The following is a 137,881-nucleotide window of genomic DNA, read 5'->3' as shown; positions in this document are numbered from 1 at the left end:
TGGAGCATCTCTCCTCTGAAGAAAGGCTGAGGGAGCTGGGCCTGTTCAGCCTGGAGAAGAGAAGACTGAGGGGGGATCTCATCAACGTGCATAAGTATCTGAAGGGGGAGTGTCAAGAGGATGAGGCCAGTCTCTTCTCCGTGGTGCCCACTGACAGGACAAGAGGCAACGGGCAGAAACTGAACCACAGGAAGTTCCACCTAAACCTGAGGAAAAACTTCTTTGCTGTGAGGGTGACTGAGCACTGGTACAGGTTGCCCCGAGAGGTAGTGGAGTCTCCTTCCATGGAGATATTCAAAACCCGCCTGGATGTGATCCTGGGCAATATGCTGTAGAGGCCCCTGCTTGAGCAGGGAGGTTGGACTAGATGATCTCCAGAGGTCCCTTCCAACCTCAACCATTCTGTGATTCTGTGAAAGCCAATGACCAAAGGTAGGAGAAACTACCCTTGCAATAAGACTCACGCTTCCTTCATCCTAGGATAGACTTTTGCACAAGACACTCCTATTTGCACAAGGGAGGCATGAAACATGCCCATTCCCAAGTCTTTTGGGAGCTCTCCTGCCCACCAGGACCCATGTTCAAGCTAGGCATATGAGAACTGGTCCTATCCCCTTCCTGGAAGTGGGACATACACCAGGCCAAGACTTGCCATGCCCCCATTAGCCAGACCCAGGGAGACAGTGTGAATCCATCTCTGGCCCCAGGGTGATGGTGCAGGGAGAGGTACAGCTTTCACAGGTTCTCAGCCACCGGGCAGGAGGCCCAGATTGTGCTTTCCACACGTCTGAATTGCTCAGAGTCCCTCTTCCCATGTCATTTCAGCCAAAAGGAAGAGATGCTAGGAGAGTCTGTGGGACCAGGGGACCAGTGGAGAGGCCCTTGTAGGAGATGAGGGGATCCCTGCACTTGTTTGAGGCTGGTCTGGTAAGCCAATGTGAATGCTGCTGACAGTTGGGATATCTAACACATCTGCTTGCTGACCTCCTTGAACAGCAGTTCATCAGCCCAGTAAAGGGAACACCAGACATATTCAAAGCCTTTTTTAATCTAGAACTGAAAATTCAGTGTCAGATATAGGCAGCACAATGAGGCAGACACAGATAGAAGGTTGTGTGAGTAAAGAGAGAGATGGAGCAGACAGAAACCCTTCAGGGAGGAGACCGTGATGAGAAATGATTCTTCTTTCAGTCTTGTTCTCTCCTGTCTCATTGTTGGAAGAGACTGGATGGAGTCAAAAACTTACACATCGTCTGGCCCTGGTAAGTATGTCAGGGTGCTGGGAAGGAGCTGAGCAATGTCCAGTGTCACTGCATTCCTCTTGCTGGGCTCCCATTAGCTGTGGGGTAACCCTGTCCATCTCATTTCTGCTCTTCTCCATGTATTGTGTTTGCAGCCCAACTCTGGCAGCACAGGGTGTATGTGGGCAGGAGGGAAGTCAGGCCATGACAGCCCCAGCAGCTCCAGCTCTCCAAGCAGCATGGACACAAGCACCAAGACTCTGGTGAGAGATGTCAGTGTCTTTTCGGGTATGAGAAAGATCAGCAATATCAGGACTGTGGCCCTCAGAGGCTTCAGCTACAAAGCCCTGCACCTCAGTGCTCCCTCTCTGGCATCTATTGTCACTGCTAGCTTCCTGCATGAGCGTTTCTTTGGCAACACTGTAGGAGATCTCGCTAAACATCTCTGTAACTGTCTTTGCAATCCTTATGCCCCAGGGGTTCAGCTGTTTGTGATCCAAGGACCTGCTCTGATCCGGAACAGCTAAGTCACCTGGGCTCCAACATCTCAGGACATGGTTAAGTCACAAGAACATGATTTGGAGGTGAGTATGTGTTTCTGCATGCACGTGTACATGTGTATGTAGGGAAGACCTGGATGGGGGAAACACTGCATTGCAGCTGTATTTGCACTGCAAAGCCCCCCCTTCTCCTGACCTCACATCCAGGATCCAGCACATGGCAGTGTCTGCAAAAGAGGTCTTTAGCTAGGGGTGAGGGTGGGAGCTGGAACAAATCTCATTATGAAAGATATCATTACCTGTTACTCACAGCATGGTCACATCCAAAGTGCTTTGCTACCCTGCAGGGTCACAGTTCTAATAATTCTGAGGAAGAGCATTCCCATGCTTGCATTTGTCTGATAGTTTTACCTGTGTGGTGGCAAAACAGGCAGCTGTTGCAGCAGAGCTCTTCTTTCCTCCCCCCAGCCTCAGAGGAGAGCAAGACAGAGGTTGAGAAGGGAAGTGAAAACAAAAGAGCTTTCTGCATTGTTGTGGGGAGATATAGATGGTGAAGGGCCAGGTAATGTCTAGGATGGAAGACTAGGGGAGGAGATATGAAAAGGCGCATGTGGGAGTGGGATGTCGGGGTACCCTTCCTGCATAGGAAGGGGAAATAGATGTGAGTGGGGCAGGGAGCGCCCACTGCAAGGGGGGCCATGGTAGCAGTTTGCCCACTGCTGTTTCCTCCTAGGCCCAAGGGTGAAGTTAGCCCTCCCAGTGTGGAGGTGGTGGAGACTGAGCGCTGTGTGAGGGAAGGAAGGGCTAGTGCCATGCATGCTGCCCCGGAGCAGCACAGAGAAGCGCCCTGCTGCAGGGGGTGGGTGGCTGGGAAGGCAAAGCTGACCCAGGCTGTCCCTTGTCCCTGGGATGTGCGCCCTGCCCCGGGCAGGGGGAGGGATGGGAGTGGTGCAAGGTGGGGACTGGCTCTGTGCAAATGGGAGGAGAAAGGTTCCTGTTCCCATGACTCAGTCCCATCCTGGCACTGCAGCCCGCCCTGCGCTCCAGCCGCACACCTTCAAGACAGCTGACTTCTGGGAAGTCAAGGGATTTCTCAGTCGCGCTAGAGATCCCCCAGATTCCTCCCACCGGGGCAGCCCTTGCTCTGCACCCAGGGATATCTCGCAGACAGGGAGGCACAGCTGCCGCCAGGCTGGGGGAGCAGGCTCTTCTCTGCCTGCCTCCTCTCCCTGCCACGCTCCCTGTGCCAGCAGCCCCACAGCATGTCTGCTGCTCCACGGTCCCAGCGCAGACCACCCCCCGCCCCGGCCACACCTGGGTGCGGGGCCGTCCTGAGCACCCCTGTCCTGAGCACCCCCATGTTTGCAGGGAGCCGTTGCCCTCCATGTGCTTTGCTGTTCACGAGCTGCCCGCAGCTGCACCGGGGCTGGCTCTTTCTGGAAATAACATTTTCTGTTTTGTCTGTGCTGAAACCCTCAACAGACTCCACGCAGTCTATCTGCCCTCACAGCCTCGTCTAGTATGTGTTTTCTTGGCATGGGTCTGGCAATTTGGAAAGGCCAACTCTTCTGTTATCTTTTCTGCTGTAGTTGCTGGCTTATGGGAAAGATGTGCTAGAGACAGCAGTCAGGGAGGGACCCTAGGGCAAGATGGGAAATGGGAATAGGTGGTGCGGGAAAAGTGCCGTTGCACGAGTGCAGGGAGGTTGTGATATGGCCAGTGCAAGGGAGTCTGATGCCTAAGGTGCTACTGAGGTCTCCTCTGCATCACAGATAAGTAACCCCCGATGGAAAGCAGGCACCAGCCTTCTGGCATGGGCTGACCCAAAGCCTTAGAGCGACTGGCCACCCAGAAGGTAGATTCGTAGGCTGATCCACAACATCTTCAGTGGAGCCTATGTACTGCTCTGATATAATGATGTCTGTACTTGTGAGCCCATGCACACACATGTATGTACAGACACTGCTGTGAACATGTGGCAGAACAGAGGAAGGACACAGTGGCAAAACATGTGTGTGTGTGGAGGAGGCTGTGGGGTTACTCTTTCAGAGGTATCACTATCTCTCTCTGTTCCACTTTCTTTGGGCACCTTTATCCATGCATTAAGAGTCTGCAAGGAGAATATATGCATCTTACAAGGATAAAAAACATTTATTAGCTAACACAAACATTAGTTAGGACTTAAGCTGCTAAGCATTATTAGCTTATTAGCAAGGTCACGATGCTCAGGAGACACCAGAAGGGTCTTTGCTGGCTAGGCACGTATCAGTCCGGAGGAGACAGGCTGGACTTCTTCCTAGTAGTCTTTGTCCATTTACCGCTGGATCTGTCACCACCAGTTAGCACTGATGACCACTGACCAACCAGAGATGGGACAAATCAGTGAGATCCCTAACAGTGTTATCGAAGAATAGCTCATGCCGGAAGCTGGCTATGCCAATTACACCAATCCTCACTTATGCATTTTTTTGGTAAGGTGGGGGGTCTATATCCTCTATCTGAACTTTCATGACTGCTTTCTCATTGTTGGACATCTTGGCTCTGACACGAATGGTCCCCTTGGAGACCTCCAGGGTTTCATGTTCAGAGTCTGCATTGCCTCGCTGGAAGAGCGTGGAGGTGCTGTAAGTTTTGTTCCTCATCATGTTGGAATAGACATTGTGGAGGCTTCCCAGGTGATTATCCGCCGTGAAGATTTCCAGGGCAAATTCAATGTGATAAAGGACATAGTCGAAGGGGTTGGAGAACATGATGGCCAGGACAGAAGAGTTGAGCTTGCACACCAGGACTCCCACACTGCCACGGAGACTGTATGGAGTCTTTGCAAATGCACATTTTCCCCTGGAGCCTGGGCCGATCTCGAATGGGAGAGGGCTGTGGACCCGGCCACTGAAGCAGTAACTCCTGCAGAAAGAGTGGGACTGATATGAAACAAGAAAAGAGGAGATGAAAGCAGAAGGGATGGGGAGAGCTCTCATCTACTCTCACCTGTACATCCATGACTTTTATTGAGTGGTACCACATTCTACCTGCTAAAAGGGAGTTTTAGCCTTCTCCAAAGAGCAAACATCACCAAAGTCTAAAGCAGGGAGATCAGTGTCATTTCTAACCCCACCTTCGCCAAGCCTTGTTGCACCCAAGACATACCCTCAGAGCAGCTGCAAGGTAGCAGCAGCATGGTCTAAAGAAATCACTGTCATAAATAGGGGAACCACTGGCCTTTGCTCCTCTCTGTCACTGCCATCCACAAGTTTTGGCTCATTATTTATATCTCTTCCTTGTCATTCATGAATGCATTGAACCGCACTTGTTCTGACAGAAATTTCCATGGGCTTCTTTCAACGACCTCCCTCTCTTCTGCCTCTTACCCTCTTTGCCTTAAAAAGGTATTTGCCCATGCTACAATAACTGCTTCCTATTACACCTGGGTTGTTCCCTGAAAATGTCAATTCAGTGCTCAGCAGACATCAAAACATGCAGACTGACTGTTAGTTGTTTCTTGGAGGGGAATAAAGAATGAGACAGGAAATGTAACAGTAGGTGTAAGTCTGTGGTGTGCTCACATCTGGTCCCCTGTGTGCACAGCTATTTCCCCTGCTAGGAAGAGATAAGAGTTCATCCCACAAAAACTATGAGGGGATCAGACTGAATTATCTAATAAAAGGCTTCAAACATGGATAAGGGATGACTTTCTTACAGTGTGTGCATTTGAACAGCTTGGTTCACTGTCATCAGCAGCTGGTGTGTGCAAACAGAGAGAAAGTCCAGAATCAATTAGAGAAATTCATAAAAGAGTATTCCTGCACTTGGCTCTGAGCCTGCACTGCGGTGCCTTCTCACCAGGGATGGAGAGAGGAAGCCACGCGGGGAGCTTGAGAACAGTGGGGAGCAGAGGAAAACGAGTGCTGGGACCCACAGAAGGGGCTGATGATGGAGAGGGGTATGGGTGAGTGGACATAGCATACACAGAGTGGCAGAAAGCAGAGGGGAGCACTGCAGGGAGGGGAAAAGGAGCAGGGACAAGTACCTGAAGTCTTGGAGCACCACATTCCTGGTCTTGTTCATGATCTCAATCACCACGCTCCGACACACGTTGATGTTTCTCACCATGCTTTCTGTGCTCTCAGTCATGGTGATCTGGGAGTTCAAGTTGCTGAGGTTTTCACAGTCCTCCTTCTCTTTTGTCTGCATCTTCTTCACGTTGCCCTGGGAGTGCTGCAAGGCTGTAGAGCAGCAAACAAACAGTGCAAGGGGAAGCATGCAAATAGGGTGGGTAGGGCCACTTCTTGCCTATGCGAGCTGAGCGTGAGGGGTGCTGGGCGCTGCACAGCTCCCCCACAATATCCTGAAGGGCCTCCCAGGGCCAGGAAAGGCAGCCCTTTCTGCTCCAGCAGGGTGGAACAGAGTAGAGGACTGTAAATCTCCCGCTCCATCCACCCCCCCCCCCCCCCCACCAAGTGTGTGACCCCTGACTCTGGAATGATCCAATAGTGGAAATATCCACCATCGAGATCCCTTTCCCCAGCCAGTCCTGCTGATAGCTCTTGGAAAGGAACAGTGCATCACACACACTCTCCAGGAGAGTCCCCAAAGAAAGTGCAGACAGTGAGGAGCAACTTCTGCCCACAGCCTTCTTTGAAGAAGCATGCTGTTGAGATATTTTGCTGGCTATGTGCACATCCAGCTCCTGGATATGCCTGTTTATCTGCCTATTGTTTAACCTGGGAGCAGTGGAAAGTTCATGAAAGAGGAAGCCATGCATGGTTACTAAATACAAACTCAGGAAATTCCTGAGCTTAAAATGGCTGGAGGATGGGAGGTTACATGGGGAAGGAGCCTGTATGCCTGCCTTGGGCTTCCTTTTTTCCTCTACACATTTGCTTATGGCTACATTTCAGTGCTGGGTTAAAAGAATCTCTGGTCCAAAACAGAATGACTGCCCTTGTTTTTTTTTAATAATCCCTTATGAGCAATCTAGCAATATATCTATTACCTGTCATATCTGCACCTTCTATCTGACTTTGGTAAATACAAGTGATTCTGAACTAGTAGGGCCCTGCTAATCCCAGGGATGAGGACAGGTGAATTGCTCAGACCAACTACCCAGCTACAGGGAAGATGAAAGGGATGTGATGATTCAGGCTGGATTTGCTTCTCTTCTGTTGTCTGTCAGCAGATCATGCTAAAACCCCGTCTTCTACCTTTCACACTGGACTCACTAGAGACTCAAGCTCTTTTTCGCTGTTTCTCAGAGGAGTAACTGGTGCCTCTGGGTTAAGGGAATTTCCCCCTCAGAATAGGTGGAGATAGCAGCACCACATCCTCCCTTCCAAGTGCAGACTTGTATATAGAAGAAGGGAAGTGTGGCGTGGGCAGTTGTCTCTGGCAATCAACTCCTGAGCACTGCCCCTCTGTCAGCCCTCAGTCCAGCACCCTCAGTGCTATGGTATGTTGGAGCACACATGACAGGAGGAGTATTTCCCTCTCATGTTGTGTGAGACAGATGCTCCAGGGTCCTGCTCCAGGAGATGCTCCAGGATTCAATTTGCAGAGCTTAGGAGAATCAAAGCCAAGTTCACAGAATCGCAGAATGGTTGAGCTTGCAAGGGACCTCTAGAGATCATCTAGTCCAACCCCCCTGCTCAAGCAGGGGCCTCTACAGCATATTGCCCAGGATCACATCCAGGTGGATTTTGAATATCTCCAGTGAAGGAGACTCCGCTACCTCTCTGGGCAACCTGTTCCAATGCTCTGTCACCCTCACAGTCAAGAAGTTTTTCCTCAGGTTCAGATGGAACTGCCTGTGGTTCAGTTTCTGCCCATTGCCTCTTGTCCTGTCAGTGAGCACCACGGAGAAGAGATTGGCCCTGTCCCTCTGACACCTCCCCTTCAGATACTTGTACACATTGATGAGACCGCCTCTCAGTCTTCTCTTCTCCGGGCTAAACAGGCCCAGCTCCCTCAGCCTTTCTTCAGAGGAGAGATGCTCCAGTCCCCTCATTATCTTTGTAGTCCTCCGCTCGACTCTCTCCACTACTGCCAGGTCTCTCTTGTACTGGGGAGCCCAGAAGTGGACACAATCCTCCAGGTGAGGCCTCCCCAGGGCTGAGGAGAGGGGCAGGATCCCCTCCCTCCACCTGCTGCCAACACTCTGCCTCATGCACCCCAGGAGACCATTGGCCTTCTTGGCCACAAGGCCACACTGCTGCCTCATGCTTAACTTGTTGTCCACCAGCACTCCCAGGCAGAGCTACTTCTCGGCAGAGCTACTTTCCAGCAGGTCAACCCCCAGCCTGTCCTGGAGCATGGGGTTACTCCTCCCTAGGTGCAGGACCCTGCACTTGCCCATATTGAACTTCAGGAGGTTCCTCTCCGCCCAACTCTCCAGCCTGTCCAGGTCCCTCTGAACAGGCAGCACAGTCTTCTGGTGTGTCAGCCACTCCTCCCAGTTTAGTATCATCAGCAAACTTGCTGAGGGTGCACTCTGGCCCTTCCTCCAGGTCACTGATGACTACATTGAACAAGACTGGACCCAGCACTGACCCCTGGGGGACACCACTAGCCACAGGCCTCCAACTTGACTCTGCGCCATTCACCACAACCCTCGGAGCTCGGCCATCCACCCAGTTCTCAATCCATCTCACCGTCCACTCATCTAACCCACACTTCCTGAGTTTACCAAGGAGGATGGGATGGGAGACAGTGTCCAAAGCCTTGCTGAAGTCCAGGCGGACCACATCCACTGCTCTCCCCTCATCTACCCAGCCACTCATTCCGACAGAGAAGGCTATCAGATTGGTCAAGCAGGATGTCCCTTTGCTGAAGCCATGCTGACTACTCCTGATCACCTTCTTGTCCTCCACATGCTTAGTGAGGACCTCCAGGAGGAGCTGTCCCATCACCTTTCCAGGGATGGAGGGGAGGCTGACAGGCCTGGAGTTCCCTTGCTCCTCCTTCTGGCCCTTTTGGAAGACTGGGCTGACATTGGCTTTCTTCCAGGCCTCAGGCACCTCTCCTGATCTCCAGGACCTTTCCAAGAGGATGGAGAGTGGCCTAGCAATAACATCCGCCAGCTCCCTCCGCACCTGTGGGTGCATCCCATCGGGGCCCATGGATTTATGGATGTCAAGTTTGGACAAAAGATCTCTAACCTGATCCTCCTCCACCAAGGGAGAGTCTTCCTTTCTCCAGACTTCCTCTCTTGTCCCCAGGGTCAGGAATTCCTGAGGGCTGGCCTTAGCAGTGAAGACTGAAGCAAAGGCGGCATTGAATAACTGCCTTCTCTGTATCCTTCGTCACCAGGACATCTGCCCCATTCAGCAGTGGGCCCACATTTGCCCTAGTCTTCCTTTTGCTCCTAACGTATTTGAAGAAGCCCTTCTTGTTGTCCTTGACATCCCTTGACAGATTTAATTCCTGTCCCCTTTGCCACATTCTGTAGACTTCCTTCTTCTGTTGGAGTTTTGCCAAGAGTTCCTTCTTCCTCAGAGGGATGCACCGATCTTGAGCCTGGAGGAGGTGATACTTGAATATTAACCAGCTTTCTTGGACACTCCTTCCTTCTAGGGCCCTACCCCAGGAGTTTCCCCTAAGTGGGTCCCCCAAGAGGCCAAAGTTAGTGCTCCTCAAGTCCAGGGTTGAGATCCTACTCATTGCCCTGCTGCCTCCTCGTAGGACCCTGAACTCCACCATCTCATGGTCACTGCAGCCAAGGCTGCCCCCAACCTTCACATCTCCAACTAGACCTTCTTTGTTTTTTAGTACACGGTCTAGCAGTGCACCTCTCCTTGTTGGCGTCTCCACCACCTGGGTCAAGAAATTATCCTCAATGCTTTGTAGGAACCTCTTTGACTCTTTGTTCCTAGCTGTGCTGTCTTCCCAGCAGATGCCAGGGTGGCTGAAGTCTCCTATGAGAACCAGGGCCTGTGATCATGAGGCTACTACCAGTTGTCTGTAGAAGGCCTCATTGACTTCCTCTTCCTGATTCTACAGATGACCTGCATTAAACACCCACCATTGTGTCACCTGTGTTAGCATGGGTTCATGTGATCATCATCCCAAAATCTATTGTAGCAAACCAGATCTTTCCAAGCAGTGAGGGTAAGGGGATCTTACTGCGATGGTGGCATTGTCCTATTTCTGTCTCTTCTCAGCCCTTACTGCTGTGGAGTGTAGAAAGCTGTGGGGAAGGTCCTTGCAGTCATGCCAGGGCTAAAGGAGCCAGAAGCTGGCTGATGGCTAAAGCATCAATGTGTCATTCCACATCATCAGCTTTCAGTATGGACATTGTCTTCCATGACCTCCAGAGATCCCTGGTAGTTGGTCAGGTTGTTTTTCTGGAAAGATGGGGAGTTAAGGGAATGAAAGTTTTGTATCATGTTGCAATAGAGTTCTTTGGGGTGTTTGTGATGATTTCAAGGGTGAAGGCCATATAATCAAAGACCTTCTGGACACAACTGTAAAACATGATGGCCAGTGTACTTTGTCTCATAAAGCCTAATCCCCAGGCTCCTATGAAGAGAGAACTGTGCCTTGGCAAACAACCCTGTGGAGCCCAGTGGGATCCTTGGGGGTGGGGGGGGAGGAGGCTGTAGATTCTCCCCTACAACAGAAACTCCTGTAGGAAGCTAACAATGAGGGAAGCGGGGAGTTTGTTCAATGGGACAGGAGGCAATTTTAGGACAACAAAGGGGAAGGGCTTGTAAGGATAGAGATGGGTCAGTGCTATGGTAGGGTAAACATTTGGGGTTCATGGGACTATATTTAGAAAAAAGAAAGAAATGCCATGAGAAATTTCAAGGCTGTTTCCTCCAGTTGTGTGGCATCTGCAGGGCAGAGGTGCTAGTAAGGGATAGAATTGGAAGGCAAGCCTAGAGAGAGGCTAGGAGGAGGGAAATTGTGCTGGGGACTGTGAAGGAGATGCAAGGGTGAAGATTTCAGAGGTGTGCAGCAGGGCAGATAGGCCACATGCCCCTGGGGCCACTCACCATGGGTTATAAAGTGCCACATCATTGGTGTTGTTGGTTATCTCAGTGCCTACACACTGTCACACATTGAAGACTGTCACCAGGTGGTCAGTGATTTTCTCCACTGATCACCTGAGGAGCAGGGGATCACAGAGAGACCTGGCAATGTCCATGCAAGCTCACCTTTCAGCAGGGGGTGGCTGAGACACCAAAGCAGGGAAAAGGCTGAGAGGAAAGATGAAACCTCTAAAGGAAGAATGGAGGAGCTACTTCCACAGCAACTTGAGGTCACACCCTTAGCTTTCCCTCATCCTGCATGGAGGAAATTTCACTGGAAATTGTGGAGCCTATGGATTTCTGCTGGTCTCTCCCCAGGGCCCCTTCCCCAGTTGCTGAGTTTGTCCATATCTAGGTCTCACCTTACTGAGGGGGCAGATTTGTTGAGGTTCACTGGCCCTGTGTCAGCCACTGGGGTGTCACTGCAGAGAGTGGTCATTGCTAAACACAGCCCTCCTGTTTGGCCTGTCTCATCACCTTTCTTCTCATGCACATTCATACCTAGCTGTGAACTTGGCTCTTCAGCATATCTCTTCTCTATGCACATCATCCTAGTCCCAAAGCACCTTCCAGTTTGACAGAAGTTGACCTGTCAATCTTTCCCTCACCATCCTCCTAGGGGGAGTAGTGTGTACGTTCAGGTGTCCTGAGCTGTTAATACACATCGGATCAGCAAACACATGCAGCTCTCAAAGTCTCTTGTGACCTCAGAGACAGCTGCACCTAAGCACAGAGTAGATAGCAGCTCTCAGTGTTAGAAAAAGTTTTGGACTCTGTTTTCTGGGCTTGGAGCCAAAATCCACAGCGTTTCTGAGAACAGAAATTTTCTAGAGTTCCTTTGGTTTCTATTTGACTCAGTGAAATGAAAAACAGCCTTGAGAGCCAAGTGCTGAGTCTATACTGTTGGCATGAGAGCAAAGAGCAGCCAGGGCTTTTCAAAATATGGAGTACATGGTTTGCCACAATACAAGCCCTTAAACCCTTGCCTTTTGCCTTGATGGCTCAACCCATAGCAGACGTTTCCTTCCTCACCCTTTGGCCCTGCAGGAAAGCGGAGAAGATACTGAAAGGGTACAGGAGACTTTCTTTTCAATTCCAAAGCCAAGTTTTTCAGAGAATGAACTGGAGCAAATACCTGCTTATAACAAAGAACAACTCAAAATCACTCAAATGAGTTAGGTAAGAAGTTGAAAGATGTTGCAAAGAGATTGCTTATGTCCTAGGGTGTCTTTGCAGGGTGGTCCTGTTCTCCACTTGCTTGCCCTTCAGCCAGCTCTGCACAGTCCCCTCTGCTCCCCATGGAAAGGGCTCTCTGAAAGGGCTCTCTGGCTCTCTGAAATGCCTGTATACCAATGCACGCAGCATAGGGAATAAACAGGAAGAGTTAGAGATCAGTGTGCGGTCGCAGGGCCATGATCTCATTGCAGTGACAGAGAGCTGGTGGGATAGTTCACATGACTGGGATGCTGTCATGGATGGCTAGGTGCTTTTTAGGCAAGACAGGCCAGGAAGGCGAGGTGGTGGAGTTGCTCTTTATGTGAGGGAGCAACTGGGATGTGTGGAGCTCTGCCTCAGGGTGGATGAAGAGCAAGTTGAGAGCCTATGGGTAAGGCTTAAAGGGCAGGCTAACATGGGTGACACTGCTGTGGGGGTTTACTCCAGGCCACCTGACCAGGAGGAAGTCATCGATGAGGCCTTCTACAGACAGCTGGAAGTAGCCTCACAGTCACAGGCCCTGGTTCTCCTGGGAGACTTCAACCACCCTGACATCTGTTGGCAAGACAGCACAGCTAGGCACAAACAGTCGAGGAGGTTCCTGCAAAGCGTTGAGGATAATTTCTTGACCCAGGTGGTGGAGACGCCAATGAGGAGAGGTGCACTGCTAGACCTTGTGCTAACAAACAAAGAAGGTCTAGTTGGAGATGTGAAGGTTGGGGGCAGCCTTGGCTGCAGTGACCATGAGATGGTGGAGTTCAGGATGCTATGAGGAGGGAGCAGGGCAATAAGTAGGATTGCAACGCTGGACTTGAGGAGAGCTAACTTTGGCCTCTTGGGGGACCTACTTAGGGGAATCTCCTGGGGTAGGGCCCTAGAAGGAAGAGGGGTCCAAGAAAGCTGGTTAATATTCAAGCATCATCTCCTCCAGGCTCAAGATCAGTGCATCCCTCTGAGGAAGAAGTCGAGCAAAGTGGGCAGGAGACCTGCATGGACGAGCAAGGAACTCCTGGCAAAACTCCAACAGAAGAAGGAAGTGTACAGAATGTGGAAAAGGGGACAGGCCACTTGGGAGGAATACAGGGACGTTGTCAGAGTGTGCAGGGATGCGACAAGGAAGGCTAAGGCCCAGTTGGAATTAAATCTGGCAAGGGATGTCAAGGACAACAGGAAGGGCTTCTTCAAATCCATCAGTAGCAAAAGGAAGACTAGGGCAAATGTGGGCCTGCTGCTGAATGGGGCTGATGTCCTGGTGACGAAGGATACAGAGAAGGCAGTTATTGAATGCCTTCTTTGCTTCAGTCTTCACTGCTAAGGCCAGCCCTCAGGAATTCCTGACCTTGGAGACAAGAGAGGAAGTCTGGAGAAAGGAAGACTCTCCCTTGGTGGAGGAGGATCAGGTTAGAGATCTTTTGTCCAAACTTGACATCCATAAATCCATGGGCCCCGATGGGATGCACCCACAGGTGCTGAGGGAGCTGGCGGAAATCATTGCGAGGCCACTCTCCATCCTCTTGGAAAGGTCCTGGAGATCAGGAGAGGTGCCTGAGGCCTGGAAGAAAGCCAATGTCAGCCCAGGCTTCCAAAAGGGCCAGAAGGAGGAGCCAGGGAACTCCAGGCCTGTCAGCCTCCCCTCCATCCCTGGAAAGGTGATGGGACAGCTCCTCCTGGAGGTCCTCACTAAGCATGTGGAGGACAAGAAGGTGATCAGGAGTAGTCAGCATGGCTTCAGCAAAGGGACATCCTGCTTGACCAATCTGATAGCCTTCTCTGTCGGAATGAGTGGCTGGGTAGATGAGGGGAGAGCAGTGGATGTGGTCTGCCTGGACTTCAGCAAGGCTTTGGACACTGTCTCCCATCCCATCCTCCTTGGTAAACTCAGGAAGTGTGGGTTAGATGAGTGGACGGTGAGGTGGATTGAGAACTGGGTGGATGGCCGAGCTCCGAGGGTTGTGGTGAATGGCGCAGAGTCAAGTTGGAGGCCTGTGGCTAGTGGTGTCCCCCAGGGGTCAGTGCTGGGTCCAGTCTTGTTCAATGTAGTCATCAGTGACCTGGAGGAAGGGCCAGAGTGCACCCTCAGCAAGTTTGCTGATGATACTAAACTGGGAGGAGTGGCTGACACACCAGAAGACTGTGCTGCCATTCAGAGGGACCTGGACAGGCTGGAGAGGTGGGCGGAGAGGAACCTCCTGAAGTTCAATATGGGCAAGTGCAAGGTCCTGCACCTAGGGAGAAATAATCCCATGCACCAGGACAGGCTGGGGGTTGACCTGCTGGAAAGCAGCTCTGCCAAGAAGGACCTGGGAGTGCTGGTGGACAGCAAGTTAAGCATGAGGCAGCAGTGTGGCCTTGTGGCCAAGAAGGCCAATGGGATCCTGGGGTGCATTAGGCAGAGTGTTGGCAGCAGGTAGAGGGAGGGGATCCTGCCCCTCTCCTCAGCCCTGGGGAGGCCTCCCCTGGAGGACTGTGTCCACTTCTGGGCTCCCCAGTACAAGAGAGACCTGGCAGTAGTGGAGAGAGTCGAGCGGAGGGCTACCAAGATGATGAGGAGACTGGAGCATCTCTCCTCTGAAGAAAGGCTGAGGGAGCTGGGCCTGTTCAGCCTGGAGAAGAGAAGACTGAGGGGGGATCTCATCAATGTGTACAAGTATCTGAAGGGGGAGTGTCAAGAGGATGAGGCCAGTCTCTTCTCCGTGGTTCCCACTGACAGGACAAGAGGCAACGGGCAGAAACTGAACCACAGGAAGTTCCACCTAAACCTGAGGAAAAACTTCTTGACTGTGAGGGTGACTGAGCACTGGTACAGGTTGCCCCGAGAGGTAGTGGAGTCTCCTTCCATGGAGATACTCAAAACCTGCCCGGATGTGATCCTGGGCAATATGCTGTAGAGGCCCCTGCTTGAGCAGGGAGGTTGGACTAGATGATCTCCAGAGGTCCCTTCCAACCTCAACCATTCTGTGATTCTGTGATTCTGTGAAAGGCTTTTTGCCATCAGCTTGGTGATGCTGCTGTGGATGCCTTGGTTCCAGCAATGTGCCAATCCACACAGCACATTCTCAGCAGGCTCCACTATCTCTGCTTTCACCCTGGAAGCTTTACTTCCCTGGCAGGGATCGGATGTGAGTACCTGCCAGGGAACAGGAAATCTCCCCTTCCTCCAGTGTGTTCAGCAATTGGGTTGTTCTCCTCCTACAGACATATAGCAGCAGAATACTATGTAAGAGACTGCAAATAAAGGAGACCCTGTGGAATCAGGGATGCAACAAAGGCTGAGTTGTTGGTGTCCTCCTCCTCTTTGGGTAGCAGAAAGTCTCATCAGTTTGGCTGAGTTTCAGCTGGCCACCTTTACACATCCTGTGTCACTTCAGAGCGGGCAGGAAGGTGGTCTGGCCTGGGGGCACAAAACAAGATGGACAGATGCAGCCTGGCTGGGTGCTTCTTCCACTGTGAGGCTACTTCAGTGCTGCCATGCTGTGTCTCACACAGGTCATGTGAGCACATTAGTGTCCACATTGCCACTGTTTGCATAAGACTCAGATGGTCATGTGGATTGCTGTTTCTCCTCATACAAAGTCACCTCTTAGTACCTGCTGCTTGTCTCCACCTCCCTGTGCTGGCACTGGGGGGATTGCACTGCAAGGCACCATCTATATACCTAATCCTGTGCCTCCAGCAGTGATGCCACGAGGTGCAGATCCTCATATCTGGGCAGAAACAGGGAAGCCTTTGCAGCAGGCTAGCAGGCTCTGACTCAAACACAAGGTGGAGGCAGAAGCAGCATCCCTGTGCTGGTTTAGTTTGAGTACAGTAGTAGGAATGCAATGTTTTTGAGGAGCACCTGCAGGATGGCTTTGAAGGCACTTGGCATGGTGAAAGTGATGCAAATATTCCCCTGCTTCTGGCTTACCAGACAACTCTGAAAAGCACATAGATTTCTTCAGGGTTGTGAAGTTCTAATGCATTTCTGATGATGTGAAGGCCTTGCCCTAAGGGTTTGTAGAACATGATGGCCAGGGAGAAGGTGATAGTTCATACAGCTGGTCTCCTGCTCTCCCACTAAGGATGTCTAGCTGTTGTGCAGACTAACTGTACTCCATGGAGCCTCGAGGGAGTGTTAGGGGTGGTAGTGCACTGTTTTCTCCCTTGAAGTAGAAACTGCTGTAGGAAAAGATGGTTCAAGGTGAGTGGACTATAATTCAGAGTGCAGAACAGGACAAGAGGCATAGGGGTAAGGAGATGGCAGTGCTGTGGCTGGGCACAGTTCCCTAGAAGGATGAACCCAGATGGAAGGTGCAATGCCCCTGTGATGGAGCATCACAATGAGGACTATCTTGATTCCAGCACACTGAGAGACATCAACAACATTCACCATCCTTGCAAGGATGAAATCCTGTGACACTGAGTGTCTGCAGGTCAGAGGGGTGAGAAAAGGCATAGAGGAAAGGAGAGCAGGAACAGACACCTCACTAGATCAGTGGGAACTACATCTCCTTTCTCACCCCACTGCACCTACTCCTGACCACAACCACCACTAGCCTCATCAGCTGACCCAGGTCAGAAAGCCCTAAAGGATCCCATCATTACCCAGGACATCTGTGGGACATGGGATTGTCAATCAAGAGAGTCGCCTCTGCTCAGTGCAGCCCGTTGCAGCAGGCTGTCCAGGGAGCACACCCTCCCTCTTAAGGAAAGAGGGAGGAAAGGTTGTGGCTCAGAGTCAGAGTTCACACCGTTTCTGAGAAGTTGATTTCGGTTTCCATCTGACTGTAAAACAAGAGCAAGAGAAACCTGTGCTGCAGTTTCAGCCAGGGCAGAGAAGCCTCTCCTCTCCTGGCCACTTTGGGAAGCAGGGAAAAGGGCAATGTCTCCTAGAATAAGTAGTTGTGGCAGATCTCCCAGGGCAATGCTCCAGTATGGTGTTGTGGTGGTGGCATTTTAAACCTGAAATAGGGTCTGGAGGAGATGGAGATCAGGAAAGGAGTGGACAAATTATCTGCACAAAAAAGCAAGCGGACTCACCACATCACACATGCTCTCCAGACGAAGGAGAGGAAAAAGGAGAGTTAAAAAAAAAACCCAGCAAGTGAAGCCCAAGCATTTCAGGGGACTGGCTTTCCCACTCAGAGAGCAAACACACCTCTATGTAGTATTTAATTCTGAAATGCATTTCTTCATCCACACTCAAACACGACTGACCACGGAGAGAGGAGGGGAGCTAGATACAGTTCTCCTGCTGCAAGAAGAGAGGGACAACCCCTACCTGGCTCATCCCACAAGAAGGGCTGTCCAATAATGTTCTTTGCTTAAATTTAGGCTACCTTGTCCTCCAGGTGGGAGAGAAGTGTGTGCAGTCAGTGCCCTCTTCCGGAACGCTCGTGTATGATATTTGCATGTACAGAGCAATAAGCGTACCCCAAACATGGAGTAGGAAGTTCCTAACAAAGGCAGGAAAGTGGAGAAGCATATTTGCAGAGGGCACAGCTCTGGGAAAGCCTGTGTGCGCTCTGCCCCAGGAGTTAGACCCAGGACTGGGGGTTGACCTGCTGGAAAGCAGCTCTGCCGAGAAGGACCTGGGAGTGCTGGTGGACAGCAAGTTAAGCATGAGGCAGCAGTGTGGCCTTGTGGCCAAGAAGGCCAAGGGGATCCTGGGGTGCATGAGGCAGAGTGTTGGCAGCAGGTGGAGGGAGGGGATCCTGCCCCTCTCCTCAGCCCTGTGGAGGCCTCACCTGGAGGATTGTGTCCACTTCTGGGCTCCCCAGTACAAGAGAGACCTGGCAGTAGTGGAGAGAGTCGAGCGGAGGGCTACCAAGATGATGAGGAGACTGGAGCATCTCTCCTCTGAAGAAAGGCTGAGGGAGCTGGGCCTGTTCAGCCTGGAGAAGAGAAGACTGAGGGGGGATCTCATCAATGTGTACAAGTATCTGAAGGGGGAGTGTCAAGAGGATGAGGCCAGTCTCTTCTCCGTGGTTCCCACTGACAGGACAAGAGGCAACGGGCAGAAACTGAACCACAGGAAGTTCCACCTAAACCTGAGGAAAAACTTCTTGACTGTGAGGGTGACTGAGCACTGGTACAGGTTGCCCCGAGAGGTAGTGGAGTCTCCTTCCATGGAGATACTCAAAACCTGCCCGGATGTGATCCTGGGCAATATGCTGTAGAGGCCCCTGCTTGAGCAGGGAGGTTGGACTAGATGATCTCCAGAGGTCCCTTCCAACCTCAACCATTCTGTGATTCTGTGAAAGCAGCAAAAAAAATGTTATCCCATCCTCTGACTTCCCACAGGGTAGAAGGCATATGTGCCTGCACCTCAAGCACCCACATGCACTCCCCAAACTCCCCCTAAAAACACGGAGGACAGTTCTTTTAGTGGGAAAGGAGTGGGAGGCAGAAACCCCATCCTCCCCACAAAGCCCCCATCCTGCTCTCAAAGGGCAATTGCCCGGAAAGGAGGAGTGTTGCACTGGGCTAGTCCCATCACGTGTGGTCAGGCTGCAAGATTTGTGAATAGGGCAAACTAGTGTGGGTCCAATTTCATCAGCACTCAGAATTGCTTTGGGTGAGAAACACCCCAGATCTGTGAGGAAACACAGCCAAGAGTTCTGCAGCCACCCAGACCTGGGGCTCCGGAGCATGAGCCCATTGCTGGGCTTCCCTGAGGAGGGCTCCCTGGAAGAGGGCACCCCATGGCGAATATCAAAGGGTTCTTCCACCTGCACCTATACTTCAAAGCCAGAACCTCCTCACCAGCTGGGCCCAGTCACAGAATCACAGAGAACTAGGGCCTGTGACTGTGAGGCTACTTCCAGCTGTCTGTAGAGGCCTCATCGATGACTTCCTCCTGGTCAGGTGGCCTGGAGTAAACCCCCACAGCAGTGTCACCCATGTTAGCCTGCCCTTTAAGCCTTACCCATAGGCTCTCAACTTGCTCTTCATCCACCCTGAGGCAGAGCTCCACACATCCCAGTTGCTCCCTCACATAAAGGGCAACTCCACCACCTCGCCTTCCTGGCCTGTCTTGCCTAAAAAGCACCTAGCCATCCATGACAGCATCCCAGTCATGTGAACTATCCCACCAGCTCTCTGTCACTGCAATGAGATCATGGCCCTGCGACCGCACACAGATCTCCAGCTCTTCCTGCTTATTCCCCATGCTGTGTGCATTGGTATACAGGCATTTCAGAGAGCCAGTCAAGCATGCAAGCTTCCCAGGAGAGGTGCAAGAGGATCCTCCACAGCCATGTTCCCCTGGCTGCATGCACCCGCTGGAGGCCTCCTGACTTGAGTGGTGTTTTACTGAGTACCCTGTCACTATACCATTCCCCTTCCCCCACCTTTCCTAGTTTAAAGCCTTCCTTACCAGGCTGGCCAGTCTGTTGGAGAAGACAGACACACGTGCCCCGCTTGGTAAGGTGGATCCCATCGGTTCCCCATCAGCTGTCCATCTTCAAACAGGGTCTCATGGTCATGGAAACCACAACCCTGCTGCCAACACCAGCAGCGCAGCCACTTGCTTACTTGGAAAACTCGTCTATTCCTCCTCCCGTCCTTTTCCCCTCACAGGCAAGATTGAGGAGAAAACAACCTGGCCTCCCAGACCCTTCACCACCATTCCCAGAGCTCTGAAGTCCCGTCTGATGGTTTCCAGTTTGCCTTTTGTGTCGTTAGTGCCCACCTGGAAGAGCAGCAGAGGGTAGTAGTCTGATGCATGGACAAGCCTTGGCACTCTTTGCATGACATCTCTTCTTCGAGCCCCTGGCAGGCAGCAAAGCTCTCTGGACAAGAGGTCCGGTTGGCAGATAGGTGCCTCTGTCCCCTGCAGCAGGCAGTCACCCACAACAATCACTCGCCACTTCTTCCAGGTGTTCTTCCATGTTTGTCCATGGCACGGGGTCTGTCAGGCCAGTTGCCTCCCTTGGAGCCATGCCCAGCTCCTCCTCAGCTTGCAGGGCGCTAAACTTGTTCTTCAAGAGTAAGTCTCGAGGAGGAGCAAGAGCCCTTCTCCTTCTACGAGAGGTCACCAGCTTCCAGCCCTCTTCAACAGTGTTATGATGTACTGTTTCACGTGGCACAGAGCCCTCCGGCAACTCTGCTGCAGTAGGGGGGGGGGGTGGGGACTGCTGGAGCTGCACAGTCTCCGAGAATACCCTGTCTATCTCCTGCTCATCCCCTCTGATGCTACGCAGCCTACTAACTTCCTCCCGTAACTCCTTTACCTGCCAATACAACTGGTCAACCACAGCACACCTCACACAGGAGAGCTGACTGTCAGCCCAGGCCTCCCAGAGAGGCCTCAGGCACTCCCTGCAGCCTGGCACCTGCAGGGCTGCATCTGCTGTCCGAGGGTCTGTCTGGGTTGAAGCCTCAGACACAGCTGAGGCAGCACCTCCAACAGCCACTGGGGAACATGCTCTGCAGCATGTCCTGACCATGCCTGGGGAAGGACACACCACTGTGCAAAATCAAGAGGTGCCTTCTCTGCCTTCTGGCACCCTTCTGCAGAAACTGCTGCACCTGGTCACTGCCTCTGTTGGCTGTGCTCTAGGCCTGGCTCTTATATGGGCCTCTGCCTAGCAGTGACTCACAAGGAGTGAGCCACCCAATCAGGAGCCACCTGAAACAAAAGCCCCAACTCCCTGTGACCAGGGCAACTCAGGGAGCTCGTTAGCAGCAGCCCCACCTAGCTAGAACTTCCCAGGAGCAGTTAAGTCAAGGCCTCCTGCAGTTATGCTTGCCTAGCTCTTCCTTCCTGCTAGCAGCAAGCACTGTCTAGTTCCTCGGGGGTCCCCACTGGAAGCCTCCACAACTTCCAACAAGGCCCACAAAAGGCCCAGGCAGAGCCCAGACACTGCTGTGCAAAGTGCTGCGTCTGTTCGCTGCCTCTGCTGTCTTTGCTCTTCCTAGCTGGAAGCTTCTCCCTTCAGGCAGGATGCCAAAATGACTTCTGTCAGAGGCAGAAGCACTATGGTCCAGTGCTTGATTTGTCATCACAGTTATGGGCTGCAAGAGATGCTCATGCTGCTTAGGATCTCCATGAAGAAGGGGGAATGCAAGAGGAGGCTGACCTGAAATCAGCATCCTATACTGAGGCAGTGCAGGAAATATCTTGAAACTCAAGCAAAGTGGATTCAGCAAGTTATGGCTTAATTTTTTTCATGCTTTTGTACCAATTTCGGTCTATCAAGCTAATTTTTTTTTTTACCACTGTTGGGCAGGGGGAGCAAAAAAGGAAAATAAGCTTGCTTTACCTTCCACCCTCCATTTAAAGGTCTTCTTGCACCCATTTGGAATGAGACAAGCACTTCTGGGGATGGTTTATACCAACTAACCATTATAGAGCTCTGTGGAGATTCCTTTCCACTGATTTCATTGGCTGTTGAAGTATTTGGCTTACACTAGATTAAAGTTACAGGTGATGAGTCCAGGTTCACTGCTGCTCTAACGCAATCCCTACCTTTATCATGTGCCTTAGAGCTAAGCCTTGCCTCGACTACCTTAAGCTAAGACCAAAACTAAAATCATAGCTCAACCTGAGATCTATTGGGAGGAATCAACCCACTGTTTAATCCTAAAAGCAGCCCTAAATCAGTATCTGCCCTAGCCATTTCTTCAACCTGTCCCCAACGAGGCATGGTTGAAATCCTGGTGTGAATCATAGAGATCCCATCCCATGCCACACCTGGTTGAGGCTGAAGAGGAGGAAGAGTTATGGGGAAGATGGCAGCTTAGGCCCATGACCAGCAAGGAGGCAACAGGAGAATGGAAAGGCTGCTCTGGAACCCCAATCAGTGTGTCTCTTCCCCTATCCCTGCAATGCTTTGGAATTGAGGATGTCACAGGCTCTCATGCTGATTTGTCCCTACTCAGTGCTGCAAGTGCTCCCTTCATCCAACCCCCCCCCCCCCCCCCCAAAGAAGAAAAAGAGAACAAGAGCCAGGCAGGAGGAAATGGAGTCTGGCATTCTCTTCTCAGCTATTAATAATCAGGCAATCCTATGCAGAGCTGTTGCCATTCAGGGTCTCCCTGGTTCAGCACAGTGTGGTCATGTTGCTGCTAATCTGCAGTTCACAGAGCAGCAATGGCAGATCATGGTAGGGTGGTGACTGGAGGTTCAGAGCACACACAGAGGCACATCTGCAGGCTAGAAGCAGCCTTGCAATGCACATTTGCTCTGCAGAGTGAGAAAATGACATTTTTCAGGCAGATTCATTAGGTTTGGGGTGAATTCCTGCTTAATGTTCAAAAGAAATTGCCTCCCTTGCTGGAAGTGGAAGAGATATCTCCCATCCCCCCAAGAGCACTTGCTGCCTCTCTCAGGGCTCTAAGACACTCCTGAATTGTTGTTACCATGAGCAGATCCAGAAGCCTTGGTCTTTATGGGAAGTCTCCAAAGGGAGATATTTCCTGGAGTTGTCCTTATAGTAAGCATTGTAAGAAAGGAGCATATTACAGCAGGCAAACTTTTTGATGTGAAGATGAGATCCTAAAAGCAAGCCCTGAAACATCTCCAGGCCTCCCTGTCTTGACTCAGATGTCCTCTTGTGAGGTGAATCTATAGGACATCACCCCAAGGACTCTCAGTAGCTGATCCCAGAGCACACTTGTTAGCCACCAAGGATAAAACTGAAAGCAGAAGATTCAGTTCCCTTTCATAAATCTGGCTCTAAGTAATGCAAGTGTAACTGCGGAGAAGAGAGAGGAAAAGCAGGGGGAAGGACCAGTGCAGAAACCGTCCTCACACAATTCCCTCTGTTAGGTCTTTGCTTTATTTCCTCTCCAGCTGGTGATGGTAGAACTGAGCTCAGCCTTTGCTGAGCCATCTCTTCCTGCAAAAGGCTGGGACTGGCTTCTGCAAAGGTCTTTTGCTGCTGACTGGACACCCCATGGGCAAAAGGCTGTCTGCCCGTGCTGGACCTGTGACTGCAGAGATCCTCATCCTCCTAGCAGGGCTGTGTGGTGAGTGCCTTTTGCACCTGGCAACATGTTCCCCTGGCTGTTACTGTGCTCTTGCATTTTCTTGCATGTCCCCGGATGCTTGTTGCATACATTTTGGGGATGCACAACACCCCAAAATGCAGTTTAAGTGTTGTTACTGTAAATTTATAAGGCACACATTTAGAAAGTGATGTGCGAGTAACATCCATGGTTTGCTGGCTATAGCAGGAAGTGGGGTACATGCAGAACTACCAAGCCCAGCTGGTATAGAGCAGCTCTGTTCCAGTTGATTTCTGCAGGGGGCTCAAGTCTCATTCAAAAACACCAGCATTTTCTAGAAGGTGGATGCCACAAAAGATGAGAAAATTGTTTAGCTGTAGAGTCACACGGCAAATCAGGAATAAGCAAACAGCCTACAAGGAATGTAAACGAGGGCCATCCGCTGTCAAAATCGTGGTCGATGGTCAAAAAAGAAAGAATACAGAGTGAATTGCAAAGGAAATGAGGCAGATAGACAGTCAAGTAAAAGCAAGGGAGAAAAGAACTATAGAAATCAAAGGTGTGCAGAATGAGTATGTTGCTGCCATTTCAGCAAAGATGATGTGCTATAGAGCTTGAAGGGCTACAGAGTTGCTCCTGCAAAGAGCCTGTAACTCAATTACATGTGCAGATACAGATATTATATTTAGACTTGTAAGTTCACCCTAAAACCTGTGCAGAGTCAGACACTTGAACAGGAATTAGTAAGCAAAACACCTTAAAGCATTTTGGTCTTTCTGGTTTTGAGGGACTGTGTTCTCAGCTGTTTCTAACTAGAAAAGCCTGGAGTTTTCCTAAGAGCTGACTTCCATGTGGCCCTTTAAAAAATATTCCCCTGATAGAGTCATTGTGCACTTCTGCTACCAGAACAGGGGTTAGGCTGCACGGGACAATTAGCAACCCTTCTTTTGTTTATGTAAGCAAAATCATAACATATGCAGAAATAGACCAGGCAGTGCCTGGGTCACTCTGGTTTTGTGTTCTACTGTCTCTTGACAAACACGTTCCTGCTGCTCTGTCATCATTCACATCTTTCTCTCTTGCTGGTTCTTCCTTATTCCTCTCAGTCAACAGGTAGAGACTGTTCAAACAGAAAATGCATTCCAAGCTGTAGTTTAGCCTTTTCTTTTCCAGGTTTTCTCATTAACATTTCCTTCCCTTCCCTTTCCTTCATTATCAGCTTCAGGTCCTGCCCAAGTAAGACTCGTAAATGGCCCTGATGCTTGCACGGGTCGGCTGGAGGTGTTTTATAATGGTACCTGGGGCACGGTGTGTGATGATCACTGGGACCTAGCTGGAGCCCGTGTGGTGTGCAGGCAACTGGGCTGCGGGATGGCACTATTGGCCTTTGGTGGCGCTCGATATGGGCGAGGAGCAGACCCAATCTGGCTGGACAACGTGCACTGTGTGGGGACAGAAGTCACTCTTTCTGAATGCAAGGCCCAGCCCTGGGGAGTCCACAACTGCGGGCATGGAGAAGATGTCAGCGTTGTGTGCTCCGGTGAGTCTCGATCCCGTTACATCTTGTATCACCTACTGTGGATAGCAGTGTGATCTGGCAGAGGAAGGATTAAAAGACAATCAGGCAAACTAGAGTTCCTCCTTCTTGGTCATGGTTGACCTTATGGGGTACCAGAAAGCCCTGTGTGACCAGAGCACAAAGCATGGGCTAGAAAGTGGTCCCGCTAATGTCAAACTGCCCTGATCCTCTGTTATAGTGGAGCCCAATGCTGTAGCAAGTTCAGTCCTAGCAATGAAGTTTTCTGTCTTATGCAGCCTGCAGTTCCTTCCTCAGACTGCCAATCCAAGCTTGAATTAACCTATCTAAATATCTGAGTTCATAGTCATTGCCCCTTTTGAACTGAATGCAAGCTGCCTTTATAACCATGTCTAGTCAATATGGTCCGTAGTGTTTGAGACATGACTCATGCCATCCTAAAGCAGATGCCTGCATTTGTTGGAGCAGCTGGTTCTCCTTCAGCATCTGCTTTAAGATGAGATGAATAACTTTGTCACTCATAGATGCAGTTGACTGGACGTCCTCTGATTTCATCATGAGCGTAGGCATCTGGCTCACAGATAGACAAATATATATGGTCACCAACAGGTAGGACCATTAATTTTGAGCCCAGTTCCATCCCTACAGATAGGCAAAATGACTCTCCTCTCCATCAGTTTGTGAAGAATCAGCCTTTTTACACTATTGCTCCAGATAATTTCTAAATGCTGTTCTCAGCTTCCAAAGTTCTCGTGTTCCCCCCACATCTCTTGCAGCTGTTTGTCTTATCCCATGTTGAAAATGTCCAGGCTGCATCTCCTTGCAGCCTCCATTTCTCAACCTCACTGCTCTCTGGCTGCACAGTGATTAATTCCTCCATGGGTACATCCTGACTGTTGGATGTCATTCTGGCTTGCCTAGTGGGAGATGTTGCTCCTAAGTGTTGATGACAATTGCATGCCAAGCAATGTCCTTGACTGTTTGCTCCCTGGGGGTGTTTGCAGGGACACCTAATCCAGATGCAATCCTGATCAGGCTGGTGAATGGCTCAGAGCTCTGCTCGGGCAGAGTCGAAGTCTTTCACGCTCAAGAGTGGGGCACCGTGTGTGATGACAGCTGGAACCTGATAGACGCTGAGGTGGCATGCAGAGAGCTGGGTTGTGGCTCAGCACTGTCAGCTCCAACCGGGGCTCACTTTGGGCAAGGGTCAGGCCACATCTGGCTGGATGAAGTGAGCTGTGCCGGGACGGAGGCGGCCCTTTCTCTGTGCCAGGCCAGATCCTGGGGAAACCATAACTGCAACCATGGAGAGGATGCTGGTGTTGAATGCTCAGGTAACTCTGATTCCTGTCTCATCAGGGCTGACATTGAGGCTGTCACATTTTTTTTCTTTTTCTTTTTTATTTTTTTTTCATGGGGAAGGTGCTAGGAAAGGTGCTGTGCTGCACAAGTGCTTTGAGACGGTCCTGGATATAGATGTCTACATTGCAGTCCTATAAATGGCGGTGGGAAGAATCCCTGTCCAGTTTATGTGTTCTAGGGAAGGGAAAAGGGAGCTTAAAGGGTGACATCTGCCGTGATGTTACACTGCTTCCCAGGTGACTGTGAATTTGGGGAAGAGGGGAGTGCATGAGTAGAGCCTGCTCTTCTCCTTGTGGGATCATAACTTCTTCATCCTCTGGCTGTGAGATTCTGTGATGATTTAAGCAACAGACCCCTGACTCCAGGGCAGTTGCAGCTCTGTCATGTCTCTTGAGACATTTGGATATTTGGCACTTGTCTCTTTTCAGAACCAACCCAGCTCCGGCTGGTGAATGGCTCCAGCCGCTGCTCAGGGAGAGTTGAGGTTCACCACAACCAGCAGTGGGGAACTGTGTGTGATGACAACTGGGGCTTCAGTGATGCAGAAGTGGTTTGTAGGCAGCTGGGCTGTGGGACAGCCATATCAGCCCCTGGCAAGGCTCAGTTTGGGCAAGGACATGATCCCATCTGGCTGGATGATGTGAACTGCACAGGGACAGAAGGTGCCATCACTGAATGTAGTTTGAAGTCCTGGGGAGCCCATAACTGTGACCATGGCGAAGATGCTGGTGTTGTGTGCTCAGGTAAGTCTAGTCTGGGTCATGGCTTCAGAGACTATTTTTCTGTAGAGACGCCTGCATCTAATTTCAGTTTGTTTCCCTTGTACACATTGTTTTCCTCTGTGTATAATACCACTGTGAGCAACAGTCAAAATGCTTAGGAGGTGAGGTAACTTTTCCTGTAGGCATCATATCAACAGATTATCTGGATGTGTTCTTACCTATTTGTGCTATTCCTCTTTCTGGCACATTAAAATGCAGCAACTCACAAGTGGATCGCCATGCATATCATGTGAACATGCTCTGGATGTTTGAATACATGTGCTCAGAGGAGTCGTTTGGCTGTTGACACCCATGGCACATGGATCCAGGCCATTCCAACTCTATGTCCCAAGGTTCTTCTTGACCCTTACAGGTGGTCCAGGGTTGAAGGACCTTATCCCTTATCCCTTCAGCTTGCAATAGGATGCTAGTCCTATGTTACCAGAAGAGCAAATCTGGGTGACTTCAAGGAATACTTTGCAAGGAGTTGTAGTAGAGCAAAGCAAACAAGAAAATACCATGGAAAGACTCTCCTGGTCCTCATGTTTTATCCATGTGCTGAAGGCAACCACTTATTGGGCTATCTGTCATGAGTGCAGTCTTAAAACCAGTTGAATTTCAAGACCCTGCTAGCCTGGTACCTCTCCTATTGCTTCCAGCCAAAATATGCTGGTAGATGCTTGATACTGCTCTGCTCTTTTGCCAGCACCTGCTTTCAGCTTGGCCAGTTATCCTCTTTCTTTGTTGTTCACTTCCCTTGTGTTTTGACAGAGTGAAGCCATGTCTCTGTCCAGCCTTCATTTTGCTATTGTAAATAAATACTGCTTTTGAAAATCTTTCCTCTTAGATGAGTTCCCCTAGGGAAATGTGATCACCCTAGCAGGCCTACTTATGTTTGTTCTGATGTTCATAGTTTGAACTGGGCGTTCAAGAGTCTTCCTGGCATTGCCTCTTATCTTCTCCATGGGAAACACTCTCCAAGAGGCATCCTGCAAAGCTTTTACCTTCTCTGCAGTGCACTGGCAGCTGGTAGCCATCTTGTCATTAGTGAAGAGAACCAGGTCCTTCTCTTCCTCTGTTGTTTCTGATTGAAGAGGCTGATTTGAATGGGGGAAGTACTGTTATGCACTTGTTATATTGTATGATTTCACATAGTTGCAAACACCAGCAGGGCATCTGCTTCATAGGACTGAGGTACACAGTATCCTTGTTATTCATTTTGCTCATTCCCCCTTTAGAGCCTACAGAGTTACGGCTGGTGAACAGCCCGAATCGGTGCGCTGGGCGAGTTGAGGTGCTTCACCACCAGCAGTGGGGAACTGTGTGTGATAATGGCTGGGACTTGGAGGATGCTAAAGTGGTATGCCGGCAGCTGGGCTGTGGTGCTCCAATATCTGCTCCTGGCTGGGCTAGATTTGGCAGAGGCTATGACCCCATCTGGCTGGAGAAAGTGAGCTGCTCTGGGACAGAGTCTGCCCTTACCGAGTGCAGAGCCAAACCATGGGGAGTCCACAGCTGTCATCATGGGGAAGATGCCAGTGTGGTGTGCTCAGGTAACCCTCTGCCACGTTCCTCCTGCATATTTGTATCCTGCTGCCCCTGAGGATATGCATAGCTATTTTCTCCAGCAGGCAAGGAAATGAGAATAAGGTCCCTGCTGCAAGGAGTGGTTACAAGGAAGATCCTATCCCTGCTTCTTTCCCCATTTTTTCTGGCTAGTTTTCAGCTCAAGTGCATAGCTACTGAGCTTCTGACTGTGTTCACATGGTGGAAATGACTGTGCTGGGTTCAATGGGAATCTCTGCTCCTGCCATTTCATAAAGGTATCACGTCAGGGAGTTTAGAGTACAGTGGGCAGCAGTCCTGCATGAGGTCCCATGCCCAGGTTTATCTCTGCGCACTCTTCCTACAGGATCATTTGTTTCTTTGTTTCAGACCCAATGGCACTTCGGCTGGTGAATGGCCCAAGTCGCTGTGCAGGGAGAGTCGAAGTGCTTCATCAGCACCAGTGGGGGACGGTGTGCGACGATGAGTGGGGATTAAGTGATGCAGAAGTGGTGTGTCGGCAGCTGGGCTGTGGGATGGCAGTCTCAGCCCCTGGCTCAGCTCACTTTGGGCGGGGACGTGACCACATCTGGCTGGATGACGTGAACTGCACAGGGACAGAAGCTGCCCTCTCCGAATGCAGAGCCAAGCCTAAAGGAGTCCATAATTGCCACCATGGAGAAGACGCTGGCGTAGTGTGCTCAGGTAGCTGCTGTTCATCTGCTGATGAATTAGTGGGTGCTAACACTGCAAAAGCTTACCAGACCAATCTTCCCTGCTTGTCTATTGCAATGCTCTTTCCACATGAGAATCCCTAAATCTCTAATGCTGAGCCAAGATAAGTGTTCAACATGTGGGAAGTCATTCTCCATGTCATATCATACACTTGAGCTCTCCTTCACTAAGTCTACCAGCATGAGATAGCATCTCTGTCTCTTCCAATTTCAGACCCAACTGAGGTCCGACTAGTGAATGGCTCCAACCGCTGCTCTGGGAGAGTTGAGGTGCTGCATAACCAGCAGTGGGGAAGTGTGTGTGATGACAGCTGGGACTTGGACGATGCAGAAGTGGTGTGCCAGCAGCTGGGCTGTGGGACAGCCATATCTGCTCCACCTAGAGCTCGGTTTGGGCTGGGGTATGAACCCATCTGGTTGGATGATGTGAACTGCACAGGCTCAGAGGCTGCCCTGTCTGAGTGTGGGGCCAGGCCGTGGGGAGAGAGTAACTGTAACCACAAAGAAGATGCCAGCGTAGTGTGCCTAGGTAAGCTACCCCCCCCCACCCCACCCCTTCATGGTGCAGCTCTTGCAAGGAGCAATGTTAGTGACACTGATGGAGTCAGTACACCATTGTGCCCCTTAAGGGAAGTATATAGGTAACTCAATAGAGAAACCCATTCACCTTGATACCTGAGGGCATTTAAAATGGAATTAGATGCCTTTGTGATAATCTCTACATCGCATTGCAGGTGGCTATGGTCTGAGGTCCCACCTTCCCCACGCTCTTTGGTGAGCTACAAGAATTTATGTGTTTCACCTGCATTTGCCTTTCTTAATTCCAGGACCAGCTCAGCTCCGGCTGGTGAATGGCTCCAATCGCTGCTCTGGAAGAGTTGAGGTGCTTCATAACCAACAGTGGGGAACTGTATGTGACAATGACTGGGACCTGAGTGATGCTCAAGTTGTGTGCCGGCAGGTGGGCTGTGGGATGGCCATATCAGCTCCAGGCTCGGCTCAGTTTGGACAAGGGTCGGGCCATATCTGGATGGATGGTGTTGAGTGCACAGGGACAGAATCCATCCTCTCTGAATGCAAGTCCAGGACTGGGGAACGAGGTAATTGCAACCATGAGGAAGATGCTGGTGTTGTGTGCTCAGGTAATTTTTTTTTCCCAAGTAGGGGAAATATTGGACTGTGTTGTAGGAAGGGGGAACAGTGACTTTACTGGTGACATGCTCTCCTCTGAGTTTGTGAAACATCAAACCCCAAAGTAGAGCTGGGATGGCTGTTCTGTAGAGGGCTTGTCTACCTTGTTCAGAGGCTGTGCTTGCCAGTTAAACCTTGGGAGGTGGAAGACTGGAGCAACCTGAAACACACTGAGTTGGTGCTGAACAAAAAAATTCAAAAAAAGCAGTGAGAGACATACAACCAAGCCTCTGAGGAGATGGAAAGAAAAATACTTTACCTGGGACCTAGAGGATGGGATTTAGATTTTATTGCAGTCCAGAAAGCCACTAAAAATTGTTAGATTGAGAGTAGGATAGGAAGAAAGGACCCATCCTGCAAAGGTACTTTGGGATTTTATTCTTTTCCAGAAAGCACGTCTAAATTTTTTCTATTCCATAAATTGTCTTATTCTAGCTTATGTTAAACTAAAACCTAAGTTTAAGTATTCAAAATCCCTCTGGTATTTGGGGATGTTAAGTACAATAGCAGGACTAGGCACTTCCTTCTCAAAGGTCTGGGTGATTCAGCATCCCCAAGCACCACAGCAGCATGGTGTGTGAGCACAGAACTATTTCCCTTGATAGAAGTTTGGTGTCAAGGGGGTCTAAATTGCAAGATCATTCCATTACACCAGCTTTCAGACATGTCATTCTCAGTGGCTGGAAATATCAGAAAAGGAGCAAAACTTGGTGATGTACATGAGTCACATGAACACAGTGAGCAGTCCAGGAACGCAAAGAGGAAATCAAAGAAAGGTATCTCCAAAGAATGAAGGCTTTGTGTCCACTTGCAAAAAGTGTGGGTCTTCTCCCATTTCAGATCCCACAGCGCTGAGACTGGTGAATGGCTCAAATCTCTGTGCTGGAAGAGTCGAAGTGCATCATAGAGAGCTTTGGGGAACTGTGTGTGATGATGACTGGGACATAAAGGATGCTGCAGTGGTGTGCCATCAGCTGGGGTGTGGAACAGCACTCTTGGCCCCTGGCAAAGCTCGATTTGGGAAAGGACATGACCCCATCTGGCTGGACAACATGAACTGCACAGGGAGAGAAAGCACCCTGTCAGAGTGCCTGGCCAGGCCGTGGGGGGAACACAACTGCAACCACGGAGAAGACGCTGGCGTAGTGTGCTCAGGTATCAAGTTGGAAAATGGTCTAGTCAGGCAGCAAAGCATGCTGTCATTATCCCCCTGTTTAAGCTGAGTCAGTGCTGCTCTGAGACTGTCCACTTGTCAGTGGCTCAGGAGGGAGAATGAAGATGCGATTTCATCCAGCACAAGCTGGATCCTACACTTTTAGACTCCACCTGACACAATGGAGTTGTGTTTAGCACCATGGTCAACACCTTCATCTCAGGATGGAGATTTTTGAGTATGCACTCAGCATGAGGTAGTGGGGAATGATCCTGACACTAGGCAACCTTCTTTATGATGAAAACCTTCCAGGGTAGAAAAAGGAGGAATTCTACCTGCAAACTACAGTATGTGGAACACCCTCATTGCTGAACTGGGAAGCTGAGAGTCATGGTTGGTTTTGGAAGACTTATCTCAATATCCAGCCTTGCCCCTCTCTTCCCACCTGCCTTTGGAAAAGTCTACAGAGTTGCAAGTCCTCTGGGCTCTGTTCAAGGTCAGTGGGGACAGAGAGGTATCTCTAGGTACAGGCCATGACTTTCTGAGAAGGATATCTTCATTTATTGAATTAGCCAAGTAAGGAGGCACCTATTTGGGAGCCACCTGGACTTGAAAGCACTCTCCCTTATGTAGGCTGTATGTTCTACAGACACCTCTATCTAGACTGGTCACTGAGGCTTCTTTGAGAAAAAAAACTAGCAACTATGGCATTTGATTTGCAAAGACAACCATTTGGGGATAGTCCAGCCCTAGCAGTGCCCACAGGGAATAAATCACTCTACAAAATGCCCTGCTTGGAGCAGTAAGACTGAAGGCACATTGAATGGCCTTTGACTTCCTCAATGGCCAAGCCCTGAGGCAAAGACAGTTGTGATGCTTCCTCGATAGTGCATGCATGTGAGTTTTGAATGGCCATTACCAGTGCAATGGGCAGCTGGGGGTGCTGTACCACAGCACGTAGGGGACTGTGTGTGAAGATGACAGGTGCTTAGCAGAAGCTTTCTCTGAATCTTCTTTCCTGAGTTCAAGGATCACAGAATAATGTAGGTTGGAAGGAATCCCTGGAGAGCTTTGATCCAATTTCCCACTCACAATTAGACTATGTTGATCATGGCCTTCACCAGACAAGGTTTGAAGGTCTCCAGGAATGGAGATCCACTGCCTTTCTGGTCTCTGTTCCAATATTAGCCACACTTATGTGGTAAAAAATATTTTCCACTGTCTCATGGGAACATGCCATTGTGTAAGTTGTGTCCTTTTTGCCTTATCCTCGTGCACTGCTGAGAAATTCATTTTTCTCTCTTGAATTAACTCTATGTGAACAGAGTTTTACTTTCTCCCCACAGGCTCTGTTATACTACAGTCTTCACAGCCTCTGCCACTGCTCCCATTGCTTGTCTTAATCATGGCACCAGTCTTGATCCTGCTTTGTGTGTTTGTTCTGTACCAGAAGAGGAGAAGAATGCAAAATAGGGCTTTTAATTCCACTCCAGGTGAGCTCTGCTGTAGGTGAAGAGAGAAGCCGAATTTGTAGAGGAAGAGGGTGGTTGGAAATGAGGTTTATTCAAAATGTTGATGCCAGCAAACTTTTGAACAGAATATTCCTTTGGCTCATATTGAAAGGAACTTCCTGTTCTGCTTTGACCTCTTCTTTCCTGGTCCCTTTCACCCTTCTGTCATTTGCTTTCTTCCCAATTTTCTCCTTTGACTTTGACACCATCTCTTTGTTGGTTTATGATACACTTGTTGGTGGAACTGCCTTTGGAATGGGAGTGCCTTGTTGAATGTTGTCCTGCATTTCCTTCTACTATCTGCACAAACTTTACATTACATGGGCTCATTTACCTCATGCAAAGGGCAGCTTTGCTGATTTCCAGCTGCCCCTTTGGAAGGGCACCTGGGATATCTCACCATTTGCCCAAGCAGTGTGAAAGGACGAGGAACTGTTCTGTTTCTGAACTTTTAGGGATGTGGTGGACACTTCTGGAAACCAGAATGCCCATGATAAACAGCCCTGCATTGTTCTTTCTGAGAGATGAAAGAAAGGATCAGGGGCTGGCCCAATCTCTTCCTCATGCTGCTAGTTTTATCAATGCAGTCCTCTACCTTTTTCACCTCAGAAAAGGGACAGGACAGCAGGAGGGAGCCAAGAGACACAAGCTACACAGGGATGGGTAGTTCAGAGAAGTTGCTGTGAATTCTGCATTGGAGCCCAGGAGAATATGCCCTTTAACCACCTGTTACTTGTAGGCCTGTGTATGATCAAATGAGAGAGATATCCTTTTCAGGGCCAGATGTATCCCATTTCTCTGCCACATGCTGAAGGTTTTGTCTAGAGAGGGGTACGAGGGGTATCAGCCCCCTGCAAAAGCAGAGTCTTAGTGTCTCATTAAAAGGGCAGCTTTCAGGCTGTGTTCCCTGGGATGCGTGGGGCAAGCCTGTGACTGAATCCCTGTGCTCTACAGGCTTTGTGCGCATGGAGGATCTGCTCATCTCTGACATCTCCCTTCCAACACATGGAGCAGAACAGATGGCAGCAAGGGCAGTTCCTACTGAGGATACTGACAACAAAAGAGCTCACCTGATGGGATAAGACACCACGCTGTAGCAGCCACGTGCCAGCCAGCCAGGGATGGGAAAGAGTATCAAGTGCACAGTATGAGTATGAAGCAAGGGGGATCAGCTTTGTGAGGCTTACTCTTGGCCTCCATAGGTAGGAATTGCTGCTGCCTTGGGGCCTTCTTGGTACTTGCCAGGAGGTGATGCGCCTGAGGACAGAATTGTACAGAATTTGGGGGCCAAACTATGTTGCTGGTTGCTGTCTTCATGTTATGCAGTGTCAGGTACCAGGTGATGTGTCTGGTTCTGCTAGGAGGGGTTGACTCTCTCCTTGTGACTGCCCCATGCTCTCTTTGCTCCTCTCTGACTCCAGCATGGTCCTTCCAGCTGTCATAACACTCTGCATGCCTTCAAAGGATCCCAGAGCCACTCCTTCATCTGAGATTTCTCCCTGTCTACACAGCCTGTGACCATTCCAGACACAAAACTCTAGTGATGCAGCTCTGTCCCATAGGGCAGCCCTGACACCACTAAGGGCTCTGGAACACCTCTTTTCTACAGAGCTGAATTGCTAGAGATTAATCCATCAGCCATCTCCCAGCCATCTCAGTCAGTCAGTCCAAGGAATACAAGGCACGACACAGACCTCATGGCACCAAAGGACTGCATGCAAAAGGCATTTGATGCATAGAGAGCCTTCAGGTTCATGCTTTCAATTTTTTGTGCGTTTATGAAAATGAAAATATTCTGTAACGTTTAAGCAGTGTTTTAGTGTGTTTTCTTCCCTCCCACCCCCTCCCCTTTTTTAATAGCTATTCACTATAGTTAGTGGAAGCTGTAAAACAGTTCAGCTTATCCCTAAGTAGATGCCTGGAGCTTTCTTCCCTACAGCTCTTAAGTTGAAAACCTTTGCAAACTCCACTGACAGTACTGGCTGGGAGTTCAAATCAGCCCACTCATAGGTATTTAGAGTCATCTGAAATGCGCTAGGTCTAAGACACTGACGGAAGGGCTGGCAAATATGGTAAAGGACCTATGGTAATTAGATGCCTCTGTGTGTGGACAACTAGATCACGCAGTGATCTCATCCTTCTGCTGCATTCCCAAACACTCTCCTATGCATGGTATCTGGGAACATTGGTCTTCTTGAGACTCTGGGAGCACAGGACTGTGCCAGAGGAAGGATGCTGCCTGGAGGTTAGGGTGTTGGTCAGAGACTGGTCGTAGGTCATCTCCTTTGATAGTGCAGGCTCTAAGTGATGTAGCCAACACTGTACACCCCAAAACAATTGCCTGGAAGCAGCAGTAAAGGCCTTTGCTCAGGCAGTGAGGGCAGCTGGCTCTCATCTCTGTGGACCAAATTCTTGCAAGGACTAGCAAACCATCAGGTCAGACTCTTTCCTGCTCAGAAGACTGGCAGTGCCCTTGCTGGAGGGTGCCAGTCTCTGTACCACTGCCTACACCCCCAACCACCTGGGGGCAATTCATACTGCAAGATTCTGCTTCAGTGGGATTGCTAAAAACTGGGAAGGGAATATGGGCAGCCAGGTAGGACCCCAATAGATAGTACTTGCAATATACTGATAGGGACTGTGTAGTCAGGTTAGTACTGTTCATGAAATAATTCCATGTACACAGAAAATAGATAGGTAGCCAACCGGAGGGAAACGGAATGAGTGATGTGTTAAAAATGGTTGCTGTGATGGCTGAAAAACATGAGCAGCTCCAAGTCTGCAGGAGAGCAGAGGTATGCAGGAAACAGGGAATGCACGCTGAGTTACAGAGGCCTGGCAAATGCAGGATTAGACTGCCCAGAGAGGATTAATCAGGAAGCTAGAGAACTAACAGATGGCTTGCATGACATGTGGGAAACATCTGTGTGCCTAGGGAAATGAAGAACATGTAAAAAGCCCAAACAATCCAAAAGCTCAGGTAGCTAATAACACTTGCATTGAACTGGAGACGGGACTCTCACCAAGTCTATAGCTGTGATTTGTATAGATGAGTGTTTAGGGTTTGTGGAAGTGTTTCCTCTGAGTGGTAGTTCTTAGTGTTAACCTGGGATTTACTTTGTGAATAAACAATTCATAATCCAGTGGAGGGGGATGTCAGGAATTTTTGATCAATGCCTGCATGGATGTGGGTTGGTCCCAGACTGTGTTGCACTATGAGGAAAAATGACCCCTGCCCAGGGGTAGCTTATCTGCCTCATTTCAAATGTCTAGTTGGGATGAGATGAGTTGAGTTGTGGCCAGGAATTGCCTGATTCGCTCTGCCTATGGATGGATGCAAGCATCTAATGTAGACATCCCTAGATCACATATAGACACATACATTTTAGTGTCTTTATCTGATAACTGGGTAAGACTACCTTAATAAACAGTTTTAGTTCCTTACAGGCAGGACCTGCTTGAAGGGAAGGTTATAATCAAAATCCTGTTATGGGCAAAAAATAAACACACCTTATATGTAAAGCCAAAAATATATTAGTACAGCAAAATCTTATCAGTCTAATCAAAGAATCACTATTAGTCCAGATCTATTTATTACAGAAAAAGAAAGAAAAAGAAAGTAAAGAAATGAACCTACTATACAGAAAAAGTCGCAACAATAACAATACAGTTAAAACTGTTATTCACACACTTCGTGGTTTCTACCACTTTTCCTGGTGTTATGGTCACTTTTCCATTGCCCCCTGGATCTGAAGGTTGATGGCACCAGTCTTTCACCTGGGGCTATTTTTATATTTTTTCTGACCTACTGTTACACTTTGATCTTTCCTTATTGGTCTGCCACTCAATATTACATCCATTCAAATTTACTGTATATGGTACTTTTTTATCTGTGTTGGGTACCCATTCTTTGTTACCCTTAAAACTGCTTTTGCCCACATCCAGGTCTGCATGCTGACCATTGATGGGTTGTTTATAGCTTTTATGTTTCCGGTACCAGCCTGGGCCCCATCTCTTATCTTCCCATGCCTGTACTCTACACAGAGTTGTATGTTCCCACTTTTCAAGGCCTCTGCTATTATAGCAGGCCTGTGTTTCTCTCTGGTTTTGAGATTCCCAAGACTTACCTCAACATTCAAGATAGACTAGAGAATAAGGGAGAGGGCTCAGTTAGCTGTTCTGCATACCCTGTTTGGAGGTGGGGGAGTCACCAATGGCTCTCTTCCCTTGTTTTCACACCAGACAATAAAGCAGCTCCTAGAGGGCTGCTTAGTTCTGCCTGGCTGTAGGAACCAGCACAAACTGCCCTGTGAGTCTGAAGGTGAAAGTGCAGCATGAGTTATACATGCCTATGCTCCAGATCTCAGGTCTCTGCACTGGGAAATCAGAGGTGTCAACTCCTTCCTGCTTCACTTCTGTCTTCTGCTGCAGCCATTCCCATGTCAGAGGAAGACAAGAAAGACGGTAAAAGCTAAACCACTGATTAGAAGAAATTGAGGGCTGAGGTTTAACACTGGATCTACTCCTTCATTACAATGAATCATGTCTCCCAGAAAATGCTAGATGTGGTTCAGATGATACTGTACTCCAGGGGCTGCTTCCAAAGGGTAGTAGTGATTGTAGCAGTGCTGGATCTTTCCCCCTTATAGAGTTTCCCAACACTATCTCAGCAGATCTTGTACCCTCAAGTACCCTGGTCCTCATGCCACCATCTCGGGCATGCAACACACAGTCTTTTTTGTGCTGCAGAACTGCACAGCGGGGGGCTGCAAGACACTATTTTTCAGGCTCTTTGAAATGAACATACACACACACACACACACACACACACACACACACAAACAAATGAATAATTCTTTCTTAAGTCACAGGGGCAGCCCATCCTAACCTGTGACTCCCTTGGTCCTGCTCTCTGCTAATGAACTGAGTGTCAGGGTATTGGAGAGGTCCCTCTCTAACATGCAGATGAGATCTGCAAAGTTAGCTCTTCTTTGTTCTTGTTCCTAAAGCTATGGTTCTCACTCACTTTGAAACTGGGTTATTCTCCACTTACCTCAACCCTGAAAAGCACAGTTCCCTTTTTAGCAATTTCCCAGCATTGCCTAGAGGAGTTCAGTTTCAGGGTCCCCACAGATGGCTGGGTAGCAACCCTGTGCCATTGTAGAGCTTCCTGCTCCCTCATTTACTCAGCTAAGGAGCTGTTCTGGGAACCTCCTTGAATTGCTCCAGTTTGATGTGAACTGGATGCTTGGCCAGGGTGGTTAAGCTGACTCCCTGCATGGGGCTGGGAGGTGAGATGGGAGAGCCATCCAATAGCCTGGTGCAAGTGGTAGTCTATCTGCCACACAACAGCTCCCTGGCTGCTAAGTTTGAACATATCCCTACATTGCCCATCCAACAGTTCACATACTTGTATTTGAAGCCCACAGGTGTGGCAGGTAAGCTTTAATGGTGGGATACAGCTCTCTTAGTAGCAGCAATGGGATCTGGATAGCTTAACATATGTGTCTAGTGGCACTGAGGCATGTTAGGGTACCTTGCAAACAGGAATTCACATGTCTGCATGTGTGTCTAGGACATCTGAGGTAAGGGCATGTAAATGCGTTGCATTTTACAGCCTGCCCTTGCAGTCCCCTCTAGAGTCCTCTGCAAATGGGCCGGGGCGGGGGGTCATTCCAGTCCATGCCTTCTGGTCCTAGGACACTGAAGCTTCTGACTCACTTTGCTTTCATCATGGGGTAATTAATAAGGGAACCAGAGACACTTCTTTCTGGGAAATAAATTTCTGCATTTCCTGAGTATCTTTGCAGCAAGAATCACGTGGGAAGGGGTTCCTTTAAGAGGCCCATGGGGGAGATTTAGGGACACCCAAGAATAGGCTGATGAAGGGGTGGGATCAGTGTCTGGGCAGGCCCAGAGCTGAGAGAACTTTACTTTATATCCTGCTTCCATACTCCCTGACCTCTCTGCTCTCCACAGTCATGACCATGACAATGAGCACAGCTTGAGTCTCTCCCCAGGACCATCTCCTGTCCCCTCCCAGCCATGCAGCCTCCTGGTGGGCCAGGGCACGGCCCCTGCAGGGTCTGCAACAACACTAGGGGCTGCTTGGCTCTCTGTGCAGGATCCAGAACTACAAAGATCCTTGTCCTCTTGGCAGGGCTCTGGGGTGAGTGACTTTTTATCTCTCTTTCAGCTTCCCTACACCTGCCAGTGGCTGGTGTTTCCCACAGGGCCTCCAGGATACATTACACCTAAAGTCCAGGGAGGGTACTAGGAGTCCTTTAGACTGAGGTCCTACAGCTGGTTGTGGGAAGAGGAGCATCAGGTATATTGCAGCAGGGACTCCTGTGGTTATTCTTGGATTTCAGAGTGCATGAAGACTTTTTCTCATAACCATCACCTTAACAGCTACATTCAGACCTGTGTCCTCTGCGCAAACAGCAGTTCTAGTCAATTGTACAAGGCTGTAAGCCAACAGCCTCTACCCTTCGCTTATCATTTCTGAAGTTATATAATTGCCAGTATCAGGGCATTTGCAGTAAAAAAAATAAAGCTGTGAGCTGGCACCATCTGGCTTATGGTGCATGGATTTCCCAGACTCAAATTATTTCCTGAGTTTTTTTCTTTCTTACACAGATAGTTTGTAATTGATTAGTTCATAGATGTGAGGGAGGATAAGAGACTTAATGCTTCAGATTAGTGGAGGAAGAAATCGAGGTGCAAAGGCTGAGAGGTAGCACAGGGTGAGTCTATATTAAAAGCAGTGCACCAGCTGCTCCATGGTGAGCTAACCATGGAGATGACAGATGTTGCGACATGCTAAGCTCAGCCATTTGGAAAGCCTTCAAGTGCTCAAATGCAGATATCTATGCTGGATGGCCATTATAGTCACTAGAAGTGTTAGCACAGAAAAATGAACCCTATGAGAAGATCCTGACGGCTTCTCTGACCGTGCGTTCCAGCCTTGTAGAGAACAGCTCCCAGTGCTCTCCCTGGGAGGTGCAAGCAGGTTTGGAGACTGCAACACAGCCACAGGATGGTGTTTCTGAGAATGCATGTCCCTGAATAATACAATGATTTCCTGCCATCTAGCTATACGTTTGTGCAGTGCAATGACATCAAATTCATTGTGCACCATGGCTGGCTCTGAATGCTTTCCTTTTATTGTACCCAGCTATTCAGTTCTTCAAAATCATTGTTTTTGTGTTCTGCAGCAGCCAAAAAGAACCCAACAAAAATGTGGATACCATGAGAAAGGAGTTGAGAACAAGAGAGGGGGTGTAATTTACTGCTATGTAAAACTGTTGCTTCCATGTCTTTAGTATTGTGTGTCATGCTGGTCATTTTATCTCAGGGAGGATGCCCTGGAATTAGAGACAGTCCAGAGAGTACATAATGGGCTGTGAGCATCTGGAAGTTGCTACCTCAGGAGACTGTGGGGACTGATGTTGTCAATGAATTCAAAGAGGAATTAGGCAAAAGCATGAATAACGTGTCTAAAATCAAATACTAAAGGGAACATCCTTAACAAGAAGTCTAGATGTTGGGAAGCAAGAAGGCAATGAGCCACAGGAGGTGGCCTAGTTTGCATGATCTCTCTTGACTACATCTCCTGTGCCACTGATGGAGACAGACTAATGACTAATTTGGACTGACCATTTCTCTGACCCAGTGGGAAATTTTGCATGATCTTAAATCATGCAGAGTTAAATAACACTTGGCCAAAATGTGCATCCCCCAATGCCAAACTTGTTTCTGTGTCTGTTTCACAGAATCCTCGATATGAACCTCTTTTCACTTGCACTGAAAAAATGCAGCGAGTGTAGGGTATAACAGGAACACACATTATTTTTCTTGCTTTTACTCGGTTGCAAATGTTAGCTGCTGTGACAGCAATGTACAAGAGGCAATGCTGAAAGTGGAGCACAGGTCTGTTTTACTCTGTGTTCTGCATTGTCTCAATATCCAAAAAGTTTACAAAGAAGTTGTTTCCCCTGGAGATAAGGTTCCCCTCAGCTAGACTTAACAGGGACTGCTCCTCCTTGCAGAGCTGAGCTGCATGGTGCAAAGCATGGGGTTTTCTCAGCATGCCCATCTTTGCCCCTGCCCCTTTGAAGATGTTTAGGCTTGAGATACGAGAAGGGATACGTGTGTGAAGTTTTCACTTCATCCTGGTGGTCTCAGAGGGAGGTCTCAGAGGAAGGGACATGTTGGAGGGATGTAAGGGTGTTGGTAGGACCTTACAGCTTGCCTTTCCTTCCTTGCAGCTTCCTTCCAAGGTCTGCTGGTGGCAGGTCAGTATTGCTAGTGGTGAGCGCACAAACACATGCTAAACCCTTCCAAGTCTGTAGGATGAGGCAATACGGAGAGTAGAGCACAAGTTTGTTTTTTGAGTTGTGAGTGATTCATTGTGAGTAGCAGAATAAAGCTTAGGCAGTCACTTCTTAATAATCTGGCTGTTGTCAGCTACTCTCAGACTAGGCAGTAGTCAACAACCAGGGCATTTTGGTGGGAAGGGTCCCCAGGGCTCTCCTGTCAACCCTGCCACTTGCAGCACAACTATCTCTAGCACTAGATCAGGCAGGCTGTGGCTTTATCCAGCCACACCTTTCACATGGATGAAAATCGATGACCTCTCTGGGGATTTTCCCCAGGGTTGCACCCCCTTTCCTGGAGATGCTCCCCATTTTCCAACATGAGCCTCTGTAGGTGCAATTCATAGCCACTCACCCTTGTTATATCACCTGGAACCCCAAAAAAGCCCACAGATGTAACCCCATAGCAGAAGGAGCTAGGCTGCAGCAAAATTAAGGAACATCTGTGCAAGCAGAGATGACTTCTGTGCAAGGCAGCGTTCATCAAGAAATAACACCTTTCAGAGGCTGTAAGTACCTAACATGCCGGAATTTAATGACCTGTGACCTCCTTTGGGCTGTTCACAACCAGGTGCACTGCAAATGGATGTTTTGCGCCTAGCGAATGGGCCCAGTCGCTGTGCTGGGAGAGTAGAGATACTTCATAATGGCCAATGGGGAACTGTGTGTGATGATGACTGGGATCTAGAGGAGGCCAGAGTGGTGTGCCGGGAGCTGAGCTGCGGGGCGGCGCTGTCCGCCCCCGGCTCGGCTCACTTTGGCCAAGGATCTGGACAAATCTGGCTGGATGACGTGAACTGCATGGGGACAGAAGACGCCCTGTCCACGTGCAGGGCCAAGCCTTGGGGAGAGCATAACTGCAACCACGGAGAAGACGCTGGTGTAGTGTGCTCAGGTAAGGCCGGCTGGGTCTCAGCTAGCCCTCGGTGCTCTGTTGCATCGGGTGGCAGTCGGAGACTGTAGGCTTCTGGTGCCGTGTGTGGGTCGGGGCTGGTGCATGGCGCCAGGGCACGTTTCCCTGGCAATCGCACACGATGCTCTGGGCTGGGGACACAGACTGGGGAGTGCAAGAAGTGGGCTTGTGCCCTGCGCTGGGGTGAGCAGCCCTCACAGGCAGACAGTCAGCCCTGCCCGCAGTGCAAGACAATGCTACGCTGGGCTCTCCACGTGGAGGGCAGTGTGCAGGCACAGGGGGACAGATGTGGGAAGACTTTCAGCTTGTCCACCAGCTCTGCCCCGTCTCAGCGTCACTGGCGCTGCCCAAGGAGGGAGCTTGCAGGCCGGGAATGGCTGGTTGGGAACGGTGGCCAAGACAGCGGGCAGAAGCACTTGGGCTTTGGAAACATGGCCTTTTTCCCCCTTGGCTTATCTCCAGTGTCACCAGTGCCAGCGCTGGCTGCGCTCGCCAGGGGCATGGTCCAGGCTGCTGCACTGGGCGAGGGCAGGAGCTTTCCGGGTGGGTTGGAGCACCCTGTGTGTGTGCCGAGGGCTGGGGCTTTGCAGGGATATAGCACTGGTGTGCCTGCAGGTGGGCAGTGGCTCAGCTGCGTTACCCCACTCCAGCTCCCGTTGGCCTTGGGTCTGACCCTGAGGGTTGGGGGGGGATGCTATGTGCTCTGGGGTGGGTGCCGGCCTCTCCCAGAGCAGGGCCATGGAGAGCAGGTGCCCGCACGGTGTCATGGGAAGAGGCAGTGGTTGTGCGCTCAACGCCCCCGTGTCCTGACTACGCAGACCAAGGAGTCTGTGCTGATCCCACCTCCCAGACACAGGGATGCACTGGGATGGAGAGCAGGAGGCCAATGGAAAGGTGTGCGCTTCCCAAGCAGGCTGCTCTGCCCTTTCTTTCCCTGCCCTTATGCCTTAAGGCTGTCTGTTTCTCATTTGTAATTCAGATGCTATTTTCTCATTATATTGTAGAAATAGAATGACAATTGTCCCATATACCTTTTATAGTAGGAAATGGAAGAACTGTAATCTTTGTGGATGCAGGGCATGTACGATGTCAAACATCATAGCTATTCAGGGAAATGCATGAGAAACTTATTAGTCTTACAGTCAGTCTCCAATATTCTGTCTGTCACGCTGATTTCCAGAGCCGTTCCCTGAATCTTTTTGTGAGCCCCTAGCGAGATGGCAGGACCGTTCCCGGGGCCATGCGGCTGCATGTGCCTTCTGCCAGGCACGGGACCCTGTACACTGAGCACCTGTGGGGGGATTTTGTGGTGGTCAGGCCATCGGCATGCTGGTGCATTTGTGTCTTGCAGAGCCGACCCCGCTCCGCCTCGTGAATGGCTCCAACCGGTGCGCGGGGCGGGTGGAGGTGCTGCGTGAGCAGCAGTGGGGCACAGTGTGTGACGACGGCTGGGACCTACGGGATGCTGCAGTGGTGTGCCAGCAGCTGGGCTGCGGGCTGGCCCTCATGGCCTTGGGCTCGGCACGCTTTGGGCCTGGGTCTGGCCATATCTGGCTTGATGACGTGAACTGTGCCGGGACAGAGGCCTCGCTGGCAGAGTGCCGCGCCCGGCCCAGGGGAGCTCACAATTGCCACCATGGCGAAGATGCCGGCGTGATTTGTGCAGGTACCTGAGCAGGCTCGGCCCTGTGCGATTTCTGGGCCAGCGCTGAGGCTGGGGAGAGTGCTGCTGTGTCCCCAAGTCCCTGCAGAGGAGGACTGGGCCGGGCACAGCTCAGGGCAGGGTTTTGCTGTGCAGCAAGCTTTTCTGCCCGTCCCCTTTCTGCCTGTGCCTCTCCATCCTGGCTGCTGCAGCACTGCCAGGGCTCTGCAGCCGTGGGCCTGGAGTTGTCCACATGCCTGGGGCAGGCGGGAGATAGCACTGGTGTGCTATCTGGCTGGGGACGTGGCTGGCGCTGCACACACACCCACCTGCATTTCTGTGCCATGGGATAGCTCCTCATGGCTGGCCTGAAACACACAGGGGCTATGGGGTTCCCCTGCTTCCCACGGTTCCCTGCCATGCTGCCGCTCTGGCTGAGGCTGGGGCACTTGGGCAGCCCCCCCGGTCCCCGAGGAGCAGGTTGGCTGCCTGCTGAGCTGAGCAGTGCCCACATCTCTTGTCTCTGTGCCCCCGTTGCTCTGGGCTGTCAGTGCCCCCTTGTTTCAGAGCCGCCACAGCTGCGCCTGGTGAACGGGTCGGGTCCATGCACTGGCCGAGTGGAGGTGCTGCACGACCAGCAGTGGGGGACAGTGTGTGACGAGGACTGGGACCTGCTGGACGCAGAGGTGGTGTGCTGGCAGCTGGGCTGCGGGGCGGCGCTGTCCGCCCCCGGCGCGGCTCACTTTGGCCAGGGCCATGGCTCCATCTGGCTGGCAGAGGTGCAGTGCCAAGGCGGGGAGGCTGCCCTGGCCCAATGCAGGGCCACGCCATGGGGCCAGAACCATTGTCATCATGGGCAAGACGCTGGAGCGGTGTGCGCAGGTACCCTCATTTGCCCTCGCATGGTGCATGGCTTGGGAGGCTTTCCTGTGGCAGAAGGGGGTGCGAACAGGGCCGGGAGCCCCCAGGGATGGGTTCATGGAGAAGGGCTTCCCGCCTGCAGATGGCTTTAGCATCCAGCCCAGCTGAGCACCACGCCATGCTGCTGTGGGCTGCCCGTGCTGCTCGCTACCTGCAGAAGGGCAGGGGCCTGCTGCCTCCGGCTCTTGGTGCCAGCCAAAACTGAGTGCGTGTAGACGGGGCTTGGCCCATGATGCGTGCTAGTGACAGGCAAGAGGTTTGTGCTGGAGAGGTGGAAAGCCTGCTTGTGTGTCTCCCTCCCGGCCTGCCTGTAGAGCTACTCGGGGTGCCCGCTCGTCACGGTGCGAGCCTTTGCCTTTGTGTGTTGCAGAACCCCCTCGGCTGCGGCTGGTGAACGGCTCCAGCCGCTGCTCGGGACGGGTGGAAGTGCATCACAGGCAGGGCTGGGGCAGCGTCTGTGACCACAGCTGGGACCTGCTGGACGCAGAGGTGGTGTGCCGAGAGCTGGGCTGCGGGGCGGCGCAGTCTGTCCACGGGAAGGCTCACTTTGGGCGAGGCCATGATCCCATCTGGCTGGACGGAGTGCAGTGTCGAGGCACAGAAGCCGCCCTGTCGGCATGCAGGGCCCAGCCCTGGGGATCCCACAACTGTAGCCACGAGGAAGATGCTGGTGTGGTGTGTGCAGGTACCGCCTCCCTGCCCCAATTCCCCTCGAGCGCTGAGTGCTGCTCTCCAGGGAAGGTGGCTGGCAGTCATGCAAAGGTGCCCTGCCCTTTGGAGCAGCAGCTTCCCCCACCAGGCACGCTAGGGAGCCATGGCGTTTGAAGGGTCTGGTTGGAGCGGGAGCTGGTCCCCATTTGCACATCCATCATGGTGCCTAGCAGGGTCCCTGCAGCCATGATCTTGCTGGCTGTGCAGGGTGAGGAGCTGGTGCCCAACGGTGCTGGCCTCACCGTAACGCGGGGCAGAGCTGGGAGCAGCCCTTCTTCTGGTCCCACCCAAGCTCCTGCCAGAAGTGCCCGCTCCCCCACCAGGCTGCATGGGCCCGTTTGGCACATCTGTTTGCATTTGTGCCCCGCTCGTCTCCCGCTGCACCTCCCAGGTGTGGGGAGAGCTGCATCGGTCAATGTGGGGGCAGGAAGAGGAAGGAAACGTCTGTGGCCGCTGGGTCACCTTGGCCTTTGCACGTGTGCCTCCTGCAGAGCCGAGTGAGGTGCGGCTGGTGAACGGCTCCGGGCGCTGCTCGGGACGGGTGGAGGTGCTGCACGACCAGCGCTGGGGCAGCGTCTGCGACGATGGCTGGGACCTGCTGGACGCGGAGGTGGTGTGCCGGGAGCTGGGCTGCGGGGCGGCGCTGTCCGCCCCCGGCTCGGCTCGCTTTGGCCGAGGGCGTGATCCCATCTGGCTGGACGGGGTGAGCTGTACCGGGACAGAAGGGGCCCTCTCCGAGTGCCGTGCCAGGCCCTGGGGCGTCCATACTTGCAGCCACGCAGAAGACGCTGCTGTGGTGTGCTCAGGTAACCTGCATTTTTGTCCCTGCAGTTCAAGAAAAGGGGGACCAGTGCGTGCTGGGGGGTGGGTCTGCACTTTCTACAGGGTTCTCTCTTTCTCTCTCTGGGCCTCTCCTGAACTTGTTGCATGAATTATGCTGTGCAGGGCTGATCTGCATGGCAAGGCTGTACTCTTCCACTCTTCCCCATCAGTGTCTTTGGGAGAAGGAGGGGGGGTCAACTGGTGATTCTCCACTCCCTGCCAGCAACAACCCCAGGACTCTGGCACCTGAGGATTTGGGTCACATACTAGACAAGTTCCCAGCCCTGAGGCACTGCTGTCCCTGCTGCTCCAGAGCATTGCCTGTGGCCTGGCAGAAAGGAGCCTTGAGGCAGAGAGTTCTCCACCCTAGCTGGCATGCTGGAGATCTTTGTCATGCTGGACCCTGCTTTTGCACCAAGAGGGCTGCAGACCTTCTGCCCCCAGGGTGCTCTGCTCCATGCCAGGGTCTTATGGGGCCAGAGGTGATGTGGAGGCTCGTCTCACCCAGTGAAAGGGCATGGTCCTATGGGCATGCATCAGGCATCTTCTAAGAAGGACCTGAATTGCCCTACAGACATGCCCATGCCTCCCTGCTGATGGTTAAGGGGACATTAGGGAAGCCCCTGCTCTTGGAGAGCTCCCCACCAGATGCCTGGAGATGTGTCAGACACGGAACCCTACCTTTGGAGTGCTGTGGCCATGGAAGGCTGTCCCTGCTCCTCATGGCATCCTCATGGTCAGAGATGCCCGGCCTGGCTGTATACTGCCGTGAGTGCGTCCACATCTGCTCCAGTGCCTTTCCCATTTCAGATCCCACTGAGGTACGGCTGGTGAACGGCTCCGGGCGCTGCTCGGGGAGGGTGGAGGTGCTGCACGACCAGCGCTGGGGCAGCGTCTGTGACAACGACTGGGACCTGCTGGATGCGGAGGTGGTGTGCTGGTACCTGGGCTGCGGGGCGGCGCTGTCTGCCCCCGGCTCGGCTCGCTTTGGGCAGGGATATGGTCCCTTCTGGCTGGACAGAGTTCACTGCACAGGGAGGGAAGCTGCCCTCTCCGAATGCCGTGCCGAGCCTTGGGGAGCTCATAACTGCAGCCACGGGGAGGAAGCCAGCGTTGTGTGTGCAGGTAACCCTTGTCTGTGCCATTTCCCTGCATTTCTGAAGGGTGCTGGTCAGGGAAGGGGAAGGTGGTGGTTCAGCAATGGGTGTTGCCAGCTGCTGCCGGCCACTGCTGACCTCCCCATGCCAGCTCAGTGCAGGACACCTCCTGTATACCACGTCCTTCACCACCCTGGGAGAACAGGGCTGGGTCTGGGGTCAAACCACCCTCCCAGGGCAGAGGCTGTGGCTCCAGGAAGCTTTATACCCAGAGGCATTCAGTGCTCTGGGGAGTGCCCAGTACTGAGCCTCATGCACAGGCTCCCGTCCCTGGGGTTTTGCTCTCTGTAGCTGGGCCCAGCAAGACAGCAGTCTTCAGCACCCATGCGAGGAACTGGCACTTGCAGAGTCAGTCTGGTCTGATCCTACACAAAGTGGTGCGATGCATATTGCCCTAGAGGGGCCTGTTTCACTCCCATGGTGGTGGAAAGAGCCCAGACAAGTTGCCAGATGCCAGTTTTCTTTTCCTCTCCCCACTCTCCCGGGTCTGGCTATTTCTCATGAGTGTCTTGGAGATGTCTTTGCATCTTCTGTTCCCTCAGGAGCACAGCTACCCCATCCTTTTTCTTCTCTATCACCTTCAGGGCAGAGAATGCATTTTTTGAAGTTAGTCCATGGATAGCATCCACTGCACAAAGTGCCCTGTACACAGCTACCACCCCTTGCTCCTGGTGCCCTTTGGCTTGCTCCTGCAGGGCACCCACAGGCACACACAGTAGGTTATTTTTGCATTGTTGGCATAGAGAGCACTTCAGCCCAGGATGTACAGTCCTTTCCCTCAACTTTGGACCGGCATGGCTCAGCAGGATTCCTTATCTGCCTTTCCTCTTCCAGGAGAGCAGGCTGTCAGCAAGGCTGGTCTCTTCATGGAGATCTGGTCCTTCTGCAAGGCTTGTGGCTTTGGCAGTAGTTATCTCCCAAGGGTCCATCCTGATCAGATGCTCAGGAACATCTCAAGTGCTTTCTCTCTTCTTTTTTTTCCCTGTTTCAGAGCCACCTGCCCTCCGGCTGGTGAATGGCTCCAGTCCCTGCACAGGCAGAGTCGAGGTGCTGCACAACCAGACATGGGGCAATGTATGTGCTGAGGGCTGGGACATGCAGGATGCTGAAGTGCTGTGCCGGGAGCTGGGCTGTGGGCTGGCTCTCTCAGCCCCAGGCAAGGCTGACTTTGGACAAGGAAAGGGTCCCATCTGGCTGGTGAATCTCAGTTGCCTGGGGACAGAAGCTGCCCTCTCTGAGTGTGTGGGCATGCCGTGGGGAATCCAGCCATGCCATCACAGAGAAGATGTCAGCGTTGAGTGCTCAGGTAACCCTCTCTGGTGTGAACTCCTTACCAGGCTGTCGTCAATAGTGTGATAGAGGGTAGAGCCTTATGATCAGGGAAGAGGCCTCTCTCCCCTTTGAGTCTCTTTTGACCCCATGCCAAGAGAAGAGACAGCAGGCTAGTGCTTCAAAAGCGGTCAGCCCTGTACTACGAGTCCTAGCGCATCTTGTGTAGCCACCCGAAGGACCCTGGTCCCCCGTAGTCACCTACAAGGGAGCTGTCATCTCTATGCCCAGATGCTGGTGTGGAGTCAGAGCAGAGGTGTGTGCCACACAGCACAGGGTCCGTGCAAACTCCTCACTCCATAGTCAGAGATGGCTTTTGATTTTGGTGGGGACAACTGGGGAATCTTCTGTGATGAGGAACAGGTGGGCTCAGCTGGATCACCCAAGCCAGGCATGGTCACCCCTCTGAGCCCAGGTTGTTGTTGCAGGCTCTGAGTGTGATGGGCAGGGGCTGTCAGCCTATGGGTGGTGCCTTACACTGTTCCTAAGGCAGAAAAGAGCAATGATGAGCCACAACTCTCTACCTGGCATAGTGCAAAGCAGAAACAGTATTCCCTCACCAGCGCAGACAGAAAATCCGTCTAGCACAGTGATCTTAGAGGCATTAGTGGTGGTGGAAGATGTCCCTAAGTCACAAAATATTATCTGTGTTTAAAAAGAGTTCTACGTAATTGCCCAGTTTTTGCACTGTTGAGCTCATTAAATGTCATTTGAGGAATATCCCAAACATGGCCTTGACATAGTTGACTCTGGAGTTATGTAAAACTCGTATCCTTCTGGATCAGCAGGTAGAAGTAAGGCTGGATATTCTAAAATGGCACCAGATGCCTGTGTTTGGTCTGCGAAAAGGCCTACAGGGAGGCTTTGCAAAACAGTCACATGGAGTTTGCGAGTCCAGTGAAGGGCTACTAAGATGATTAAGGGACTGGAGCATCTGTCATATGAGGAAAGGCTGAGAGAGCTGGGACTCTTCAGCCTGAAGAAGAGAAGACTGAGGGAGCATCTTATCAATAAATACCTGAAGGTAGGGTATCAAGAGGATGGGGCCAAACTCTTCTCCGTGGTGCCCAGCAATAGGATGAGAGGCAACAGGTACAAACTGGAACCCAGGAAGTTCCATCTGAACATGAGGAAAAACTTTGTTACTGTGAGGGTGACTGAGCAGTGGGACAGGTTCCCCAGGGAGGTTGTGGAGTCTCCTTCCTTGGAGATATTCAAAAGTCATCTGGACACACTTTTGGGAAATGTGCTCTAGAGGAGCCTGCTTGAGCAGGGAGGTTGTATTAGATGATCTCCAGAGGTCCCTTCCAACCTCAGCTATTCTGTGTTTCTGTGATTCTGTGGCTCTCTGCATGGAATTTGAGTTAGTTTCTCAAATACCACATCCAGATAAATATTTTATGAAGATACTTTCAGCAGGCTGAGTATTTATGTGGTGTAGTTGCATGCTGGATTGCTGCAGTCAATAGCAAACCGACAGACATATTCATTCTGCAAACCAGATTGGTCTTTGGGGGAAAGCAGAAGGAAAAGTTCAATCTTATCATTTGCATTTTCTTCTACTATGGTACAAATAAGGCAGTCTGATCTTTCCTCGAATGTCTTACATGCAAAACTTTTGGTAAGCTGAATTAGGAGGAGTGTTATCTCTACAGAGCCCTTGACCATAACCCTACTTTAAAAGGCCAGAGCTGAGCAATACCTCCAAAGTCAGCAGTTTGCAGTATTCAACGGTTGGTTTCTGAACAGTCATTTTCATCAGAGTTTTTAAATAGAGATGTCAATAAACTGTTACCTCTTTATTTTCAAGGGACAGGGAGAAAGAGGGAAAAGACATCACAAAAGGCTTATTTTCACTATCAGATCCTACTTGTCAAACTTCAAACTTACTGCATGCAGGAATGGGACATGAACTCTTGGCATATGTTTGGCCTTTACAGAAATTCTGCAAGTGTGCCTTTTTCTCATCTCATTTTCTCTTTATGTTTTGGTTTTCAGAGCCAGCTATGCTCCGGCTGGTGAACGGCTCAAGCAACTGCTCTGGAAGAGTTGAAGTGCTGCATGCCCAGCAGTGGGGCAGCGTGTGTGATGATGGTTGGGATGTACGAGATGCAGAAGTGGTGTGCAGGCAGCTGGGCTGTGGCACAGTGCTATATGCCCCACATCTGGTTCAGTTTGGCCGAGGGCCAGGTCGTGTCTGGCTGGGTGACGTGAATTGTACAGGGACAGAAACTGCTCTCTCCAAATGCCCAGCTGGGGCCTGGGGTGAAGGTTCTTGCCGCAGCAGGGAAGATGCCAGTGTTGTGTGCTCAGGTAACCCTGCCTTGTGCATATCTCACACTACTGTGCTGCACATCCTGTGCTGCTGTATGTGAGCAGTACAGCGCATCCTTTTAGGATTACTTTTTTCTCCCAATTCCTTTCTTCTCACCTGCCCTTGCACAGCTGCAGGAGTCCATGGCCATGGGGAACTGGCAGCCCAGCATGGATAGACTCGAATGTAGTCTTGTCTCTAGGATGGACATTCCATAGGTTTAGAAAACAGTGTTTCACCAGCTTGAGAAATGCACACAGTGGGGAGAGTGGTGGGAGACAGAAGTCCGCTCCCATTTTCACCTCTGGCTTCCAAGCTACCGAAAGAGCTGTGGCAGTGGGATAGAAGATGAGGGTGGGGGATGAATGCTGGGTGATCTGTGATCATCTCAGCATGCTGTGGAGGAGTAGGACTGCAAGTGTTCTGCCTGTCCCATGCTAGCACAGAGTGGCTGTGTGTGTCATGCAGGGTCACTGTTGAAACATGGTGTCAAACAGAGCAGGCAGCTGGTAGAAAGTTTGCAAGCCGTGGAATTGCCTGCTCTTTAACATGCCTGGTGTCATGGGCACTGCAGGCTGTATTTGAATGGTGACAGCCCAAGGGTGTCATGAGAGAACTCATCTCTGGAGGACAGGAGTGAAGGTGACATTCACATGCCTGGCAGGGAGCTGGGAGGAGAAAGAGACTGCAAATCATGGGTGCTTGACTGCAGGGTAGGGAAGCATGGGGAGGTGCTGAGCTCACAGCCTTGGTGTCTCTGCCAGGCACAGCCGTGAGCAGCTCCAGCCTCCCACTGCCAATGCCCCTTCTGCTGGGCCTGGTGACATCACTAGCTCTCACACTGCTGATCGGGGCTTTCCTGCTCTTGATGAAGAAGAGACCACGGTCCAGGGCTTTTCTGCACTCAGCAGGTCAGCTTTTACTCTTACTCAGCTGTAGAGGATGGGGGCTTGGGGCGGGTGCAATGTGTGTGGGGTGGGTGGTAGAGGGAGTGTCTGCCCTGTCTGCTGTATCAGACTCCTTGCATCACAGCCCAGGGTGCCCCAGAGCACCGACCATATAATGAAGGAGATAGGAGCAGAAGCAGCTGTGAAGAGAGGTCACCTGCTTTCTGTGCCCCTGGGCAAGCCAGCAGCACAGCCGGGGACACACCCTGTGCAATGTCCTAGTCCCAGGGCTGTACAATGCTCTTCCCCTAAGAGACAGCAGACTGTCTTCCTTGCAACAGCCCCATAGCTGTGTCTGCAACTCCAACACTGAGCAGGGGCTCTTACAGATTATCCTTGGTCTCTGATGAGTGGGGCCCTGTGACATCCTGTCCTCTGCTTTGCAGGTAATGAGCTGGAACTGAATTCCCTGGGAACTCTCTGGATCCAGGGAGGTGGTCATCTTACAGCCATGGCAGAAGTTCCTGAAGATCCCGGCAATGAAATGGTCTGGCTGGTGAAAGCCAAGAGAGTGACACTGCCCCAGGATAAACCTGAGGGAGAACAGGAGAAAAATTGCAGCTTTCTCCCAAATACTGCATCATGAGCAGAGCCTTGGTGCACATGTGGGCTGCAAAGTCATTTCCCTCCACCTCTGTCTCTGGTGGTGTGTGCTGGGGACAACGTGTGAAAAGAAGAACTCCAGGTCCCAGATACTTTCAGTATTTGGTGTATCAGTAAAAATAAACTGGCCCTTTGTGCCATGCTTAGAACAGCTCTTACTGCCTTTATAATCCAAATGGGGAAAAATCTTGACTCCTTATTGGATCTCAGTGTCCTTGTCAGGGCTCATATGCCCTGCATCTCCTCTCACCACCACATTCTCCAGAGCTGCTCCTTGGGGAGGAATGAACTGTGCTCTTAGGTGAAGCAGCAGTGGTGCTGGTTCTGCTCAATGTGATGTGCATGCGGACAGGAAAAATTAGTTTGGATTTCACAGATACCTAGGTGTACTGGCCTTGTGCACAAGAGGGGCAGAAGACTTAGAGTCTGAATGGATGCAGCTCATGGAGCTCCAAAAGCAGAGAAGGCTCTTGTAGGTGCAGATGAGGGCATCTGGATGCAGATAAAGGTCCAAGGGCTGTCCTATTAAAGAGTATTAGATGTCAGCATTTAGTCATTTAGCATTCATTAAGGAAGATTCCATTTCAGAGAGGTTTGCCTGCTTCTAGGAACCACTTTTGCACAACCATAATGCTATAAGTGGCGCGCAAAAGTTTCATGGGAGATTTCCCTTCTGGGCCAGTTTCAGCTATGCACTGGGACACAGCAGCAGGCAGAAAGGAAGGAGTCAAGTGCAGAGGCTGCTGGAGTAGGTGCTATGACAGCAAAGCTTTCTCTCTGGTGGAAAGTGAGATCTCAGGCATATGTCAATAAATCTTGCATGTGTGCAGTATTGTGTGAAGTCTCCTTGGAAAGAGGCACCTGGCCTGACAGACCCTGTGCCGTGCAGGAACCCCCAGAAGAAGCGACGAGTGATTGTTGCGGGTGACTGCCTGCTGCAGGGGACAGAGGCACCTATCTGCCAACCGGACCTCTTGTCCAGAGAGCTTTGCTGCCTGCCAGGGGCTCGAAGAAGAGATGTCATGCAAAGAGTGCCAAGGCTTGTCCATGCATCAGACTACTACCCTCTGCTGCTCTTCCAGGTGGGCGCTAACGACACAAAAGGCAAACTGGAAACCATCAGACGAGACTTCAGAGCTCTGGGAATGGTGGTGAAGGGTCTGGGAGGCCAGGCTGTTTTCTCCTCAGTCTTGCCTGTGAGGGGAAAGGACGGGAGGAGGAGGAGACGAGTTTTCCAAGTTAGCAACTGGCTGCACCACTGGTGTTGGCAGCAGGGTTGTGGTTTCCATGACCATGAGACCCTGTTTGAAGATGGACAGCTGATGGGGAGAGATGGGATCCACCTTACCAAGCGGGGCACGCATGTCTTTGCCAACAGATTGGCCAGGCTGGTAAGGAGGGCTTTAAACTAGGAAAGGTGGGGGAAGGGGAATGGTATAGTGGCAGGGGAGTCAGTAAAACACCGCTCAAGTCAGGAGGCCTCCACCGGGTGCATGCAGCCAGGGGAGACAGCATGGAAGATGGCTGTGGAGGATCCTCTTGCACCTCTCCTGGGAAGCTTGCATGCCTCTCTGAAATGCCTGCACACCAATGCACGCAGCATGGGGAATAGACAGGAAGAGCTGGAGATCTGTGTGTGGCCATGATCTCATTGCAGTTACAGAGAGCTGGTGGGATAGCTCACGTGACTGGGATGCTGTCATGGATGGCTAGATGCTTTTTAGGCAAGACAGGCCAGGAAGGCGAGGTGGTGGAGTTGCTCTTTATGTGAGGGAGCAACTGGGATGTGTGGAGCTCTGCCTCAGGGTGGATGAAGAGCAAGTGGAGAGCCTATGGGTAAGGATTAAAGGGCAGGCTAACATGGGTGACACTGTTGTGGGGGTTTACTCCAGGCCACCTGACCAGGAGGAAGTCATCGATGAGGCCTTCTACCGACAGCTGGAAGTAGCCTCACAGTCACAGGCCCTGGTTCTCGTGGGAGACTTCAACCACCCTGACATCTGTTGGCAAGACAGCACAGCTAGGCACAAACAGTCGAGGAGGTTCCTGCAAAGCGTTGAGGATAATTTCTTGACCCAGGTGGTGGAGACGCCAACAAGGAGAGGTGCACTGCTAGACCTTGTACTAACAAACAAAGAAGGTCTAGTTGGAGCCGTGAAGGTTGGGGGCAGCCTTGGCTGCAGTGACCATGAGATGGTGGAACTCAGGATGCTATGAGGAGGGAGCAGGGCAATAAGTAGGATTGCAACGCTGGACTTGAGGAGCGCTAACTTTGGCCTCTTCAGGGACCTACTTGGAGGAATCTCATGGGACAGGGCCCTAGAAGGAAGAGGGGTCCAAGAAAGCTGGTCAAATATCACCTCCTCCAGGCTCAAGACAGGTGCATCCCTCTGAGGAAGAAGTCGAGCAAAGCAGGCAGGAGACCTGCATGGATGAGCAAGGAACTCCTGGCAAAACTCCAACAGAAAAAGAAAGTCTACAGAACGTGGCAAAAGGGACAGGCCACTTGGGAGGAATACAGGGACGTTGTCAGAGTGTGCAGGGATGCGACAAGGAAGGCTAAGGCCCAGTTGGAATTAAATCTGGCAAGGGATGTCAAGGACAACAAGAAGGGCTTCTTCAAATCCATCAGGAGCAGAAGGAAGACTAGGGAAAATGTGGGCCCGCTACTGAGTGGGGCGGGTGCCCTGGTGATGAAGGATATTAGAGAAGGCAGAGTTATTGAATGCTGCCTTTGCTTCAGTCTTCACTGCTAAGGCCAGTCCTCAGGAATTCCCGACCCTGGGGACAAGAGAGAGAGAGTCTGGAGAAAGGAAGACTCTCCCTTGGTGGAGGAGGAACGGGTGAGAGATCTTTTGTCCAAACCTGACATCCATAAATCCATGGACCCCGATGGGATGCACCCCCGAGTGCTGAAGGAGCTGGCGGATGTTATTGCTAGGCCACTCTCCATCCTCTTGGAAAGGTCCTGGAGATTGGGAGAGGTGCCTGAGGCCTGGAAGAAAGCCAATGTCAGCCCAGTCTTCCAAAAGGGCCAGAAGGAGGAGCCAGGGAACTCATCCTCCCCTCCATCCCTGGAAAGGTGATGGGACAGCTCCTCCTGGAGGTCCTCACTAAGCATGTGGAGGACAAGAAGGTGATCAGGAGTAGTCAGCATGGCTTCAGCAAAGGGACATCCTGCTTGACCAATCTCATAGCCTTCTCTGACGGAATGAGTGGCTGGGTAGATGAGGGGAGAGCAGTGGATGTGGTCTCCCCGGACTTCAGCAAGGCTTTGGACACTGTCTCCCATCCCATCCTCCTCGGTAAACTCAGGAAGTGTGGGTTGGATGAGTGGACGGTGAGGTGGATTGAGAACTGGCTGGATGGCCGAGCTCCGAGGGTTGTGGTGAATGGCGCAGAGTCAAGTTGGAGGCCTGTGGCTAGTGGTGTCCCCCAGGGTCAGTGCTGGGTCCAGTCTTGTTCGATGTCTTCATCGAGGTGCTGGAGGAAGGGCCAGAGTGCACCCTCAGCAAGTTTGCTGATGATACTAAACTGGGAGGAGTGGCTGACACACCAGAAGACTGTGCTGCCTGTTCAGAGGGACCTGGGCAGGCTGGAGAGTTGGGCGGAGAGGAACCTCCTGAAGTTCAATATGGGCAAGTGCAGGGTCCTGCACCTAGGGAGGAGTAACCCCATGCTCCAGGACAGGCTGGGGGTTGACCTGCTGGAAAGGAGCTCTGCCGAGAAGTAGCTCTGCCTGGGAGTGCTGGTGGACAAGCTAGTTAAGCATGAGGCAGCAATGTGGCCTTGTGGCCAAGAAGGCCAATGGGATCCTGGGGTGCATGAGGCAGAGTGTTGCCAGCAGGTGGAGGGAGGTGATCCTGCCCCTCTCCTCAGCCCTGGGGAGGCCTCACCTGGAGTATTGTGTCCACTTCTGGGCTCCCCAGTACAAGAGAGACCTGGCAGTAGTGTAGAGAGTCCAGCGGAGGACTACAAAGATAATGAGGGGACTGGAGCATCTCTCCTCTGAAGAAAGGCTGAGGGAGCTGGGCCTGTTCAGCCTGGAGAAGAGAAGACTGAGAGGCGATCTCATCAATGTGTACAAGTATCTGAAGAGAGGGTGTCAGAGGGACAGGGCCAATCTCTTCTCCGTGGTTCCCACTGACAGGACAAGAGGCAACGGGCAGAAACTGAACCACAGGAAGTTCCACCTAAACCTGAGGAAAAACTTCTTTGCTGTGAGGGTGTCTGTCTGGTACAGGTTGCCCAGAGAGGTAGTGGAGTCTCCTTCCCTGGAGATATTCAAAACCCGCCTGGATGTGATCCTGGGCAATATGCTGTAGAGGCCCCTGCTTGAGCAGGGAGGTTGGACTAGATGATCTCCAGAGGTCCCTTCCAACTTCAACCATTCTGTGATTCTGTGATTCTGTGAAACCTTGCAGCAAAAGTTGGATTATAGAATAGTTAAACATGTTGCATGGATTGCTGTTGCAATGTGAAATACAAGGGCTGTGATGAAGCAATGGAAAATGTTCTGGGAAATATGGTGCTCTGGCCATAGAAAAAATGAAAAGTCTTTGGGGGAACAGTTCCTCTCACTTACCTGACCTAGCCATTTCCAAAGGACCGGACAGTTTTACAGTGATAAGAGACATACTTTCATTTCCCTTTGGGTAGACCTCTGAACCTTATATGGGATTAGTCAGGCTAAATTGTAGGAAGGAAGGATGGGGCGGGGCAGACAATTAGCTGAGCATTTCTATGCTGAAAACATCAACTATTGTAAGAGCATGGGGAAGGGCCCAGAATGAGGTTTGTGCTAGAGCATTTTGTGGCTCAGATGTTGGCTTGTGAATTCCCTACAAAACAATGAAGGATGAGAATCAAGTCAATGAGATGCCCAAAAACTAAGGGTGCATGCAACTTAATCTCAGCAGCCTATTCATAATTGCAGTTTCTGAAACCCCCTTATTCTTTATATGATACTCTGAGAATACAGATACTTAGGAAGACTGCGTTTTTTAATATGCCTCCTAGAGTGATGGATCAGGCTTTACCACGGTGACTTCAGAAGGTTGCCTTGGGGACAGACAGACTTCAGCTGGAGGGTGCTGGTTATTTTATATAAGGGAACTGTCCCTCACAACTCCTGTGACTGCATTCTGGCATGCACAAGCGATAAGAGCAAATTTGAATGTACAGCAAATTTCTGACTATCATTGGCATTCCATTAGCCAATTTTTGTATTTCTGTAAACATTTTCAACAGCCTAGCCCTTCAGTTTTGTAAGTGTTGTTTTGATTTCCCAGTTAAAGTGGAACTGGGAATTCACTGAAGAGCAGGAAGACTCTGCTTTTCCCAAGGATGCAAACCACCATAAGTCAGTGCTGCAAACCCTTCCACTGCACGACCTGCAGCTTAGATCTGGCTGGAAATCATGGAGGTGAGGGTGAAAGGGGCAAGCACAGCTGGGAAGGGGGGAGCCTAATAGGTACTGCCGCAGTGGTGAGGCCACTTAAGCAACTTCCAACTGCAGGACTAAATCCCAGGTCACTGCCAGGGGATGCAGGAAGGAGGGGTCAGTGTAGGAGGCGGGATGAGTGTGGGGCAGACAGGCTGATCTTTGCAGAGGAAGGGACAAACAGGCTCTCATAACCTTTCAGGCAGTGAGGGCACCCAGCTCAGCCTGCAGTTCTCACTAGGACAATTACCTGCCTTAAAGTGTGTGCTACCGGCATGGGGTTTTCAGGACATTGCCTGCTGCCCCTACACAAGAACCTGGTTAGCTACGCTGGAGTAGGGCTCCTGATCTACCTCACGTGTTTTTGTGGTGAGTGACTTTGTATCTCCCTGCCAGCTCTCCCACATTTCTGGCACCTCTCCTCTGATCAGTTCTCACATGGCAGGAGCTGCATCCTAGGATAGTATTCAGTTTAGAAAAGAGGGGTCTATTATCTGCAGGAACAGGGGGAAAATGGCCAGCACTCCTGGGTTTTGTACTGCATTTGTGGGAGAAGTGAGGCTGGAGAAAAGACTAGAGGACAGAAGGATGGTGACAGATGCTCTGTCACCCACCTAGTGGCACTAGTTTTACAGAGAGATAGTGCAAAGCCTCATTTGAACTGCCAGCTTTCAGAAGGAAAAGAAAAAGGCTGGTGGGGAAGGAGACCTTACTGTCCGGGTAATTATTCTGGCCTCTGTACTGTTGCCCTCGTGCATAGCTGTTGGGAAATGATTGGGGCCTTAGCAGCCTGTTTTGGTTAAGACCAGAACTTGGTTATTTGTATTGGCCACTTCTTTGGGGCTGGCCTGTGTGTTTACAAAGATAGAGCACAAAGTCCTATTTCCTCCAGCACAAACAAGAGCAGGTATTTCCCTCTTCAACCTGTAGATAGGAAAGCCTTTCCAGAAGATGACTAATTGTGCTGCAAGATCATTCTCTAACAGGTGGGATTCCACAGTGTTGTTGCCTTTTTTTTTCTTCTTCTACCTGCCTCATTTGGTGCTACCTTCTTTCCAAATAAGGCTCCTTCTGTTTTTCATGCATTACTTAGGTGCACAACATGAGTCCTTGTTTTTGTGCTCAAGAAAACTGGCATACAAGAAACCCCCCACTGGCTGTTAGTTTTCCAGGATGTCCAGTTCCTGATGCAGCGTACTCATTCTGTATAGGAAGAAAGTATCTTGGGACAGGAGATAAAGAGTTAACAAACTGTAGCTCTGTGTGCGGTTATTGCAGCTGCCTCTCCCGCTCCTCTAGGCTTACACAGAGCAGAATGTGTGGGGCCATCTTCCCCAGGTGGGGTTAGTTTGTAGTAGATCACAAAGCAGATTGTTGCATGAATGGCAGAACTAATGAATCTTGGTGCTGGACTTTCTGATTTGTATCTTCTGCCTCTTCTTCCCTCCTACCATAACTTCAGTTCCCCAGTCCTTGCCCTCTGGGAATTCCTTCCACCACAATCTCCCCTAATGCATAATGCCTCTGCTCCTCCTACCTCCCATCACCAATTACACCATCTTGCTGTAATTGAAGCCTAATGCTCTCCTCTGGTACATTCACAACTCCACTTGGCTAGGTATCACTTGCCAATTTGCTCTGTGGGCTCCATACAGCATCCTGTAAATGATCAGATTGCACACAGACAGCTCCCTTCTACTGAGTTAGCAATCTACTGATAAGTACTTCCTACATACAGTTTTCCAGACCTTTCAATCAAACCTGCAGTGTATTATTTATCTTTAATTCTAAACCTGTTTGAGAATATCATGTAAAAAAATATCAAAAGCCCCTTTAAAGATAGTTGCCTTTGTCCATTAGAAAAATAGGGTTCACAGAGCATTTTCTTGCCTAGACCTTGATTTTTTTGCCTGGATTGTCTTAGTTTTTCCTAGTCAAAGGAGAAGCATGTCAGTCATTCAGATAAACCATTACTCTTTGCAGAGGCCATGCAAGGCTAGCACAAGTAACATAGCCTTTCCCAGTGCTTCTATTCCCCACATGCACAGGATCCTCTCTGAGAGTTTTATTCCTTGCAGATCTTGTTGCTTCTCAGCGGGCTCCCCTCCGACTGGTGGGTGGACCACACCGTTGTGCTGGCAGAGTTGAAGTGTTTTACAGCAACAGATGGGGAACTGTGTGTGATGACCACTGGGACTTAGAAGATGCTGAAGTTGTGTGCCGTCAGCTGCAGTGTGGAAAAGCCCTATCAGCCTCTAGGTCTGGTCAGTTCAGTGCAGGTTCAGGACCCATCTGGCTGGCTGATGTTAACTGCACAGGGATGGAAATTGCTCTCTCTTACTGCAGAATGAAGGTCTGGGGAAAGAACAATTGCAACCATGGTGAAGATGCTGGTGTGGTGTGCTCAGGTAACAACCTGTGGAAATTATGGGGGGAACTGGTGGCAGTCACAAAGCATGCAATTCCCTTGCAATAAGTGTTGACCTAAATTTTCCACCTGTGCTCTCTGCTACACATATGACCTCAAGAAGGGATGGTTTTGTGGTTTATCCCCTACATTACAGAGGCCTGCAGGCCGGTGAGCTTTTTGGGAACCAGACATTATCTGTCCAGGAAATTAGTACTAATTTCATGCTACAGGGGCCAGGGCATGTCTATGAGAGGTTTTCTATCACCTCTGCTGTTACTTACCCTCTGCCAAACTCTGTGCAAATTATTTCCTATGTCAAAATTAGCTTGAAACAGGTCACAAAGAACTGCAAAATGTCAGCAAAAAAAACATGCTGCAAAATGGTCAGCTCAGCTCACTCCTGAATTCAAATTTGGAGTTAACACTTTAGCTCCCTTTGCAAGAGAATGCAGGAACAGAAGCAGAAGAAGAACTCAGTGACTCTGGAGTCTGAATATGAGATTCGGGGTGTAAACTGCAGTGAAGCTCCTTGCAGAGGAGCTCCATTCACTGCAGTGAAGCATAGCAGTGTCCCAGGAAGGCTCACACCTCCTCTGCACTCACAGAGAGACCACCTGGGAGCCCTGCTCTCCACTTTCTGAAATGCTGAACCATCTCTGAGGGTTGTGAAGGGGCCTCTTGTACAAGAACACATCTCCAGCATCAGCAGGACACTGGGTATCTTGCTTTGGTTGCATTTTTTCAGGAAGAGGGCAGGGGCAGAGGCACAGTGTCTGTTTTGCAGGCAGGCATTGTGAGAGACAACCTAAGGCAGATGAGAGATGGTCACCAGAGGGGCCAGAAAGAGAGATATTTTCAGACACCAAGATTCCTCTTCCTTGTCACCAGAGTAAGGGATAGATGATTGTTTCCATGCTCTGGAATCTGGTGATCTGAAAAAGCTAGAGAAGGCACCTCCTCTTCAGCCACAAATTATATCACAGCTTGGATCTTTGGCAGCTGAAAGAGATGCATGCATTTGTGGCAATGGCTAGTACACAAGAACCACCTGTGCCAAAATTGTCTCAATAGACATTGGTACATAGGTGCGCCAAACTTCCAGTTGCCATCTCCATGTGCACAGATGGCATGGTGCACCATGCACACTAGAAAAGAAGCTTTCCACCTTCTCCTGTCTCAATATCCTCAGGAACTCCAGCCACAGCTGGAAAGATCACAAGTTACTGGGCCCATGTGGCATTACTCTGCTAAAGCAGTGATCAGCCCTAGCCCAGTCCAGAGGTGGCTGTGTGTTAATACTGGGTGCAGTCAATGAACATGGTGCAGTCAATGAATACTGTGCAGGGCAGAATGGTCAGCTGGGCCATGCAGTGCCCCAGAAATGATGAACAAGGGCATTGTCATGGTATGTTTTTTCTGCTTTTTGCAGACTCAGCCAGCCACCCTCCAGATCGCCACACTAGTCCCACAGAGCTCCGTCTGGTGAATGGCCTGAACCGCTGCTCTGGAAGAGTCGAGCTGCTGCACGAACACCAGTGGGGAACTGTATGTGATGATGACTGGAGCTTTACTGACGCCAAAGTGGTGTGCCAGCAGCTGGGCTGTGGGATGGTAATCTCAGCCCCTGGCTCAGCTCACTTTGGCAAGGGATCTGGACCCATTTGGCTAGACAATGTTCAATGCAGTGGGACAGAAGCTGCCCTTTCTGAATGCCAGGCCATGCCTTGGGGCATAAATAACTGCGACCATGGAGAAGATGCTGGGGTTGTGTGCACAGGTAACTGTTGATAATATCATGCATGCAGAGCAGGCGAAGAAGGTCAATGGAGGATGCTTTGCTACAGGGATAAACAACGCTTTCAAAACTTCAGCAAAGTGCTGGACATCAGACATCTGGGTAGGGGTTGAAAAGGGTGACCCTGTCCCCTCTTTACTCTGCTACAAAATGGTATATGGCGTTGTTTAGCACACAATTCATCCTTCTGTGAAGCTAGGAGCAGCAGTGATAATAGGAGGGAACGCTCTTCTCCAGGTAGTGTATGAAGAAGTACTCTAATATGGGCTAAAAGGGTGTACATGAAGGCACAGGACAGAGGGAGAGCACAGGGCCAAGTGTCAGAGCAGCTCCTAGCAAGGTCACAGCCCTCCATGCTATACGGACCAGTAGTTCACAAGCTCACCGCCTATGCAAAGACCAGAGCGCAGGGGCCTTTTGAAAGAAAAAGGACAGTGGCAATGGGGTCTGCAGACATCCTCCCCCTTCGTAGATTACTGTGATCACTAAGCCAGTGCAATGGGCTTCTGGACAACCATCCAGGAGGATTTAAAGCAGATTATAGCAGTTTATGGTGGCAATTTGCTAAGGTTCAGTTGATCCATGAACAACAAGGCTTCTGAGGCCATACAGCTGGTTTATCTGCATCTGCGTTATTTAGCCCTAAACTTTAAATATTCCTCAGCAGCTCTGTGTGGGCACAAGTTTCTTCTTGTACTAAATGCTAGGGAACTTTCTCTGGCAAGAGTTTCACTGGCCTTGCAGCTATTGTGAGATGCAGCTACTGAGGGCAGTAGTGGCAGGCAGATTTGCTTGTGGGAGATCTGGTCTAATGTTCCTCTTGGTCTCTTCCCCCTTGTGCCATTGGCAGACACAGCCACTGAAGCGTCACCTGAACTGCGTCTGGCGAATGGCCCCAATCGCTGCGCTGGCAGAGTGGAGGTGCTCCACAACTATCATTGGGGAACAGTGTGTGATGACGACTGGAGTTTAACCGAAGCCACAGTGGTGTGTCGGCAGCTGGGTTGCGGGACAGCAGTCTCAGCACCTGGCTTGGCTCGCTTTGGACAAGGATCTGGTCGTGTCTGGCTGGATAATGTGAACTGCACAGGGGCAGAAACTGCCCTCTCTCAATGCCAGGCCAGGCCTTGGGGATCCAATGACTGTGACCATGGGGAGGATGCTGGTGTGGTGTGCTCAGGTAACCCATATTCAATGGTTTAAGTACCATACGGGTTGGGGTACAGTATCAACACAATCACTTCCTGGCAATCAGGGATGAATGCCTTTTCCACACCCTGGTAAAAACTTTTTCAGAGAATGGCATGAATGTCACATGATTTCTTCCCTGTGTCAATGCAGACTACAAGATCCCAGCATGCTGCTAGTGTGATTTTGTGCAAAAAGAGACACAGAGTGAGAGCTCTTCCCCTTTCTGATAGCTAGAGCCCTTCTGCTATCTTCTCCCTTTCTGATAGCTCTACCTACATTGCAGCAGGTAACAGCTCCTACCACTTTCTATACTCACTGTTGACCCCAGTACCCTTTGTCAGGCACTGAGCCCCACACTCTGGAATTGTGACTCCTTCTTATCTGAGCTGATGAATGGAAAATCCCGAGCCTTCTCGGGCAATGTAGCCAGCAACAGGATCTCTTTTCACACATTTCCCTGGCAGCTGGAGGCTTCACACCCAGATGGATGTTGTCATTTTCCTGTGGCTTAATACATTTCAAAGCCTAATTGGAGCCATTGTCAATGACCAGGTATGAACTCACATCTTATTCTGTTGACAGACTTGGACACTTCGGGGCAACCTCTGCTCAGGCTGGTGAATGGATTCAACAACTGCACTGGGCGAGTTGAGGTTCTTCACAACCAGCGATGGGGAACTGTGTGCGATGACACCTGGGACCTAAAAGATGCGGTAGTCGTGTGCAGGGAGTTGGGATGTGGGATGGCATTGTCAGCCTTGGGTTCAGCTCATTTCGGCCGAGGATCAGACCCCATTTGGCTGGACAGTGTTCACTGCATAGGAACCGAATCCACCTTCGCAAAGTGTAGACTGAGTGACTGGGGAGAACACAACTGTGGCCATGAAGAAGATGCTGGTGTGGTGTGCTCAGGTAACCCTACAGGTGCTGCAGGAACCAGTATAGGGCATCGCAATAAAGATGTTTTCCTGGCTGAGCTAGCGTCCATCCAAGGGGTGCCTGGAGATGGCACCCAAGAAGTAGAGTGGGGGCTTGATGTGGGGCTGGATGCCAAAATTGTTGTTTTGCCCAAGGGCTGTTCTAGGCTTTCTTTTCTCTGCTCACTCTTCTCTGTCCCCAACTGCAGAACAAAGGATGGTTTTAACCCAGCCACTTGGGTTGGAGTTAGGAAGAAATGAAACTCTAACTTTGATAGTATTTAATTACTTAGGTGTGGGTGTCTCCTGCCATTTCAGGTGCTAGGGTGCATCCTGTCTGAGGCAGGATGATGCAAGCAGTTTGTGACTGCATTGTCATGCCCTGGCTGGGGTTAAATGCAGGTCAGATCAATAGCCGAATGTTTTTAGGATCAGCAAGGAGTTCCTGACCTTTAGTCATTCCTTTGACATGTAACAGGCTGGGAGCCTCATGAAGTGGTTCTTTGGCCCAGCTGGTGGCAACTGTGTTGGTAGCTTGTGGTTGATTTTTTTAGACAGATGTTCAGCCTGGGTTTTAAGTTATCAGCTGGCAGAGAATCTATCACATCCACAGGGAAACTGATCCAGTAATCAATTATCTTTACTACTGATATTTTCTGCGTTATTTCTGATTTTATCTGACTTGAGTTGTTAATTCTCATTTTGCCTTCGCCGACAGTGCCTTAGGTTATTATTAGACTCCTCTTCAACTCTCAATACCCACAGCACAGAAATCAGGTTCCCCATCCCACATCCTCTCTTTTAATTTAGCTCAGTACTTAGGAAGGCCAATGTCTTCCACTGGACAATAGGATCGCAGTAGTTGGATGTGTATGACTCACTGTCACTAGTAAATAGCTAGAAGATGGAGTGGTCTTGTAATAGCTGACTTCTGATCAGTTCACTTTTGATGGTGAACTATTTAAACATGCTCTAAGTATGAGTTTGCAAGAAGTTGTGCAGACACTTTTTATTAATTTAATCTATACCATGTTCCTACAGCTTACAAATGACAGCATTCCTTGATGAACAAAGCCTTGCTAAAATCAAGATGCACGATCCTTAGGAAGGGATTTTTTCCCAGACACAGGAGTCCAGTACCATCTGTGATGCCACTGGGTAGCCTGCTGCCTTGGCAGGTGTGGTCTCCCATGAGCTCTACTTCTCAGCTGTCAGCCCTGTGGGAATATTCCTTCTTAAGGCATCTCATATAGCACTAGGCGGGAGGTTTAGGCAATTGGTGCTTCATACCTGTTAGTCAGTGCTGGTGGTTGGTGATCTGTTGGAGCTGTGGCTGCTTGCTCTCAGCAGGTATCTGGAAAAACGGCCTACCGAAAGTCAGAAGGTGTGTCCCTTTCTAATTGCTATGAAGAATCTCATGGAGCCTGAGCAAGTGTGCAGCTGTGCTAAGTAGAGTACAGGCCAAAGTGCTGCACATGTGCTACTGCACATATGCCTCCGCTCCTTGTAAAGCACTCTGTGCATTTGGCACTGAAACACAAACCCGACATGTTGAGGTCAGTTCTGTCAGTTCAGGCCAGTTCTGTACGACAAAGGTACATATGTCACCTTTCCGTTAGGCTCTCTGTCCCAGGGCTGTGAGGTCAGAGGGGCCAAGAAGGCCTCCTCAGACCCTGTGGTTTCTATTGCAGGTGCGAATCAGCTGCGAGTGAAGGATGGCCCAGGCCCCTGCGCAGGGCGTGTGGAGGTGCTGTACAATGCTACGTGGCATAGTGTATGTGATACCAGTTGGAGCTTGCTGGAAGCGGAGGTGGTCTGCAGGCAGCTGGGCTGTGGGCCAGCACAGTCTGCACCCATCGGAGCTCAGTTCGGCCAGGAGAACAGCCGTCACTTACTGGAAGGGCTAAACTGCAGGGGCACAGAGTCATTCCTCTTGGAGTGCCAGCAGAGCAAGATGGGTCTGGGGCTGTGCAGGCATGGCTCTGCAGCTGGCGTGGTGTGTACTGAGCCAAAAGGTGAGTTCTGGGAAGCTCCATTATGTTCCTACACACTTAGGGGAGCATCAGCACCGTTCTGTCTGCTTCAGTGGCCAACTGGTCTCCAGGAGGGGCTCAGAATCCTATCTCTATCCCAGTCTTGGCTCCCTTCCAGGAAGGGAGAAGCATTGCCAGGAACCTTTTCTTTGGTAGGGAGCATTAGGTGGACAGGATAGAGGCATCCTGAAAGAAGCAGGTAGACAACACAGGTTAATTAGGAGTAGGCATCTCAGGGGGCATGGAGTTCATGTTCTCCTTGGGAAACACTATCCATGGGGCATGGAGAAGAGAATTTCCAAGGACAGGCCAAGGGACAGTAATTTCTGCAAAGTTCCATCTACTGTTTCCAGCCTAGCTCTGCTGTACCTTGCTTTCTTTGGGGTGGCAAGGGTGTCTGGGAGATGCTGAGAGTTCTGCCTATCACCCTTAGTTCCCAGGTGGAAATGTTTTGTTTGCATTAGTCAAAGGCAGGGTCCACGTGCTCATCCTCCCTCCCTAGTGGCCTCAGCTATCACTCCTGCAGACAAGGGTAAGACCAAGCCCTAGAGAGGGCTGTGATGGAGCATGCTGTGAGCTCCCAAAATGTGCAACAATACAGAAGGGGGCAGGGTAAGAAGGTATTCTGAAGGGTGGAGAGCGACAGGCCATCCACCACAATCTCTCTGAGTGTTACTCTTTCCACAGACTTTACACAGTCCTGCTTCATGCTGGCAGGTCTGCTTGGCATGGTGGCAATGCTCTGTGGGATCCTGACGGTCCTATACCTGTGGACAAGGTGTGGAAGACGGGATGGATGCTCCCTGGGTAAGAGAAGGATCAATGTGTGTCATGCACTTGATCTTCCTGCAGAATGCAGTCGGGCTTCTTGTGCTCGTGGCCAGCGTGGCACTGCCTTGTTATGCCCCAGCTACAGGGCACTTGGAACTCCTAGGCTCAGGGGCTGTGCATCACCCCACTCCTTCATTTTGCAGATAAAGCACCTGTAAAGGGGATGGAGGATGCAAGGACATCATCTGAGGCTTAAATAGCCACACTCCTGGCACCAAAGGAAAAGCTCCGTCAGAGCAGAGCAGCTACTGTGATGATCAGGAGAGAGGATCTTCTGTGGCAGAATGGAAAATCTTGTCACCTGTACCCATAGCCCCTGGCTCATTGCACTGAACCTCTTAGGGTCCCAGCTGCCTGCATGACCATGCACGGCACCATGAGGCCCTCAATCTCAAAGCAAGAATCTTTATCTCAGAATAAATTATCTCAGAATCATTACCTCAGAATGATAATCCCTATCTGGTCCTCCAGGCAGCCTCTGGTATCCTAATCCCATCTATCTGGACTGCCCCCTCTTTTTCCCATTCTGTGCCCTGCAAACTAGCCACCTGTCAGAGGCCAGTACTCTCTGACCAGGTTCTTTTAAATATTCCACACATATGGAGAGTGCAATGTTTAATATAAAAAGTTTATTTTGGAAGATATTTGATGTTACATGGGATTTTTGATTTAGCAGAGTGATCCAGCAATATACTGAAATCACAATTCAAGCGTACGCTTATACAGTTCAATCACAATACCTGTGTGATTGCCATTACCAGTCTTATAATATGCTCACCTTCACCTTCTTCCATTGTAGGGGTTATTGGTCAGTCACACCACCCAGTGCCATCACCCTCACCACATTCCCAATAGGATCCTACCTTGTCTCCTAATCTCCCATGGAAAGGATGTATATTTCCTGATCCAGGAGTAATTGAGCAGGATGCTCTATTGCACTGTACGTAGCTGGTTTTGCAATTCGCACAGTACACCCAAAAGCCTGTACAAAATAGGCTGAGACAATTCTTATTTCCTGTATTGATTTAACTCCTTTTTGCATACCAGGGAAAAATCCTGAAGCCTGGAAGAACAAGGTTCCAATATCACAAGGATTCAGGGGCATATAGTGACTTGGCCTGAACTTTGGTCAAAGTAGAAGTGATTAGAAGAACTGGTAAAGGTCTCAGCTTGCAAGTCCATAAAGACTTCTTAGAAAGGTTTGTAATTCATGCCAGTCCACATAGACAAAGGGGAAATGATTCTCCTCAAACTTTTTCCATTGTCTGAGAATGAGACTTTGTCAGGAAAAAGCTCAGCGTCTGTCAGTGCAATTGGTAGAACTGAAACAAAACCTAGTATAGTCAAGCATAAAGTTATTTACCAATTCCAGCAAATCAGATTGCTCTAGTTTCTTACTTGTAGGCACCTAAATCCAGCTGGCTGAAAGTTAAGTGCCTTGTTCATAGCTCCCCAGGCTCCCTTTATAATCAGGGCAGACGCTGGAGTGGATTGTCCAACCTACAGGGGAGCTATCTGCTCCTCTCCCTTGGCTATAGAGGGAGCATAGGTGATTGGGTTAGTTATAGGGGACTGAAGGTTGCTAATGTTGGATGAGATACAGTCCTGGCTGTCAACAAGGAAGGGTCCCTGGATGGTCATATTGCTAATGGAATACCCCAAGGAGTCAGGTCTGAGCTCAAAGGTATGCACTGCTTTAGTAAAGCCAGGAGGAGCTATGATCAGGAGAGAAGAACGTCCCAGTGCCATGGGAAGGAAATGAGTGAGCAGAACAGCCCCTAAAGCCCCATTACTACATGGTCCTGTACTCTTCTGGGAAGGCCTTGTTTACTCAGTGTGTTCCAGGCATGACTCTGGGTTTCACAATCTCACAGCAGAAATGTGAGCAAAAGGGCTGGAGAAGACAAGTGTCCCCTGCTTTGTGAGCCCAGTTGATCTCTGCACAGGGGCAAGGAGGGAAGGGCCTGTGCAAGAGGAAGCAGGAAGAAGAAGCAAGTAATGAAAGACAAGCACGTGCCTGTCAGGACATGCATATTAATGCTGCTTGAGTCTGGCCCATTTCCTCTTTTTCCTATCCATCCAGTGCCTCACACTTTTACAGAATCACAGAATCGTTTAGGTTGGAAGGGACCTCTGGAGATCATCTAGTCCAACCTCCCTGCTCAAGCAGGGGCCTCTACAGCATATTGCCCAGGATCACATCCAGGCGGGTTTTGAATATCTCCAGGGAAGGAGACTCCACTACCTCTCGGGGCAACCTGTTCCAATGCTCTGTCACCCTCACAGTCAAGAAGTTTTTTCTCAGGTTCAGATGGAACTTCCTGTGGTTCAGTTTCTGCCCGTTGCCTCTTGTCCTGTTGCTGGGCACCACGGAGAAGAGGCTGGCCTCATCCTCTTGACACTCCCCCTTCAGATACTTGTACACGTTGATGAGATCCCCTCTCAGTCTTCTCTTCTCCAGGCTGAACAGGCCCAGCTGTTGCAGTCTTTCTTCCTAGGAGAGGTGCTCCAGCCCTCTAATCATCTTGGTAGCCTTCCGCTGGACTCTCTCCAGTAGTGCCATGTCTCTCTTGTACTGGGGAGCCCAGAACTCAGTTCAGTTTGCATTTTGCACCAGAACACTCATCTGTCCTAAACCCCAGCCATAAAACCTCTTGATCATATCTCGCCTGCTTTTGTGTGGCTGCGAGGTCATTTTTGCTCCTCACTGGACATCCACCAGATCTGAGACTTCAGGGATCACTATACTCCTGTTGTCACTTGGGTCTTTTCCTTTTCCTTCTAGATGCCCCATCACACCCAGTCCTCCAGCCTTGCTCATCCCGTAGCTTACATCAAAGGCTCAGGGCTCTGGTTCTTCTTCTGGTTCTAGGAATCTGCATACAAGTGTCTCAGAATAGGGGAAAATGGGAACTTGGACCCAGTTCTCCTGGCTGCTTTCACCATTTCAGGAAAGGGCTAGAGTCTGAGGATCAGGATGGTGTCAGCTACCTGGAAATATTTCTTTATTTTGTGTAATAAAATGTGAAAAATTTAGAGGAAGTCTTAATAACAGTCAACACTCGCATTTGCCAAAGCAGGAGCTGTACCATGGCACCCCTTGGCTGACTCATGCCCAATGGTTATTAAGGGAAGGTCACAATTATAAGCCTGGATTAGTAAGGGTTGTGCGTGGCTTCAACATGCAGCACCAACAGCTGCTCAGAATGCACCAAGACTGCAATGTCTTTAGAAGGGGTTTCAAACTTCCCAGGAGGATATAACACATAAATTCAACAGGAGCATAAGAACAGGAGGGAAATGGGAGCATAATTCGCTTCCAGAGCAGCTCTATGTCCAAATTATGAAAATAGCACTAATGGAAACACCTTTGCCCGGAGCCACTTGGCTATGCCAGGTTATTACAGTTCATAATGTTTCTGTGATTGTTGGTGCTGGGAATCTCTTTGCTGCTGGCCTGCTTGTTTACAAAGAGGAGGCACAAAGTCCTGTTTCCTTGGGCTCACTCAGCCTCGATACAAATGAAAACAGCCACCTTTCCTGACAGCTCTACTTTTTATGTCCTTCTACTAACTTGCAGCCTAATTTTCACCCACTTATTCTTGTACCACTATTTCACCTTTGTTTAGTAGGCACCTTTTCTCTTTTGGTATTCAGCCCTGGTTCTGCTTACTCTGAGCATGACTCTGATGTTTGAGGGTTTTTTTGTTCTTACTATAGGCAGCAATCTTATCCACTCGCAGCTCGAGTTTCCCCAGGCTGAACAGTTCAAGCTCAGCCTGAGACTTTTCTGATCATGCTAGGTCCTCCTCTCTGCACATTCCAATTTCATTTCTTATTTTTGCACAGAGATGGCCAGAGCTGTTCACCCTGTTCCTGATGGGGTCACATCCAGGCCTTGTTCAGTACAAAGTCCCATCTTCAAGGCACCAATAGTGCAGTGCTCACCTCAGCCTTAAAATTTCCATTTAGAACAAGAAGTGTTAATTTGACAACTCCTTGCAAATTCATTTTTCCAATTGCATGCTGTTCTGGTTTGGGGTCCTCTCCTTGCAAAACTTCAACATGCCACGACAACTTGCACTCTACAAGACATGAGAGAGGGAAGGCAGCACACTCTTTCGCAGCTCACCTATCTCCTTGGTATCTCATGCCATGCTCTTCTGCTCGAGGCAGTGATTGCAGTGAACACACCGAGAGAATTATCTGCACAGTGGCAAACAGCACTTATTGGTAAGGCCACTGATACTGCAGAAGTGATTTTGCAAATGCTGCTACAGCAGAAAAAGACAATTTGAGTTCCTGGCAGATCCCCATTTAATAAATCTGACTGGGGAGGTTCCTTAGATATTCGAAACATCACAAGCTGGATGTGAGCTTTCTTACTCATCATGGATGGTCCATGCAGAGATCTGTGTCCAGGGCCACAGATGGTGTTTCAGTTCACCTGGTAGGAAATACGTTCAGCATAACCATCTGTGGCCTTAGGAACTGCTTTCTCTGAAAAGCAAGGAAAGAATTGTGTCCATTTGCTCTCCACATAAAAATAGCCTCAATTGCCCTGTGTTGTTTCTGATTTGCCAACAAAGCCTATCTGAATGTCTATTTAGTAACCTGTTGCTTATTCCAGTGGAAGGCCATACTGGTATTGGGAAAGCCTTCATAATAAAGGCTTTTCCAGCCTTTAGTAGCTTAGCCTCTTTCACAGGGTGGTCTTGCCCCCTCACCGCTCCCACATCTATTCAGATACTTTTTACAGCTAATGTAGCTGTATTTCCCTAGTTCTGTGCATAGAGGTTTGATTCAGGTTGCCAAACATAGATATCCTGTACTATCTGAGACACTCCAGGACACCTGAGATGCCTGCAGGGTGCTGGCACATATCACAGAACCACAGAATGGTTGAGGTTGGAAGGGACCTCTGGAGATCATCTAGTCCAACCTCCCTCCTCAAGCAGGATCCTCTAGAGCACGTTTCCCAAAAGTGTGTCCAGATGACTTTTGAATATCTCCAAGGAAGGAGACTCCACAACCTCCCTGGGGAACCTGTCCCACTGCTCAGTCACCCTCACAGTAACAAAGTTTTTCCTCATGTTCAGATGGAACTTCCTGGGTTCCAGTTTGTACCTGTTGCCTCTCACCCTATTGCTGGGCACCACGGAGAAGAGTTTGGCCCCATCCTCTTGACACCCTCTCTTCAGATACTTATACACATTGATCAGATCCCCCAGTCTTCTCCAGGCTGGAGAGTCCCAGCTCTCTTGGCCTTTCCTCATATGAGACATTCTCCACTCCCTTAATCAGCTTAGTAGCCCTTTGCTGGGCTACTACTATGTATAACCGGACCTATGGAAGATTTGTGCTGTTTGGGAGGGAAAGGGAGAGGCCATGTCTGGAGGACTAGACATTTAGAGAGCTAAATTGAGCCCTGCACTCTGATTACCATCGTGGATGTTAAAAGCAGGCAGCACAGACTGGAGAGAGAGTCACCTGGCTTGAAAATAGACATAATCAACTTCATTAAACCAAAGAACTTATTACCATTTGAGGGAACCTGGTGTACATAGACTGTAACTCTTCTACAGCCTTTGGCTGTGCTGAGTGACACACTGACTCTTGCACTATTTGGCTGTCACTACCACACAGCTGGGACTGCCTGGGTTTGAATCTCCTAGGGTGTCTGGACTCTGTTTGCAGACTCCTCACGAAAAGGGTCCAGGTATTGTTGGGGAAGACCTCTGCCCCTTCACCCCCATCTCTGGTCTGCTTCAGAACCGTCTGTTCCAGGAGGGTTTTGTTTGCTCAGCGTATTCCTGGAACAGCTCTACATTTCACAATCCAATGACAAAATCAGGCTGTGGCACAGAGCAAAGGGTCACTTTCTGGCATGGTTTCACTTGAAGGCAAGTCCCTGCCATAGGGCCAGGGGAGTGGGGCAGAAGAGGAGGGTTTGTATGGCAGAGGAAAGGACAGGGGAAGGGTCAGGGCAGGGAGGGGACAAAGCAGGAGGAGGGCTTACTGCAGAAATGCCTGTCACTTCCGTCACTAGGGCTCTGCCCTGTTTCCCCTTCAGCCCTCCCAGTTTGCCAGTGGGACACCACACTCAGCTGGTGTCTCTTACAAGGATGATCAGCTTCAATCTCCAGCCCATGGCCAAGCTGTGAGCATGGGGATGCCAGGTTGTCTCCGTCCCTCACCCAGCTACCCCTGGGGCAGAAACCGTCCCACCTGCACTAGGGCCAAGAGTGCAGGGATCCTCCTCCTGATGGCTTGCCTTTGGGGTGAGTGGTGTTTACCTTTGCTTCTGACTACAGGGAGCCTATCTGCAACATATGTTCCTCCCGTGCACTCAGTCAGCACTTCATGGAGCACAGCACAGACTGGCCTGGGGTCCTGTACTTCATTCACAGGTCTGCGGTAGGGAAGAAAGGCTTGTGATGGTGTTGGAGGCAGGAGGAAGGTTTTTATGAGGAATAAGGAATTAGGCTATCTCTATGGGTTGCATTCTCAAAGCCATGAATTGCCCATCTATTTCTACATGCATGATTTTACCACATAATTAAAGAATTGAGACTTGTGAGCATTATAAGAGCAGAATGAAGCATTCCTAGCATCCTGAAGCTGTCTCACAGCTTGCCACAGTCTCCTGCCCTGCATATTCAGCCCAGACTATGCATGACAAATTCTTGTTACTGCAGCATGGAAGGGGCCTGGCCAAACTCAATACCACTGTGTGTTGGGTGAGACAGGCAGCTGCCCATCAGATGCAGGGGTGAGCAAGTGGGGATAGCAGACCCTTCTTGCCAGGACAAGACTGGGTACATTCAGTCAGGCTGTGGCTAGTGCTGCACAGAACAAGAAGGAACCAAACACTTGTTGGGCTAATGGGGTAGACAAGCAAAATGTTGGTAAGAGCCATGACCCTTCTTGTGCTCAGACAGAATGATAAGAAAGTCGCAGACCCTACAGGCCCCTTATCCAGCATGCTGGCTCTGCAGCTGTGGTACTGTCTTCGACATGGGTGCAATGAAGGGGGAAAGTTCTGCTGCAAGAGCAATATCATGCAGAGAGTGTAATGGCAGTTTTGCTTTGGAAATTGCTGAGAAAAGGCTCAGGGCTTTGTCCAGGCTAGTACAGTTCAGAGCAGAAATCAGTTTATTTGATTTGGGCACCTTCTCAGTGCTGTTTCATATTTACAAACAGTGAGTGCAAAGTCCTTGTCTTCTGATCACATTTGGAACAAGTGAAATCAAGAACTTGCTTTCCCTGATTTCCCTGCTGGTGTAGACATCCTTTTAATTTCCAGACTGATTGTTGCTAAGGACGGTTTGTACCACTTCCTCTAGGATCAATGCTTTCCTTTAATTTTCTGGGGCTTTCTCTTCTACAGTCTATTAATGAACAGTTAAAACTTCCTAGTTTTCTGAAAATTCTGTTCCTGGGATGATATATATGATATATATATATATGACGATTATACCTTCAACAGCTACAACCTCCTGGCTGCTTGGAGTCATCTGGTTTGGGACTTGTTCACCCAAGCACAGGCGTTTGGTGCATATGAGACTGCCCAGGGTTCCCAAGAAATCTCATTTCTTGCTCTCCTGCCAAGGCAGTGCTTGCAAGAAACTTGCCAAGAAATGTATCAGCTCTGCTAAGTCTCAGCTCTGCTGTTAATTTGTTACTGCTAATGAAATGGAGACCTCAGCACTTCTAGCAAAAATGAGGAAGGAAAGAAAAAGGCCCGCAGAAAAAGAAGGGAACAGAAGAGAAGGCCATAATCAGGACTATGTTTTTAGCCTGGGGAAAGGAGAGCTTGCAAATTGCAAACCATGTACCTACAATGTATCTGGTTCAGCCTCATCTTGAAAACGAATTTCCAGCGATGGCTTTGCAAAGACACTTTCCTGGTGATAATCTGGTCCCCACTATACAGCCCCTCAAAAAGGGCTGAGCTACGCAAGCCTGAAGGCAGAGAGACAGTTTTTCCCCTTTAGCCAGGCTACTACTCCCCAGATCCTATCTGTAGCTGAGACCAATCCAGGATTTGATTTTTAAACCCCGTTTCTTCCTTTTTCAAGCATCTATGACTTCCCAAGTGCTACACCTGAGCCCATGCTTACTGAGTTTGTGAAATCCTTATAACTTATTAGCTTAGGGTATCAATCAGATCCTCACTGAAGGTCCTAACTCAGATGTGCAATATATATCCAGTGGAGGGTGATAAGCCTCTCCAGAAGGCAGGTTCCATTTTAGGTGGACAGTATTGTCCATTGCTCTGCACTGGTTGTAAAAGGAGACAAAGGGGAGGAGGCATTTCATTGAGTAAATTTATGTAGCTTTGGAGTATGGGACTCCTGTTTTAGGAAGTGGACATATGTCAGTCAGGTCCTGAGGCAGCTTGTGATTCAGCATTATGACAGTCAGGAGGAGCAGCAAAACACCGTTTGATCTGAGCACAGATCTTTGATCTGAGTGCTTTGGGAATCATTATCCACGGTCAAAAAGTTATTTACACAGTGCAGTCATGTTCTTTCTTGAACATTTTTTAAGCTGACCCAGTTAAGCTCTCTATGTTGCTAACTTCCAGTTTACCTCCTGTTTACTTTCTGCACACTCTCCATTTTGTTAGTACTCCTGCAAAGTGTGCATATGGGACTAAAAGCAATATTATAGCATGGGTCTTGCGAATTATGAAGATCTTCCCCTAGTCCTAGCACTTTTTCCACTCATCCCGAAAGCTCTTTGTGTAGCTGTACCACATAGCACTATTACGTTGAGTTCTCCCTCGATGGTGAACCTACATCTTTTCTACTGAGTGTACAAAAAGTACAGAAGCTTAAATACCTGCTTGTCTATAAGTACCTGCTATGTGAGCAAGAAAAGGACTCCTTGGGTGGGATGTAGGACTGTGACTGAGGTTAAGCTGATTACATTCAGACATTCAGATGCAGAAGTGGGACTGAGTTGCCTAAAAACTGACACCTAAGGCCATATGAGATGCCTTAGGGTATCCAAGGCATTCATAGGATGCACAGCTACTTCAGAGCATCTCTGAAACCCTTTCAAACAGCAGCTGGGGGCCAGGAGACATCTCAAATGTATGGGCAGCTGAATCCTATCCCCAGGATTTCATCCCCTAATGTCTATCAGTTTCCTGTTTCCCCTTCAGGCTTTGCAAGCTCAGCTCCTCCACACCCACTTCAGGTTCGCCTGGTGAATGGCCCCAGCAACTGCTCGGGGCGAATCGAGGTGCTCCACAATGAGACGTGGGGGACAGTGTGTGACGACAGCTGGGGCTTCTCTGAGGGCCAGGTGGTGTGCAGGCAGCTGGGCTGCGGGGCAGTACTGTCCATCTCGCATGGGGCTCGGTACGGAGAAGGCACAGGCCAAATCTGGCTGGATGAGGTGAACTGCACGGGGACAGAAGCTGACCTTTCTGAATGCCAGGCCAGGCCATGGGGAGAGCACAACTGTCACCATGTGGAAGATGCCAGTGTTGAGTGCTCAGGTAATCCTGATGATAGCCCTGCACCATGTGCAGTGCTGTAGGTAGCAGGCTGAGCAGTACCTCTGTGCCTGTTTCCCTTCCTACCACATGCCATTGCTTGTGGCTTTGCACACCTTTCCTCTGACTTTTTCCCTTGGGATGTTTGTAGACTCAAGTATTTCAGAGCTGGGTCTGCTCCAACTGCTGAATGGCCCCAATCGCTGTGCTGGGAGAGTGGAGGTGCTGCATAACCATATGTGGGGCACCATTTGTGATGACGGCTGGGACCTCGCAGATGCAGCGGTGGTGTGCAGGCAGCTAGGCTGCGGGACCGCACTTTCAGCCACGAGTGGGGCTCACTTTGGGAGAGGCCATGATACCATCTGGCTGGATGAGGTGAACTGCACTGGCACAGAAGCCACCATCTTTGAATGCAAAGCCAGTGCTTGGGGAGACAACAACTGCTTCCATGGAGAAGATGCTGGAGTGGTATGTTCAGGTAATTCTCAGTTAAACCTTTCACTGCAAAGGGTTAAAATTCCAGCACCCCACAACATGGGAAGGCTTTTAGGGCCTTGTAGGGGAACTTGGGAAAGATCAGGTCAGAGCCGAAGGCAGCACAGCCGCTAGAGTAAGTCTCTTTGGAAAGCTTTTTTGCCTGCAGCATCTCTTTGCAGTGCTCAAGAGCACCTGCAGCATGCAGAGATGAAGGTTACCATAAAAAGCCTTTTTCCCCTCTGCTGCCTTGATTCCAGTGTTAAACTGCAGCACAGCTGAGCTGCCTGGGCCTCCTCTCTCCCCAGATTCAGTGGCCATTTGCAGTGACTTGTACCCCAGGAATCCTTCATGAATTACAAGGCACCTAATCCAAGCCCTGTGGTCCATTTGCCACTGGAACAATTAGCCAATAACATGCAAAGTTTTCTGCAGGTGTAACTCACCCTCCCCATTTCCTGCCCATGCAGCCAGGCCAGGTTTCCTCTCCTGTCTCAGCAGAGTGTTTATCCCAGGGGTGCTGGAGTTTCAGAGGTTTTGAAGAAGTTTTAGATGCGTGGTCACTATGCACGCATAGATCCATCAGGCTGCAGCAGAATGTTCCCTGCATCTCCACAGCCATAGGTCTCCCAGGGTATTTATTCTTCCTTGTTGTTTGCAGCCTCAAAGGTGTTTGTCACAGCCCAGGTTCGTCTCATGAATGGTTCAAGTCACTGCGATGGAAGGGTCGAGGTCTTTCACAATGACACCTGGGTAGCTGTGTGTGATGATGGCTGGGATTTCGCTGAGGCTCGAGTTGTGTGCAGGCAGCTGGGCTGTGGGACAGCGCTTGCAGCTCCAGGCAGGTCCCATTTTGGAGAAGGACCTGGACAAATGTGGCCAGACAGTGTGAACTGCATGGGCACTGAAACTGCCCTCACTGCATGCCAGATGAGACCTTGGGAAAACAACACTTGTCATCGTGGAAGAGTGGCTGGCGTGGTGTGTTCAGGTAACCATCTCAGGAATGATGGGGGGAAGAGATGCTTGTTTCATGACCTTGATTTTCTATCTCTGCAGTAAGGTTCTGCAGGCAGTCCAGATTATATGCTCTCTTTGTGGCTCCATCACTGTCAAAGGGACCTGCAGTGGTCAGAGCAATGCTGGGGCATTCTTCTGAGGGGTCAGAGCTAATGCTAAGGTTGCAATGTGATGTTTAGCAGCCTTGTCTTACACAAGGGTCAGCTTTCTATCCCCGTGCCAGCAAGCACCATGAAGCTGCTGACCTCAAATAGCATATTGGGCAGATCTTTTTCACAATAACTACTGATCCTGAAACACTTCGTCAAGAGGCAGCTCCTAAGGATAATGTGCTTTGAACCTGAGGGGTCAGCCCCATTCCTTACTGCTATGCCTAGATATGCTCTGTGAACTACTTCCAATGTCGTTTTAGTTGTATATAGCTGCTCCATGTCTCCTACATGTTGCTCCATGTCAGAGATACTAGGGCAGTCTTTCCATGCTGCAGAGACCATGTAGGTGTAACAGCATGCCAGGCTTTCTCTGAGTTTTGCTCTTTTAGTTAACCCAGGTGACAATCAGATCCGACTAGTGAATTATGGGAGTCGCTGTGCCGGCAGAGTTGAGGTGTTTCATAACAATCATTGGGGAACTGTATGTGATGACGGCTGGGATTTACTGGACGCTAGCGTCGTGTGCAGGCAGCTGGACTGTGGCATGGCACTCTCAGCCCCGGGAGGGGCCCAGTTTGGGCGAGGCACCAACGTCATTTGGCTGGATGAGACAAACTGCACAGGATTCGAGACCACCCTGTCTGACTGCAAAGCAAAACCATGGGGAATAAATAATTGCTACCATGGGGAAGATGCTGGTGTGGTGTGCTCAGGTAATCCCCATTCCTTCTGCACCTTTCCATGTATGTCCTATGAAGCAAGATGGAAGGCTGATGGGTGGTCTCATGAAGGCAGGTCTAAGCCCCATATGAGACTGAGCTCAGCCCCAGTGTTAGCATCATTCAGTGTGGTTTCCCTGGACTCTCTCTGTAGCTGTTGAACGGCAATAGGTCCCTTCTGAAGGCAGATTCTCCCATCCTAAGTTGTATATTAAGGTGGTGGGAGGAATTCCTGTAACAATTCCTCTCCCTCCATGAGCTCTACAGGCTGGCCACCAACAGTTTGACCAACTTGTTAGGTGAAGTTTAGTAAAAGGAATATGCCCTGAGAGCCTCTTTTGCAGAGAATGGGGCTGGGGTCTTGCAGAGGACAAAACCAGTGTAGGACCAGTGCAGACCTCCATCCTCTGGTCAGTGCTATGATGCACTGTATTCCTAGGAGGAGTTTCAGGCTGCAGCGAGAAGCCATTCCGTTCTCACCTCTTCTGACCACTGTACCTTTTGGTGGATTTAAGAGGGGACATGAACCATTAATTCTAACAGTTAGGATAAGCATCAAAGGAATTCTGCAGCCATTTGAAGGGATTAGTAACTCTCTCGGACCTCTGTAGATTCTATCATTCCAGAGACTGCTCATCTCCGACTGACAAATGGCTCGAATCACTGTGATGGCAGAGTTGAGGTGTTTCACAACGACGAGTGGGGAACTGTGTGTGACCATGGATGGGATAAAAGAGATGCTGAGGTCGTATGTCGGCAGCTGGGCTGTGGGACAGTGCTGTCCACTTCAAGTGCAGCTCACTTCAATGCAGGACCTCTCCGTACTTGGCTGGACAACATGAGCTGCACGGGGACAGAAACAGCCCTTAATAAATGCAGGGCAAGGCCATGGGGAGAAAGTAGCTGCAGTCATGGAAAATATGCCACTGTGGTGTGTTCAGGTGAGTTTCAGTCCCTGACAGTGCAGCTCTTACCAGGAGTGCGTCAGGATATCTGACCACTGCTGACAGAATCAGAGAACCACAGAATGGTTGAGGTTGGAAGGGACCTCTGGAGATCATCTAGTCCAACCCCCCTGCTCAAGCAGGGGCCTCTACAGCATATTGCCCAGGATCACATCCAGGCGGGTTTTGAATATCTCCAAGGAAGGAGACTCCACAACCTCTCTGGGCAACCTGACCACTCTGCTGCAGCCAATTCCAGCTCCTCCATTCCGGATGGTTACTTGGAGGGGAGCAAAGTGGTTGCTTTACTCCACTTGCTGGTGGGCACCATACCCCATGGCTGTTTGAGAAGCATCTTCATCTTCACCTTTGAGCTTTTGTGGGTTCAGAGGCAATGTAACCCTGATGCTCCATACAGCATTGCAAGCTCTGGCTGCAAAGAGCAAGTGCTTCAAAATTGAAATCCTTTATCCTATTACACAGACACTGGATGTGCAGGGACTGCTCTCAGTGTTTGTCTGTTTGCAGGCTCAGCTGTTTCTAGCTTTTCTCCAGTCCGGCTGGTGGATGGCCCAGGTCGCTGCGCTGGGAGAGTCGAAGTGCTTCATGACAAGCAGTGGGGAACTGTGTGTGATGACAGCTGGGACTTCCTGGATGCTAGAGTGGTGTGCAGGCAGCTTGACTGTGGAGTAGTGATATCGGCTCCCTGGAGGGCTCACTTTGGTCAGGGACAGGGCCCCATCTGGCTGAATGAGGTGAACTGCACAGGGACAGAAGCTGCCCTCTCTGAATGCAAAGCCAAGGACTGGGGATTCCATGGCTGTGAGCTTGGAGAAGATGCCAGTGTGGTATGCTCAGGTAACTGTCATCCATCACTGCATTAGGAGCATCACAGTAAGCGAGCGGTGATATTGCTGTGGTGCCAGTCCTCTTAGGCTCAGACATGACTCTGCTTTTCCATGTGGTTATAAGGGCTTGTAATGCAGGAACAGTTTGCAACCAGCCTGGGGACCCTTTCTTTTGAAAACAGTCCCTCATGTTCCATCTTGGTGGAAGAGGGCAGCATATATACTTGTACATTAAAGCGCAAGAAAAATAAATGGCTTAAGCATCCGCATTAACAGTGTGGTCCCTGGTATGCTTTTGGCCAGTGTCACAATTCCTGGTAGTTATCATGGATCACAGACCATTCCCACCAGGCAGGTTCAGTATGACCACCCACTTCTTCACAATAGCAAAGACTGTAGCATGAATGGGTGTTCTTCCAATTAGTGTTGGTCTCATGGTCAGAGAGGAATCTCAGATACATTTGATTTATCTATACAGATGTATCCTGCGATGCTCCAGGTTGTGTAAATCTCTGAGAAGCCATCTCCCATCCCTAATCTCATCTCCAACATGCTCTGTGGATCCCACAGCTCTGACTAAGACATCCAATCTTGAATTCAGTTGGCCCCGCATGGGAAGGTAGTGTGTTAGAGATGCCCTCGGGTGCCATGTGGGACTAAGAAATCTTCTGTAGGGCTTATAGAAAACCTATGCCCTTTGGGAGTAGATGCTGGAAGGCAGGTAGGGTACCCTAGGAGTCCCAAATGGCACAAGGATGCCTATGTTTAGGCATCTGAATCCTGTCATATGTGTTTGCTTTAGGGGGGGCTAAATCACTCTATAAGGTCCACTGACTATAGTCCTACAAAGCCCATTCTAATCAAGCCCTGGGCACTAAACCCCATTTTTAAGCCAGTTCGCATCACACCTCAATAGTCTGCTCTGTTGCAGTAAGAACATCCCCGACCAGCAGGCTGTACAGATTCTTAAGTAAACCCTTTGCTGGTAGTCAAAGGTTTCAAAGAGCACAAGATACCCTCTTACATGTTTATGCTTTGTTGTGTTCCAGGATCAGGCATTTCTGACCTAGCAAGTCTCCGCTTGGTGAACGGCTCAACTGAATGCGCTGGGAGAGTTGAAGTGTTTCATGACCAGCGCTGGGGAGCTGTGTGTGGCGATGGCTGGGACCTGGCTGAAGGCCATGTGGTGTGCAGGCAGCTGGGCTGTGGGCCAGCCCGCTCAGTCACTCACTCTTTTCAGTTTGGAGAAGGACCTTCCCTGATCTGGGTGGATGCTGTGGAGTGCACAGGACTGGAAGGTGCCCTCTTCGAATGCAAAGTCAAACTCTGGGGTGCCCAGAGCTGCAAGTCTAACAGATACGCGAGTGTTACGTGCTCTATGGCTGCAGGTCAGTGTCAGTGAGTCAGGTATCAGCTCTCCCCTTAGGGAGGCCGTACAATCTCTCTCTAAATTCACCCTTCCCGCTCTGCCTTGTCCGGTCTTCCTTGACAGTCAGAAAGCACCTTTGCTTGTTTCTGGGGTCCCCCCAGGGAGCATAAAATGCTTTCCTTTTAGAAGGAAGTATGATAGCCCTGTGCTAAGGGAAGCACTGTTTTTCAGGCCCTGGCTTACCACAGGCAAAGTGCTTGGGCCAGAAATCCCAAGCCTAGAATATGTAGCCTTTCTGTAAGGGATCATCATGTACAAAGAGCTGTGATACTCCAGGGTGTGGGTCCTGCCAGCTACTCTGATCCTGCCCATGTGACTTTTGGATCACTGCTCCTCACCCATGCTATCATACAGTCTCTAGTCCTTGGGGAGTTTCTTTTCTTTGCCAGGTTATTCTTTGCTCAGGTGTACATGCCTTTTTGGTGCCTTATTGCCTATTTGTCTCCATGAGGACAGTCACATCACAGGAACTCCATATCCAGGTGAATGCTAATGCCTCTTCCCTCCATTCCCAAGCAGCATGCATATTCCTGAGAAAAACAAGGCATCAAAAGTGAATTCTGCAGGGAGATAGTGTAGGTGTTGTGTGCAGCAAAAGGGATGCTCAGGCAGATGGCTTTAGGTGAGGTAGTATTGATACCTGTGTGGCAAGTGACTCTCAGGGTCCTGAGCTACAGTAAGCAAAGAAGGGTCTCTCTCCTTCAGGGTTGGCCCTAAGGCTGTGCAGCTCTGTATATCTTTGAATGCTCTAGCTGTGTGGTATGAACCTCTCTTGCAGCTTGTTTGCATGCAGCAGACATTCTTGCATTGCTCTGCCAGGACACAGGATTAGCCTTGGGCGTACTAGACCACATTATTTTGGCCTGTATCTCCCTGGCTTTTGCAATACCCAGCCTTAGCTATGGTGAATGGTGAAGGGAAAGTGATGCATTCATGAATGCTGAGATTTAAAACTTGTCCAAGTGCACAGGTTGCTGAGTGAGGGACAGCACTCTGCTTGAAGGGTCTTGTGCTTCTTTTTACCTGGGACAATAGGAGACCCTAAAATGTCAATGTAGATATAGCACTAAAAGTGTCAAGTCTACCTTTTGCATTGCTTGTGCATCACCCATGGTGTCCCTGTGTCCTCATGTTGGCTCAGCACTTCAGGCAAAAAATCCCACACCCCTTATTTGTTTAGCCATGCTCTTTCTCAAGTCTGAAGTGAGTAAGCTGGCTTGCTCACTGGGACAGTCAGGAATGGGAAGGGGGAATTAGCTTGAATGCAATCTTGTGACAAATTGCAACCTATGCATAGATACAAAATAAAGGTTGTGGAGATTTAGCTGGAGAATTAGTCAAACAGAGACTGTGAGTAAGGCATAAGTTGGATGTTTCACTAGTGATTCCTCATCTGTCTGGTGGAATAGATGTTAATGTCTCAGCACGTTCTTAGGAGGTCTTTGCTCTAGGGAAAAGGTGAGCATCCCCTATCATACTGCCAGGGCTGTGTTGTACCTCTTAGCTTGTACTCTTGTTTGCTGATAGTGCATATGGTTTATCAGTGTAGCCATCCCCAAAACCTTAGTGCTTGTGTACCTGAAGTCTGGTCACTTCAGAGTTAATCTTTTAGCATAAAAGAGGAATTCAAGCTCAGTTAGGTGGCAAAGACTTGGCCAGGTCCACTATCTACAAGGCATGGTCCTAACAGAGTCATTCTAAAAGCTGTTAACATGTGCATGCTCCTGGCACAGCATTAGTACAAAACCATAGGCCAGGATGTGCTCCAGCAGGAAGCCTATGTGATTTCTAATTCCCCTTCCACAGTGGTCAAAATAATCCTATATTAAATAATATAAATAATACAAATAATCCTATATTAACATATAATATGCATGCTTCCGGATTTGAATAGTCATAGGTTCTGGGACAATTCTACTTGGCAGGTAGAGCTTCCCTGTGGAAAGGCTGTGCATCTCTTTCCATCCTCCCAAACTCATTAGCACATTAGCCAGGCTGTCATGAATACTGTGTGCTGATGGAGACCCTGCAAGTCCCCTGAGAAGGTGATGCTAAAGCATGGTGTGCACCATGGCATTGCTAGCAACCATGTAGGCAGTGATTTCTACCAGGATTTATTATCTTCCAATTCTCTTTTCAGACTCAGAGTTGGGGAGCTCAGAAGTCCTGCGACTGGTGAATGGCCCACATAGCTGTTCCGGGAGGGTTGAGGTGTTTCACAACCAGCAGTGGGGGACCGTATGTGATGACAGCTGGGATCTGAATGATGCCAAGGTGGTGTGCAAGCAGCTGGACTGTGGGACGGCTATATCAGCCCCAGGTTCATCTCTATTTGGGCAAGGATCTGGACCCATCTGGCTGGATGGAGTGAGTTGTCTTGGGACAGAAGCTACCCTCTCTGAATGCCCAGCCAAGCCTTTGGGCCAACATGGATGCAACCATGTGGAAGATGCCAGTGTTACGTGTTCAGGTAAACTTCATCACCCTCTTTCTCTGCAGACAGATCAAACCCTGATCTTCTGCAAGATGCAGATTGGAAGCAATAATTCTGGTGCCCAGAATTGCAAAAAGCCCTGAGCTCCAAGAGGTCAGAAGCTGGGAAACTGTACCAGGGAGGTAGGCTTGAACCATTCCCTTACTCTTCCCTTGGCATCCACAGCTGGCTATGGTCAAAGGTCAAAGGCAGGGCACTGTACAGACAGAGTACAGACTTTCTCACCTTATTTTGACCTTTTTCCAAGCAGCGTGTCCTTCAGATAGAGTTACACGTGTTTCTTCCTGTTCCTACCTCTGAACTAGAGTGTAACCACATGTCAAGTTCCCTCAGACTGCAACTGGTTGAAGGGATCTTTCATTGCTCCTTCTACCCTGCAAGCAGCCCTGTGCTCCCTGCAATGCCGCTGCAAGTCTCTGAAAGGGGAAAGGGACATACAAGCTCTTTGTGTCAACACCATCCAGACCTGTTGCAGACATGTTCTGCATTTTCCAGCCCAGCAGGCACAAAGTTGTGCAAGAATATTTCTAACAATGCATATTTCTGTGTATTTTTCAGGATCAGGAATTTCCAGTATTCCCAAGCTTCGGCTGGTGGATGGTTTGAATGAATGTGCTGGGAGAGTCGAGGTGTTTTATAACCATGAGTGGGGGACGGTCTGTGATGATAGCTGGGATATGAATGATGCCATGGTGGTGTGTCGGCAGCTGGGCTGTGGGATGGCACTCTCAGCTCCAGGTTCAGCTCGTTTTGGATGGGGATCCAATCGTATCTGGCTGGATGATGTGAGCTGCACGGGGACAGAAACTGACTTCTCTGAATGCAAAGCAAAGTCTTGGGGCATCCACAATTGCCACCACGGAGAAGATGCAGGTGTGGTGTGCTCAGGTGAGACCTGGACTGGGGATGGCAGGAGGTAGACTCACAACTGGAGCTGAATGTGGTGGCTGAGGCAGGGACTAAGGCCTCTCTAGAGGAGATGCTGTGCATGGAGCCAGCTTAGGGGTGCTCCTCTTGCAGCTTTCTCCAATTTGCCTCCCATGCCCCTGGACCTCATTGCAGCATGCTGCACCCCTCAACCACGTTTCCTACCTGGCAAAGCCTGTGGTCTATTCCCTCAAAAAAGGGCAGTGCTTGGTCATAGCAATCTTTTTGTCTTTAATGCTGGGCCTGTACTCTGCACTTCCACAGAGGTGGCTGCACATGTCATACTTTGGTTGAATGAGGTGGGGTGGTACTGAGCCCTCAAAGGGAGGTATTCTGCCCCACAGAGGGACCAGCAACCATGCATGCAGAAATTTCCCTGCAGGGTCAGATATGCTCTTTGCAAATGCAGGAAACATGAGTTCAGGTGATCTGCGGCTAGTGAACGGCCCGAATCGCTGCGCTGGGAGAGTCGAGGTGCTTCACAACCAGCAGTGGGGGACCGTGTGTGATGACGGCTGGGACTTAAATGATGCCACGGTGGTGTGCCAGCAGCTGGGCTGTGGGAGGGCTGAGTCAGCCTTCCTGGGGGCTCACTTTGGGCAAGGCTCAGGACCCATCTGGCTGGATGACGTGAGCTGTGTTGGGACTGAAGATGCCCTCTCCCAGTGCAGAGCCCGCCCGTGGGGACAAAATAACTGCAACCATAGAGAAGATGCTGGTGTGGTGTGCTCAGGTAACTCACAGCCCTGCAGTATGGGGTGCCTTGGGGGATAGACTAGGAAGCCAGTGCCATATCTGATCGCCTTGAGCCTAGGCAAGGATTAGTCCATGTGATGGCCCTGGGAATGTTTGTTTTGGGGAGGCTGAGAGAGGAGTGCAGGAATTTTCCTAAGGGTTTATTCCCTGATTGTGTTTTCAGACCCACGCTCTTCAAGCACAGCTGACCTGCGGCTGGTGAATGGCCCAAATCCCTGCTCTGGGAGGGTGGAGGTGTTTCATGACCAGCAGTGGGGGACCGTGTGTGATGACAGCTGGGATCTGAATGATGCCAAGGTGGTGTGCAAGCAGCTGGGCTGTGGCACAGCGATCTCAGCTCCCAGTCGGGCTTACTTTGGTCAAGGACAAGACCCCATCTGGCTGGATAGAGTGGCCTGCATAGGGACAGAAACTGCTCTCTCCGAATGCCGGACAAAGCCATGGGGACAGCATAGTTGCAGTCATGTGGAAGATGCCAGCGTGGTGTGCTCAGGTGAGCTGTAGCTGTAGCTGTGGTCAGAGGTTGGAAGGCATGGGAGTGGCCCAGGAAGGACTGAAGCAGGATGGTGCAGGAGGGGAATAATTCAGTGATACTAAAAAGGGCACTTTCCCCTTTGAAGCACTCCCCATTCAGATGCCCACAGAGTGGAAAGAGAGGGTATCACAGAAATGTCTGTCCCCATTAACCAGGGCCTGCAAATCTTATCATACAGCAGGACCCTAAGAGCCACTGAAGGATCGTGCACTCATTACATGTGAGGGCATCTGCATGCCGGAGACAGATGAAAACCTAGGACATGCAGGTGCTGAGGCAGGTGTTGCTCAAACCCATCCTGGGAGGTGCTGTGCCCCCAAGCATTGCTGGTGCATGGTCCCCTACTACATCTTGTGGTGTTTTCAGATTCAGTTACTACTAATGTGACAACTCTCCGACTGGTGAATGGCCCACATCGTTGCGCTGGGAGAGTCGAGATATTTCACAACCAGCAGTGGGGAACTGTGTGTGATGACGGCTGGAACCTAAATGATGCCACGGTGGTGTGCCGGCAGCTGGGCTGTGGGAGGGCTGAGTCAGCCTTCCTGGGGGCTCACTTTGGGCAAGGCTCAGGACCCATCTGGCTGGATGACGTGAGCTGTGTTGGGACTGAAGATGCCCTCTCCCAGTGCAGAGCCCGCCCGTGGGGACAAAATAACTGCAACCATAGAGAAGATGCTGGTGTGGTGTGCTCAGGTAACTCACAGCCCTGTAACATGGGGTATCCCACAAGCCAGGCTGGGGGCCTGTGCCACATCAGAGGATGTGATGAAAAGCTAGTATCACATTGGAGGATAAGCTAGTATGGGAAGGCCCTGGGAATGTTTGTTTTGGGGGCTGAGAGAGGAGTGAAGGTTCCTTTTGTTTAGACTGGTCCCAGTTCCAGTCCAGGCCAAGAAACAACTCATCCTGCCTTGTAGGAGCAGAATGCAAGCCACAAGCTGAGCTCAGCGCCAAGCTGAGGGAACCAAGCATCAAAAGATATTCTGTTCATAACCAGTGCCAACTCCAACATGTCACAGAACTCTCACATGGCACTAAGTGAATCAAATTCAGTGTCTGGCTGTCCATCTAGCCCCGGCTGGGTCGCTACATGGAGTAGACTCACCCTCCTGACCCCATCCTACCAACCAGATCTTCATTGCTAGTGTGACTTTTGCCCAGTTCACATATTTGCATGGAAGAGACACCAACATTTTGTGGTATGAATCTGGAACTGAATCCCATCTCTATAGCTAAGTAAGATGAATTCCTTCGTTAGGGTCAGCTGGTTGTATCCCATGCCAGGGGAACTTCAGGGAACCTATGTTTGCACTCTGGTTTCTGTTCTTGTGCTGTTGCCAGGTAGCTCCATTAGATGCGCTGTTCTCTTCTCTTGTCCCAAACTCTTGTCATATATTTCTCTTTGCAGACTCAAATGTCACAGTAGAAGCACAGGTCCGCCTGGTGAAAGGCCCGAACCGCTGTGCTGGGAGAGTGGAGGTGCTTCACAACCAGCAGTGGGGCACTGTGTGTGATGACAACTGGGATTTAAAGAGTGCCAAGGTGGTGTGCAAGCAGCTGGGCTGTGGGACAGCTGTATCAGCCCCCAGTGGGGCTCACTTTGGACAAGGGTCTGACCCCATCTGGCTAGATGATGTGGACTGCAAAGGTACCGAAGCCAGTCTCTCCCAGTGCCACCTGAAAGGCTGGGGACTCCACAACTGCAACCATGAGGAAGACGCTGGAGTTGTGTGCTCGGGTAATGTTAGGAATGCTGCTGGAAGTGTGTTAGGGAATGTGAGAGAGGGTCTTTTTACTCTACTGAGAATAGCTCAACACTGACTCAGTGCCACAGCACAGTGCTGGGTGCCTGCACAGGTGTGTTGATGGGATCACACATCAAGTGTGCTACATGTCTGTGAGATGAGGAGGATTTTCTTGGAAAGGGGCATTCATGTGGGGAGAGGTGCAGCAGGAATAAGGTAGTATTTTGCATAGGTGTCCTGGTGGAGTGCCTGTTCATGCATGGTATGTGTGTGTGCCATGCACAGCCCCTTAGGCTCAGAGGGGCCAAGGAGGCCATCTCACCCACTGTTTTTTCCATTGCAGGTACCTACCCCTTGCAGCTGAGGGTAAAGGATGGCCCAGGCCCCTGCGCAGGGCGTGTGGAGGTGCTGTACAATGCTACGTGGCATAGTGTATGTGATACCAGTTGGAGCTTGCTGGAAGCGGAGGTGGTCTGCAGGCAGCTGGGCTGTGGGCCAGCACAGTCTGCACCCATCGGAGCTCAGTTCGGCCAGGAGAACAGCCGTCACTTACTGGAAGGGCTAAACTGCAGGGGCACAGAGTCATTCCTCTTGGAGTGCCAGCAGAGCAAGACGGGTCTGGGGCTGTGCAGGCATGGCTCTGCAGCTGGCGTGGTGTGTACTGAGCCAAAAGGTGAGTTCTGGGAAGCTCCATTATGTTCCTACACACTTAGGGGAGTATCAGCACCGTTCTGTCTGCACCAGGGGTGGGAGAGGCAGGGAAAAGGGCCCCAGGGTGAGAATGCAGTGGAAAGGTGAGCCCTCCCGTGCCCCACTTCTTCTTTAGGTTGCTATATTCCACGCTTACCCTTTGGCACAGAGAATGTCTGCCTGTAAGAAGGAGGATTTGAGAGTAGGAGAGAGGGATTTGACCCTAGGGTGGCAGAGGCAGACCCGGCACGGATATTTTACTGAAAAAATGGAGAAAATGGAGGATGTGCACCCTTGGGGAATGGAGGGAGAAGGACTCCTCGGGAAAAGGGAGTGTTATCAGGTTGCATTGTGGTGCTGCAGTTGCTCCCAGGAGGCAGCAGACACGAGGGGACGGGAGAATTTGGTCTTGAGCAGTTGGTAGGCTCCAGTTCAAGATGTAACTTGTGAGAGCTGTTATGCAGCATGATGACCTTATGCTTAGACTTAACATTCTTGAGGGAACAAAAAAGTAAAAAGAATCTTTGTAACATTTAATCTAAAAAAAGAGAATTGTCTAAAAGTTAGGGAACTATTTCCAATGATAAAATGCTGGCATACAGCATAAAGACTCTTCAGAGACACTCCTAGGGGTTGGAGAACCTCATCAGTGACAGAGGTTCCAGGAAAGGAAAAGTGAGCCTTCAAAGAGGGTAACCACCCCAAAATACCCCTCTGCTGTGTTAAATTGAAACCATAACAGAGCAATGGGCTGATTTAAAGGATGACACTGAAGCCACACTGGCAGGAGGGAAGGAGCAGCAAACTGCGTTCATAGAAAACTGTGGTGAAAATTTGTGAAGCTGCCTTTGGCATTAAACACGGCATAAAGCATAACTTTGCCCCAAGTTTCATGCACACCATGACCTGTCCCAGGGTAGGGTCGCCTCTGCTGACATTGCTGTGACATATGCTTGTCTAGGCAGCACTTAAAGGCCTTCCCTGGGGGATATGACTTGTTTTCTCCACACATTGAGTCCAAATACCACTGTTCAGAATACGAGAAAAGCTTTTCTCATCTCAAAGCCAGTCCCTCCCATTTCCTCTTCTGGCTCCAATTTGCTTATCCCTACAGGACTCTTATGCTCTTCTTGGGACTAGTCACTCTGTCTGAAATAGGTTACAGAAGAGTTAGAAAAGCTTTGAAGGATGGACATGGGTTAGATGTATGCCTGTCTCTTCTATGCATAGTAGTCTTGAACCCCAAACACTGAGAGACAACACACTGGACAGCTGGCAGAGGTCCATAAGAACAGGAGCATCACAGACATGAGGAATGTGAAGGGCTTCTCAAAACCCATGACCTCGCAGACACCCAAGGAAACAATCAGAGATGAAGCAAAAAACAAACCTAAGGGCTATGATGTTTCACAATGCTCGTGGTCAGTTGTGGAAATTGCTGCCAAGCCGTGCTGCGGGGACTACAGCACTTCAGGGCAGTGCAAACAAGTTCAGAAAGGGATTTATCAGGTTCATGGTGGCGGGAGATCAGTTGGCTCTGCCTATTAAATACACAGGTCTTATTGCAAAGCCTAATTAAGGAAGTCCCTTCCGAGCTGCTGGTATGGAGGGATCAAGCCCTGTTTACTGTTAGCGTTTCTTACATGCCTGCTACTGGACTTGGTTGGAAAGGGGATCCTGATGTCTAGGGGGGAGCTTTGCCCTGACACTGTAAGGTGCTCTCTCCACAGGCTCTTCACAGTCCTGCTCCGTGCTGATAGCACTGCTTGCCCTAACAATGATGCTAAGCGGGGTCCTGCTGTGGCTGTACCTGAAGAGAAGGTGTATTAGAACAGCAGGCCAAGCTTCAGGTGAGAGAGCCCCCTGATCGCTGAGCCTCGTGTTGCAATTCAAGGTCCCCATCCCCTTAAAGCAGCCCACTCCAGCCACCCTTGGACACAGCGTGGTCCAAGAGGATGCACCAGAGAGAGATGGGGTTGACTCATCCAAGCTCAGGAAGCTCAATGGCCCCCAGTCCAATAGTATCAGCTGTGTGTCCATGTCCCCTGTGCTTTGCAGATCATGGGCACAGGATGGACCTGGGTACTTCAGTGATGCCCTTCCATTCTGTGGGAGCCATCTACCTGCCTGCGAAGACCGAGTCCCACGAGGATCCCAACGACGAGATGGCTCAACTCATGAAGGAAGACGTTGCCCTGTGATACCAGTATGATTCCTGGGCAGAGTAGTCCCTGTGGTACTGCCAGCCTACATTTTCACCGTCACAGCAAAGCCCATTCCTCAGAGATTGCAGGGGCCTCTCACTCCCCCTTTTTCCCATGCACCTGTGCTTCAGTGCAAGTCTCAGCTCCTTAGGGAGCGCCCTCTTCCCCCCTAGTGCCTGTAGACCTGCAACATGGCAGGAACTAGGTTTAATGTAGCAGGAAGCCCTAACGTGGAAGGATGCTGAAATGCTCTCCAAGAGACTGCAGAACAGCAGCTGTAAGGGCTGCACATTTATAAACCAGCCAATACCAATGACTTACACTCAAAAGCCCTGAAATAGCTGGCTATGGTGATCCAGTTTTCTGATGTTTACTTAATCCACTCTGGGCCCCTCTGTGCAGCTCCAAGTCAAAAGAAGGCTGAGGGTATGCTGGCATGTGCAAGACTGAGCAGGAGAGCCTGAACAATGTAGCAGAAAAGTTAACAAAAACAGCAAACAAATTAAAGGAGGAGAGCGTCCCCAAACTTGCAAGTGTGATGAGCATAATTGCTGTGGGAGCGATGAGCTGCCTTTGTGTGCTGCAGTCAGCAAGGGCTGCCTGGCTGCTCCTGTTCTGGGAGGGGTAGCAGGTGGCTTCCTTGGCCTCTGCAGATACAGACAGGTTCCCCATTTCATGAGCTTCAGACACCAGTGTTGCAAAGCAATTACTGTGCCACCCTGAATGCTCAGCTGTTGCTCCTGGAGTATCAGGCACTGTACTTCAGGGTGGCTACAGGCCACATGTGCGTGTTTTCAGCTGTCCCATCCCATGACCCTCCCTTGTGAACATAACCTTGTGAACATTTCATGACGGTGTGGTGCCAGCGCATTTGCACACAATCTGTTGTGCTTTGGTAGCTCATGGTTCTCCAGTGGTATCCCATGCCCAAAAACAGCAGCAGAGATGTTCTGCTTTCAGTCTCACATCACAGACTGTGGGGTCTGATGGGCTCACAAACCCCCTTCTCAGGTTACTGCTGATGGCCAAGACCCCAAGGCATAGGTGATCCAAGGGAGGTATGGGGATTTCTGGGGTGTAGGGAGGACAGCCAGGACTTGCAGGTGCTGGCACTCCAAACCCACTCGCCAGTGCCAAGAGCTCAGCTGCAGCACGGCTTGGTGAGCCAAGCTGCACCCACAGCCCCAGCCCATGTTCATCCTGTGGTACACCACAGTCATAGGAAATAGAGTTGTGAGATGGTGCCACACTACTCAGAAGTCTGTTGGCAGACACTCTGCAGCGCCAGTGCGGATAACTGAGGCTGATGTAACCTGCACAGCGCATCTTTCTGAGCACCAGGAAGAGAGGCTCTCCTGGACCACAGCTCATCTCACCTTACAGCAGAGGAATGAACATTCAGATGACTAAAGTGTTATTTCTCTCTGCAAGTGCTTCCACAGACAAGAGTAACAAGTGTGACAAAATCCACTTTCAGAGACCATGATGGAAAAGAGGCACTTCTGAGAAATGAATTACCTTGACTTATGGTCAATGCACCAAATATACCTGATAGATCACCCCATGGAAGTGTTTCTTTCTCTTTATCAGCTGCAAAGTGTCTAGAGACTTGTTTCAGGTGCAGATATTTCTATACAAATGTTTTGAACTAGGGGAGATAGTGCAATCCTTAGCAACTGGTTTGGTTTGTGGGATGTTATATGGGGTAGTCAGCCAGGGTGACAGCGTGTACACAGAGACAGAAAACACTACTAAGACACCTTTGCCTTTCTCAGTCTTGCAAGAAGTTCAGGGAAGTATTGGTGCATTCGTATGTTATATCAGAACATACAGTTTTCTCTCCAGCTTCCCCTGTGATGAATGGCACCCCAAAACCAGGAAATACAGAAAACTGAGTTCACAGAAGGTAAAGATCTGTTCTGCTTCCTTATTTCTCCAAGTTCCTTTTTTTTTTTTTTTTGGTGCCACTTCAGAGGGGCTGGCTTCTCTCATTTCCAATGCTCATCCATGCTAGTTCACCTAGCAGGTTTTTATTTACAATAGGTTATAAATCACGTGTAGCAACATAAATACCCATTGCCTTTCCATATGATGGAAAACAATGAACAGTGTGCAGAGATCAACTAGCTATATGGACATCCTAGGTGCTGGATGCCCAAACATGCCAGTTACTTTATAGGGCCTGTCAAGGGCCCAAGTCACATCAATCAACAGTGTTTAATGCAAGATAGTTCATAAAACAAACTAAATGTCCCTTTTAAGAGCGCTAAGTCCTGAAATTAGGAGCAAAAATGTAGTCCAGACTGTGCCTGTTCTGCTACACTCAGAAATAAACTTTGCAGCATGCCTGGCACATGGACAAGTGTCCTAACCTTTTCTCTTAGCTTGCCTGTGTGTCTGTACAGTTGCAGATGTTTTGAAGGATCCACACATACTGCCCAGGCCTGTCTCAAGATGACAGTTCCAGTGTCCACAAGGAAACACCCCATGCATGCCTTCTGGCCCTCACTCTCCTCATCCCAGGCTAAGCTGTCCTCTAGATTTCCCAAGAGAAACTGTAGGAGCTCCTCAGGCTCTAGAAGAAACATCTTGAGATGCATTAGCAAAGCTGAGCAGCACCAGTACAAGACTGTGCCCTGGGCCATAGCCTAAGGAGAAGTTAGCGGTCTGCAGGATGCTGAAGAGAGTTCCTAGGGCAGCGAGGCACACCTCCCTTTCCCTGCTAACTGTTGAGCACTTCTTGGCCATAAGGTCATCAGTTGGTAATGCATGGCCCCAGCACACGAGAATAGTTTTAACTGAGTCAGACATCTCTGGTAACAGCCATCCTGGAGCCCGAACCACCAGAAAAGGTCCTCTTCCCAATCTGAAATACAGCAGATTGGTACAAAGATATATCTGCTTTTGGCCTCCAAGATGCCAAACCTTCACAGCTTCCTCCAGATCCCATAGGGTAGGACGCCTACACCTCAACTTAGCCATCAAAGGCTGGGACTTACCTAACCATGAGAGCTTAGTTCAACTACCACATGCAGGTGCCTAGTGCCATTTGAGATGCCCTAGACCACCACAGACATTCACAGGGGGCTTGCATATAGGATATAGGTTCTATAAAAGATATGTGCTCTTCTGGAAGAGCAGTTAAAGATCAACTGAGCACCCCAGGACATCTCCAAGGGTCTTAGGCAACTGAATTAAACTCTGTATCTCCATTGACTGACTGTAGGGCTTGGATGTCATGCGCTTGATGCAGCTGTCCACACACAGGCACTGTGCCATTGGAGGTGCCTTGGGTGTCTGAGACATCTGTAGAGGTGACATGTGACCTACAAAAGACTTGCACCTTCTGGCATGACAATAAGTGACAGCATAACCTCTATTTAAGCAACTAGCTTCTGCCCTCAGAGTCATCATCTGTCCTCCAAATCCCACCCCCAAGATTTTCTTCTTTAGGAGAAACTCCCCTGTTGGGACTGTGATATGGTTTAAGGTGGTTCGAGGCTAGGGAGCAAGGGCTCACATTGCTAAAACATGCAGGCATGATGGAGGTGCATTGTGGCTAATGCTGGCGTTGAAGCACCGGCTTCAGCGTCTCATCAAGCCTTAAATGGTGAAGTTTCTCTTCCTGCTTTCAAAGTCAAGGAGTACACAAATGCCATCCCTACGACTGGGAGGGGAGGAACAGAGTGTTGATGCCAGCTACTGCCAGGGCTATGACCATTTGACAACCATTGCATTCAGTCTGCTCCCATCGCTGCAGGTATACAACTCATCCACACACCACCTCCTGAGGGCTGTTTTGTGCCCTGTCTTCTCCAAGAGTGATGCTTCACAGAAGGCAAAAAACAATTACATCCACAACCTTGATGTCAATCACTCAGAAAAATGATGACTGAGAAGGTTGCAGTCAATTACAGGATTAGGGAAAGGGCAGAGCCTGGAATGCCTCTGGCACCTTTGGTGCCAGCACAGGGATTACAGACACCCTGCACATACATGCTAGAGTTTAACACAGACATCACAGGAAGGCCCATAGTGCATACAACCCTGAAGTGTACTTAGGTGCACATGGCACAAACGGCCAGGTGATGAACCTGTGCCAGAAGGCACTGCACTGGGACACCTTGACATCTAAGCTTGATCCTGGGACAGAGAAATGTGGATACAGTAAGCAAACCAGAGCCTGTACTGGCACAGCACCAACACTGCTGCAGTGAGCCACTTGTTGGCATCTCTTCCTAGGAACATGCATCCTTGCTCTAAAGCAATGCCTGGGTGCAGGCAGCTGGAATAAAGCCCACCTCTCCATCCTACAGCAGTCTCAGTTTTCCTTTTATTCTCTATGAAAACGCACAGGTGCTCTAGGATGTAAACAAGTCAAATAAGCCATGTTCTTAGATGGCTACATGAAGGCCCAATTGTTTAAGCCCAGGCTCCACATTCTGAGAAGGCTGGACATAATTTCAGCACTTCTTTTACCAGCCATAGGCTCAAAAGGCCCAGATATAGCAAAGGCAAAGCTAGCCTGACAACACCAAGCATGCCTCATTAGCCATCAAAGAAGCACGCACCAGAGAGCAGAGAACTGAGACTAGTCGGTGATCCCACAGCTCATGGCTTTGCCCTGGGGCAAGTAAGATGAAGATACAGTCCTAACCCCACTGGTGACACCCACAAAGGACAGTCCTTCACATTTCTCCTGGCAAAGTTGGTCTCTCCCTCCCCTTTCCCCGGAGGCCCTCAGGCTTCAGCTCCTAAGATAAGAAACTAAGATGCGTTTGTGTTCAGCAGCAGCTGGGCAACAAAGCGCATTCCAGGGTCAGGCTCCCACCATACAAGTCTATCAGACACAACTTCAAAATCAAATCATGTGGACAAACTCATGGGAAGCCTGCAGCTGGCAGTAACACCAGGAAGAAGCCAGAGCTGCCCCACCGCTGTCCTAAGAGCTGAAATGTGAGAAACCTGGGAGTCTCCAGGGGAAGGGAGAGACCAGCTTTACAAACCCTCCTCCCAAGGGATCCATGAGGGAAAATCCAAAACAGAGCTTGCTGGCAAGTCTTGCAGCAGGGAAGAAGAGTCGCTCCATCACTGCATTGAATGTGTGTGAGAGATGCCAGCTTGGCAGCAACTAACGAAATCTGTTGCACACCCAAGTTTTGGTAGGTCTCCTCTTGCCATACTTGTTAGGGCAACACAAGTTCAACGTGCATCAGACACTAGTTGCACGCTGGTAGTGAGGACTGAACTGACACATGCCATGCTGTGCTGCAAATAGCCTCACCTGCTCCTGGCCCAGACATAAATCTGGAAAATGAGACAGGCTCACTGTATTTACAGCCTCTGTGCCCATGGTTGCTGCACATCATGACCTGGTCACTGGGTTACAGAGCCTCCTGTGCATATCAAAGACGTGTGAGAGGTGGACATGGGAGACTGTAGCAGGGACTGTAGAGCAAGATGAGCAGCCCATGGCTGCAAGCCAATAAGACTGAAGGCTCACATGTAATAGCCTGGCCTGGCCTGCCCAGCCCACCCACAGCCATCCAGCACATTCCTGGTTGCCTGCTGAGGTTCCAACCAGCTCCTGGCTGGCAAGGCTATGCTGGAGAAGAACTTGGCTTTACCATGCTAAGGAAAAGTGTCCCCAGGTAGGCACCAAGGAGGAGCTTCTCCAGCCTCCCACACAAGCATGATGCACCTTCCAGCTGATTGAGTAAACAAGCCAGGGCTGGACTTCCCCATCCACATGGCACCTCAGCAATCACCAGCATCCCTTCATGATGACAGCCCAGGAGCAAGGAAGGATTCAGCTAGACACAGCACTGGGTTCAAGGTAGTGAGGAGGCAAAGACATCATTAAATAACTGTCCTGTAATTAGTGTGCAGAGCACTGAGGAGCATAACCTTGTGCCCCCTTCCACCCCCAGTGCTACTAGAACCATAAAAGAGGGGGACAGGGTAGGACCAGGGTCACCAACAGTCCAAGAGTAGGCACCTCCAGTCCCACAGCTCTGGTGTGCAGGAAGGTTAGCGTGACACCAGGCCCCTCTAGGTGGCTCAGGCACAGGGCACTCGTGTGTGTGAGGACGGGGTTCTGCCAATGCCTAGTAGGGCCCCAGGGTAGGGCCAGGTCTTGCCTTCGCTGGGAAAGGTCCACATGTCATCCTCCACCCAACAGTAGCAGCTGGAGGCAGCAGGAGCAGCTTTCAGTCAAGGAGAACAAATCCAGACTTCAGCAGCAGAGTGCAGGTGGCTAGGCCTGGTGCTGCCGTTGGATAATCCAGCCCTCTGGGAAGTGAGAGCTGGGCACAGACCGCACAGGAAGGAGAGTTGATTAAGTCTGCTCACCCATACCCTGGCCAGGTTCCTGCCCAGGTCTAGGCAGAGATGTCCCATGAGCAGTTATAGAACACCTTACAACACTGGGCTTCTCCTGCCGACGCTCCCAAAGCGGACCACAGCAGTGCATCCCCCCTCTTCTGCTCCCTACCAGCCTGAGCAGCACCCTGGGGCAGAAAAGAGGGTTAGTGTTTCAAATCAACACAGTACACAGGATTCGCGGCCTGTTGATACATCGCAGGCCTAGGTCCACGCAGAAAGAACCACAGCTTCCATTTGGGCTGTGCCAGGGCCTGCACACAGCATGGTACGGCACAGCAGAGCAGCCAGGATGGGCAGCAACTGTCAAGATGACAGGCCCTTTCCTCCAGGCAGGGGCTGGGAGAGCTGAGCTGGTAGTGAGCTGCACTGGAGCTGAAGACCCAACATCCAACCCTTCCCTCATGCCTCTAGGCCAAGTTTTAATCAGAACATACAACCTGCAGCCAGCATAACCATGCCTTTGCTCTTTGTCCTGGAGGAGGAGGCTGCCTAACAGGCAAAAAGCCCTTATGACCCCTGCACAGCAGGGTCAAGGACATTGCTGTAATTAACTCCATCAGAAGTAGCAATGTGAGATATGGACGGGATACTTAACCCTCAGCCCAAGTGCTCTAGAGGAGAGGAGAGGTGATGGCTCATTGCTGCTCCCTGTGATGCTATTCTCTGCCTACAAGCACTTCACCCCAAAATACGGACAAGTCTATTTCCTCCTGTTGCTAGGGCTCAGCCACAGCTGACAGCATGTGCCCCACTCTGAGAGGCAGGCTGCTCCCCAGGAGCTCCCAGCCTCTACCCTGTGCTCAAGGAGGCAGCAGTGCTGCCCCAGAGCACAAGACAGATGCTCATGGAGCCTGTTTGGGGCCCAGGCAGAACAACACTCACTGGGGTGACTGGGGTCTTCGACCTCCTGCAACACCCACATGCCAGGGCAAAGAAGAGAGCGTGGCATTGAACAGTACTCCCTTGGCATCAGAAGGAAAGACACACGGCTTGCCATGGTCCAGCTAATATGCTCTGCTCTTCAGAGCTTTTGACCCCACCTCCTAACCACATCATGGCTCAGCTTGCCTCTGCAGGCTGCTCTGGCCTCATAGCTAGACCCTTGCCTGCCCCTCACATCAGCAGCATGCCAGGAGGGCAAGGAGTTACAGCTTGCTCTCACTGACTGGCCTGCAGCCAGCAACACCTCTCACAGCTTACTGCCTCCCTGCAGGTAGCCTTGGCTGGGAGAAGGAGTTTGCACCAACCCCAACCAATGAGCTCAGTTAAGAGCCTCATGGGATAACCCCTCTGTGAGGGAGGAGGAGAAAGCAGCACAGGTCAAGGTTTGGCGGAGAGAAGCCATGCAGCAGAGGCCCTGTCAGGCTGTGGCTCAAGAGAAGAGCTGCAGCACCACGTGCTTTTTGAGCTCTGGACAAGCCTTCTCTAGGGAAGTTGTGCTGGTCCCCTGCACATGGCTTGCACACGTATGGGAACAGGTGCTGCAGCATGCATGCCTGGGGCTTATCTGTTGCAGCACACGTTTGTGGCACGCTCGCTTATGGCTGTGGGCTCCTTTGCCTTGAAACACCTGAGTTGTGCACACCGCTCCAGGGATCAGCCGTCACGATGCACACGCTGGTGCTGCAGCAGGTTGGAAGGATGCGCAAAGCCTTTGTCGCACACACTGCACTTGTAGGGGGTCTCACCCGTGTGCACCTTCTCGTGCACAGCCAGATAGGCCAGGTCTTTGAAGAACTTGTGGCAGAAGCTGCATTTGTAGGGCCGCTCCTGGCTGTGCACCCGGTGGTGCTGCAGCAGCAACGAGGGACGAGCGAAAGCCTTACCACATGCCTCGCACTTGTAGGGGCGCTCCCCAGTGTGCGCCCGCTCATGGATCACCAGGTAGGACGACTGCTTGAAGGCCTTCCCACAGGTTTTGCAGACAAAAGGGCGCTCACCCGTGTGCACACGTTCGTGTGAGGAGAGGGCATTGGACTGCTTGAAGCCTTTGCCACAGAGTGGACAAACGAAGGGGCGGTCACCTGTGTGCACACGTTCATGCACCTTGAGACTGTGCCCATAGGTGAACTTCTTGCCACAGATGCCACAGACATGGGGCTTGTCATCGCAGTGCTGCCGCTGGTGCAGGAGCAGCGCGTTGGACGTGGGGAAGTCCTTCCCGCAATCCGCGCACTTGAAGGGCTTCTCGGTGCAGTGCGTGAGCGTGTGGCGCTGCAGCTCATAAGGTGTTTTGAAGCTCTTGTCACAGCAGGCACAGTGGAAGGGGCGTTCGCCAGTGTGGATGCGGCGATGCTCCTGGAGGTTGGACGAGCGCTTGAAACGCTTGCCACATAGCTCACAGCGGAAGGGCCGTTCCTCTGTGTGCACCAGCCGGTGGCTCTTGAAGTCTGAGTGGCGCTTGAAAGAGGCCTCACAGAGGTCACAGCGGAAAGGGCGCTCCTCGTTGTGCACCACCTCATGGCTGAAGAGCTCCCATGCCCGCTTGAAGGCCTTTTCACATACACCACACTGGAACGGCTTCTCGTCCACGATCACCTCGCGGATCTCAAACTCCGCCCCGCTCCCAGCCATGCTTGCTCCCCGCTTCAGGTGCGGGGGTAGCACCACCGCCTCTTCCAGCTCGCCTGCCGAGCCACCCAGCACTAGCTTGGCTGTGGAGTAGATGCCATGTTCGTCAATCAGCTGCACAAAGTCTGGCTTAGCACGGGCATCTCCGGGAACAGCTGGCTCAGGGGAGCAGGACCGAGAGCCTTTTTCTTCCTCCTCCTCGCTGCTCTGGGGCATGAGGGGCGCCTCTTTCAGCCCATTCTCCAAAAGGCTTTTCTTCCGTCGGAAATCACTGGCTTGGCCCCAGATGAACCGCAGCCTCTTCCCCCGAGAGGGACCTGGCTCTTCGGCTCTCTCCCCCTGTCCCGGGCCTGGGGACGGAGCGGCCTGGCTTGTCTTGGGCTTCAAGTACAGTCGGTGCTTCCGCCGGAACGGCCTGCGTAGCTGCAGCTCCCCAGGCACCTCAGGCTCTTGGGATGGGGCGGCCACCTTGCCCTCTCCCATCTTTTGGTCAGGCCTGTCTGTGTCCTGAGGGGCGAGAGAACTGTTTCCTTGCCAGCACCGTCCCAAACGGCGAGGGGGAGATTGCCTCTGCCGCTCTGGGGAGCTTCCCTCCATCTTTTCTCTATGCTGCACCTGGGCTGCATCCTTCTCCAGAGCCTCCTCCTGCTCTTCATCTTCAGGCCCATCTGCTTCTGAAACGCAGATGCGCCTCAGGGGAAAGGTGAATTCGCAAGCTGGAGGACCCGGGTGCTCTTCCATGACTCCAGGCAGCGAGCGCCAACCCAGACAGGACCCTCTGCAAAAATCAGAAAGGAAAGAAGGGAAAGCATGAGAGTGCTGATCCATTTGGGGGGCAGGATTGTAGAACATGGGGCATGAAGACAAATACATGGGCAACAACAGTGCACAGGGCGGCAGTTCAGAGACAAGCACACATACATGTATACAGGGAGCAGAGATAATTCAAAAACCCTGTGTTGTAAATTCCTTTTTACCTAACAAGGCATCAAGTTGGCAGAGCGGTGCTGGTGGTGCAGAAATGACACAGACCACGACTAGAATTTCTTAGAAAATCTTTTACTTATTAACCTATTAGTAACATAATCAAACTTCTATTAATAGCAATAAGTTATTCATTTATTCACTCACACAGTTCACTAGCGCATTCACTCATAGTTACCTGGTTGGAGCAATAGTTGAGTGGCTAAAGTCTCAACCATATAACCAGAAGTTGAGGATCATACTGGCTTGCAAGCAGCTTCCAGGCAGGGATTTGGAAAGTTCCTCAGAGGGTCCTTCGTCTCAGTAGGTGCATGTATAACCCTGTAGTCTCTGCCTGCATATAGCAGCAATTGCTCTCCCAGAAGGTAGTCTGGTCCAAGTCAGTTGTTGATGCCAGCGTGTGCTTGGACAGACTCAGCTGAATCCTGATGTCCCAAGTTATCAGATCCTGTGGATTCAACAGCTTGACTCATCTCCAGGGCTTATCAGGAAATTTTCAGACTGCCTTCTTAGCATGTACTGTTCCTCTCTTTGACCATTGTTTTTCTGGGCTCCATCCAAACCCACAGGTATCTCCAGAGCCCATTCACAGCAACTTGCATATAAGGGACCTTGCACATAAGGGACCTTTTGACACTGGTACACGGCCCGTACAGACAGAGTTGATGCCCCTGCCTGAGGACAAAGCAACCTCCAGCCTCTGAAATGGCTAATGAGCCATTCAGCCTTTGGCCTCAGAGTCATTGCCCCACAGGCTCTGTGGGAAGGCAGGCCCAGGGACAGCAGTCACAGGCATGTAGGCTAGCTGTTGCCTGGCTTGTTAGAGATACCAGACTCAAATATCTGCCTCAGATCTCCTGATGTGGGTTTGCTGTCCACATTCAGATGCCATATGTCAATTAGTTTAGACTTAACTGATGCAGAGGAAAACAATGCTAAAGTGCGATTCATATCCTTGTAGAACACACTCCTGAAAAATCACATGAAATCATATCCTGTTGGTGCCTGATATACAGCAAGAGCAACTAGCTCAGATGAGGATGCCTCCTTTGTGAACAGCTAAATTCAGACAACGCAGTCTCACCTTTGATGTCTTGAGACATAATGGAAGGAGTCAGCTGGGGGAGGACTCCAGGAGCAATGGTAGAGATTGACTTCACGGATGCTTTAAGAGCATCTGAATTCCTGACTTATTGTGTCACAAAGGAGAGAGCCCCACAAACCTGATTGCAGCACACAGACGAAGCTGCTGCAAACCTAAACATAAAACCGTCATAAAGGCCACTTCTATTTGAGCGCATGGGGTCTATATGTACCTGCAGGTGCAAGAGGAGCAACAGCTGCCAGCGAACAACAGGCCAAAGAGAGGAAAAATATGTGCTCAGAAGACAGTGTGTCAAAGCTTCCTAAGGACTGATAAGCTTTGGAGGCTACTGGGGTGGTTGAATCTACAAGAACTGATAAACTCAGGACAGGAAGTGTCTGCTGAATCTGTACAAGGCCACCAGCACACACTGGTATATATAACTGGTTGTATAACTCAGACCACATCCAAGAGGGCAGTGGCTGCTGTATGCAGATGGAGCTTGTGGGATTACAGACTCCTGATGAAATGGAGATGGAGAATTCCCTGAGGAACTGTCCCTCTACCTAGAAGAGACTGGTGCATCAGTGTGACCCTCCCCTTCTGAGTATATTTGGGGTTGACACTCTTACTAGGTAACTGTAAGTAAATGCAGGGGGTGAACTGTGTGAGTGAATAAGCAAACACATTGTATGAAGTTACATGCTATTAATAAACAGTTTGATCTCATTAATAGCAAGAGCTTAATGAATAAAAGCTGTTCCAAGAAATATTGCTTATTGTTCATATCTCCCACCCCCACCTCAAATTGACCTCAAATTACAGTAAAGGGAATTCACAAAACTAAGTGTTTCAACACAAGTATTTTGTTTCATTCCCATGTAGCCAGCATGACCAATCCAAAGCTTTGTTAGTCTCTCACACAAAGCTATGAACAAGTACAGGCCATATTTGCTGAGAAAAGGGGGCGTTTAGGAAAACTGAGCAATAAATAGGACTGGATGCCTCAAAAGGCAAAGCCAAGAAAGTCCATGTTAGTTTAAGAAGCTAACAAAAACAGGGAAGATGAAAATAACTGTTAAATACATTATAAACATAAAAAGGGAAAGTGGACAGCAATTCAGATAAACTGGAAAGCCAAAACTGAAGAAAGTCCGTGAAGGAAAAAAACCCTACTAGAAATCTCTTAGCTAGCCAAACTGAGATGACCAGTCCTTGCCTGCCTGTCACCTGCTGAGACAAGCATTTGCTAGGTGCTTCTACCACCATTTCTAGAGTCCATCCCTCACTCTATAATGCCCAAGTAACACCGGAAGCAAAGACCAGGGCTCAGGATTACCCTTTTCCAGGGTACACTCACCTGTTGAGATGGATCTGAATCTCCCTTTCAAGCCCACGACTCTTGCTCTTTCCTATGTGCAGAGGACATCAGGCTGATACTAGAGTGAGGGATCAGAAATCCCCCAAGCAGAGGAGAGAACTGAAGAACTCTCAGATTCTGGTCTCCAGAACCAAAAACGGTGCTCTAACTTCCAGGTTTTAAAAAGAAAAGGGGGAATGGCTTCCTTGTGCATGAAGAGGCTCGTGCAAGCTCAGCAGCTGTTAAGAGTCATTCCCCTGAGGTATATGGGGAAGGAGAACCACGCAAACAGGTGGCAAAGAGAGCCTATACCCAGCCTTTTTTTGGAAATGCGCTCTAGGGCTACTGAAGGTCCCAGTGTTAGGGCTGCCTTTTCTGTCATTCGGGGAAAAGGCAGCAGGCTGGACAGAAACATCCAGATGCCAGTTGGCCCAGGCTGACTCTAAAGCCTAAGTTCAGGAAAGACTACAAATTTTGGTGTTTTCTATGAGCTGGCACAAACTTCTTCCCATGTGATGGCTAGTGTGAACAACACCCAAAGTATCTGAGTTTTCCCTACTTGCTCTTAGCACTCAGCATGACTACACGGAAGCCCCTCTAAGGCCCAGCAGCTGGAAGATAGCACAGGCAGGACATGAAGTGCAGAGCATTAACTGTGGCAGGAGTTAAGCAATACACTGACTTACCAAGGGCTGTGAGGGATTCTTCACCACAGGTCGGGTTTAAACTGAGAGGTTTTGGAGAGGTCTGCTCTTGGTCACACATACACATGTTCACTGCAGAAAACCTATGGATCCACATTATGCAAGAGGTCACCCTCCAGCATTTTTGCATAGAGACAACTGAAGCTGCTGCAGTTTCATTGCCTCCAGCCTGTCCCAAGCCCTGCCCCAGAGAGTCTGATATCCTGGAGACAGAACTGTCTTCATAAATGCTCGGAAAGGATCAAGTAGCAGCAAGAGGGCTCAGCCGGACAGTGCCATTAAAAGGAGGGCTTTTCAAAGGGGTAGGCTTGTGACTGATGCTGTCTTTTGTGACCTCGGCATAGAACTGGGAGCGAGCTGAGGAAATCACTCGTAACGCGGGAAGAGATCAAAATGTACAGCCAGTGCCAGGTGACCTTGCGAGCTGGAGGAACAGAAAGGGGATGAAATAAAAAGCACAAAGTGCAAGGTGATGCACATCAGGGAAAACTAATGAGTGCACTGAAGCAAAGCTTCCAAATGTCAAGGGAGAGAAGTTCTGGGAGGATCTGTTGAATATTGGTGACTGCAAGTGTCAGTACTAATGGGATAAACCCCTGCAAAAATTGTATGTGCTCCTAAAATGCAGTGGGAGAGATAGTTCCAGTGCAGGCAGTGATAGCACTGGGCAAAGTCCTAGTGAGAGCCACTAGGACTCACTAGGAAGATGATAGCAGAAAGTCCATTTTCTGTTTAATAACAGAAGTTGGTGAAGTACTGGAAAGAGTCATGAGCCAGATCATGGTAACTTGTCTTACCCATGAAGAAAGAGCTCAGTCTGTCTAGTGCAACCAAGTAGAAGTCAAGGAGGAAGAGCTACTGCCACCTATAAATATAATTGAGACTAAATATCAGAGAGGAAAAAAGAATAACTGACATTAAAGGATAGTGCTGGCATAAGAGCAAACAGGCACAAAGCAGCCATGGATAATTAGCTACTGTCACAGCAAAAAAGGCTCTACCAGTCTCCCAGGAGCCATAAAGAAAAAATACTACTTTTTCCTCCTCAAGACAGTTAGATCATTTCATGGCAACAACTATACAGTGCCATGTTAAAGACTGCCCTGGATAATACAAGAGGCCTTTTCCCAGGGCACCATTACATTTCAGAATCATGGGAGGCAATGACACAGCACCAGGCCACATCTCAAAGTCTATGCTCCCTGACACAAGTGTTGTGAACATTTTCTAGTTCATGCTGGGAAACTAGGGCCTGGTCTCAAGGCCAGTTCAACCAGCCTGGGCCTCCTCTGGCACTAATGCAGGGGGCCGGAGCACAGATACACTGTCAGGTGCACAGCACATCGAACCCTTACCCTTGGGGAAGGGGCAAGGTTAATCAAGGCAGAGATTCTCTCTCAAGAATGAAGGGGATGATGCTCTCTGCAATGCAGCTGGCTACAATAATTTCACAGAGAGCCAAGAGAAGCCAAAGGCAGTGAAGGACACAACGGTGTCTTGGGCTTTGCACATGGCAGCGAGCGCTTTGGCCTGCCCTGGGCAAGTTCAGCAACCTGGCTCCTGCCCTGCCTGCTGCAGAAACAGTCATTGAGCTGCCATCATAGTCACGCATGCCCAAGAGGAAAGGCTGCTCTCAGTAGCCAGCACCCACAACCTTTAGAGCTCCTCTGCACCAATAGTGGTGGAGGAATAGAGCACAGCTCTAACTCCTAGTCCTGCCAGCCATCTGCAGACAACTTTAGCTGTTGCATGGACAGCCCCCAAGCGTGCGCGCCCTGACCCTCAGCATCTGGCACTTGGTTGCAACCAGTGACAGAAGGTGACTCCATCGCCCAGCTGGCACGTGTGGTAGTCTTCTCTCAGGCGTACTTCCCAGGTGCCAGGTGAGGCCTAGACCAATCCTCACTCCTTCCTCTCCTCGCAAGCAGGAGCTGCCCTGAGCCCCCATCCTGACACACAACAACAAGGCCTGGTACGCAGCAGAGCCTCACAAAGAGGAGGCCTACCCAGAAATATAGGAACTCCAGATACCACTGAATCCCAGCCCAGCACCCTGCTCACCCAAGAAACCACCACAGATCTTCACAGGTAGGCCCCCAGGACCATGAGCCCTGCTAGCATGCCCAAACCCACCCCAGGACTACCAGAAACCCTCCCAGCCCAGCCCTTCCCCCCTTTTCCCACCCCCGCAGCACCACAGACTCTCCCAGCATGCCCTCTCCCTCAGACCAGCACAGGCCCTGCAGTCTCCAGCACCGAGCAGTCTCCAGGCATGCCCCAATCCTCTCCCAGCATCAATACAGACCCTCCCATCCCCCCTCCCCCTCCCAGGCCAACCTGACATTCCCTGCATGCCCCAATCCTCCCCTCTCACCACGGGCTCTCCCCTCCCTTCCCCCTCATCACTGTCACCATGGACCCTCCCAGCCCAGCCCGCTCCCCTCCCCCCAGAGCTGCCATTGAACCCCCTCCCCTCATCCCGGCAAATAACAGCACGGGCCCTCCCGGTTCAGCCTGGCCCACTCCTCCCCACCGAGGCCACCGCTACGAACCCTTCTCCCCTCACCAAATGCCCCCCGAACGGCAATGGACGCTCCCAGCTGTCCCCCTCCCCCCCCCCCCAAAAAAAACCCACCGCCACAGGCCCCTTCTCACCCCCCTAAATGCAACGAACGCTCCCACCTCTCTCATCTCCCCGCCCTCAATAAACCGCCATGGGCCCTTTCTCACCACCCCCTCCCCCCCATAGGACGGACGCTCCCGTCTGTCCCATTCCTCCTCCCCCCGGACACCAGCATGGACCCTCCCGGCTCGGCCTGTCCCATCCCCCTGCCCCCCCCGGTACCACCACGGGCCCACCCGGCCTACCCCCCGCCGCCGCCGCCGCCGCCGCCGCCGCGAGGGCACCACCACGGTCCGCCCCGCAGGCTCCGCACCACCCCCCCGCCACCGGCGCTCACCAGGCCGCCGCCGCCGCCGCCTCCCGCCGCCCTTCACATCCGGCCGGTGCCGCAGCCCAACGCCTCCCCCGGAACCGCTTCCGGCCGCGCGCCGCGCTCGCGTGCCCCGCGCTTGACGCCACTTCCGGCGAAGGGGTGGGCGGGCCACCGCCGTCCCCTGCGGGCGCGTACGCATGCGCAGAGCGCCCTCCCCGGGGAAGGAGGGGGGGAAGCGGAGCATGCGCGGAGACCTCCAGGCGCAGGGGAGCTGTACGCATGCGTGAGGTATCTTGCTCTTCCCCGCCCCCGCCGAACATGCGTGTCTGCACGTGCAGGGTGCGTGCCTGCACGCCAAGCACATGCCTGGAGCATGCATGTCTGCACGTGCAGGGTGGATTCCTGCATGCCAAGCATAAGCATAGAGCATGCGTGTCCATATGGGCAGAGTGCATGCCTGCACACCAAGCACATGCCTCGAGCATGTGTGTCCATATGGGCAGGGCATGTGTGTGCATGCCAAGCACATGCCTGGAGCATGTATGTCTGCACATGCAGAGTGCGTGCCTGCACGCCAAGCACATGCCTTGAAAATGTGTGTCCATATGGGCAGGACGTGTGCTTGCACACCAAACACATGCCTAGAGCATGTATATGTGCACGTGCAAGGTGGGTGCCTGAATGCCAAGTAGACGCTTAGAGCATGCATGTCTGCACATGCAGGTTGTGTGCCTGCACGCCAAGCACATGCCTAGAGCATGTGTGTCTGCACATGCAGGGTGGATTCCTGCATGCCAAGCATAAGCCTAGAGTGTGCGTGTCCATATGGGCAGAGTGCATGCCTGCATGCCAAGCACATGCCTCGAGCATGTGTGTCCATATGGGCAGGGCACGTGTGTGCACACCAAACAGATGACTAGAGCATGCCTGCACACCAAGCACATGCCTCGAGCATGTGTGGCCGTATAGGCAGGGTGCATGCCAAGCACACGCCTAGAGCACACATGCCTGTATGTGCAGCATGCATGCCTGCATGCCAAGCACATGCCTCGAGCATGCATGTCCCCATGTGCATGGTGCATGCTTGATGTCAAGCACATATCTAGAGCATGTGCATCCACACATGCAGAGCGCATACCTGCACACCAAGCACATGCCTAGAGCATCCGTGTCCATATGGGCAGGGCACATTCCTGCACACCAAGCACATGCCTAGAGCATGCGTGTCTGCACATGCAAGCTGTGTGCCTGCACACCAAGCACATGCCTAGAGTATGTGTGTCTGTGTGTGCTGGGCATGTGTCTGCATGCCAAGCACATGCACAAGATGCGTCCTGGATCTTCTCTTGGTCTCTCCTAGTCCTGAGATGCTTCCTGTTGGAAATCACACCTGAGCTGTTGAGCTGGCCTCTTGTTCCCATGTTGCGGTGCTAGTTTGGCCACGTTTGCAGCTGGTATCTCTGCGCTGGTGTCACCTCTGAAACACACCCTCAACATTGCTTTCCTGCTGCAGCTTTTATCCTCTAAGCTTGTTCCACGGGGAATTTTAACGACTGGTTTATTGCTAGCTGCTTTCACAAGTCCACCAACTTTATCGGATTGCTCACCCGGCTTTCTCTGCCAAGCACGCAACCCTGCCACATCACGTGGAACTTGCCCATGTGGCTTTCCCCTCTGCTGCTCCCCATCTGTTCCTTTTTTTTTCATCTCTAACATTTTTTAATAGCGGGAGGGTCCAAACCTCTCATCAGAGTAGATCCCCTAGTGCAGGTTGCTCATGGTCTTCTCCAGCTTTTTGGATACCTCCAACTATGGAGCTCCCACAACCTCTCTGGTCTCTGTCGCAGTGGTTGACTCAGCAGAAAACAGTTTGTAGCTAATAGGAATTTCCCCCTGTTGCATGATATGCCCGTTGCTGCTCGTCCTATGACTACGCTTCTCCAGGCTGAAGAAGCCTAGTTCCTTCAGCTTCTTGCTGGACCGCGTGTGCTCCAGCCCCCTGTGACCATCTTGATGGTCTCCACCAGAATCACTCCACTATGCCTTGGTCCTTCTTGTACTGGGGAGCCCAAAACTGGATGCAAAGTCCGGGTGTGCTCTCACAGCCTTGCAGAAAGGGCCCACAGCTGAGTCTTGGTCAACTTGTTCTCTGCCAGGACCCCCAGCTCCTTTTCTGCAGAGCTGCAGGATGTTGTCCTCAGGGGCCCAAGGGTGTATTTTGTGTTTTTGGTGATTATCTCTGCTCCCTGTGTGTGAGTTAATCCTCCAAGTCATAACCAGGAAGCCTCGTGTTCCCTTTCTCCCTCCCCTTCTGGCAAAGGGCAGTATCGGTTCCTCCTTTTGTTGAGATGGACACAACACACACAGCGTAGGTCTGGCAGTGGCAACCTCAAGCTTTTGGATGTGGTGGCTTGTCATCGCAGAAGGAGTTTTCCAGGGCTGTAATTTGTCAGCAGGCACCCACACCAAGCTGTGCTGCTCCCACCCTCTTCCTCCGGTTTCACAAGCCTTTTTCTCAAACAGCTGGGACACGCTGTCCTCTTTCCAGGCTGTTTTGCCCTTTTTTCCCCAGCTGCAGGCCCTAGCCTGCCTGCGGCCAACTTTCTGCAACCCCCCTGGTGCCACAGGGACCAGCTGCCTGTGAGCGACTCCAATGTGGGTGGGCAGAGCTGCTCCAGGGATGGAGTGGTACAGTTTGGGCAGGGCAGGGCTCTGGGTAACAGAGCACTGGCTCAGGTTGACCAGAGAGCTTGTGGAGTCTATATCCTTGGAGATATTCAAAAGCCATCTGGAGAGGGTCCTGGACAACGTACTCTAGGTGACCCTGCTTGAACAGAGAGGTTAGGCTCGACCATCTCCAGTCCCTTCCAACCTCACCTATTCTGTGGTTCTGTGATTGAGCTGGGCTAAACTGGCCTGTGCTGAGCACCCTGACCTCCTTGAGGAGGACCTTCAAATGCAGCATGTGGACACCCAGGACAGTGTCGCCTGCATAGGCACATGGTTCACACGGTTCCTAAGGCACTGTCACCCATTCAGCATGAGCACGTGGTCTTCAGCACAGGATATATTCCCGACCTGCACGAAACCCACCCCAGGGACCCATTTCCATTCCCATTCCCAGGGAATGGGAGTCAGAGCCCAGATGCATGAACCAGCTGCAATTCCAGCACCTGGGTTGCTCTGTGGTGTCTAGGATGTGTCCCCCAGTTCCTCTCCCCTGGCTGGGGGTGTTGGGCGCAGCAGTGCAATGGGGAATATGTGTCCCAGAGACCCCAGTTTCTCCATCCAGCCCCCTGGCTGTCTATCCCTTGTCCCATAGCCCCCTGGTCTGCCTTTAGCCTGCTACCCCTCTGGGTCCCCAGGGTGCAAGAACGAAGGGACAACCACAGGGAGCAGCAACGGATTTAATGGGGATGCAAAGAGGACTGAGGCTGGGTCCAAGTAGAGAGGAGTGGGACAGGGACCCCCCCAAGTCCTGTGGGGCTGAAAGGGGTAGCCATGGGGGTGCTAGGCTAGAGCCCTTTCCACCTCCGGCTGCACAGGGCCTCAGCCACGAGGAATGTCAGCAGGATCAGGAGCCCTGCGCCTAATCCCAGGCGCACGGTGTTGCCCAGGGTGAAATCTGAAGGGACAGAGAAAGAGGAGGGTGTCACTGGGGGATAGGGGATTTGGTGGCTTAGTCCCATGGAAGTCCCTCAGGATTCAATTGCCCTTTTCTGGCCCTCCAGGTCCCCTCCCCACTTTGCCCCCTGCACCCCTGGTGCCCACCTCTGTACTCCAGCGCTCTCCCCACCCTTTGCACGTCCCTACTCCTTTCTGCCACCCCCTTGCACTCCCCCATTTGCCCCACTCTTCCCCTGCATCCTAAGATCCCGCAGGCCACCCTGCACCCCTCAGTACCACCGGCCTCTCTATACCACCCAGCGCTCCCCACCCATCCCTGCATCACCTACACCCCCTTCAACTCTCATTGTCCTCTCTGTTCCCTGCGCTGCCAGCACTCCCCACCCTCTTGTTCCCCACTGCACCTGTCTATCCAGTGCACCCCTCCACTGCCACCCTTCACCTCCCCCACCATTGCCCCCTACCCACCTGTGAGCCCCCCACTACTCCCCATGTCCTCCACAGAGGTCTGGGACCCCAAGCAAAGGAATTTGGTGGCTCTGTTTCCCCCTTACCCGGATCTTCATCCCTGGAGGTGCTGGGGCAGGAGGACCCTGTGGCTGATGGGTGGGGGACCATGGTGTTTGGCCTTGGTGATCCCTGGGGTGGCACGGACCATGCTGACCATGCTGGCATGGCATCAGGGGATGCTGCGGAAAGGGAGGGTGTGTTTTGGGGGGCAGAGCAGGGATGAGATGGGGCAAGGCCCCTTCCACCATCTCTGCCGGCCCCCTATTCAGGGCTCCTGGAGGGGGCTGTGGGGTCAGACCCCCTGCAGAAAGGGGTGCCTGGTCCAGTCTTGCCATGGTAGGGTGGTCCCTGGGGGGGCCTGGATCCATAGCCCCTGGCAGATGGCAGGGATAGGAGCCCCCCCCCCCGACCCCGGTCATCCTTTGCCCATCCCTGAGAACTATCCCCCCATGGTTCCCAGGCAGCCCAGGGAGCACAGCCCTACCTGGGAGGAAGGCTGAACCGGACTCCTCCTCCTTTTCTTCCACCTCCAGCTCCAAGAAGGTACTGGGGTACGATGACATAAACATCTCACCCCGGGGACGGTAGGAGCAGCTGTAGGCCCCACTGTCCGCCCAGCTCATGTCAGGGATAGAGAACAAGGCCATGTGCCCCCCAGGGGCCTGGCGCTGGATGGGTGCTGAGCTGCCCTCTCTGTGCAGGAAGAAGGTGGCTCCATGCCCACCCTGGCACAGGATGGTGACGTGGGTCCCCAGTGCCACAAGCGATCCAGAGCTCAGGAAGATGCGAGGTCGGGGGTATTTGGGATCTGCATGGGGAAGGGGCAGGCAGTGAGACATGGGAGCCCCACAGCCACAGCCATTGCCCCGCCTGTGCTGGTACTGCCTCCCCCCCCTCGGCACTGCTTCCCTGCAGTGATCCCTGCTGGGATCTTCAGGCACTGTTGCCCCCTAAGGATGCTCAGGCACAGCCTGCCCCTTGGGGACCCCTGGACACTGCCAACCCATATGTGGACCCACCCAGGCACCCTCTTGCTTTCATGGGAGCACCCCCAGAGCCCACTTGGGGGACCCTGGGCCCTACCCTGTGTGGTGCTGAGCTTCACTCCTCACCTCTGAGCACCAGCTCCACAGGCTCACTCTCCTCCGGCGGTTCACCCTCGATCTCATATTGGCACCAGTATCTCCCGGCGTCTTTCCGTCTGGCTGCTGGGATGGGGAACTCCACCGCACCCCACACCCCATCTTGATACCACAGGGGATGTGGGACTCTCTCCTTGTGCAGGGTGGCCCTTCCACCCCGTCTGGGTGTGTGGCACTGCAGGGTCACTCTGTCCCCCAGGGCCACCTCGTGGCTGGGGCTCAGCGACAGGGATAGTCCTGGCTCTGGGGTAGGGGAGACAGGAGCGAGCTTGAGAAACTCTACTCTGCAGAGAACCAGACACCCCCTTTCTTTCTTACCCGCGGTGTGCCCTGACCCTCCCTGTGGCATCCCAAGGGGGACAGTGGGGGGTGCCCATATCCAGGTCCAGTGGGTCCCAGGGGGTGGTCAGGGCCCCTGTGCAGATGGCTTTGGAGAAGGGTCCTAGTGGCTGGTGCTGCCCATGACCCAGGCCTGTACTCACGTGCTTGCACTCTGCTCTGGACCACCAGCCACCAGCCTGCAAGAGACATGCAGTTCATCAGGGAGAGACCTACAGCCAGCAATCCCCACTCTTCTCCCCGGTACTCACCAAAGACAAGGACGGGGACCATGACAGGGTGAGGCCGGCCGTGCTGCGTCCTGTGCGCCCAGGGTCCCAGAATGAGGAACTGCTCTGGGCTCTGAGCTGGCAGGGAGGGAGAAAAAGGCACATCTCTTTTTGGGTGCTGAGATGCTGGGCTTTGCAAAACCCCTACACAGGCAGCTCTGCCCTGGGGACGGACCCTGGGACCCTGTGCCAAGGCTCCTGCTAGCACAAGGTGGGAAGGTCACCCTGGGGCAAGCATGGCTGCATGCTTGGAGGGCTGTGGGGTGCTCTTGTGCCAGGAGCAGGACTGCAAGGAGAAGCGACAAGAGGGGAGGTGACTGTCACCCAGGGCTGTGGTTTTCCAGTCTCATCTTCGGCAGCAACACAGAGCTGAGGTTTCACCGCTTCCCTCCCGGCATGCGCCCATGCCAGGCTGCCCTGCTTCCTCCTCCCCCCCACCCCACCCCATCCTCTGGTTTCACAAGCCTTTCCTTCTCCAGCCATGCAACCTGTTTTGTCCTCTTATTCCATCTGTGGCTCTGAGCCCACCTAGGGACACTTTGGCACTGGGATGCTGGGAACAGAGCCCCTGGCAGCTCAGCATGGGTGCAGGCAGAGGGGTCTGCCCTTACCCACAGCAGCCAGCCAGCACCACCCCGGTGGTGGTGTTTGAAGGCATCCTGCACTCATCAAGGTGCTGGGCTAGCTCAGGAGACAGCCAGCACAAGGTGAAGGGGCCCTCAGTGCCCAGTGTCTGGAGGAATGTCCCAGTCATTTTCTCCCATACGCTGATTTTTGAAAGAACCAGTGCTTAGCTAAACTGCAACAGTTTGGATTTTTTATTTATTTATTTTTTTGGCAGGGAATTGCAGCAGGCATGTTCCTGGCATGCAGGGATTTCCCAGCAAAGGCCAAAGTGCATGTTACAGGGATGCTGTCCAGGAAGTTTTAATACAGATAACAGTTCTTTTCTTCCCATCATGGTTCTTAAAAGCCACCCAAACACATCAAAGACTGAAGAAAATAAATAAATGAGTCATCCAAGTAAGCTGGCTTGGATCAGCTGCCCTGCAGACAGAGTTTCAACCTGAACAAATGGCCCCGAAGCCATAAATTACTGTAAGTGGAACTTGATAGACTACAGGCAGCACCGCCTGCAAGGGACAGTGGTTGTTGGTTTGTGTGTGTGCAAGTAACTCACAAGACAGGCTTGTTCTGTAATCACAACATTTATTGAAGCTGTTGTGTGCCCAGGAGGAAAAAGCAGCTATTTTCTTCTTTTCCCTTTGATTAGCACCAACCCCAGAAGAGAGACTAGCAGCTATTGGAAGAAAGCTTCGTTTTACTCTTCTTTTTTCTTTGATGTTTCTTAACTCATTAGCTTTGAAAACAAAGACGAGGAAGTCTTGACAAATTTCAGAGTAAAAAATGGAAATGATTCACATGGCCTATTGCTTGCTTCTTTTTGGTGGCAGGCCTGGTGAAAAGGGAGTCAAATATACATAAAGATGATATTAAAAACAAACTTGCATGTGGGTTGGAGAAACTGATTTTCAGCTCTGATAAAAATGAACATTGCTACAAACTATGTCGTGGTCCAAAAATGTAGTAAATCCAGTGTTAAGGCTGCAAGCACCATGTCAAAAATCACCATAGCCACATGTTGACTGAGCCAGTTTAAACACAACCTGCTGGTTTAAATAAGCTAAGCAATTTCTTGACAGGTTAACCTTACACTGGCAGGGTCTATGCTGACTGAGTTTAGTCTGTCCTCCTGCAGCCAGCATAGGCTAATGGGATGGAGGTGCGCAGTCTTGCTATGCATTTTATTGGCTGTGTTTGGGGCAATCTGTATGGCACATACTGCATGGAGAGTATTACCTGGCCTGGAGCTCTCTCTCCTGGGACAGGCATGGGTCAGAACTAGGCTAAGCACCGTGGGCTCAACCCTGTCTCCCGTGTCCGCATGATACCGTTCGAAGCTGATTCAGGTATCTGCGCAGCCAAGATTTCTAAGCGGTGCTTTTGCAGATTGCTGCCAGCATCCCCTCTGTGTTGTTCACCTCATTCACCATCTGCTGAGCAATTTCCTATTCAGAAAGCAAAAGTAGCCAAGCACAATGCATGCAGAATCAACGTCCTATCCACCCCAAACTCTGCACGGTAGTACCCAAAGGAAGGGAGGCATTCCACTTTCCTCTGGGCCACATGCATGAGGGTTCCTATTTCTTCAGGTAGGAGAAAGCCAGAGGGTGCATCTCCTTTGAAGAGTTACTGTTGGGATGAGAAGAGTCGTACGGAGCATACTGAGGTGGAGGGCCAGGTATTTCCTCCAGGAGCACTTTAAGGACAGATTTGTCATGGTTGGACATGGTGGCAGAAATCTGGAAGCTCCCTGAGGACACAACAACGGAAGAGGTGTTTCTATTCAGCAGCTCTTTCCTGTAGGAGCAGGACTGAGGGCGGTCACTACGCATGGACTTGTAGAGGCTCTCCAGGTTCCCAAAAATCTCTGTTGTGGTGTAGATCTCCACTGCATACTGGTGTGGGAACACTGAGTTGTGCATAGGGTTGTCGAACATCACCGCAAAGGAGAAGAGGTCAGACTGGTACACCAGAAGGCCAGACACTCCCCAGGGGCTCAGCTGCTTTTTCACAAACACACATATTTCCCTGGACTGCGGGCTGATGGATGGTGACGGGGGCGTCAAGATTTGGCCGCTTTGGCAGAAATAGCTGCAGAGGCACCAAAGATTGTGGAGACAATTGTAGCATCACAAACTGGAAGATTTCTGCTTCCCTGTGCAGGGGACTGGGCATTGCTTCTGACTGCAAGAGAAGCACATCTGACACCTCACTGGACAAGGGGACCAGGCTGCAAGAGGAATTGAGGCATAAGCCCTAGGAGGGCTGCCTGGTGACAACTTTGTCGCCTCCTCCTTGGCCCCCAGCTGACACAACCTCGCTGTTGTTCCCTTACCCCATGCACTAGAGTGAGGGCTCAGTGATTCAGCAGGAAGGATTGTAGGGCAGGAGGGATGCCAACATGTGATATCCCAGGCGAAGAAGCAGACTATGCAGTGAGAGCTGATGGGATGACATTCACCCTCACTAATGTCATGGGATGACATTCAACCCGAAGAGCCAGGGCATTATTCCAGCTTTGTGTTTTCTCAGGGTGGAGTGTTTTGTTGCCCAGGTTGTGCACAACAAGGCAGACAAGCTGTGTTCAGCCGTTCCCCTCTTCCTGTCAGCACCAACCCAGGTCATAGGTGCTTCCTCCTCACCCTGTTTCTATGTGTTCTGTACAGTTTTTATGGTCCTACTGTTCTTGCCAGTGCCCCATGCTCATGCAGTTTTGCTGTCCTCCTTGCTCCCAAACTCATGCCTGGGCTTGGCATGGTGAATGCACACACCTTGTCAAGCCAGGGAACGATGGGCATCATACGAACCTGGGCCTACGGAGGGTCATGCGTGTCTTATTGGTGATCTCAATCCCCACACTCCGGGTCTGAGGTGCATTGAGGAGGATCTCTTCAAGGTTTTTGCTCCTCTCCATGGTGTAAGGCTGCCAGAACACGGAGGGGAAGGACAGCTCTGCTGCCTCAAAAACTCTGAGGAAGAAATGTAGATGGGGCTAGGGGGTCCTGCAGTGGGGCCTAGGGATCAGGACTTGTACCTCTGTAGTAGACATCTCCCTTGGGGCTGAATCCAGCTCAGAACCAAGTTCCACTGAAGTAAGCTGGCATATTATTTTTCAAAAATAATGGCAGTGAGGACAGGCCAGGCCAGGCAGCAGAAGTAGGGAGAGCTAGTTTGTTCTGATTTCTCATTGGACAAGAAGATTCCTCCCCAGTGCTGAGATGAGACAGCAACAACTCAGCTTGGTTGCCTGCATGCAGATGCCCAATGCCACAGGAGATGCCCCAGGGTACATGGTTCAGAGGGGGATCCCAAATGTCCCGTGCCATCCCACATCCCATCCCATCCCATCCCATCCCATCCCATAAGATAAGCAGGTGTCTGGGCTACCCCAGGGCACCTCAGAAGGAAGTAGGCCCCCCTGCGTGGGGTCAGCTGAATCTCTCCATGTGGGATGAAAACTCCCATTTGGGTGAAGTGTGTTGCCCTTCAGACCATACCTGTACACACAGGTGCCAGTAGAAACTCCTATGTAGACAGCCAAAAATCAGATGTCTCAGTCTGGGGCTGGAATCCAAAAGCATGGGTGGGTGAAAGAAGCAGCCCAGGAGAGACAGCAGACAAAGAGAGATCTCTTGGTATATTCACTTAGACCCTAGCTCTTCCCTCCAAGCAAACACAGAGCAACCAGGAGGGACTCTCTTACCTGGGGGTGTTCAGGTCGCAGATGTGGGGAGAAGAAATCTCCTGTCTGGCTCTGTTTCTTGGAGCCCCTGGGCTATGGCAGGAGTCTCCTGGGGCTGTTCTGCTCTGCTCTGAGGTTTGCAGCACGACTGGCCCCGCTCTCCCGATCACACCCATCCTGGGGCAGCTCGTAAAAAGGGAGGGGTGCTGCCATAGCTGCAGGGTGTTCCCGTGGAAGATGTAACCCAACACACTGCAGTCACCACCTGCTATAGGTGCTGCCTTCCTCTCCTCCCTATGGTATAGACCTCTAGGGCTATAGCTGGGTTATCGATACTTTGCTGGGGATTGCCCTGCCAAGCCATCTATGTCTGTGAGTTAGGGCATGTCCCTGTACGGGTCATTCCTTCCTTTCACTCAGGTAGGGTAAAAAAGCAGAGGGGAATAGAGCAGCCAGAGCTGCCCACTCAAGGCAGGAGGGGCTGTTTTCAAAGTCTGTGGGTAGCACTTCTGACCACAAGCACACGTGGTTGTGATATCTTGGTTCCTCTGCCAGAATTTACTCTTTGGGTGAGGGGTAGATAGGGAAACCAGTAATTGTGTGTGCTTTCAATTAAGGAGCTAGCATTTGCTTTCCACATTACGTAACTGTGATTAAACTGTCCAGATAACTACTAGCAGTCATTACAAATCACAACCTTTCACTGTCTCAGGCAGGTTAAAGCACTTGTGGGTATTTTAGCTAATATTTATGAATGCCCCTTTCCCATCCACTTTTGCATCTCCTTTGAATATTTTTCCCTTCTGTCTTTCTTTCCCATTTTTTCTCAACTTTCAAGAAAAGTCTTCGTTCTTGCTGTGCTATGGGGGATTACCTGTTCTCTATTCATGGGACACCAAGCCACTCTCCTTTTCTGAGGGGAACCTTCCATTTGGAAACGACATGATCCAAAGGGTCAGGGTGAGCAGCAGAAGGGGAAAGGATGGAATCCAGCTGTCATAGATGCTCCTATTTTGCCTTTGTTGCTTTCTGTGGCTTTCTAACTGCTGTCGTTGCTGTTGGATTGACTCCAAACCCTATTCCTGGAAGCTCAAGGTGGCTTTTTTGATGTTTGGACCAGCAAGGCTACACCATCTGTTTCCTGCAGGGGCCTGTCTTCCTCTTCAAGGAACATTTTGGGTGCAGCCAGAGGCTAAAGGTATTGAGAAAGGCCCCAGGTTGAGTAGAGGGCTGTTTTCTTGCCAAGGAAATGTTAGGGGAAAGTGGGAGATGAAAAGTGAAACGGTTAGAAATATCACTTTGAGTGATAAATGACTATTGTGAAAAATGTTTCTGTTTGTTAGAAATGCTCATTCCCTCTCAAAAAAAAGGTAAGGAAAATTAAATATAAATATCCACTTTTAAAAAAAAATTAGTGGTAGACTTGCTTTTAGTTCCTCCCCCTCTTCCTTTCTTTAAACCGTATTTTGACCTTTTTGCCCACGAGAAACATGGACAAATTTTTAATATTTCCCTTCCATTTATACATTTCTTTCCCTTCCAGCCTTTTCCCAGGGAAACACCAGCGTGCAGCTTTCAGAGCACTCTGTGAAGCTCTGGTCCCTTCTGTGCCTGCAGGAATCTCCGTTGCCAACCGCCTCCTCCGGCTATGCAGCAGGCAACATAGGAGAGGGAATAGAGGAGCATCTCAGCCCTTCCTCTTGCAACACTTTACACAGGCTGCCTAAAAGTTCATTGCATAGCTCAGTGCTTGGAGCATTGGGCCTGGAAACACAGGTTTTGACCTTGGTCTAGTGGGTTATTAGTTAGGAATGAGCCTAGCACACAGGTCTTCCCTTCTGGGGTAACTTAAATGATCTCCCTACATGCCCCAGGATAATTTTTGCTTGCTCTATGGCCTGATGAACATTTAAGTATACCATGCAGCTCCAAAAGCCTTGCAGAGTTCTCTTGGCTCAAGCCAAAGAGTTCCTGGTAAATGATCAGGTCTAAGGAAGTCTTAGGAGGTTTTATTAAGCCTTAGGAGATTTTATTAGGCCTGAGACTTGCAGAAGAACTTAGTCTCCAGCACCCACGTCCTTCTGTGGTCCAGCCTAAACTGCTTCTTGTAGACAAGCTGGATTCTTTGCTGTTCTCGGCCTCAATCTCTGCTGTGCACTGACCCGGGCAATGCTGTAGGAAACTTACATTTCCAGCCCCTCCTGTATTCTGCAGAGGGGCATTGAGTAGCTGAGGCTATATTCACAGTGCAGATGTTTCACTTCATGTCCTTTGCACTACCAGGAAAGAAAGATTTAATAGAAAAATTACTGAAAAATAGATTTTTTCCACATGGTTGCACCAAACACTGCACTTCTGCACTGCTGAAATAACAGCTCAACACCTTCCCCTAGAAGAGCATGGCCCCATTTGAACTGGCCTGCCTGAGGCTGAAAGCTCACGCTGGGGCACATTTCTGAGCACCACAGACTGAATCATGTCCTAAAGATTGCCCTGTCCTGGAACCATGAGGAGCAAAGCATTTAAAGATTGAAACCTCAGTCCCTGTTACAGCTGATCCACAGAGACTGAGCCTGAGGTCTGCTGGAGTGCTGCACTGGCACATCCAGCAAGCAGGAACCCGTATGAGGGCACGAGGGCAGCTGTCTTATTTTCTGAGATACGGTAGCCCAACTATAATTCCTCCTCTGTATAAAGGCACCATCACTCCTAAAGCCAAGATATATCAAGGGAGAAATGGAAAGTGCTTGATCACAGCACTGCTATTGCACTTGGCCAGGGAGAGACTCCTGAAACCAACATTTTAAGGAAAGGATGAATTATAAATTTTAAACCTTTCAGAATTCAAATGTGGAGACACAATGGACACCAGTGGAGACACAATGTAGAAAATCAATTCAAGAAAAATGCACTATGCATATAAGAAATTGCAGAAGGACTTTACCAGGCTGGTGAGCTGCAGTGTTTATTTCAAAGCACCTTTCTTTAAAGTGAAGTCAGCCCCTTTGTACAGAGCTGAAGACCTCTCCTTGCTATAAGCACTGAGCTCTAAACCATGCAATCCTCTGTTAACATACAGCGGGGAAGCCTGGACACACTGCCTCATTCAGGACCTCGTACAGAAGCAATAAGTGTTCTTTTCTCCCTGCAAGCCATGAATCTGCTGTGCAGTTTGTCTGTGTGTGGATATATCTGCTCTGAGAAAGGGAATAGGGTTTGGGTTAAGAGCATGGGAAGTTTTATAGCGGTTAGCCACAGGAATCACACAGGAGGTGATGGAGAAGGAAGCGGCTGTCTGTGTTGCAGGGATATGACAAATTGTCTCATGCTCTTCTGTTTCTCAGTGTGCTCCTCTCCTACTCAGGGGCTTTTCTACTCTCCTCGTGGTCCATCGCTCAATCACATTCACCTGTTATATGTCATCCTTGACTGAAGTGAGCTTCCAGACCTATTTGAGTAGGTCTCTACATGGGAATGACTTGCGTGCTGGAGTGTGTGCGTGTGCAGCACACACTTGCATGAAACTGCAAATATGCGTGTGGTCAGTGTGAATGTGTGTGTGTGAGCTGGGAATGCTGCAAGCATCCTGTGCATGTGGAAACTGGCACTTTTGCTTTCTATTTGTACTCTGCATGCGCTCCTACATTTAAGCTCTGAGTGCAAGTGAACACAGGCATGTGCGCATGAGAAGCATTCCAGGAGCGAACACATGTCTCTATATCTCTTTTCTGCGCTGGGACACCAGAGCCCTGGCCCAAGGTAGAGCCGGGCCCGTTTTCTGGTTCCTAGATGAAAAAAGACCCCAAAATCACTGGCCAGAGCCAGAGCACAGCAGAGCTTGAGAGACTGCCCAGGATGGCTGCCCGGGACAGCTCTCCCCACATGTCTGAACTACAGCAGGACAGCAGCCAGGAGAAACAGGAGCCATGCCCCATGCCCTTCTTCCAGGGATGATGGTGCCATCCTGTGGCTACAGCTGCTTTGCCTTGGCTCAACAGCACTTGCAATCAGGGAGGCATGACAGCGCAGCCCTGTAACCAGTGAGTCTTGCGCTGGACGGGAGCAGCAAATCCCCTTCCCTGCAGTTATTGCATGTCTGGGCCTCATCTGGGTTGGTGCCTATGCCCTGAAAATGGGCCCATGTGCACTTGCAAGTGCAGAAAACAGGAGTGCTGGAAGCATGTCCAGCAAACATGGGGAAGAGGATGAGGTGGTGGCATCCACCCCTGTGCCTGCCCTAGTAGGGAAAGATCTGCTTTGTGCACACACGTGCACACAGGCACTGAGAGGCTGAGACCTGAAATAATTTTGTCTAGTCTCCGTCATATCCTAGTTGCCTCTAGACCCATGTGAAAGAGGGTTATGATTCCTATGAAATCTTCTTGAAAGCAAAACACCTATACTTACGAGAAAGAATCTTCAGTAGACCAGTAGGTGTAATTCAGGTACCTTAGTGCAGTCCTCTAGTCATCTGAAATGGTAGTTGTTGCCTATGTTTAAATACCTGAGTTACACCATGGGTGTCTTCTTCAGGGCAAGAGTCCACAAAGCTCTGCTGACTGTATTAACTAGGGGCTTGGTGTAGCTGCTCACAGGTATCTGAGCCCCACTGCTCCATAGAGGAGAAAGTTCATCTCCCTATACACAGGGAATGGGGCTGTAGTGACTCTGGGGTACATCCCTGCCCCAAAAGGCAGGAGGAATCCTAGAGAGGGGTGGGAAACTGGAGTTCGTTTCAACTTTGCCACAATACCCGGTTTCCAATTTTATTTTCAGGATGCTGACGGCAAAGGCGTTGTTAACAAGGGCTGATTGCCTCATCAAAAAAGAATTTGTTTTCGCATTTGTAAAATAAGTAAAAAATGTCACATACTTTTAAAACACAGCAACTTGCATGTTAGCATATGGTGCCGTGAGGACAAGGAACTATCTGATCTGGTTCATTATACTGTACTCCACATATTTTCTCCCAGGCAGCGTCTAAACCTTTTGGAGGCACCAGGGTGAAGGTACCAGAGAAATGACAGGTGCTGGAAGTTTCCACAGACCAGGTTTCCACAGACATTTAACAGTTGCTGTGTTGTGGTGTGGCTGGAATTCCCTGTCCTCGTGCTAATGCTTATGATGTACGTGCCAGTATTTGATCTAAATACCCTTAGAAGTCAGCTATGAAAAATGTATGCTTCTAGGGCACACTTCATCTCACCCTAAAGGAGACATTGACCCCAGTCCAGGTGTTAGAAAAGGGAGCTAATTTAGCTCTAGCCCAGCTTAGCACTAGTGCCTAAAGTAGATGAAGCCTTCAGGCTGCAGGACTGAATTGTAAATGAGCTCGAGAGACTTTGCTGAGGATGTGACTGCAAAACCAGCTAGAACCAGCCCTCAAAGATACAGCACACAATGGGCAGAGGTAACGGTTAACGTTCGGATAAGATAAGGTACTATGAAGTAGGAACATAGCAACCGTCCTGGGGTGTAGACATGAACCAATCAAAAGGAAAGAGACCACTGACTCGGTAAAGAAGACTGGAAGAGACTGTCACTAGCAGGCAAGGAAATTTGACTGTAAGGAGTATAATTAATTACCCTTAAAATTTCTTTGTTCGGGGTCCCTCCCCGGAGGCACCCAGCTCAAGCTGTTACTTTGCTGTACCGTCATTTAAATAAATAATTACATTCACTGCTAGACACGTGTGAGACTCTGCTCCTTGGAAACCTAGGGTCGAACTATTTCCATGACACCAGGTGCATCAGGTCTTCTGGGACCTATTTCTGCCCACTAACAGCAACGGCAGCTTCAGTGCTTGGCTCAGATGAGGACATCTGCACTCTAGATGTGTAAGATTGGATAAATTCTATCCATTCTATCTATTCTATCCCTTTTCTCAGCTGAAGCTGAGAAATTTTAACAGCACCATATTCAGTTTACTTACTCATGCCCTGACGCTCTTATATTTTGTCAGACATTTTCCCCTAGCTCTGGACAGATTCACCTTTGCATCTGTAACTTCTGCTAATTTATATAAGTGACTGTATATATGTGGTTGGTCTGATCCTCTTGGTGCCTTGCCACTCTGCGCTATGCTCTTTAGGAAGGAAATCTGCTTCATATCAGCTTTTCGGTCATGAACGTGTAAAACAAAAGCCACATTGTGTGTAAGTTACAATTATTGGTGATATCATTTAGCCCTATACTTTTCTTATCTTGGAACTCGACTATAGTTACTCAAATGCTAGAACTCTTTTAGATAACGCGTAATGTGGCCAAGAAATTACATTTTGTTTTTAAAAATACCTCAAGCAGCATTATCATAGCTTTTTAAACTTTGCTATATATGCTTTGACTTCTTTAGCTTTACGTCAAAAAAGATTAACAAAGGAAAAACCCCTGCCTTCTCCCACTTTTTTGTAGCCTTTCTGTGTAAAACTAAACCTCGGCACACCCCAGGAACTATACATCGGCATTGCATGAGTTTATGGCACATTGGTCTCAGAGCACTGTGGCCTCCATTCAAGTGAACTGCACTGACAAGTGCTGCACGCTCCACGGTCTTTTGGAAAAACTCTGCTGTGCCTCAGAACAGTTTCTGAAACTGGCATTTGAACATGATCCTTTTTTTCTTCACAGCTTTTACTTAAAAGCCCTTTCCTTTTATACCTTTGTGATTGTGGCCAGGCCCCAAAGCACTCTCTGAAAACGGACTGAAGTAGAGCAATAGAACAGAAGCCTTTGCTAAAAATGCATGAAGGAAAAGTAGCTGACTTGCTCTCATTTCTAAAATGAAGCATGCCAGCAATGTGTGTTGCATGTTTGGTTCCAGCTTGGTGCCAGGAACAAGGAACAGCTTGTCTCAGTTTGCTTATGCAGGGCATATTTCAGTTTGCTCAGCAGTTTTTATTTTTTCCCACTGGGAGAGAAGATTTGTCCTCCAAACCTGAACAGGGGTGGGACATGAGCCTAGCACCTTGGGGATGTGACCTCAGGGAACTGCATGGGACCTTATTCTAAAGGAGGAAGATTCAGGGAAAATGGGAAGAGCACAGGGGAAGGGACCCCATCTTTCACACAGCCTCTGCTTTGCACCCAGCAACCCTAACCCTGCTCAGCTCAAGGTTTAGGGGGAACCAGGAGCTATTTCTGGGACCAGACCAGGTGCTGCATTGGTCTCCATCCTTCTTCCAGAAAAGCAAGAGTGAGGCAGTCCCTGAGGGTGGAAGAGGCATGAGCCATGGGGTGCATCTGTCTCAGCTAAGGGAGACAGACATGGGCAATTTGGTCACATTTCTGCACTCCATATGGTACTCTTTAACGAGAGTGGATTCCCCTCCCGGTGTCCTCTCAGTCTCCTCTCAGTTAAATCAGTCTTCACTTCTAGGTTATATCAATAGCGTTGCCTTCCTCTGGACTCTCTCCAACAGGTCCCCATCAGAATAGAGATGAAGGCAGCAGGACAGCCTTGGAAGTGCTCCTAATTACCAATACCACTTCATTTCCTTGCTCCACCATTTCTGGGGTGCCTTTCCCTCCTCTCCCCAGCTCTGCCACTTTGCACCAAGAAGCATAACAGTTAGAAATCTAGACACCAAGAGCACAGGAGGCATGATAGGGCCTGTGTGTCTGCAGCACTGTGAGAATGAGTGAGGGCCTGTACAGGGAGCAATATTGCAGGGAATCATGCACTGACTTGGCACCGAGGGAAAGAGAACAAGAGCTTCCCACTAGGCTTATTCTGGGAAACACATCCGACATTTTCCAGCTGCTGCAGCTCCCCTTCCTTCAGGGACTGTACAGAGACTGTACACGTGTGATAAAGATGGCTTCACTGATGGAACTGACTCTTAAGATTTAGTAGCTATTGTAAGCCTGGTAAAATGCATAACGCTGTGCATACAATTAAAGCAACTCACATTAAATGGATTGCGTGAAGCTAAGCAGTTGGTGACAGAACGGGTTTTAAGGGATTCCAGGCAGGGCCAAACAGCTGGGCAATGCCCATTCCTCCTTTCATCCTTTCCTCACATCACATAGGACAGAAGCGCCACTTGTGGTCTCTGTTGTAGTTATCAGTAGTGGAACACCAGAGCTTCCCTTTCCTCTCATTCAGGCTGGTGCATTCATTGAATTGCTGACCGTTATAGGTGAAAGGAAAAACACAAGATTTCTCAGAGGAATGTCTGGGATCTGTGGGAGAGAAAGGTACATGCATTGAGATCCTGCCAACATCGTGCTCTGAGCTCTACCTGGCCTGGAGCCTCTCTGTGTGGGATGTTTCTGTTGCAGGAGGCTAGGGTGAACACCTACCTTTAGTCACCCTGTTTGCACAACTATTATGCTCTGGTGCATGCTAAAGGTGGCCCTGGAAAAGGGATCTTAGTTCATGCTCACAGCGTGTCCACAAGGAGGAGCTGCTAATGAAGCACAAATTCACGCTCACTTTTCCCAATTAAAGGAGACTTAGAGAAAGATTAGAGAGGCAACGTTCTCTCTGGCTCAAGTATCACCATACCGTGCACCAAGGAGGAGGTTTTGGCCCAGGAAATAAAAGATCAGACCTTTGCCTCTAGAGTTCTAGTCCTTATCAAATCAAAATTACTTGTGTTGCAGCAACTAGTCAAGTTGTAGTCTGGTCATCCAGTTTAGTTTTAGCCTGGGTTACTTTGCTCTGCAACCTCATCCTTAATTGTCAGTTTTCATCTCTCTAAGTCTCCTGTAAACATGTTGGGGAATGGATGTTTCAATAACATTCATGCAGGTTCCCTGAAGACTGAGGCATAAGGCCTATTTCCCTTTGGGTCATCTTCCAGGATTGCTTTCTTTTTCCTTGATTGCATCCAAGTTCCTCAAACACGGGTCTGCAGCTGTGGAATAGGGGGACACGCTAAAGAATGGGCCTCATATTGCCAGATCTCACCCAAGACCTGAGTACTGGGTGTTTTGCCCCCCTAGATTTAGGATGGTGAACCTAGGTCCCATTCTCTGATGTCCCAGAGATGCTTTGAGAGGGACTGCAGCCCTACCAATGTAGGAGCATAAACTCCATGTTTTGTGCTGGTCATAGTTGCTTGTTGTAGCACACCAGAATTTTCCAGGCAGCCTCTCACTCTGGATGCAGGAATGGTGCAACTTGTCCATGTAAATAAATGGGAACACACATTTGGACTCTCTGTTATTCCAGGATATATCTGCAAAACAGGACCAAAATCCACCAGGGTAATTCGCAGATGAACATAGGTTAGAAACTTTCCCCTAAATCTCCTGCCTAGTCCCCTATGCATACAAACTGCTCAGAAAGACACCAGATCTGTAGCTGCATAGATGCAGCATAACATCACAAGCTGTTCCACAGGTTAATGCTCATTGTTTTTAAAAAACAGTTGACCCCTACAGCCCCGGCATAACTCTGTTTAGCTCCAACATTTAATGAGTTAATGCTTCCCTATCCATATTCAGATTCTTGTAGAGTGGGATCAAAGCACAATTATTATCCTTCTTATAACTTCTAATCATTTTCTTTTTCCTAGTGTTACTGTCTTCCCCTCACCTGCGTCGTTCCTTTTTTCCTACTGAATTCAGGCTGACATACACCAACTGTTACCTGACCCTTGTATTTTTAATCTGCTTCTTACTGGGAGGAGAACAGAGGAAAGGAGATATTTACAGGTTTCAGGGCAATAGCTCCAGAGTTTATCTTGATCATAATTGCCTGTTGTAGCGCACCACAGATTTCCAGCACTATCATTTATTTTGATGCAGCTATAAAATAGCTGTTTCTTGTAGATGAAAGGAAAAACACAGCTTTCACCATTGGAATTTCCTCCATACTCTAGAAATAGAAAGAAGAGCAAGAAGAGTGTAATTTGGAGAATGAATAGAAAACAAAATTTTACTTTGTATTTTCTTGAGTAATAAGTAAGTTTTCACAGCTTTGATTTTTTGCATCATTTCTCTAAATTCAGATCGAAAGCCTTGGCCGCCTCAAGTCTTTGCAGTAGATGACCATCAGCAATAAAAACGGGTGAGACAGAAGGAATGCATGTATTTTATCTTGTTACCATAGAATTGTCATGGAAAATGACAAATAATATTTGGAGATGTTCCTTGGCTTTGAGAAGACATGAGTGAAGTGTGGCCTGCAAAATTAGGATAGGTATGTAGCAAATGAAGTGAGACTAACTATTTACTGTCTCTTCCAGAATAAAAACCAGTGGCCAGTGAAGGAAACTTGAAGCAACAAGGCCCAAAAGAGGTGTTTCTCTGTACAACATGCAATATATCTGCAGAGCTCCTTGACAAAGGGTGTTCTAGATGAAGGAAATATTCATGAGTTTCAGGAGGAACTAGGAAAGTACTTCAAAGAGAGTACCTCTGGGGATGTCACTAAACAGACCAACTCTTCCAGCAGCGATTGTTAATAGAATAAGTATTAGCCCATCTACATCTAATTCAATTCTCTTGCAGACATGGCTTTAGGTTCAGTCCTGTCTACTGTACTCTCCCAAGAAGCACAATTCAGGCACCCACACAGCTTCCCAGGCATGGGCTGGATCCTGAACTCCCCTGCCAACCCTGCACTGTGCCCACCTTTGAAAGCCTCTGTGATGTTGCCAGGCTCACCTCAGATATTGGATATATTACTGGCTCTTATTGGGATGTTTTGAGGCAAGAAATGCTGTGATGAGAATAGTAGAGGCATATTGAAATGCTGCAGTTTCCACAGTGAATTCTTGGTATGTCAGATAGAATGGGCTAATCTGAATAAATACTTATATGGTGGGATTGAACTCTCTGGACTTTAGAGATCTACAGTAAAGACAGCCCTAAAACACTCTTGAAGAGAAATTCTTCTCATTAGAAAGTACAAGTTTAACCTAGGTCAGGTGCCTCCTAGCTAGAGATGTCTGCTTTCCTCTGCTATCTATGAGAGCAGCCTAGGTAGCTAACCTGAAATTACGTGAGATAAATCCAGCCCTTAGTGCCAACAAGTAGTTGTTTCCAGCCCAGATGCATTCAGTTTCTCTCCCTTTCATCTTATTTTATTGTCTGCTGGGTTAGAGCACTTTCCTCTAATGCAGTTGTACAAAGATAGGGATACGCTGCCATTGTCATGGATAAGCTGAAAGGATCAAAATTGCTTGCTAAAGGCAGGTCCAAACCCAAACTCCTTTTCATACCTGTTTCTGGGATCTTTGTGGCTTCCCAGTATCAGAGCAGAGCACCTAGTTCCCATAAGGACCTCCAGAACCAAGAAAAGGAATAAAAGCATCCTGGAGAATAGGATTTTCTCTATCTACATTATCTCAGACCTATGCCAGAGTATCCTGGACACTATGATGCTAACTTTGCCATCATTTATCTGTAAGTCCTGAGCTGTTCTCTCCAAACACCAGAAATGACCCAAGTGGAATTAATTCCCACTAGTGCTTGTAGCCAAGCCTACCCACTTCCTCCCCAAATGACCAGAATCCTGCACCCTTCTGGGCGTGACAGAGCACACCCTTGCACCATGTGACAGAGGCCAAGACCACCCAGAGAAAGCTCCCTCCTTACCTGCCGTAGAACAGTAGTGCCACTGATTGTTATAGTTGCTGGTGGAGGAGCACCAGTACCTCCCATCTTGCGAGCCAACATCTGTACAGCCATGGTACAGCTTGGCTTGGTATTTGAATGGGAAGACGCAAGGGAGGTTCCCACTGTTTGTACCAGACACTAGTTGGGGGAAGGATGAGATGGAAGAAAAGATTTGGTTAAGTAGAAGTAGGAGAATGGTCTTTGCCCTACAGTTTGTATCAGGGAATGTTTCTGACCATCCGCAGTTGGGGCTGTGAGTTTCAGCTTTGCCATTTTTAACACCTCACACTAATACTCTCTCCCTATGGGCACCGTCCAGTTCCCCATGTCCCTTTGGGCACTCAGCATCCTCCATGCTCAACCGGCTAGGCACCAAGCCTGGGACTGAGGGACTGCATTTTTCCTATTTTCATTAGCACTTTCTGAGTTGGTCAGCCCCATCATGTGGGGCTGAGAATAGTCTTGGAAAAGGGGGCAGGTTGCAGAAATTAATGTTAAACATTTTTCCTTCCAGTTTTGAGGCCTTAAAGAGCACCCCACTGCTCAGCTAGTCAAGATAAGAATTGGGGAAATCATGAAACTGATTTTGAATATTTTCCCCTATCTCTTCATGCACGTTCAAAATTTTTAAGATATATAAAGTCAGTTTTCTTCCCTTCTCTCCTTCCTTTTTCCTTCTCTTCAGTACAAAATTTGCATCTCACACCTACTTTTCCCTGTTGTCTTAGGCACTGCTGCTGGAGATGAGTCCAGTGGAACGGGTGTAGAATACATGAGTGTCCAGAGATGCCCCTGCTTGCCTTATTGCCTTCTTTGCCTGCCTTCATCCCTTGCACTCTCACCCCTACTTATAAAGAGCAGCGGTGGGGGTTTTGGGGAGGATAATTTCCTTTTCCAATTTCAAGAACAGCAATGTGACCATCCTGAGAAAGGAGAATGGCCTGGCAAAGGTCTCCTCTGCTGGATGTCTTCTCACTGCCTCCTAAGTCCCATATATCCCCACAAGTGTTGTCCATCTCAGTTTGTCTGGAGATTACCAATGCCAGCTTTGCCTTAGCTACCAGTCCTGATCCTGCCAGATCCCTGGGTGAATTTTCCCTTCATAATCCCGGTGATGAATTGGAGTGAAGGAGCTGTCCCACTTGTGGCAATTTAACTGTCTCAGCTTTACTGTGAACTCAGGTGTTGCCCTGTCCTGCCTCTGCAGCAAAAACAGCTGTGACTTGCTGAGCTCTCTAACTCCCCATATCCTTACCAGAGGCCTGGCAGTATGTCCATTTGGGATTCTGCTCATAATTGCTGCTCAAAGAGCACCATGGAAGCCCTTTGGATGACCCATCAGTTGTGCAGGAGGTGTAGGTCTGACCCTTGTAGGTGAAGGGGAAGACGCAGGGTCCTGTTGGGTTTGAGCTCAGCACTAGGCGCCAGAGAGAAAAATGTCAGTGCTGCACATATTCAGCAATGGTCAGGAAAGAGAAATTGTGCAAGGAACATTGTACTCACTGATGTCAGGACAGTAGCTCCAACGATGGTCACGGTCATAGCTGTCTGTGGTGGCACACCAGAATTGCCCATCCTTCGTGTTCTCATTGGTGCAGGTGTAGAATGATCGTTTCTTGTATAAAAAAGGGAAGAAGCAGGGCTGGCCACCTGAGCTGCCCCCATGCTCTGTGGGGAGAGAAGAGGATACAGTAAGAAAAGTGCTTGGCGTTGCACAGAATTTTTTCTGGAGCATACCCTTCCCTGGAGAGCTGGCACTTTCAAGAGACAAAGTAAAAGAGCTGCGGGAATGCTGCCCTAGATAGATAGATGCATCCCCAAATCCATTTCCAGGAATTTGGGTGTCTAAAGCCCTCTAGACTGGCTCTAGCACCTCTGAAAGAGAACTCAACCTCATCTAATGGTAAAGGAGGTCTCCAAGAATTGCTCTGTGAAGCTTTCTGCTTCCCAAGGATGGTTCAGGAACAAGGTGACTTGCTTAAATTAGACTTGTAAATCTTCTATGTCTGGAGACCAAGAAGGGTGTGTGTAGCTTGGGGTGAATTTGGCATGCTTCTGCCAGTTCCTTTCACCTCTGCTCTCAAACCAATGGTCCCAAACGAACCCCACACCCAGCACAAGGACATCTCATAATCTGCCTTACTGAGCCCTTAGCACCCATGTGAGCTCACTGACTGTTCCACAAATTCAAGCCTGAATTAAACAAAGGAAGATGGAGGATTGGAGAAGGTGGAGGTGTTGGTCAGAGCAAGCCTTTTCATGGGCTCCCTGTACAGTTCGTCATCATATCCAGGGACAAGCATTTGGCTGATGCCTTATGTCTCTTGTTCCTAGTGCTAAGTTCAAACTTGACAGACTCCTGCATCTTCTTATTCGTCTATTAAGATCTGACCTACACCTCCTGCACAACTGATTGGGAGTTCTGGATCTCCCTGAGCAACAGCTATGAGTGGGATCCCAAATGGACACACTGTGAGGCTTCTGGTAATGATGTGACTATTTACAGCCTTCAGGAGCAAGGTCCTTTTACATGCTATACTGGAGATAATGAATAGTGAGCAAGTAAGAGAGGGAGAAAGTTGAAGGTGACTAAACTGAATTTCTCAAGGGGTAAAGAGCTAGGGTGAGTTCATCTACCTTAAAAGTTGAGATCTGGATACTCAGCTGATTGGAGAGGCAGACACTTCCCAAACCACATCCTAAGGTGGGACTCCAACCTCACTCTAGCCTCATGCCATAATCCCAGGTAGACCCAGGCATCCAGATGGTTATTAAGAAGAGGTAAGATCCAGGCGGAGTTAAGTGCATTAAAAGTGGGGGCAGCCCATTCCCGCACACACCTACACTGGGCCCATGCATCATAACCCAAAAGGACAGGCACTTGGACAAAGTAGCCATGGTCTGTATGACTATAGATACCTGCTTTTATAGGGGATCAGTCATTCCCTGGAAGCACCTGCTTTTCCCACTGATTATAAAGGGGGAGACTAGCACAGATGTAGATCTCTAAAGCTGAATCTGAAAAAACCTGACTATAAAACTCCCTAAATTGGCCGACACACTTGACTCATTTCTTTGCTGCGTGAGGCTATTTGCATGGTGTGGCCATCTATCCTCACCATGGCAACTCTGAAAACAGGGAGAGGTACAAATGGGGCAGGGTCTGGCACTCACCTTGCAAGGTGCAATACTTCCATTTACCATCCAGATCGTAGCTGCTTGTTGTGGCACACCAGGGAGTTCCCTTGCTGCTCCCATCCTTGGTGCAGGAGGAGTAGGCGCTCTTCTTGTAGATGAAGGGGAAGACACAGGAAATGGGATCACTGCCTTGGAATGAAAGAGAGAGAGATAAAGTATCAGAACCCTAGCGAGGAATTCAGGGTGAAGGAAGAAGAGTGCACCAGCTCCACTAAAGGAAAAAGCTCCTCTGCAGATCATGAAGGTAGCAAAGTAAATCCTTCTGTGGGACATGGCTTGACGCAGAGAATGGTGACAAACTGCAAGAAACTCAAGACTTAAAGGGTTTTCAGCTTGTGTAGGTAAGAAGCAATGCCTCTTAACTCTTTCATATGGGGAGAGACTTCATCGATAAATTGTTTTTCACAGTTATAGTAAGGTTCAACTATGTTAAATTTAATACGTGATAAAATACTTGATTAAGATACATTTAAATAAAACAGCTTTTGTTTTCCCGCTCTCCTGACTTTCTCTTACCTTGACTGACCCATCATCTTACTCCTAGCAGAATTCACCTGACAGACCTCATAGGTATCTTGTAGATGGTGGTTGTCCTTGCTGAGCTTGTACTGATCACCATATACAGCTAAACTCCTCTTGCAGAGAAGGAAACAAATACCACCTGAATGTCTTCTGCACCTAGATCTGTCTAGATGCATCCTTCCTAGCCCAGATGCCCTAGTGCAGATGACTGACCTGAAAAGGAGAAAGGTTAAGGAATTACCTGTGTCAGCCAAGCACAGGGGCAGAGCAAGCAGTCCTCCAAGAAGGAAAATAAACCTCAGTGACATCTTCTGCATGTCCTTTGGAGCTGCCTTCTGCTGCAGCTGCCACCCACAACGTAGCCTTGACATCTGTCTGCAGCCACATTTATTCAGTGACAGTGAAAGTAGGAAGCAAGCCCAGAGGAGGGACAAATTTTTTTTTCCCCTGCCCCAAAGTTAGAAGTGATTTTGATTATTCTCCCTGCCCAACAGCTTGGAGAAAATTGGGACCAGGGAATCAAAAGGAGAGGCAGAGGGGACCGTATCTCAGCTAGGGTGAATCAGCAAGGATTTCAGAAGATTTTCATACTCAACTTAACTTAAGGAAAATGAGGAACGGGGGACGTTGGGGCGGAGGGAGGTAGAGAGGAGTGGAGAGAATTCAGAAACAGGGACCTGTTGCAGACAGATGCAGTATGAGGAAGATTAGGGGTTATGGAAAATATTTTTGGAGGATGTGGAATTTGGGACAATGCAGGATTGGAGGTGCATGGGGTAGTGCTGGGGGAGGATACAGGGACTGTATTGATGCAGGCACTGCAAGTGCAGAAATTTTAACTTCAGCTTCAAAAAATGCCATCAAGGGAGATATGGAGATGGCTCAATTACCAGCCCTGTGACACTACCATTGCTCCCTTGCTTTTTTTGCAACCCCAAATATGAGACTCAGGTGACTCTGCGGTGTTTTTTAAAGGACCCAGCAAACCAAGATTCTGCACACAAACCTGCAGGCCTGTGTTGCTGAAAAGCAGACTCATCACAGTGCCTGTGACTCCCTGGGCCCTAAAGTGTTGGAATATGTCTCAGCTCCACTGCAAGGCTAGGAAGATGGTTTTCTGTCAGCAAGGATGGCAAATGACTCATCCTCTGTAACACCTGCGCAAATTCCTCTGCCATTGTTGGGTGGAAAAGTGCAAAACACCACAGCTGGAGAGCACTGGGTGATTCTGTATTTCTTGAAGACACATCCGAGACATAGAGACATAAAGTGATTGTCTGCAGTCATATGGAAAAAAGTGTGTGGCAGGAATGGGCATTAAATCGGGTACTTTCTTGGTTGAGATTGGGAACTGGCGTGACTGATGTCTGAACGTTTCTTATGTGCTGACAGAAACTGAGATTGACTTTTGAGTCAAACCAATCTCACTCTTACCTGCAGGCCCCTCAAACTTGTTTTGCCCACCTTGTGAGCAAGAGGGGCAGATTTAACAAGGCATTTGCAAATTTGTAATTATGAAGATGCAATTTATGCTGCCGATATGAATTTCATAGTGCAATACAGCAACCAACATTTTTAGCAACTTACATTTGAAATATACATAAGGGAAGTATCTAGAAATAGATGCAAAAGACATGTTTTAGGGCAGCTTCTTTGGAGTGTTCTCCAGACAGTGTCTTCTCCAAGCTCTGCACACAGAATAGCCCCTCCGCCTGTTTTTCAGAAGCAGCCAGCTCATGTGACTTGGAAGTATTTTCCCTGTCACATGCTATTTGCAATTCCCAAAGCCATTCTGTTGGTCATGACACTGCTAACCAAACGGGTTCTTTGGCATTCATTATGGGGAAGCTCTGAGATGTACCTGCCACTGAACCTTTAGACCTTTCCATAGGCAAGCAAGTCCAGGTAGCTGCAGTATGCCAAAGTAAATACAAGAGGACTTAGAATAAACCAATACAATGGATACTCACCATCAACACTTACGCAAACCTTTTCAAGGAGCTTCATTACAAAATTACTTGCATTATGTAGCAAGCCTCTTAAATCAATTTTCTTGACATAAAGAGAGGACATGGAAATGTGACCCTAATTGTTTAAAAGGGCTGCAAGTGATCCATAGAATCTGTGGATAATTCATTGTTTACATTAATTTTACCAAGAAGTAAAGTAAACAAGAAGATACAAAGCCACTTGGAGTCGCACCAAAAAGGGAATAAAAAGAGTACATAAGCAGGAGCTGTTTGAAAATCCGCTTCATATTTCAAAAACAAACAAACAAACAAAAAAAAGTTTGCAAATAACCACAGTCAGAAGAAGTGAAGGAGGACCTGGGCTTCCTGAGGTGCCACTTTCAATCCCATTCAGCAACTTAGCCTTGTGTCCCCAAGTTGCTTGGACCATCTCTTACAACACCTTCATATCCAGACAATGTAAGGTCCTTTTGGAATAAAGCTGACCCCCTTTTTGCGTGCATTGCTAGTGGAGCATTTAGAAAATACCTGTAATTTGACGTATGATTATATGGCTGCATTATATCAGATATGATTATATGGCAGTACTAGTTGCATTCTGTTTGTTTCTAATTAATGGCATTAAACCCCACTGTCCTTGGGTCTTGAGAAGTGCATTTAATTGCCCTGGTGGAGGAAGACCTTCCCCTAGTCCTCTTCCCATAATGCAGTCATGAAGATTTTTTTTGTGAAAAAGGAGAGGAACTGCTGCCTTCTTTATTGCTGTAGCAGCATCTCTTCTTTTCCTGGGACACTTTTTTTAATGACCCAAGCAAGTTCTCTGAATTCACTGTTCCCTTCCTTTTAGAGAATGTAGCACTTTTACGGCCCAACCTCAGCACAGTTTGACACATGAGAAAAGGTCTCCAGAACATCCCACAAAGGCTCGTGGCAGTAGGCAGGCTGGAGCGGTTATGGGGTTTTCAGATGAGGTGCAAGAACGTGTAGTGTTAAAGGGACATGGGAAGAAATGGAAGCACTGCAGGGGGGGGCCTTCCTTGGAGGTTTAATGGTATGTTTGGAGGAAAAGGGAGAAACTCATCTGGGAAACTGAGGGGTCATGGGAGAAAAGTGGGGTTCTTCCAGCGGAGGTGAAGTTAAGGGCGAGTCTGCCCAAAAGGACCTGCACAGAGCTATGCGCTGGTGAGCTCTCCATGACCTAGTCCATGCCCTCCCCTCCACGGGAAAGGGATGACGACCGGACTTTGGTTTTTGTTAATCATTGTTCCAGGATGGTGGCACAAGGGCAGAAACCTTTTTCTGCTCTGAAGCAGATGGAAAGTGGATTTCCCCACCTTCTCTTACAGAGTTCAGAGGTCTCCAGGAAGTCTTGGTCAGAAATTACTAGAAAGCTTTGGCAGGAGCTGACCTGTGAGCCTGCACACCTCTAGCCTCAGCCTCTTCTCGCTGTGGTCTCTGCACCCGTTCCTGCCCCTATGTTTGCAGGGAAAAGAAATGGCATCATCAGAGCGGTGTTTGGCTGAACCAGGCAGCTTGCTAGCCACCCTGGAGGGTTGCACCTAAAAGCACATACAGTGCTTTTGAGTAACTAAAAATTATGCACCCACATACGATTGAGCTGCCAGATTCCCTTTATGTTTTGTGGGGAGAGACAGGGATTCGCCTCCGAAAAGAATGGACATCTGACAACTCTGATAATCCCATATGGATGTATTCCTGCTCTCCATCATCTATAACAGGAAAAAGCTGAGCACCTCCAGAGCAGACCCAGAAACACGATTTATGCTGAAAAAAAATCACCCTTTGGTATTTCTTATTTTAATTAACCATTCCATGCTTACCCAAAGGAGGTAATATGTAACCTTTAGGTGACACCTGTGAAAAAAATCCTCTTTTACTTTCACTTCCAAAACAAATACTGATGATTTGGTTGCTTTTTGGTTTCCTTGTTTTCCAAATTTCTACCCAGCTGGGGATTCCATTTTGTGAACTGCAACAAGAAGACAAATTGCACAGCTTCCTTGCTAGCGTGATGTTTGATGTCTTTTCCATTTTCTCATGAATGTATTTTCTTTAATGAGCTTTCATTTCTCTAATAATAATTTTTGCTTTGAATTCAGGTCAATTCTCTGGGTCAGACTGGAGGTTCTTTCTGAAATCTTAGTGCTGAAAAAATGAAAACATTAGTCACACCTCTGCATCATGTTTTAAAAGGCTAGCACACATTAATTCATTTTTAGTTTCAAATATCGTTAAATTTATAATAACATTGACTTCAGAAATGTAGTTTGGAATTGCTGCATGTTGTTATTTTAAATATTTGATTATTGTTATAACAATAAAAGACACCTTAAATGCCCTGGCTGCAATTTAAAACCCTTTTCTTTTTCAGTAGAGATGGTTAATGCTTTTTTCTATAAGAAAATTTAAAAATATCTAAAATTTAATGTATGCTTTTTCAGTTTTCCCTGTCATTTAAGTAATCAAACATTATTTATAATATTTTCATGCATTTTAATAAAATGAAATATATATTTTTAAAAGCAGATTACTACCTTGCTTTTTAACCAGCAATACAGACATGTCAATGTGTTTAAAAATACATTTTTTACCTAACTTTTTATAATTATTTAGGGCATTATACTTACTTACCTTTTGGAGGTAGGCAACTGTCGATTAACTATGTATACTATACATTTTAAGCTGCACCAACTATTACCTGTTGCATATAAAACACTGGATAGATTTCCTTTAGGTCTGTCCGAAAAATTTAGATACCTACCTGGACTGCAAGGAAAAGTTAAATTTTGATAATAGTTTGGAGGCTTTTCCTTTACCTCTTAATTTTGCACAAAGGCCAAATATTTGCTGGGGAATATTTGCTGTCTGTCTC

At 50.0% G+C, this 137,881-nt stretch overlaps 7 protein-coding genes across 26 annotated transcripts; 3 read left to right on the top strand and 4 right to left on the bottom strand.

Annotated features, from left to right (window-relative positions):
- Positions 1–3,867: 3,867 nt before the first annotated feature.
- On the bottom strand, positions 3,868–8,961 carry LOC104145341 (DELTA-thalatoxin-Avl1a). Its single transcript, XM_068923556.1, has 3 exons — positions 8,893–8,961; positions 5,769–5,964; positions 3,868–4,645 (listed from the first exon to the last, which is right to left on the bottom strand). The coding sequence occupies exons 2-3, from the start codon at positions 5,930–5,932 to the stop codon at positions 4,198–4,200; spliced, it is 612 nt and encodes a 203-aa protein (XP_068779657.1). The 5' UTR covers positions 5,933–5,964; positions 8,893–8,961; the 3' UTR covers positions 3,868–4,197.
- Positions 8,962–22,698: 13,737 nt separating this feature from the next.
- Positions 22,699–53,271, top strand: LOC104144141 (deleted in malignant brain tumors 1 protein-like). The gene is made up of 23 exons (XM_068923418.1): positions 22,699–22,932; positions 24,131–24,451; positions 25,453–25,782; positions 26,239–26,553; positions 27,810–28,124; positions 28,507–28,821; positions 29,065–29,379; positions 29,678–29,992; positions 30,882–31,196; positions 32,541–32,687; positions 33,660–33,785; positions 38,704–38,874; positions 40,976–41,002; positions 41,655–41,978; positions 43,348–43,662; positions 44,206–44,520; positions 44,930–45,244; positions 45,762–46,076; positions 46,903–47,217; positions 48,241–48,555; positions 50,577–50,891; positions 51,657–51,803; positions 52,226–53,271. The coding sequence occupies exons 1-23, from the start codon at positions 22,860–22,862 to the stop codon at positions 52,423–52,425; spliced, it is 5,961 nt and encodes a 1,986-aa protein (XP_068779519.1). The 5' UTR covers positions 22,699–22,859; the 3' UTR covers positions 52,426–53,271.
- A 4,724-nt stretch (positions 53,272–57,995) lies between these two features.
- Positions 57,996–67,500, top strand: LOC138063680 (deleted in malignant brain tumors 1 protein-like). 2 transcript variants are annotated; one of them, XM_068923491.1, is made up of 9 exons: positions 58,006–58,254; positions 59,964–60,144; positions 60,232–60,293; positions 61,725–62,072; positions 62,941–63,270; positions 63,864–64,193; positions 65,890–66,213; positions 66,919–67,038; positions 67,206–67,500. In XM_068923491.1, the coding sequence occupies exons 1-9, from the start codon at positions 58,161–58,163 to the stop codon at positions 67,256–67,258; spliced, it is 1,842 nt and encodes a 613-aa protein (XP_068779592.1). In that variant the 5' UTR covers positions 58,006–58,160; the 3' UTR covers positions 67,259–67,500. The 2 variants fall into 2 exon arrangements, with proteins under 2 accessions (XP_068779591.1, XP_068779592.1); XM_068923490.1 differs by having other exon boundaries at positions 57,996–58,254; positions 59,964–60,293.
- A 133-nt stretch (positions 67,501–67,633) lies between these two features.
- LOC104144142 (deleted in malignant brain tumors 1 protein) lies at positions 67,634–93,077 on the top strand. 4 transcript variants are annotated; one of them, XM_068923459.1, is made up of 18 exons: positions 67,634–68,002; positions 68,110–68,261; positions 76,235–76,573; positions 76,722–77,051; positions 77,709–78,038; positions 78,609–78,932; positions 79,550–79,879; positions 80,411–80,740; positions 81,780–82,118; positions 84,300–84,629; positions 85,212–85,541; positions 85,990–86,313; positions 86,500–86,829; positions 87,238–87,567; positions 88,283–88,612; positions 88,963–89,292; positions 91,040–91,159; positions 91,368–93,077. In XM_068923459.1, the coding sequence occupies exons 4-18, from the start codon at positions 76,808–76,810 to the stop codon at positions 91,508–91,510; spliced, it is 4,464 nt and encodes a 1,487-aa protein (XP_068779560.1). In that variant the 5' UTR covers positions 67,634–68,002; positions 68,110–68,261; positions 76,235–76,573; positions 76,722–76,807; the 3' UTR covers positions 91,511–93,077. The 4 variants fall into 4 exon arrangements, with proteins under 4 accessions (XP_068779560.1, XP_009673252.2, XP_009673253.2 ...); XM_009674957.2 differs by lacking the exons at positions 67,634–68,002; positions 68,110–68,261 and adding an exon at positions 73,085–73,343; XM_009674958.2 differs by lacking the exons at positions 67,634–68,002; positions 68,110–68,261; positions 85,990–86,313 and adding an exon at positions 73,085–73,343.
- A 446-nt stretch (positions 93,078–93,523) lies between these two features.
- LOC104144143 (zinc finger protein 345-like) lies at positions 93,524–107,675 on the bottom strand. 15 transcript variants are annotated; one of them, XM_068923504.1, is made up of 6 exons: positions 106,381–106,733; positions 105,398–105,465; positions 104,583–104,683; positions 103,897–103,948; positions 101,631–103,175; positions 93,524–101,246 (listed from the first exon to the last, which is right to left on the bottom strand). In XM_068923504.1, the coding sequence occupies exon 6, from the start codon at positions 101,207–101,209 to the stop codon at positions 99,494–99,496; it is 1,716 nt and encodes a 571-aa protein (XP_068779605.1). In that variant the 5' UTR covers positions 101,210–101,246; positions 101,631–103,175; positions 103,897–103,948; positions 104,583–104,683; positions 105,398–105,465; positions 106,381–106,733; the 3' UTR covers positions 93,524–99,493. The 15 variants fall into 15 exon arrangements, with proteins under 15 accessions (XP_068779605.1, XP_068779608.1, XP_068779604.1 ...); XM_068923507.1 differs by lacking the exons at positions 103,897–103,948; positions 106,381–106,733 and adding an exon at positions 107,561–107,630 and having other exon boundaries at positions 101,631–101,900; positions 104,583–105,024; XM_068923503.1 differs by having other exon boundaries at positions 101,631–101,900; positions 105,398–106,733.
- A 3,252-nt stretch (positions 107,676–110,927) lies between these two features.
- On the bottom strand, positions 110,928–117,851 carry LOC104144144 (T-cell-interacting, activating receptor on myeloid cells protein 1-like). Of its 2 annotated transcripts, none has more exons than XM_009674964.2 (7): positions 117,751–117,851; positions 113,406–113,501; positions 113,298–113,333; positions 112,786–113,058; positions 112,158–112,481; positions 111,718–111,852; positions 110,928–111,161 (listed from the first exon to the last, which is right to left on the bottom strand). In XM_009674964.2, exons 2-7 carry the CDS (start codon positions 113,425–113,427, stop codon positions 111,052–111,054), a joined length of 900 nt encoding a protein of 299 aa, XP_009673259.2. In that variant the 5' UTR covers positions 113,428–113,501; positions 117,751–117,851; the 3' UTR covers positions 110,928–111,051. The 2 variants fall into 2 exon arrangements, with proteins under 2 accessions (XP_009673259.2, XP_068779643.1); XM_068923542.1 differs by lacking the exon at positions 117,751–117,851 and adding an exon at positions 114,035–114,219.
- A 7,705-nt stretch (positions 117,852–125,556) lies between these two features.
- On the bottom strand, positions 125,557–133,417 carry LOC104144145 (epididymal sperm-binding protein 1-like). The gene is made up of 8 exons (XM_009674966.2): positions 133,260–133,417; positions 132,473–132,625; positions 130,802–130,966; positions 130,554–130,715; positions 129,278–129,436; positions 127,389–127,553; positions 126,748–126,912; positions 125,557–125,911 (listed from the first exon to the last, which is right to left on the bottom strand). Exons 1-8 carry the CDS (start codon positions 133,387–133,389, stop codon positions 125,751–125,753), a joined length of 1,260 nt encoding a protein of 419 aa, XP_009673261.1. The 5' UTR covers positions 133,390–133,417; the 3' UTR covers positions 125,557–125,750.
- Positions 133,418–137,881: the final 4,464 nt, after the last annotated feature.

The sequence above is a fragment of the Struthio camelus genome, chromosome 34 (assembly GCF_040807025.1).
Source record: "Struthio camelus isolate bStrCam1 chromosome 34, bStrCam1.hap1, whole genome shotgun sequence".
In the NCBI taxonomy this organism is placed as follows: Eukaryota; Metazoa; Chordata; class Aves; order Struthioniformes; family Struthionidae; genus Struthio; species Struthio camelus.
This window is presented reverse-complemented; position numbering and strand designations above follow the sequence as displayed.

What these genes read in the sequence shown, in the direction of transcription:
- LOC138063680 (XM_068923490.1), top strand. Translation starts at nt 58,161, where the DNA reads ATGGGGTTTTCAGGACATTGCCTGCTGCCCCTACACAAGAACCTGGTT. An exon ending in TGCTGGGGTTGTGTGCACAG is followed by an intron (nt 62,073 to 62,940) that starts GTAACTGTTGAT and finishes TGCCATTGGCAG; the next exon opens with ACACAGCCACTGAAGCGTCA. An exon ending in TGCTGGTGTGGTGTGCTCAG is followed by an intron (nt 63,271 to 63,863) that starts GTAACCCATATT and finishes TTCTGTTGACAG; the next exon opens with ACTTGGACACTTCGGGGCAA.
- LOC104144141 (XM_068923418.1), top strand. Translation starts at nt 22,860, where the DNA reads ATGGGCAAAAGGCTGTCTGCCCGTGCTGGACCTGTGACTGCAGAGATC. An exon ending in TGTCAGCGTTGTGTGCTCCG is followed by an intron (nt 24,452 to 25,452) that starts GTGAGTCTCGAT and finishes GGGTGTTTGCAG; the next exon opens with GGACACCTAATCCAGATGCA. An exon ending in TGCTGGTGTGGTGTGTGCAG is followed by an intron (nt 45,245 to 45,761) that starts GTACCGCCTCCC and finishes TGCCTCCTGCAG; the next exon opens with AGCCGAGTGAGGTGCGGCTG.
- LOC104144145 (XM_009674966.2), bottom strand. Translation starts at nt 133,389, where the DNA reads ATGTCAAGGCTACGTTGTGGGTGGCAGCTGCAGCAGAAGGCAGCTCCA. An exon ending in GAAGTATTGCACCTTGCAAG is followed by an intron (nt 130,967 to 132,472) that starts GTGAGTGCCAGA and finishes CTCTCCCCACAG; the next exon opens with AGCATGGGGGCAGCTCAGGT. An exon ending in GAGCTATTGCCCTGAAACCT is followed by an intron (nt 126,913 to 127,388) that starts GTAAATATCTCC and finishes CCTGTTTTGCAG; the next exon opens with ATATATCCTGGAATAACAGA.
- LOC104145341 (XM_068923556.1), bottom strand. Translation starts at nt 5,932, where the DNA reads ATGCAGACAAAAGAGAAGGAGGACTGTGAAAACCTCAGCAACTTGAAC. An exon ending in GTGGTGCTCCAAGACTTCAG is followed by an intron (nt 4,646 to 5,768) that starts GTACTTGTCCCT and finishes CTCTTTCTGCAG; the next exon opens with GAGTTACTGCTTCAGTGGCC.
- LOC104144142 (XM_009674957.2), top strand. Translation starts at nt 73,229, where the DNA reads ATGGGGATGCCAGGTTGTCTCCGTCCCTCACCCAGCTACCCCTGGGGC. An exon ending in TGCTGGAGTGGTATGTTCAG is followed by an intron (nt 77,052 to 77,708) that starts GTAATTCTCAGT and finishes TGTTGTTTGCAG; the next exon opens with CCTCAAAGGTGTTTGTCACA. An exon ending in GGTGTGTACTGAGCCAAAAG is followed by an intron (nt 89,293 to 91,039) that starts GTGAGTTCTGGG and finishes CTCTCTCCACAG; the next exon opens with GCTCTTCACAGTCCTGCTCC.
- LOC104144143 (XM_068923513.1), bottom strand. Translation starts at nt 101,209, where the DNA reads ATGGAAGAGCACCCGGGTCCTCCAGCTTGCGAATTCACCTTTCCCCTG.
- LOC104144144 (XM_068923542.1), bottom strand. Translation starts at nt 114,092, where the DNA reads ATGAGTGCAGGATGCCTTCAAACACCACCACCGGGGTGGTGCTGGCTG. An exon ending in GTGCTGGCTGGCTGCTGTGG is followed by an intron (nt 113,502 to 114,034) that starts GTAAGGGCAGAC and finishes CCTCCCTGCCAG; the next exon opens with CTCAGAGCCCAGAGCAGTTC. An exon ending in CGGTTCAGCCTTCCTCCCAG is followed by an intron (nt 111,853 to 112,157) that starts GTAGGGCTGTGC and finishes CCCTTTCCGCAG; the next exon opens with CATCCCCTGATGCCATGCCA.